This window comes from Siphateles boraxobius, unplaced genomic scaffold (assembly GCF_051911475.1).
Source record: "Siphateles boraxobius isolate OS27281-9 unplaced genomic scaffold, OSU_SipBor_1 20, whole genome shotgun sequence".
In the NCBI taxonomy this organism is placed as follows: domain Eukaryota; kingdom Metazoa; phylum Chordata; class Actinopteri; order Cypriniformes; family Leuciscidae; genus Siphateles; species Siphateles boraxobius.
The window spans coordinates 12,323,311-12,467,489 of NW_027508811.1; the positions used below are offsets into that span (position 1 = coordinate 12,323,311).

General features: G+C 37.7%; 1 protein-coding gene across 4 annotated transcripts; it reads right to left on the reverse strand.

The window, feature by feature from the left end:
- Positions 1 to 807: 807 nt before the first annotated feature.
- Positions 808 to 64,701, reverse strand: unc5b (unc-5 netrin receptor B). 4 transcript variants are annotated; one of them, XM_077236868.1, is made up of 17 exons: positions 63,961 to 64,701; positions 15,506 to 15,730; positions 14,290 to 14,433; positions 13,959 to 14,062; positions 13,603 to 13,783; positions 12,282 to 12,449; positions 12,010 to 12,174; positions 10,898 to 10,930; positions 8,218 to 8,412; positions 7,549 to 7,911; positions 7,031 to 7,118; positions 6,106 to 6,274; positions 5,194 to 5,433; positions 4,935 to 5,084; positions 3,715 to 3,879; positions 3,427 to 3,605; positions 808 to 3,315 (listed from the first exon to the last, which is right to left on the reverse strand). In XM_077236868.1, the coding sequence occupies exons 1-17, from the start codon at positions 64,046 to 64,048 to the stop codon at positions 3,150 to 3,152; spliced, it is 2,823 nt and encodes a 940-aa protein (XP_077092983.1). In that variant the 5' UTR covers positions 64,049 to 64,701; the 3' UTR covers positions 808 to 3,149. The 4 variants fall into 4 exon arrangements, with proteins under 4 accessions (XP_077092983.1, XP_077092984.1, XP_077092985.1 ...); XM_077236869.1 differs by having other exon boundaries at positions 7,549 to 7,884; positions 63,961 to 64,270; XM_077236870.1 differs by lacking the exon at positions 10,898 to 10,930.
- Between the last annotated feature and the right edge of the window lie 79,478 nt (positions 64,702 to 144,179).

The window sequence follows — 144,179 nt, forward strand, 5'->3', positions numbered from 1 at the left end:
AGAGTGGTTTATAGACAACTCCGTGAATGTCCTTGAGTGGCCCAGTCAGAGCCTGGCTTGAACCCAATCGAACATCTCTGGAGAAACCTGAAAATGTCTGTCCACCGACGGTCCCCATCCAACCTGATAGAGCTTGAGAGGATCTGAGGAGAAGAATGGCAGAGAATCGCCCAATGTGCAAAGCTTGTCGCATCATACCCAAAAAGACTTGTAAGTACTGTAAAGGTGCTAAGTACTGAGTTAAGGATTTGAATACTTATGCAATGTACTTGTTCGAGTTTTTCTTTTTTAATAAATTTTCAAAGTTGTCACAGATCTGTTTTTTGATCTGTGTATGGATTGTAGATGGATTTTGGAAAAACATTTTTTAACATGATTTAAAATTATGTTTAAGTAGATTAACATAAGGCAGCAACATAACAAAATGTGAAAAAATTAAAGGGTTTGAAGACTTCTTCAAGGCACTGTGTACATTGTACACACATTACATTTACACAGTATATGTATATATATATATATATATATATATATATATATATATATATATATATGAGAGAGAGGGAGAGAGAATAGCAATACATGTACTTTATTTTATATATATATATATATATATTATATATAAACAGTACATATATATGGTGAGAGAGAGAAAGAGAAAGAGAGAGAAAATGGGAATAAATTAACTTCATTTTAGTGACCATATTCACATTTTACTGCAGTCAGAGCTTAACATAATTTCCATTATTTTATTATTTGAGCTGTATAAGCATTTTCAAAAAAGTGGAGACACACAAAAAGACACTTCTGTCTCGTTAAACTAGGAAATATAATTTATTGCATAAAAATTATATTTAGTTACAGTAAGAAGTCTAAACATTTATGTACAGTATGACTTTACATCATTACATGAAGACTCAAAAAAGACTCCTGACTTCTTTTGTACCTTGTTTGATATAAAATAACATCTGAAAAAAAAAAATAGGTTCAGCCACACTTGAGTATCCATGAACAGCAACTACCATCCAGAGAGAAGCAAAGCCCATTAAGCTTCACATGTGAAAGGCTCAAAGGCGTTTTCTTGTTACATCGACTGAGAGATGACTGGAGACATTTCAGAGCCATTTAAAAGCTTCAGAGTTCACAATCCATCAGGGATTTTCAATGTTATTTGCTGTCTTCGTAATGTAGAGGGTTAATAATATTCCTCCGGACAAACTTCTCGTTGTTCATTGTGAGGGCGCAAGACAGTGACGGCCCAAAAGCTTCCAAAACAAATGAGGAGAACGGCACAGAGGTCACGGATCCCTGACCCCCAATTTTTGTTTGCATTTATTACGGCTGAGAGGCCTAAGAGGTCCACTTTCCCCCAGCTTAGATACAGCAGTGATCAAAAGAGGGAAAGTAACAAGATTCCCATTCCACATACTTCATACAAGAGACATCAAGACGTCCACAGATTCACTTTTTGTTGTGCACTTGCATAGTACTCATAATAGGAAAAGGGGATAACAGATATGATGAAGCCTGTTCATTCATATACACTGTAGCACTGACGGATAGGTTGGTGCAAACAAGCTCTGTCACACTGTAATTTTTCATCTCTCTCTCTCTCTCTCTCCTCACACACACACACACACATCTAGGTTATTTAATTCACACCTATCCAGGCATGGACATATACTGCACATTTCCTTTTGTTTTGTTTTGTTGCCAGACAATTCAACACTTGTGAAGAAAAGGTCAAAAAAATAAAAGAAATGGACCAGCATCCACTTCAAATGATTATATGACTTCTGATAATAAGTAGTACGTGGCTTTCAGGCTTACTCAAGGGAAACCCATTAAAACCCGAAAGTCAAAACAGACAATAAAGAGCAAGTGGGTCATACTGCAATCAACAGAGCACTTACGCCACCTTTCAAGGCTACTATTTATAATTTAAACAGCACGACTGACTGGCATCAAAACCTGAAAAGGGCTTTCTGCCATTCGCACAATTTCATACTCTTTAACCAGTGCAGCATATTTGCGGTAGGCTACGCTTTCCCAAGAAGGATCAAAGCGTATTTAACCTCAGCGTAACATTTCAATTCCATTCCATCTCAGTTTCAATGACCAAAAAAAGTCAGCTCTTACTTGTGAGGTACATCACAAAAACCTTTTAATGCAAGCTTTAACTGCTATCGTGCCTCTTTTCAGTCAGAGACGAATGCAACATTGCAGCAGTTTAAAAAAAGAACATAACGGCAATTACGAACAGAAGAGTGAAAAACTGTTATCCGCAAATAGGGATAATAACTTAAAAAAGTCCGTTCCCTATAGGAAACTAATATGAGTTTACCAGAAAGCTCTCCTGCATTACAAATGATCGACTGAATATAAAAAAGAGAGATAACGGAGGCTAATGGAACTATGATCAGAGAAAGAAAAAGATTGGTCCTCTGCTAACGAGAACGCACAAATCCATTCCTGTATGCTATTTCAAAAGACACACACAGAAAAACGATGCTTCAAACTAAAGTAAAAGTGAAGCAACTCTCCGAAGCATGTGGTTTGTTTCAAGTGAAATTGTTATGAAAGCTGATTTTAGTGCAGATGATTTTAGCTCCTTTTTTTTAACTGCCTTTTTTCCACCTTTACTCTTGTTTATTTGTATGCGAGCACGTTTCCTGAGGAGCTTGGCGCACTGCTGTTTTACCGGACACAGAATCTCAGTGTCTTTAAGCATCTAGCGGTCGCTAGGAAACAAAGCCAGCTGCTCGATGTGCAATTGCGTTAGATACTTCATACTTTCACACTTGCTATGTGTAGCAGTGTGTATCAGTTATGATGCAACTATCATTTAATCATGAGCTGATACCAGCAAATGCACAAAAGAACTGACTTCTTTTTCAAACAACATCTCTATTTTGTGATTGCAGCATCATCTCATTTGCTACATTTAGATATGTTTTATTCAAAGATCATCCAGAGCGCCTGACAACAGCTCATACGCGTTGCAATCCTTGGAATATTCTGCATGAGCACAAAGGAACTGAGGTAAAAGGCAAGTTGTAACGATGTACTGGAGTGCAGTTTCCATCCACTTGCATTAATTCTAGGTTTTTAGTGGCGAACGTGTCCCTTTTCACACTTTTTTGATTGGCCGATCAGCAATCTCCGTCCGTCGTCATGACAACCAAGACCTCACTCTTGCCCATCTCTTCAAGAGCTGTCGCCAAGGAGACCAGGTCTGCGTCACCCTGGTGACAAGCTTCCCAAAGGTCTAGCAGCACACCTGTGGGGCTGGGTTTGGTTGCAAAGTAGTTCAGATACCTGAGGGAGAAACGTGGAAAGAGATGAAACCGTTCTCACTGTCTACGTCACGTGTATAAATAAATATGCAGATTTTTTTTGGTGCCGTGAAAGATCCATGCAAAAAAATACCTGTCAAAGCCCAGGCTGCGAGCCAGCATTCTCCAGTCGCAACCGCGTGCGCTGGGGGCATCCAGACTGGCACAAATTTTCTGGCGTATGGATACGGGCAGTCGGAAAGCATACTGGCCCACTTGAGATGAAGGCAGACACGAACCGCCTGCTGGCAATGGCGAGTGGGGAAGCAAGGTCTGAAGAGCAAACGCACAAACACAGGAAAAGTCGTCAGAGCCAGATACTATACATTATTTTCAAATCATTCACTAGTGACTTGACAATAGGTCCTGCTGTTTTCTGTACCTCTTGGATGTCGGTGTTAAGCTGGAATATCTGTCCCTCGCCCTCCACCTGTCTGACACAGATCTTGCAGGTGAGCTGGGAAACCACCAGGCTTCCTCTCTCCAGACTGAAGGTGCAATGCAACGGCCGCTGACTCCCACTCCAAATGTGATAGAATGGGATTTCCTGGGACCATACACACAATTAAGAGGCAAATTTTTAGTGAAAGGAACATCATGAATTACATCTGAAGATGCTCAAATGGGTAACATTTTAATAATACTCCTACACAATTTTGTACATATGCCATTCAAAAGTTTTAGATCAGTAAAATTATTTTGATGTTTTTAATAAAAGTCACTTATGATCACTAAGGCTGCATTTATTTGATCCAAAATACAGCAAAAACAGAAATATTGTGAAATACGTTTTGCAATTTAAAATAACTGTTTTCAATTTGAATAGATTTTAAAATGCAGTTTATTCCTGTGATGGCAAAGCTGTATTTTCAGCATCAATACTCCAGTCTTCAGTGTCACGTAATCCTTCAGAAATCATTCTAATTTGCTGATTTAGTTTTTAAGAAATATTTATTATTATTATTATTATCAAATATTATCAACAGTTGTGTGCAATTTTTTTAAGGATTCTTTTATGAATAGAAAGTTCAAAAGAACAGCATTTAATTGAAATCGAAAAGCTTTTGAACCATTATAAATGTATTTTTGTCAATTTCATGGATCCTTGCTGAATAAAAGTATTAAGATGCAGATATTAACATATTAAGAGTTGACGGTAACCACTTAAATCCATAGTATTTTTTTTTCTATATGGAGGTCAATGGCTAAGGACAACAGTTTGATTACCAATATTCTTCAAAATATATTATTTTGTGTTCAACAGAAGAAAGAAAGTTTTGAACAGCAAGAGGGTGAGTAAATTATTGGGTGAACTATCTCTTTAAGACCGTCTTAAGAACTAATTTGATCAACTAGCAGATAGCCAAGGTGTAATCAGTTATACATTTCCGTTTCAAAAGTAGACCAAACTACATTTTATGTAACATTTTAAGACTAGTCTAAGCAGTTTACAGTACGCAACCGGCCACAGGTGTTTGGTGGAGAGGGATTGAAAACTAAGAGGGATTTGTGACAAAAATAAGGAGCAAGTTAATACATTAAACCAAACAAAACAATTCTAAATTCTAACCATATTACCAAAAATAATCCAAAATCTCTCACCTGATACTTAGCCAGGAGTTTACTCCTCCAATGCGAATGAGGAATGTCATGAATTGATAGCCGCAGGTTGTGGTAACTGTCCTTAAAGAGGAGGGGTTTGGGATCCTCTAGTAAAACCCCTCCCAGACTTCGCTCAACTTCTAATACTTCCTGCAATAAGATAAAGACAAGATTAATACTTATTATATATTTTCAATCCAAACATTTTATTGGCAAAGTAAACTTGGGAAGGCCAATTAAGTGGGACAGGCAGACTGACCTTAAGTGCATGTGGCGTGTCCTGTATACAGTAGACCCTCAGGCTGTAGTCCAAGGAGAGGCATGGGGCCCGAGGAGCAAAGAGGGCCAACTGCAGTCTCTTACAGGCTGGTCGAGGGGGAGCCGACTGTCCCACCAGACCATAGGTCCCCAGCTGCTCCATCAGAATATGACAGCTGTGTTCCTCCACCTGTAGGTAGCAGGGAGACGACAGACTCTCATCTCCCACAGTTAGCACCTCCTAGTGGATGGGAAGAAAATAAAAATGTTACACAATGGCCTGGGCTGAATCCGAAATCGCCCCCTAAACCATCATTCAATATTTCCTATGTTAGTCCACTAATACTGTTTACTTGAAGAAATGAATAAAAACAAGTGATTTCGGACAGCCTACTTCAGTTGTACACTCGTTATTGTAGTGCAATATGGGATTGAATAAGTGCACTCAATAATGGTTTCGGACACCTCTACAAATGGTTTTCCCTTCAAATAACGCCCTATTTGAGGGTATAGGGGCGATTTCAGATCCAGCACTGGTTTCACGGACAGGCCTTAGATTAAGTCAGGATTAGGCTTTAGTTCATCTAGGACATTTAAGTAGGTTATATAAACATGCCTTAGGAAAAAAAAAATACTGGTGTGCATCTTGAGACATAACTATGAGACAAAGCAAGTTGTTTTTAGTTAAAACAGCTCAACATGCATTTTAGTGCTTAAGCCTTGTCTGTGAAACCGAGGGTATGTCTAATGATGTGATGTCTGTCAAGATTATATACTATCCTGATTTAACCTGTCATCCATTAACACTCATTATTCCTCTTGCACTTTCAATTACCCAACCTCATCCTTCACTGATTCTCTGTCATTATCCAATGATCTATAGCCATTCTCATTTTTCAGACATTATGCTCACCTCCCAGGAGCCTTGATGGTTCTGCATTTTGAGGGTGAGGGTCCAGTCTGGGGGCTCTAGCTGGGCACAGTGAGGCAGACTGAGGATTACAGGTCTGCTCAGCAGCATGCCGGAGGGTCCACAGCTCACCACCGGACTCAATACCGTCTGACTACCATCTGATGGCAACCTGACACAAAAACAAAGCAACAGAGGTGAGCAGCCTGACACCCATGCAACTCAAATTAAGTACATCATCAAAAACGCAACATCCCAAATTCTGTCCTCCTTTATTTTGAGGAATATTAGATTAGAAATGGTTTGTCTAATTCGCTTATTTTTATCCTTTTGCCACTTGTACTTATAATGATAGTGGAAAGGAAAGATTGGGAAGTGGGATACAGAAATGCAGAATGCCAGATTCAAACTTGTGTCGGCCACATGAGCACCAAGGCTCACTGTGCCAAAAAAAGACATGCTAAGCCAGAGCTACGGCTCTAATAATATTTCTTTATAGGTTTTGAGAACAATTATGGCACCTACAAATGGTGAGAGGAAGACAAAGCTTGCAGTCTGAATGCTCTGAAGGCACAGCAATATGTATATATTTCATATTTGACAATAAAACAAAAACAGTAAAATAAAGAAAGAAGAAGAAAAAAGAGAGAGCCTCAGCAAAAAAGTCAGAGCTCAGACAACGATTCAAGACATATTTGTTTGTTTGTGTTTTTCTGCTGTGTCAGTTTTGAAATGTTATTTCTTTTCCTAATGCTGCCACAGGGGTCAAAGCTTTTCTGCAGTCAATATTGCTCTGCAAGGACTGTCGAGATGTTTTGAACTGTTTGCAACTGCACAAAGTGACAGATAAATGCAAGTGTTATAAGTCGGGAAATGACAGTGGGATGGGGGCGGGGCACTGAGAAACTGTTTTAAGTGGCTGACTTACGTTGTTTTCTCCCATTTGTTTATAATGAGATACATCTCGTAGAACTTGCCCTGAGGAATCGTCCCTGGTGGAACCAACAGGCTCACCCCTGGCAGGGAGAAGCGGGAACAGAGGTTAAAAAAATAAAACAATATACATTTTTAATTAAATTCTTTCAGTATATAATTGCAGTATTTTTGCACTGTAATGTGAGCTATAATTTTAATTAAATATTTTTATATTGATATATAACAATGTGTGTGTGTGTGTGTGTGTGTGTGTGTGTGTGTGTGTGTGTGTGTGTGTGTGTGTGTGTGTGTGTGTGTGTGTGTGTGTGTGTGTGTCTATATAATGTAATTTAATCATACAGAAGAAGCTCCGCAGTGATTTTGTTTTACTTGGATCAGGTGTGGGCATGCAAAATAAATGTTTGTTGGTACAACAAACTAATAAATGTATCTAACATTAGAGGACTTGACCAACAGAAGTGGAAATTATTGACAAAAAATAAAAAGCCTATTACCTTTAAAGTCTATTACCTGTATTAGGGATGGTGAGACGGCCACCCAGGGAGCCCAGTGTGGCGCTGGCACTGTGACTGGGCTCCCTGGGCAGTGTATGCCCACGGTAGTCTTTAGGTCCAGAGCCCACGGTCTTCAGGCTCATGATCTCCCCGTCAGTAGAGCCCGGGCCTGGTGGTAGCTCGAGGGAGGACATGGTAGAGGAGTTATACACCTTTATCTTCAGGCTAGGAAGTGGGTCCAGCAGGGGAGACGTGGTCATGGGGATCTTATGCTGAGAATCCAGGGTGGCCTGCTGCAGCGCGAAAAGCGGCCCACGAAAGGTTCCGGCACTGGCTGTGAGGTCAGGTGGGGCTGTCGGATGCAGTAGGTGTGGATTATCTAACAAAGTAGAGAAGCGAAAAGAGAGAAGGAAATGTTTCTGGCTAGCTGCAAAGTTGCAATAGAGGATTTGCCTAAGAAATGAGGGTATTAAAGGGTAGAGGATTTAAAAGCATACCATATAAACAAGTTACAGCAGATTAAATACTTTAGAGAGAGCAGGTGACAGCAGGATATAGGATTAAAACTTAAAATTTATGGGGGGAAAAAAGAGAGTTTATAATAGGTTTAAAGGGGTTGAGAGGAGTAAGAATGAAACATTAAAAAAAGCGAGAAAGAGAAAGTGAGGAAACACGGATGTCTCACCCTGTCGTGGCGGTTTGTAGTTGCCAGGATGGAAGGCTGCAGTAAGGGCCGATGACGAATCTGTGATTTCACCGTGGAAATGGCGGCAGCTCCGACGATAGACCAGGATGCCCACACACAGCATGAGGATCACGCTCAGCAGCAAAGCCCCCACCAGCCCTGCGTACACCATTACACCAGCACCGGAGCCAAGAGCTGAGACACATACAGGTACAGATTTACTCATACATACAAACATGTCACTGGTGTAAATAAATACATTATGCAACACAAAAATGTGAACAAAGGAAAATAAATAGGTTGGAAAAAGGAGAAGAGCTTAATACCCAGACTTTAAACTATCAGCATAAAGTCTTGCAGCTTGTTCCGTTCAAGAGATGCCCACTGAACAGAATGTAAAGAGACCAATCGCAGTTTTTGTTTTGTTTTTATGCATCATTTACAGAGGTTTATCCACCTTATTTTTAACTTAAGTGCGGGTGCGACTATTTGTAACTTGAATGTGCGAGGCTTCCAGTGTCATCCGCTTCATTTTATTTTTAGCCGTGCAAAACAGCTTATTATGCAGCTTGATATTGTAAACTGGTATTTCTTATGCTATTTTAATTTATAGTCGTAATTATAAACACTGGTTTGTAGCACAAATAGTTTAACCATTTACTGCACTTTGTTATTGTTCTAGTTATTTACCTATAGACCTTAATCAGGGTGGTGCCATATTTCATTTTTGACAGGAATGAAGATGTTGCTGTGAGGGATAGAAGTACAGTGTGTTTAATGGATTGTAAGGTTGTTTAACAACATACCGATTGTCCATCTGACGAAACATCTTTCCGAAAAAAAAAAAAATTTCAGTAGAGAAAAACTCAATACAATACTTTTAAAAGTTGTGAGTTATAATAGAAATAATGTGATCTAGGACCTTTATGCAGTGCTTGACATTGTACAGACTGTAAGTCTATCCCTCACAGCCTCAATTTCATCCGCTTTAAACTCGATATGGTGTCTAACCTGCCTGAAGTCTAAAGCGGCTAATGTATTGGAAGTCTCACACATTCACAGAAAACAGCTTACTTCTGCGTTATAGTCTGCGCAAAATAAGGTGGATATGCAATACTTTAAAAGTTTTTTCCCCAGGAAGTTACATAGCACCGGCCAATCATCAGATTGTAACTGGTGATGCTTGATATTTTGTGGTCAGTAAACAGATTGTGGGTGGTCTGAGGATAATAAAAAGGGTCTGAAGAGTTGGGGGTGCTGTAGATCTAAGTCCACTGTGGGACTCTCTTCCCTGACTCCTGATCCCTGTCTCTTTTTTAATTCATCCATTGCTGAATTAAGTACTATATTTACATACCTTAGTATACTATAAAAAGGCTTTAGGAGGAGAGTAGAGATAGAGGTGATCACATAAGTACTGCACTTAAGAGACATAGAGGAGAGAAAATGAGGAAGAGTGTAGATGCGTGTGAAGACTGAGAGAGGGCAAAAGGTCTCAAGTGACGGGACGGAAGTGAATCTGACAGCCATCTTAACTTATTATAGCAAATGGAACCAAGCCGAATTAGGTGCGTTATTTTTTGGTGATGAATGTCACATTGGTCTCAGAATATTAGCATCACTTGAACAGTAAGCTATACTATTGATCGCTCTGGGCCAGTATGATGCACAGTCATTAACTTCAATGTCTTCAAAAAGCACTCTATTTCTGAACCAAGGCTGCATATGTATTATACATCATTTTCCTGGAAGGCGTATGCACATTTTCCTGTGTGTGTGTGTGTGTGTGTGTGTGTGTGTGTGTGTGTGTTTATAAATTGCATAACTCTACATATTATACTGAGCAGGAAAACAACCTCTTACTCCTGAAAATGATATTTAAACAGTAATCAAGAAAATGTAAAAACCTATATAGAAGCCAAGCCAATTAAATCAAACAATATTTGGTCATTTTAAAACTCTCAGGTTATTACTATGTTCACTTGTTCAGTAGGTGCTCCATGTCAGTTCCAAAATATTGTGACAGTTGAATCAATGTACAATTTTAGTGAATTTTAGTAAAAATTATATTTATTTTATATTTAAATGGACAATCAATTAAATTGATAAAATAAAAATTAGTAATGTATTAAGAAAATTAATAAATATATAATCATAAAAAACAACTCCCAAAGCTGCACAAAATGTCTCATGCCTGTAGATAATTTTAAAATGGACTGTTTATTCAATCAATCAATCAATCAATCAATAAATCAATCAATCAATCGATCGATCAACCAGTCATTCACCAATAATAATAATAAAAAATGCCAAAGCTGTAAAAGGTGTCTGTAGATAATTTAAACATAGACTGTGAGGTTCTGTCCACTATTTCATAATCTCAATTCACATGTTTTCACTTCATTTCACATGGCTCTGTTTTATCATGCAAGACAAGTGTGCTGCGTATCTAGAGATGAACAGGAAAGAAATGACAGAGTGAAACAGAACCCACACAAACACGCACATATCATACATACAGTATATTGCATTTTTTAGATTAATATTTCCAGTGGCTTTTTCATGGCTTTCTCAGACACAATCACATAAGTAGCCAGGCACACAGATGGAGAGGGTGAAAAGGGGATGCAACAAAGTTTCAAAAAAACAAAAAAACACTGTTATTAAAATGAAAACTTACGATGGCTTGAATGTTCAATAGAAACCTTTTTATCTGTTAGAAAAAAGGCAAACAAAGAAAAAAGAAAAAAATGAACACAAGGATGGATGAGCAAAGTTATGAGCATGGATCAGAGATGACTGCAATTGAAAGTGGAACAAATAATCAATAAATGCAAATACAAGCAAACGAAACATCAAACCATAAACTTTGAAATCAAAGGTTTATGGCGGGCAGAGCAAAAGTAAATATCTTACAGCTCTCAAGGGATAGTAGGCACTAGAGGAATCATTTGTGAGGATATATATATATATATATATATATATGAATGTGTGAGTGTGTCTATACTGCATTATTAATGCTGGAATCTGGGTTGTGCTCCAACTTTAAGTCCAGACAGGCCGCACTAAAACGTCCAGTCTGCACTGTGTTCTGGCTGAACAGTGTGTGCATATGTGAGTGTGTGAGCAAGCTACTGAAGTTCTCCTGAGAGTATTCAATGCTGTCAGCTGTGCTCTTCCAAAACCAGCCCTGGGATGAGCACCCGCTGTCAAGATGAATCTGGCTCACCGTCACATGACTGATGTGTTTCTTCACTTGCTAGTATTAAAGTACATTTTGTCTGACTGCCCAAACCTCACCGTTTACCCTCCTGTCCATCTGTGCTCGCCCGGAGCCCTGTGCTAACTCATTTCTGAGGATGTGAGGACCAGCATTATTTTAATACTATTTAAATACCATTATATGCTTTTTTAATTTTATGCTGTTTTCATTTAAGTTAAAGTTTGAGTAATTTTATAGTGTCTTTTGCAATTTTTATTAGTTTAAAAAAACTAATAATTTTTTTTATAATTTTATTTCAGTTTTAGTTATTTTAGTACACAAAGTTAAACTAAATAAAAAGAGAAAATGTTGCCTTAGCAACTAGCTGAAATAAAATATGTTTACGTTTTTTATATTTAATTTAATTTAACAAAGGTTTTAATTTATGGTTTTAATTTAAGTTAGCTATAATAACCCAGGCGAGGACCAGGTTCATATCTGTCACATACTCATTAGAATGGTAGAGTCACATTCCAAAAAAACGTTGTCATTTTGTCATGATGATGATGATGCTGGGTCATGTGACTTACTGCGGGCACACAGTCCCTCTGTGCAGTTCTTGCTCTCCATCATGCTGCCGCTGCAGTGACGTCCTCCGTTACGCGGTGGGGGCGCTTGACATTCACGACTGCGCCAGTGCGTGCACTCCGTCCCACACGCGGACCACTTGGCCCACTCCGTCCAGCCTCCATCCACTGGGAAAATACAAAATCAGCGATTACGCAGGGGATCATGTGTGAATCTGTTAGTAGGGGGTTATACAAGTGTGTCATGTAAAGTTGTGACAGATGTCAGTCTTCACCTGGACAGAGGGTTGTGCAGGTGACTCTTTGGAATGGTGGGCCGTCACAGAAGGCTCCTCCATTGAGTGGTGCTGGATTGGTGCAGCTGCGTGTTCGTCGTTGCCAGCCCCGGCCACATTGAGCATTGCACTCTGACCACTCTGTCCAGGATGACCAACCCCCACTCACTAAGGAAGGAAAGCCAGATACACATATACATATCATGAGACATGCAGTTTGATCTGAGCACAATGGAGCCTTTTAGCTACAGTAACTGGACTATAAAAAAAGAGAGAAAAAAACAAGCAGCAATGCAGAAGGAACCACTTTGAGCCATACGGCAGGATAAGATGGACAAGTGAGTTGCATATTATATCATACGTGAGAGGGAATGTACAGTCAGCCAGATATTATCATCACATAAACGACCTGGACCCCAATTTGAAGCAGAGGGTCTTGAAACATCCTGAAGGAGTTTATTTTGCAACAATGACCAGAATAATGTATTTTGTCCCGCATAGTACACAGGTGTTCACCAAATAAATTAATAAATAAACATGAAATATTGATTTTGTGCTGAAATATTGTTATGGACACTACTGTTTCAAAAGCTTGGGGTTGTTAAGATTTTTTTAAGGTTTTTGAGAAGGAGTCTTTTATGCTCACCCAACGATGCATTTATTTGATCAAAAATACAGTGAAAACTGTAATATTTTGAAATATTATTACAATTTAATTTATGTTTTCTATTTGATTATATTTTAAAATGTAATTTATTCCTGTGATGCCAAAGCTGAATTTTCAGCAGTCATTACTCAAGTCTTCAGTGTCACATGATCCCACAAAAAAAATCATTCTAATATGCTGAATATTATCAATGTTGAAAACAGTTGTGCTTCTTAATATTTCTGAGGCAAGCGTGAAACATTTTTTCAGGATTATTTTCACAAGAACAGCATTTATTTTAAATCTTTTGTATGTCTTTATTGTCACTTTGTTTTGATCAATTTAATGCATCCTTGCTGAATAAAAATATACATTACTTTTATCTTACAGATCTCAAACTTTTAAATTGTACTGTATAAATTTGAACTATTTGATTATGTGAGAAGAAAAATAAAACAATAGAGAGTAATACAAAAGACATCAAAGTAGCACAGTGTAGGTCACTGGTCAAATATACAGTTATCGATGATTATAGACTGTAGAATGCTGGAACTGACCAATAAGGATCAAATATTTCAGAGGGTGATTCTAGGGGTGATTCTAGTACTCTTCCCCTTGATAGATTCTGTCAGTGATTCAGATGGCAGCAGGGATTCTGATTGGTCAAGTGGTTACCGTAGACAATGAGTGTGGCAGTGCTGCTGCGTCGCTTAGCGACCACATTGCGAGCCACGCAGGTGTAGTTAGCCGTGTCAGAGAGTCGAGCCTGCTTGATGATTAGGTCATGGTCGATGGTAATTAGAAAGTTAGAATCCAGCGCCGGGTCAATGAGCTCTTCGTTCTTCAGCCAGTCCACCTGTGGGATTATAAAAAAAATTATAATAAAAAAATAATTTAATGAAACTGAACAGTGTAAAATATCCTGTGTGGTTGAAAGTTATATCAAAGCCTGAAAAGTTGAAACATCAAGCAATCAATTCCCAGATGGAGGTTGAGACAATAACAGAAAGGATGGGAAGGCGAGATGGCACCTCAGCAGGCGGGATGCCCTCTGGTGGACGACACTGCAACAAGACTTCCTGCTCCAGACGCACCTCCCTGCCAAGAGGCTCCTGCTCAAAGTTCTTCCTTAGGTCTGATAAACACAGAAATTATTTTTTAAAGCAAAACAAACAACAAAAAAGTGTTTCCATTTGTTTGAATTATAAGCTAAGTATTATTCATATGTGTTCTGGATTAAAGTAGCAATAGCAAAAATAGTGAGGGTTCTATAGTCAGAATTCTCGGTTTCTCTTCAGGAGCTGTCTTCTAAAAAGGCATGTCACAGCAACAGATCACATAAGCTGCTGAACAGAAACTCACAGGCGATGCGGACGTAAGCCCGCCGGCTCTTTGTGGTGCCTGCCGAGCTCCAGGCAACACACTGGCACCAATAATCCTCCAGCCCAAACAACTCTTCTACCTGCGTCCGGGAGACAGAGATATCTACTTCTCTCACTACCAGACCTAAGACAGGAAAAAAAAGAGAAAAGAATACATCAATCAAGTTTTAAACATACGTGTTACTGAGTGTAGTGAAATTGCAAGCTCCCACACTGTGCTTTTTATTTAAAAATAATAGTTGCATTTACATTGATGCATTTGGCGGATATAATAAACGATATGTAATTATAAAAATTATATATAATAAAAACTCTAAATAATAAAATAATAATATAACATCAATACAAAATGAATAAACATTTATAAATTAATAAAAATGTATACAAACATAATTACAATAATGTAAAGCTAATGTAAATATAGTTATTAGGAAGATTATAAGTACTAAAGAACAATCAGCTTGATCGGGGCAAACAGGGTGAAACAGTTTTGATCATTTTACGATTCAGGCTTCCCTCATAGATCTTATGGCCATAGCCATGTTCACTGACATGCAAGTAGACTATAAAGTACACAGTATGTTGACAACCACTTATAAATAAATGACTTGGACTATTCCAGTACTGTCAGTAAAGACAAATCACAACATTACAGCATACAAATACATCCTAGAGAATGTTAAAGAGGTACAAGCCATGAACCAAACCCACCAGCTACAAGGTGAATCACAACATTTTGTGATTCAAACTTCAATTTGAAGCAAAAAAGTATTTGAAAATCGGACAAAAAAAGGGTCCAAGATTGTAGAGGAAAAAACTACAATCCTTTGAAGCATAGTGAATGACACAATTGGATTAAAACGACAGACGCCCGCCATATTTGTTGTATAACTTATCGTTCAAAATCATTTCCTCTGTGGATAAAATGAATGGAATTTTTATTTCCGGAACTCGACTGTTGCACTCTATTCTGTACTGCCAACTTTCTGGAATCAGCGTGGAAAGGGGTTTTTCCTATTCTACAATACACAGAAACTTCAGCAGGTCAAGACATTGAACCCCACTAACACTTGTGGGATGAACTGAAAAGTCTAACTCCAAATTAATGTCCATAGTAGTAAAATTAAATGTTCAACAACACATATAAGTCTTGTGTTCAGGTGTCCAAATCCTTTGGTCAATGTGGCAAACTTTACCTGTAATAGGGTCCAGACTCTCCTTGGTCACATGGTCATTCTGATTCACCCATTCTCCATTGCATTTGAAGTATATTTGAGTGGCTGGAGCAGCCTTGCAGGAAAGTTTGACGGGTCTGTTTTTCACTATGAAGGCGTCCTCTGGCTCGCTCTGGAATTCGGGCAATGGTTCGGCCGGAGCAGACGGAAACGAGTCCGGGAGAACTTCGCTGTAATCGCTGCCATCTACAAAAACAAAGAGAGAGCTGTAAGAACATGTGTACGGTTTATGCGAGTGTGTATTCCGAAGCGTGTCTCTGTCACAGCAAATGAGTTTGGCCTCAGGGGTAATGGCGAGACAGTCGGTGTGTGTTGAGAAAGCCAAGGTCCCTGACATTTCAGGTGTACTCTAGTAATACAGCATTTGCTCTTCTCCTTCCCGAGGAGTCCGAACAGAGCCAAGATGAAGGTGGGGGAGCTTGACCTTCCATTGAAACACCCAGTGATCACACATTATCCCCTGACATTTTCCCAGTGACAGATCCCTCCCAGCACCACAGCACAGCACTCATCCAGGGGGGCCAGCGTGTTTCACAGCTCCGCACCCAGGCCCTGTCACCTCTAACATGACAATGCTGTTAACCTTTCAAGCATTAAATGCTACACAGGCTATTAACTACCAAGTGAAAATGAGGTCTGTAGACACCGGCGCCACGGGCCAAAATGGGAAAGTTGTTGGTTTGCAATTTTGGTGATTTCTAGCACACACTTTTCCAAGCTGACAAATTTTTTCGGTTTGTCAACTTTGAAATGGTCTTTTTTAGACTAACCTTAATTATAGTGGGGTGGTAATGTGCTGTGTAACTTAAAAGCATGTGTTCAGATAGTAAATGTCTTTGATTTCCTCCTTCCCCCAATTCAATACAAGGTTAATGCGCAACATTTGTTTTCATTTTCTATTCTTCACTAGTCTGCAACGTCATGCCTAAATATTTATCCCAAAGTTGCTCTTTCATTGACAGGCATAATCACAAATGACATGATTCGACCATTAAACTGCAAAGGCTCTCATAGTTGAAGAAACAGCTTGAGTTTAATTATCACGCACATACAACTATCATCAGTTTGGCATTGTAATGATGCCATTGCTTAGCTTTCTGCAGTGCAAGAGCATTATTTAGTTCTCATTCATATCCTGATGCTGAAGGACATCATAAAGTGCTCTGAAGGCAGACATGCGGGTCAACCGTCTTCGTGCACCTTTGTGTTTAATAGAGCAAGCGTGTGTGAGAGGTGCAGGCGTCTTGACTTGTCCGCAGACTGCAGAGGTGAAAGAGGTGAGGGAAGAGCAAACTGAAAATTGGATTTGGGAGGGTGTTTTCACATACAAAGAGGGAGGAACACTATACAGGTCAGTTTAAAATATAAAGGGCAGAAAAGAGGGAGAATAAAGAGAAAGAGAGCAAACAAACTGGGCTTGACCAGTTTTGTTGAATAATTGTAAGCATAGATACTGTTATGCAGAAAAATTGCAGACATAGTACGGTAAAAAGTATTATCAAATCACATATAGTATGACCAAAGACCAGAACAAACTCTGCCACGTTCGGCCAATCAATGTACACTTACGTCACTGGTAGTTCCTATTGTGCTGGGTCCCAACTCTTAGTTAATTTAGTCCTCCCTAAAAGGTGTTCCTATAATTAAAATCTTTCCTTGTTCCTGGTGCGAACATGCCAAAAAGCGGGTACTTCCACCAATAGGAACTATAAAGAACGTTCCTCCGGTGTGAAAGCCCCTAATATCTCAATATAATTTAAGACACGGCGTCTTGACTTTTATTTCACAACACATGCTGAAATGGGTGAAGCCCTGTGTAGTGTTCTTGTGTGCGCTACACATAACGAAATCTAATTTATCAACACGCACATCAGATAGGTCAGTGGCTGGAAGGCCACTAGAAGGTCTTAGCAGAAAGTGTCAGTCCAACTTTGTGTCATTATGTGACAGCTACGTCCTTTCTCCAAGCTCACAGCGAGAAAACATTAAGAGACACATATCTATGCATCTCTCTATCTAGAAATAAAGTAAAATAAAATATATTCTATCTATTGATTTGGGATCACAAACCATAAAATGCATTCTTTCGCAATTTCATTCATGCAATTTCATTCTTTCGCCTTTGTACTCTCCATATCATAAAAAAGCTAAAATAATAATACTTTAACAGAGATTCAATCATTTCAGTACTTTAACAAATATTGCTCTCCTTTTCCAGAGACGAATGTGTATTGTGCCACTGACTAACTCTTCATCTCTATTTTCTCTCTCTCTCTCTCTCTTGTCCCTTTTCTCCTTTCCTCCCTTTGTGTCATTTTCTCCTCTGACAGCTGTCAGCTTGTCTTTTTCAGACTTTGACTTCTCTGTCGATACGCAATTGTGTTTCTCTTTTTCCACACTACCTCCATATGGCATCGATTGCTACAGAAAATCACCAGTCAAAAACATAGCCTGTCATTCCGTCACACACAGAGAGAAAAAAAGCAAGACATTTTGTCGAAACAACAAGAGAAGCTGAGTGAGAATGTGTACGAGAGTTCCTCACGTGTGTGTGTGTATGTGTGTGTGAGAGTGTGTCTGAATGCAGGATCTTTTGGGTGACAAAGCCTGTGTGAAAGTCAGTGTGAAAGACAGAATCAGTGAGACAGAGATACAGACTGAACACAGATGTCGGTTTTTAAATGCACAGACCAACTGAAAATAAATGTTGATTTATTTGTCTTTCAGTTTTCTCTTCTATCAGTCTGTCCATCTATTTATCTATCTATCTATCTATCTATCTATCTATCTATCTATCTATCTATCTATCAACAAAGCTTTGGTTGCATAATTGTTAATAAAAAACTAGTTAGAAAAAAATTAAATATAGAAAATGAATGAGAAATAAAAATCTAAATGAATTAGAAAAATAAAATAAAATAAAATAGATAATGATAAAACAATAAAATAAGATAATGTTGTTGTTGTTTTTTTTGGATGAGCGGTTTGACAAACACAAAATCATTGGCCCTCCATTGGGTTGGACACTAACTTCACAAAGATTGCTCTCAAACATAGTTTGAAGAGCAGACACGAACACCCATCAGGCCTTTTGGCAGCCCACAATTTAGCTGGAATGGTCCTGGCACTTCTAAAAGGAGGGAAGCTCTTAAGAGGCCCCCGACTGCAGGTCTTTTATCACGGTAATGATAGACAAGACACAGCCGGGACCAAAGACTCCCAGATCTCGGTCTCTGGGAAGGGTGTAAACATCCACACATATGTGCAAACAACCACATACTCATGAACACAAAAAAACAAGACAACATCCAAATCAAAGGCAGCTGCACTTTTGGGATGTGTGAGAAGCGATTCTGGAGTTGAGATTGCGATGGAAGAGAAACCGAAATGCTCAAAGGTACAACACACAGAAATAAACACACACACAGCTAGAAATTATGTGGACTAAAATCAGATGTCTTGTGTCTCACACACACAAAAGAACAATGGCAAGTCACAATTTATACACAAAAGAATGGTGACGCTCACTCAAAAAGCCACGGAGGGTGTCAGACAGGGTAATTTTGCTAGCTCCAGAAAGTCTGCAGTCATGGGAGCCCCACTTTATCATTAGCTTACAAGGGCTGTCATTACCATCCACTATATATATATATATATATATATATATATATATATATATATATATATATATATATATATATATATATATATATATATATTGACTACAGCTTTACCCCCAACTTTGCAGCTCTCTTAATGATGCTTTTAAAACCTAGAGCGTCTGGACTTCATCAATGCTGAGAATCATCATCTCTCAACAGTCAGACCACAAGTGGTTTAAATGGGTGGTAAAATCCTGCCCACAGAGACTGTAAGTACTAGCATGCCTCAACTCTTCTACACAAAAGTGATCTTGACTACTCTCACCAATTAGTATTTTTGATTTACAGAAATGCTGTGAGGATATACTGCTCTAAAAGATCATTTAATGGTTCACCCAAAAATGATTTACTCATTATTTACATGTTGTCCCAAACCTTCCGTCTTCCATAACATATTTTATGAATGTTGGTAAAAGTTTTTGTGATCACTCACTACCATTGTATGACCAAAAAGAAAAAGAAAACTCATCCTCCTGTGGAACCTAAAAGAAGATATTTCAAGAAAACCGTTACGACAAGTGTCAACTAAGATATTCTGTTCCAACACCCATTACACACTTAACACAAAACAGGTAGAACTGCAAAAACACACTCTTCAAATTCAAAACATAATTACCACTTTACACCAATTTGCATAGCAAACAGCTGGTGTTACTGACTCATTTAAGATATAACCTTGATATAACCTGAGCTACCCCAACCTGTTATCTTTACTCAAAACAATATCCTTCTTGTTCTTGAGATTGTATCTGATTGGATCAGGCTGAAAAAACGTTGCTTGGCAACCGTAATCAGCCTATGGGTAATTTAATGGACAATATTACTTGGCAGAAGAATTGTGTTTGTGATTATTGTTATTAAAAAATGAAATGTTGTACTGAACAATAGTTTATATTCTATTGCTGTTTATTAAAAGCAATACACTACTATTAAAAAATTTGGGGTCGTAAGATTTTTTAAAATGTTTTTAAAAAAAGAAACCTCTTATGCTCACCAAGCCCATAATTATTTTAATCGAAATACAGTAAAATCAGTAATGTTGTGAAATATTATCACAATTTAAAATAACGGGTTTTCCATTTGAATATATTTTAAAATGTAATTTATTATGCAAGATAGCTGACTTTTCAGCATCATTACCCCAGTCTTCTTCAGAGTCACATGATCCTTCAGAAATCATTCTTGAGTTGAGTTGTGCTGATAAAATATTTGTGAAAAACATGTTTCTTTTTTTAAGTATTCTAAATAGAAAGATTTACCATGTTTACAGGAATTTATTGTGGTACAAGAACTGTAATGCATGTCTCAGACAGCTTATTGTTGTATTTGTATTTTTGTATCATCATTTCCACTGCATTGCTGAAAGAGGTTCCCTGTTGGTCTCTAGTAAACATAACATGATAATTTGAGTTATTTCTCAGTAACAGCCCAGCTATATCCTGCTGAAGATAAGGGTGCTGTGTCTGAGGAAGTGACACAGAGCTGAGCTGACAGGAATATTCTCTCAGCATCTCTGCTAACTACAGTAGTCATAGCAGAAATTATCTTATAATGGCTGCATCATTACTGACACAATAACATCTTTCAAACACACACAAACTCACTCAGCGAACAAATATAATACTTTCAAAGCATCAAATGAGAGTAAATATTGGCTTTAGTAATTAAATAAATGTATCAAAGTTATCAATCTAAGTGCCACAATTTAAAACAAAGAAAACATCTGTCTGGTGCATTTTCTAACGACTTTTAACACGATGGAAAATTTACCATAAGAAAATTATCTAGAAAGGTTTATTTATAATGTTTATTTCAACTACCATTCCAAACAAGAACTTAATACTTTTATTAAGCAAGGATGCATTGAATTGATCAAAAGTGACAGTAAAGACTAATATTTTCACAAAAGATTTATTTTAAATAAATGCTGATCTTTTGAACTTTATATTGTTTAAATGGCCTAAACCTGAATATGTACACAACTGTACAACACAACAGTTTCCAACATTGATAATTATGAGAAATGTTTCTTGAGCACCAAATCAGCATATTCGAATGATCATGTGACACTGAAGACTGGAGTAATGGTGCTGAAAATTCAGCTTTGCCATCACAGGAATAAGTTACAGTTTTAAATTATATTAAAATAGAAAACTGTTATTATAAATTATAATAATATGTCACAGTATTACTGTTTTACTCAAATTTTTGATCTGACAAATGCAGCCAAAACACACACACAACATGTTTTATTTTTGAACAGTACCGGTATATGGACTATTTGTTGCATTAAGCCAACGAAACAAAAACTGACCTAAATATTTTGAAACTAAAATAAAGGCTAGATATATAGAAAAACTATTTCATGGGCAGTAAGAAATATTTACACCCAGTATACCGTCTGGCAGGTGTGTCAAAAAGTTAATTTTGGACCGACACACACCTTATATCATTGTGTGTGAATGAATTTTCTTTATCATTTTAATAGGCACTACAAAAAAAGTTTGTGTGTGTGTGTGTTCTAAACACCACCAACACCATCATCATCAGGTTCTCCACAGTAACACTGTAGTAATGACACACAAGTTGGACTAAAGAAAGACAATGATGGATGGATAATAAAACATCACCTGTTGCTTCTAATAGGACAATTACAAGTGATTGATATTCCAAGAGTTTACACGCACACACTAATATCTGAAATGGAGCTAGGACAAAAAAGCAATAAATGTCTATTAATCTTAGTATAACACAACTGGTCATATTTAAATACTTAAATTTACATTTCCTCTAAATTGCAGCAGAGAAAATGTGAGGAAAAGATTAGATGGGCAACAGAAGTACCATGGAAGAACATGAAACAAATCAAGGGAAAGGTGTGAAGAGGTTGACTGAGAACAGATAAAAACCACTCGAGACAGGAAGAGAGAGTGACACTGTTTACTACAGAGTGCGTTTATATAAATACTGAGAGTAAGGTGTATATTGAGAGGTTTCGGCAGTCCATTAGCACATCTAAAGTAAAGAAAGTAGAAACATTGCAGATCTACAAGGTCACACTGAGTTCACTGCACACACAAACAAACAAACTACATCTTTACTTGCTAAATTGTCATGCACACAGCATAAAGGAGGAGGCTAAACATTATTGGAAAAACTGAGTGATTGTAGAGGACAAGAGATACAAAACATAAAAGAACAAAAGCAATCAGTTAATATAAAAGACATATTTCATCCTGGATGGATTTCCCAGAATGCCCTTCACTTTATCAGTCTCCATTTTCTCTCTAATCTGAATCAGAATCAACACTTCTTGTCTAGGACAGTACAGCTTATCATCATCACTTGGCTTTCTCTCTCCGATACACACAACCACACAGACGGCAAGATGTAAACACTAGCATGTACAAACACACATGCTTCTACTCAAATGAGGTGCGAGATGAAGATCTAAGAATAATGGCTCGGTGAATCATCATGGCAACAGAAATGTCACGCCTTTGATTGAATCTAGCATGTTAACAAGCTCTAGTGTGTGACAGGGCTATTTCTGTCTGTGGGTTTCGTGTGTGTGTGTGTGTGTGTGTGTGTGTGTGGATTGAGTCTCCAGGGTGGCTGGCAGATTGGCATAGGTGAGGGTTTGTGGGAAACAGATATTTGAACTGACAAGAATGCTGCTCTCATCCCATTCAGCACATTTTAAGAGCCGCCGGACAAATATGCAAGTCCACGCACACACGCAGATGCCTAGGTCCCTTGGGGGATGTATGTTGGTGTGTAAACAGACACAAAGAACACATGTCATGAACGTATATACACATTTGAAAATTTGCATAAGAGCTGGGCTTGACTCCACCCCTCCGGTCAGACATGCCCACTCCCCCAGGCTTTATAATTACCACTGAGAGTATTAACGAACAGCAGCTGTGGTGTGTTTGTTCTTAAAGCTGGGGTAAGCTATATTTCAAAAATGCTGTTGGACATTGTTGATATTTGAAATCAACCCAAACAAACACACCCCCCTCTTCAATGCTCTGCCTCCAAAACTCAGCCTCCAATCCTATCCGCCCTGCATGCGAGTGCACTAAACACCAAACACCGCATTCTCTAAGGCTATGTTTACACGGAAACGATCTGAAGAGAAAATGCAAAAGTGGCGTTGCATAATCACTTTTTATTCTGCGTTTAGACGAGCGTTATGGGGGGGGGGAAATCCGCGTGCTTATGGTGATGCAAAAGTGTGTGAAATTCGATGTAGTATGCACTCCAGGCGGCTAGGTGGCAATGTGAAGCACTGCCACACAACAACACCAATATCTGAGAATATTTTGTACAACTGCTGAAAAGATTCTTGTACGTTTATCAGAGCTGCTAGGGCAACTTGAAGGTCCGACGTATGGATATAATCCGACATGTTGGTTGTTTTTTTCCTGTACTGTCGCATACTGTGACGTAAACGCGTACGCGACGAGAGGCACTGTGAGCAGATTTGTGTTTTTACCATTTAGACGGGAACGCAAAGGTGGAGCGTTTTTAAGATTTGCACTCTGGAGGGTGGTTTCACTTTTTTGCGTTTTTTAAGCCCCCAAAACGCCGTCGCCGTGTAAACGAAAGGCATATCCGATCAAATATTTTTACGTTTTCACCCGGAATCGTTCTCGTGTAAACGGGGCCTAATAGTTGTCAACGCGACTCTCAATACCTGGCCTCCATTACGCACACAAGCCAAGAGTGGATGTCTGTTTATCATAGCAACAAAATAATATTTCACAAAAAATAAAGTTGAGATTATGAAACGGATGACAAGCACACAAAAATGAATGTACAGTACACAATAATAATTAAAAAAAACAAGAGTTGGTTGTTAGTTGCCAACAGCACAGCAGCTTCAGACAAACAATGACACTCAAACCCAGTGTTACGCGTGGAGCAGAATCAAAGCAACTTCCGCGTCTGTATTCAGGCCTTCCCGCTTAGCTCTCTCTAGCTTTTTGAAAGCTTTTCTAAGATTAACGCAGGTCCTAAAGCTCTTTCGTGATCATAACCCTTAATTTTCCAGTGATTTTCTTCTGACCTTTTCTCTTTTGTATTGTGTCTCATCTCTATTTTTGTCTTTCTTCAAATCTCCTTCTTGCTCGTTCTCTCTCCTCCACCGTCATACGCCCCCTAATGCTGATTGGCTACACACGATTGTTGTTCGTGTGTCGGTCCGACTAACTTCCAAACAGCGTTTTTCAAATAATGCTTACCCCACCTTTAATATCAACAGTTGGTTGTCATTTCCAAAAAATCCATCACAATACCCACTTGACCAGACATTCTAAAACGTAATTTGTGTTAAGTATATTAACTTGGAATGGCAGAAAACATTAAAGATCTAATTTCAATATTGAAATCTGGCTCAACAAATGGTATGAGTTTGGGTTGAACGTTTGTAGTGGATCAATAGAAAAACATTAGGGTAAAAATATTTTTTTGCTTTGGATAAAACCTCCATTGGAAAACTGTTTCAAAATAGCTTTGGATAAAACATTGGCTAAATTAACATGTTTTGTAAATTAAATGCTGATTCTTAAAGGGAAAGTCCACTAAAAATTAAAAATAATGTCACTATTTACACACCTTAAAGTGCCCCTATTATGGATTTTTAAAAATTACCTTTAATGTATACACTGCATAGCTCCAAGTGAATGAAAACATCCTGCAAATTTTTAAGTCTGAAAGTGCACATATAATATAAAGTATATTAAGTTATTGTCTTTCAAAAGTAAGAGTTGACTCTGAGTCAATGAAATGAATCGTTTTTCAAACAAGTCATAAGCTGCTTCGTTGTGACGTCAAGACGGAACATTAGCATATTGCCCGCCCACTTATTGCGCGTGCAGAACCAGGGAAAACTTGAAACCCCTCGGACACTTCAGCTGATTCCTGTGGATACTGGATGGCCTCATGTCGAGAAGACGCTGTGCTCTACAATGTGAAGGTAAAGCCAGTTTTTTTCCACTGCCCAAGGACGAGCATGTGAAGAATCAGTGGTTAAAATTCATCTTTACCACGATACTACAGCAGTATAATCCTAAACTTTTGCTGTGTTCCCTTTATTTTACTGACGACTGCTTCTCAAATCTCGGAGTTCAATGCAGGATTCGCTTGCTCTTGAAAGATGGTGTTCAAAACACTTAGTTTTTAGTTTTATATTGTGTTGGTCTCCTGCTAACTGGTTAACTCACATTATTGCTGTCTTACTGAAATTCTTCTGCTAAGCAGCTGTGGGCCACTATTACATAAAACTGTGTCTATTAATGCAGATTGTCTGTCGTTCTCAGTACTTTGAGGAAAGATTAAGCATGGAACAAGATTTGTTTTACCAACGTTTATGTTACATCAGTCATTCACGCTAGAGCTCGGCTAATGTATGCACTGTTATTAATACAGTTTCCACATATTCACCGCAATAAATTAGAAAATATTACTCTAAAATAATCGGTTTGTTGATGGACACCTTTCAATGCTGATGGTGAGGAATTACAGTTGCAACATCTCATAATGTACCTCAAACTTAGTAGTGTATCATTGAGAAACGTCCTGCTCAAGTTGTCCTTGCGATGGAGGTTCAGGTTGAATGACTAGTTCTTCCAATGTTTCATCACCGGCTCGCGCATGCATTGATATGGTAAAATCAACATCATTATTTGTTACCGTGTTTAGTTTACGGTGTAAGAAGCCTTAGGACAAGCAGAGCTGATGTTGTTATGGCAATGGTTTTTTGTTTTCGACACACGCACTGTACACGGTAGACCAATCACAACAGACTGAGCTGTCTGGCCAATCAGAGCAGACTAGCTAACGGTAAGGAGGGATTTAGAGAGATTGATTCATCTGACAAGTCGTTTGAGAATCATTAAAAATGCGGTGATGTGCAAATGTATATTATAAGAAAATGAAACTGACATTGACATTTGATGCATGTAAACCTGTTGTAGGAGACTCCCAAACAACATTAGGAAACTTTAAAATAGCATAATAGGGGCACTTCAATGACATTTCCAAACCCATTTGCTTTTCTTATTTCCATGGAAGACAAAAGGTGAATATATCAAAGAATATTTTATATTGTGTTTTATAAAATATAGTAAAAAATGATATACATGTTTGCAATATATATAATGTATTACAGTAATAAAATATATAACAAAATAGTCAATGTATGTTAGCCATAAATATGCATGTGTAAGTATATATATATATATATATATATATATATATATATATATATATATATATATATATTGTATATAATTAAATTGAACGAGCAAAAGCTTTAAATGACAAAGCATCATAAATGTATCAAAGTAGCATAACAGTGGTCTACACGACTCAGTTTTATGGACAGAGTATGGAACAACATGATGATAAGTAACTGATGGCAGAATTACATTTTTTAGCTTTTGAAGTTTGAAATGAGTTTGAAATGCGTCTACGGCGGCATCCAAAATCGCATACTTCCCTACTATAATAGTAGGCGAAAAACAGTATGTGGCAAAAGAAGTATGTCTGAATTCACAGTACTCATAAAAGAGTTGGCAAAAACTCCTAGTACGACCTATCGGCGAGATTCTGAAGTGTGCATATGATGGACACTTTACTATCCCATGATACCACGGTAGAGGATTTGTGAATGGCAGTAAAGTGACGTAACTGATGCTGGTAGGTCACATGATAATGACAACATGGCAAATACGTCCAGATTACATTCATACTACACACAATCATACTATATAGAACATACTTTTTTAGCGGTCGTGAAGTAATTACTTATTCAAAATAAGTACCTACTCAAGAGAGTATGCAATTTCAGAAACAGCCCACGAGAATGTGACACATTCCATGGGAATGGCATGAAGATGAAGAGCCCATCAGTTCTCTACTTCCTGTGCTGCTGACTCTGTATTGGGGCGCAGCTAGAGGGCGCCACCCCCCACTGAGCCCATTTATCAGCTACCATCAATAACTGCCCCATTCTGCAGAACCCCCTCTGTAAACCTCTCTCCCCTAACACCACCTACTGCATGGGAACAGGCAGAGAACCCCCAAACCATCAATCACCCCCAGACAAACATCAGGGAGAGGAAGAAAGAGTGAGATCAAGAGAGGGGATTTTTAGCCATGTGAAAGCGGCCACTGAAACAAGCAAGTCTTAACATCAAAGTCAAGTGATGGCACTTCATGGGTGTGTAACCGTGTATGCAAGGTGGCACATGTGTGTGACTGGTTGCCACGACGTTCAGTCACATGGACTTGATCTCCCTGAGGAGCTTTAGTTGATACACGAATCTCTATGGAACAGCACTGCACTGAATTCAACACCATCATCCTCTCTTTCTTTTTCTCCAGAAAACTTAATTTGGGATGGGAGAAGTGTTTCATCTGAAGTCAAACAGAGCTTCTGAGCCACTTTTATCTATCTAGTTTTGGGATTTTTTCATTTCATGCACAATGCAGAAAAAAATGTAGGTGATATCTTGCTATGTTAAAAAGAAATTCTTCAATTAAGGTGTCTTTGATCATGGTATTTAATTGCTTTTACAATTTGATCATATTAACTAATTGACCCCCTAAAGCAACCTGAGCTTAGTTACACACACAACTAATGATTATCATTAAGATGGAGTGTCATTTACACAAATATTTTAATATATATATATATATATATATATATATATATATATATATATATATATATATATATATATAATTGTATCCCTTAATTTTGATCCGCATATGCATATGAAAATTTTTTCATCCATATGTTCTAGAACCCAACTAAGGATTAGGCTTTTTTCCTTCTACAGAGAGTACGTAGAGAGATCCTTCTGTTCACCTTTACCCCCAACACATACCCCACCCCCCTTCTTGGGGTTGAGCTGTGGAGCCAGGCTGCTTTAAATGGGTGTAATTAGATGAGAAGATGAGCAGCATTCCTTCCTAAGGGCAGGGTGATTACAGGCCCTCTCTAGACTCCCTACAATTACCCACTCTATTCCAAACACACACACACACACACACACACACACACACACACACACACACACACACACACACACACACACACACACACACACACACACACACACACACACAGGAAGGTTCTCTCCCCTCAACAAACTACTCCACCTGATTACCACTCAGCGGAAGGACATATAGAGGACGAGGCACACACACTAAGTCAAGCACTCAAAACCAAAAATTTTCCCAATTTTGGGGAGGTGAAGTGATCAGTCTGACCTTTGACCCTTGATGTCATCAGACACAAGCCTCAGGCAGTGATGGGGTAATGGCTAACATTTCAGAAACACCCCCAAATGTGAACCCTCTCAAAACTCCACCTCACCTTCATCTTAAACCATGGACAGACTCTTTCTTTGTCTTTCTTTCAATGTATCATATCACAAAGACTGTGGTAATTATAGAAAATGGCATGTTGAGAGAAGCTCACTCGTTGTGGATAATAATGAAGACCAACCTGTGAGTCATTCACTTTTATTCTGCACTCGGTAGAGTCAAAGACTAAACATTACCTTTCAAACCACACATTTCTGAAACATTCATAAATCTCACATGTATTAGTTAGATCCATAGATCACAGATCCAATAATCAGGATATATCTTATTCCAAAATGAATAAGCAAAACAGAATAAAAAGGTCCATCTTCACCAGAAAAAATAAAAGATGAACATGATGTATTCCAATAGGTTACATTAGACTCATTTTCTGATTCAGAACCAGTGGCATGTGGATTGTTAAAATCTGCAAAAATAATAACTACAGTGCTGTAGTCCTGTATCTCTTATGTTACTAATGGTTGTTTCTCTATAATCACCGTCTTTTTGGAGCAAAGACAGCAAAAAATTGTAGTTTTAGTTTAGTTTGATTATGGAATAATTTGTAAACTTTTTAATTAGTCCATGCATTTCCAATTCTTTGAGCCATTCATGCAGAATGAAGAAACATAGACATTAGACACAGACTGATAATTGTATCATTCTATTAATACGTCACCTGACAACAACAAAAAACCAAAAACATGTTTGATTGGGGATTGCTCTGTTTGGGGCTGGGTAGGGTTGTATATGGTGGGTATGTAAAATGCAATTTGCAACAATAAAAAATATATGACAAAAAAAACCAACCTGTTAAACACAACAGCACTGTGTGCATTTAATGAGCAATTGCCTAGTTGGGTGCGAGAGTGAACGTGTGAACTGCTGCATCATCAGAATACCAGTGTTGCCTTTGAGATCTTGTGGTGCCGGCACATGTGACGAAAGAAAAAAGAAAGAAAGAAAGAAACAAACAAACACAAACAAAAACAAAAAAGAACACAACTAAACAAAACCCAACACAAAATCCAAATAAAAACACAATCAAAAAACAAGGAATGAAAAAGAGCAAACATCAGTTTGCTAGTGAGACATTGGTACTGTATCTGTACCAATGTCTGTGTTGTCTATGGTTGGGTTCTCTAGAGAGGGATACGTTTAGATGTACCTTCCAGCAAAATGACATCAAGACTCGAGAGAAAATGTTAAAAAGATACGGAGAAAAGACTGAGGGGACAAAAAACATGAGATAGAGGGGAAGGATAATTAACTAGCAACTCTTGAATTTGGGAGAATATAAAGGTGTGCTACGGCTAATCCTAAGAAAGAAAGTCAGAAGCCTTAATTTCAAGACATAGATTGGAGACCAGACTGAGAAAGGGGTCGATTGTTTAAGTATCCAAGGAAAAAGGGGAACAGAGGAGACAGAATAAGACAGTCAGTTAAGAAGGAGGAGGACATAAGCAGGAAGAGGGAGGGAATGAAAACATGTGTGTGGTGTCCAAGTAACCATGGGAAAGGCTGGAGCATGGAAAGAAAGAGCAAGCGGCGAAACAGAAAGAGAAAGCAAGAGGAAAATAAAGAGACAAGGTATTAACCCAATTCCCTGGATGAGTTTAGGGCAGCCAGGGGTATGTTGGGCCGTTGTTGTCTCTGACTCTGAGCTGTCCTCAATAAATTTGTTGTGACAGCCCGGCATCTCTTGACAAAATGCTTTAGCAATGCTGCACCACTGTCATGTTAATGAAGACATGTGAAGACGTGCAAAACCGGCAACCAGTTGACACATTGCGATGGACTAACTAACACACATCGGTATATGCACAGATGCACAGCGGTAAGAATAGATAGCCGACTGAAGCCCGCTGATGAGCCGACACAATGCTGTATGACTCCCGTATCCCACGAACATAACAGATGCTGAAAGACTGGCATGATCACTCATGCCTTTGAATGGATGGGATGTGATATTGGCTGTAAACAGCCAGACACACAGAGACATACACACATGCACACATGGACGAGCATGCAAGCAGGGGGATTGGCGTCACTCGGCTCTGTCATTGCGTCCCCTTGCATCAGAGCGCTCCCCTGGTGCTCGCTCAGGCAAGAACAGGTACAAAGAGCACCAACAGTGCTCCTCACTGAAACACAACAGTTAAGATGGAAAGAAGCTTCGAGTTGGAGCCAGAGAGTGAAATTAGCAGACAGACACAAAGTTAACCTAAGAAGAAGAAAGATAGATACATTTGATAGAGTGAGCAAGGTAGAAGGTAAAATTGGAGAGGTTCATCGATCTCCTGACCCTACTTTGACTTTGGCTAAGTGAATGTGTCTTGTGCTTAGATTACCAATGCTTAATGCTGTTTACATCCTTTATCTACCCTGCTTTTTGCTCGTTCCTACTGATTTTTTTTATACCTCCACCATGCCGCAATCCATCTAATTGAACTTATTTAACCTCTCACCCTCAAACCCCTCATAACCTTTCATTTTCTCTTGCACTCACCTTGTATGTAGACAGCACAGGATTCCTGTCCTCCATCTCCATTAAAACAACAGTAAAAAAGCTCTTAAAGGCTATAATGTCTCTCACTCACATTACTGGTTGTTTTCCCAGTCTAGTGACTCAGCACTCCGATTTGAATTATTCAAAAACAGCAGACATGAGCGAGTGTGAAGATGTTTTGGCATTGGTAGGTTGTAACCGGTCAATTGAAATGTGAGATTCAAATTAAAATGTACACAGTGAAAAGAAAAGATTATCTAAATTCGATTAGAAAAAAAAAATGCTGTTGTATTATTTACAGTATTTCAGATATACCCACCCCTAAATGGCACATAAAATGGACAAATTAGGGATACCCAATATTTTACAATATTTTTATGGTCTTAATTTTATTTTAAGTGGAAAACAGCAGACAGCCCTTTGTGACAATAGCCGGATTATAAACATTTCTCATTACAAGTTTGGCAAGATGGCTGGTTCAAATTCACGTAATAAGCAACCCCAAATTACAGTGCAGAGATGGACACCGTGTGGAGCAGTATTTACTATGAACCAAACCGCTCTAAAACACTGGATCGTGAGCTGCACACATAAATGAACAGAGTCGTGCTGCACTCTAAAACAGGCAACACATATATTTATTCTAACAAATCACTAAAAATCTTTGCGATTTGATAATTGCACTAAGCCCTATTGAGATTTCAAAGATTTCAACTAATCGTCCAGCCCTGAGACAAACTGTAGATGGACACTATAAATGTCAGTTAGACAATCTCTAAGGGTGTGTTGTTCACCCTTGGCATGTTTGGTTCAAATAAAACAAACCCTGGTGCGATTGCTCTGTTAGTGCGGTTCATTTGAATAAGTGTGAACGCTGCCATCCGAACCCTGGGTCTTGGATGGGTCTTGGTCTTGGTCCGCTTCCATAAAAACTTTGGTGAGGTAAGAATGAAATATGAATGCAACACAGACCAAAAACATGTAAACAAACCAAAAACAGGACATGTCACAAGATGCGACACTAAAAGGACAGACTGTGTGTGTGACAGAGGGATTGGTATTTGGCTTTTTTGGCATTGGCATGGTTTGATCAATTTAGTTTGAAACTGTTATATTGCATTATTAATTGAAAGAGCATTATCTGGGATCCTGTCAAATGAAAGCCTTCCGCTTGACGTACAGCAAACGCAGGTTGTGTGAAATCACAGCTGCACTGCAGTGATTGACAGATAGTGACAGTGTGTTACTGGGAGCTGTGGTCAAGAAAGACTGGTCTTGTCACATGTCCAGAGCCCTGGGCTTGAATGTTTTCCTCTCTGATGCCTAGACAGAGCGACTAGCGTGACGAGCCCCCATGTCTGCTATGACGTTAACAAGCAATGACGTTCCCTGTCTCTTTCTCCTCTCCTTCAGCTGCTCTTCCCTCCTTCACAGTGTCCTTTTCCCACTCATTTTCACTCAGCCAGGGCACTGAGTGAGGAGTTAAGTCTCTGTAACAGTGGCAGTGCTTTGGAGTGCAAAGAGGTTCAGTTCTAACAATTCTGCTGTGCATGTAACCACAACTCTGTAAGATTGCTTCCTTATCAGTCTATTTAATTTTAAGGGTATTTTTGTTGTGTTTGCAAACAGGGCAATAATACCTGAGGAAAACTATCAGTTAGCATTCCCCTTCATCTCATTAAGTGTCCTTCTGATAAAAAAAGGAAGTGTATCACAGTTTTAACACAGAACACTGAAGTAATGGATGCTGAAAATCTGGGTGATTATCGTTAACTAAAACCACAAAAAAATTATGTAATAAAATAAATGAACATCAACTGAAATCTTTAACTTATTTTTTTCAGCAAGTTGCCAACACAACATTTCTCATTTTTGTTTAGTTTAGTTCTAAAATGACAAAAGCTAATACAAATTAATAAATACTATTTAGACATTTAAAGACGAAAACTAATAAAAATGACAAAATAGAACAAAATTACTAAAACTTTCAAATTAAACAGAAAATACAACAACAAAAATCTAATTCAAAATATTAACATAACTATAACAGTATATCAACGATACTAAAATAAGATGGAAGAAAATTCAGCTTTGCCATCACAGGAATAAATTCAATTTTAAATGTATAAATAATCGTTTGATGGCGAATGGAGAAACATGTTTTTTACAGCCAGGTGGTATAGATGGTGTAGTTATGACATCTACCAGAAGGTGCAAATGAGGTCATGCTAACCAGCCAAACCATGACCCCTTTGGTACAGGCATCTCCTGAGATTAAGATCCAAGGAATTTAAGTGTTTCTATTTTGTTGTTTGCAAAGTTTTCTTTTACACATGCATCATTTTACCATTCCACTCAGTGAGCATCATAGCGGCTTTGCCATGCTGCATGGATGTCTCATGCTGTCTCTGCGTCAGCTGTTTGTATGCAGCAGTGTTCTCTAGATAGCACGGCTGCATAAGGACACTGTCTCCAGAGCAGAGAGGGGTGGAATGGGCCTTTCATTGGTCCCTCACCGCATACAGGCAAGCCCAGAGCTATGTGGCTCCCATTAGGATGATAAAGAGACCTCTCATCAGCTCAGTCCCTCTGGCCAAAAGCTGACATAAGATTTACCTTCAAAACCTTCGTATAAGCCAAACAGCCTGCCGAGTGACTGAACAGATGGAGATAGAGAAGGAAAAAAAGACGGCGGACTGTACCTCGTGGCGATTTTTATTATATTTCTAAGCTTGTAGTCTAGATTTCTAAGGCTGAAGTGTAATAGTGGAGCATTCATAGTACAACAGCACTACGGCCAGGGCTTTAAATGTAGAGGGTAAATCAATAGAAAGACTGGAAGACAGATGGATGGGAAGATGCTGTGTGGACAGATAGAGTAAAATAATGAGGAAAAGGTAAGAGAAAAATGATGTAGGTTGAGTCTGACCTGCATAAGAGAGAATACTATTGATTATTACTAAATTAGAGCAGGGTAGACCATGAGCACAAAGTTTTAAAAGAGTAAAAAGACTAGACTGAACATAGACTTAAAGAGATAGCTCAAATGATAATAAAAAAACTTGTTTTTATTTACTCAACTTCATGTCATTCCAAACTTACTTTCTGTCCATGCAATTACTATGAAAGGGATAGTCCATGCAAAAATGAAAAGTCTGTGATTATTTCCTCACCCTCATGTTGTTCCAAACCTGTATGCCTTGAAGATGAAAGAAGATATTTTGAAGAATGTTAACCGACCGTTTCAGTTCCCATTGAATTCCATTATGTTTTTGTCCATAAAATGGAAGTCAATGGGAACAGAAACTGTTTAGTTCCCAATATTCTTCAAAATATATTTTTGTTCCACAGAAGAAAGTCATCTTTTTAGTATGCTAAAAAAAAATCAAATTCATGAATGAATCATTCTTTTGAGTCAAAGCATTTCAATGCATTGGTTGATCCAGTTTACAAGTCTGGATGATTCGTTCATGAATTGCACTGACCTGTTCGGCTCACTGAATCAATTATCCAGTAGTATCAGTTACAGTAACAACTCATCAAGATGATTATCAGTGAATGATGATTTAAATGTAGGCCAGCTTCTCATTTAAAGCTATACATTGGCTTCAGAAGAACGGCTTCTAAAGTGCAATTCAGTGACTTATATGATGCTTCCATGCCCTTTTTGAAGCTTGAAAGCTCCATTCCTCATTTATGAAGAAAGAAAGTCAAAGTGGTTTAGATTAGAACAACATGAGGGTGACTGATTGAGTAAATGAAATTTTCGGGTGAACTATCCCTTTAAACAAAGCCAAACACAATTAGAGCAGGCCAGCCAGCTTAAAAGAGAGGACAGAGTCAAATGACATGAGGTGCTTTAGACAAATCACTTTATCTACGAGTGTGCCGTTACAGACAAATCCGTGCAGATTCCACAGCAACGCGGTGACCGTTACTAAAGCCAAAATCTGAGAGAGTGGGTAAATCCACTTACGAATGTCATTAACATGAGCTAAGGCAACATATGGGGGCTCTAACGGATGATGTCATGGTATGGGTGGTCTACAGGAGCAAAGGAGAAAACAATGCCACCCTTCCCCACACTGAAAGAGACCTCCACCCTCCTGAAAGCCCAGATTATTGCAGTCAATCATAAAAGATTATCTTTCCACGAGCGCCTATAATCGCTTTGTGAAATCATAGCAAAATCACATGCAAGCCAAAAACTGTTTTCCCAGTAAAAGCTTTAGAACAAAAACATACTTTATAGGTGAAATAACAGTCCGTCGACACTCTCACAAACATGTGAACTGGTTACATAAAATGTAGAATTCGCAAGCACCAGAGAATAGAAAAACCAATGAGTCCACAATAATTTCCATATACGCACCGCAACCGGCATGCACACACATCCTCACACACACCCACGCTCTCAAACCAATATAATATCTAAGTGTCCCTGAGGGATGCTCTCAAACCTTTTAGGGCCAATGAACCTGCTATTTCAGTGGAATGGGCGTGTGTTTTTTGAAAGTGCTTGTTTGCTATTAAGGGAAAAGCCTGTCATATGAATGTTACATATCTCAGGGGTCTTGTATTAACTGACTATTCACACTTAGGCTTCTGACACAATGCCCAGGACAACTACAAAATACCTGAGTGGACCTTTGGCCATGGGACAACTCCGAAAAGACATGAAAGGTTATTGCACAGGTAAGGATGGTCAATAAAACGTTTTACAATGTAGATACAAATGGATGGATGGGGGTAAATGAGTTGCGGTCAGAGTAATCATGCCTGACCCTTTAATAGTTCCAGTATCATTTACACTACTGTCCAGAAGTTAGTGGTCATTTTTTTTAATGAAAATTAACACTTTTATTCAGCAAGGATGCATGAAATTGTTCAAAAGTGACAGTTAGACATTTGCACTGTTACAAAACATTTTTATATCACTTAAATGCTATTCTTTTGAAGTTTCTATCCATCAAAGAATCCTGAAAAATCAGCTTTGCCGTAACCGGTATAAAAGACTTCCTTCAAAAACATTACCACCCCTTAAAATTTTGAAAAGTAGTGTATGGAGCACAAAAAGTTAAAATAAAGTTGAAACATTATCTAACCAGTACTGATATAATGTGTGGATTCCAGAACTGACCAACAGACCTGATGGAATTTAGTTTGAACATAAAGTAACAGTTTTGATTATTAACTTAGACAAGTAGCAACATTAATGTTAAATAATTAATAACTTAGCCGGCTTTAACAGGATAATTTAACTGCACCGAATCACTGCCACAACCCCTTAAGACAATACATTCAAGGAACAAGAAAAACTAAAATAACAAGCATTTTAAGATTCAAGAACAGCTCCTTGATATATTAATAGCGAGGCCATGAATATAAAACGATTAAATGGATGAAAAAGGTGAACAAAAAGTGAATACTATATTTTCAACAGATTGGTAGGTCTTCTGACTTTATACTTCAGGGTATTTAACTTAAGCTGAATAGTTACTCAGCAGACGTGACAGTTTCCCTGGAGCAACCTGAGGTTAAGCGTCCTGCTCAAAGGGCAAAATGGTAATAGTGTTCTCTTAATAATTGCCAGTTCACAGGTCACCTCAGCCTGGGATCAAACCTGTAAAAGAACCTCACCACTTACCTACAAATGTCCTCTGCATGACAATATTACATTGCATTTTTTATTAACCACTATGAATTCCATTTCATAGTGTGTTCACTACTCACTAATCTGCTCTTAATGTGTGTCCAATAACTTGGATGCCGAAGACAAATTCCGAGTATGGGTTACAACTTACCACACTTGGCCTTCACATGTGACTTTCCCTTTTAAAACATACCTTAAAAATGGGGTAAAGCTTTTTAGCAACTAACAAAGAATGAAATCTTCAGGGAAATAAACAATCTAAACCAAATTAACAAAAAATGTCTGGGGGCTCATACAAAAAACACAGTACAGTGCTTTTCTGGTGAATTAAAAGTATAAATACTATTAAAATCTTTTCATTTTTATTACTGCACATAAACACATTTGACCATTTAATGTACCGTGGAGTACGCCAGTCAGCTTTTAATGTAATGAAGTTCTTTAAGAGTCTATGAAGTACTTAAATAATAGTACACCTTGGTATTTGAATCTAGTTTAAGTGGTTATATTTTAGCCTAGAAAGTTTAACACCGCTACAAGGCAACTCTAAGTCACTTACATTGACATGGAGCAATTTATCACCCCCCATAAGTGCTATAGTATATATTTAATAAGTACAGCATGTATAGTGAAAACTAAATTTCTCCCTAGTGCACAATTTATACCAAGTTTTATCTTCTGTACGACATTCGACATACACTTCATGTTGTATATTGAATGTTCTTAGTTAACTTTAATGAAGTAAAATATTCAACGACTGGTTGAAGAGAGTCCGCATCCACTGCGACTCATGCATACTTAAAATCTATCCCAGAAGTTTGAAATGAGCGAGGCCGTTCCGAGTCATGCTCTAATCTCACGGTACCATGAAATGCAATTCGAAAACATCACGTGAGAAAAAAGAGAGAGAGAGAGTGTGAGAGGGCAAAGGAATGATAAACAGACAGACATTGCATGAGATTGCAATCAGCAAACTGAAATAGACGAGAGAAAAATAGGATGAAAACACACCGAAGAAGTGCAAGTAAATTGGATAACATCACCAATACGCTCAAGTTGGGCAGCTGATATTAAAAGAAGTGGTGACCAATTACCTGTCAGCGCCCTAAAATCTTCCAGTTCATAATCTAATTGTGCTCTGTTTAGCCTAGCCCACCAGATCGTCTCAGGCGGTCCCTGGAGGAGGGAAGAATAATGAAAAGTACACTGCAGCCCGAGTCGGGCCCCGGCTGAGAGGAAGCTAGTGTAAACATACAGCAACCCACTCAATCTCCCACATATGAGCAATAAAACCAATTCTAATTTGAGGTTTGGTGCATGCTTTCATTTGTTTAGCTAAGGTGAATATTACGGGGTCCAGTGGGAATTGATGCATTAGTAAGCTAAAGGAGAAGACAAAGTCTCCTTCTCTCTCTGTATCTCTCTATGCCTGGGGCTGAACACCTCAACGCTCACTCGCAGCAGCTCTCTGCTTCCTCTTCTTGTTTCATAATTCATCTTAAACAAGGGGGGAAAAAAACAAACAAGAAGTGAAGCTACAAGAGGATACTAAGAGCAAAGCCCATCTTTCAGGAGACTATGTTAGAGAAAGTAGAAGAGGACAGATGAGTGTGTATGTGTCTATGTCTGTATTAAAGATGAGCCTCTGCAATTACATAACAGCCCAGGTGCCCAGGTACAGCTCCACAAGTCCCCTGAATGACAGTACTAAACATTCAGTGAATACGTGATGTAATTCTTAATCTCAGACAGACAGATTATTTTGGCTTGCAGCGGGTCTGGTCCTTATTGCAGCTTAAAACTAACCTTTTGGCCAATGATTTTCTATAACGTTTTTAGAGATTAGTAATCATTGATTACTGAAAAAGGATTAAAAAAAATAATAATTTAAAATATTGTACTCACCAAAATTATTTCTTGCAGAAATGGTACACATAACTATATTTTTTATGTATTATTTTACACTATCATTTGTTTGGGGTCAGTGACATGCAATATTAATTTCATTTTTAATTAAATTAATTATTCTATTCAGCAAGGATGCATTAAATTAATTGAAACTGATGGTAAAAAATATTTATGCTACAAAAGAATTTAATTGTAAATTCATCAAAGAATCCTGAAAGAAAATCACATCACATTTTCCACATATTTCCAAAACATCTGTAGCTATAATAACAAATATTAACCTTGATAATAATAATAAATGTTTTCTGAGCAAAAAAAAAATATTTCTAAAGGATCGTGAGACTGAAAATTCAGCTTTCCATCACAGGAATTTACATTTTGAAAATAGTGCTGTCAAAAATAAATTAATCGTGAGTTTGTATTTATATATTTGCATATATTATTATATTTATAGGGCTGGGCGATAAATCGATTTTATCGATTAACTCGAATGTGTAGTTTACGTCGACTTATTTGAATGAAAATTGGTTTTCTCTTTAACATCCGCCGACGCTCCCCTCTGGCCTCCCGTAGTTCCGAACGGGCTCAGCGTTTGCCATAGAGATACACAAACAACATGGCAAATGAACAAGACACAAGCACACCCGCCAAAAAAACAACCTACAGTAGTCTTTCAAACATTTACAAACTGAATGCGCAGGACTGCCAACTCTCACGAATTCACAGTGAGACTCACGCAATTGTCACTTTTTACACGCTCTCACATCCATTTTCTCACACAGAGAAAAATCCCGAAGCAAAGACGACACTGTCACTGACACCGACAGACAAGAAAGAGAAGGAATACTATTGATATGAAACAAACTCTCAGCTCTCAGATTCTGTCAATTGAAATACGAAATTCAAACAATAAACACCGTTTTCTAGTTAATAATAAATAAACACGAATGATCAATAGGTGTTATTTTTAACCTTTTAACCAAAGATGTTAATTTTAACCTTATAATAATACCAGCTGACATGGCTCTGTATGTTTACAGCATTAGGTGAGATATTTTTTTTTTAGAAAAATTAACATGTATCTACTGTACCACCATTACAGTTGTAATCTCTTACAGAACCTCTTCTGAGTTACCATGGGACTTCAGCGCGAGACTACAGCTAGTCGTCTAAAACACTATTTAGGTGAATTTAAACAATGGCTAAGTTGCTAAACGCGTCTTGTTCACATGTAAGGGCCCTGTTCATATTGGACAGGCATTTTTATTACATTTTGTGTCTGTTAAGAGGCACAAAGACACTCTTTATGTATATGCCCCCATAACTGCCGTTTTAGCTGAGTGGGAGCTCTGGGCATTTGCGGGAACAGCTCCGTGTTGCAATCACCAATCCGGTTCATTTTTTTTTCTATAGACAGTACTCACAAAGGTATAACGATCAAGATTAACTTAAAAATTGCCCGGAGTTCTCCTTTAATAAAATTCTGTTTATAGTTACCAAATGTTTTGACAATCACAATACACTTATTGTGATGCAAGTTGTTGTTGTTGTCTTTTTTCTTTACATCCCCCCAATCCTAATCCACCCATTTTATGTTATGTTATGTTACGTTATGTTGTGTTACATAAAATTCTGTTTATAGTTACCAAATGTTTTGACAATCACACACTTATTGTTATGCAAGTTGTTGTTGTTGTTTTTTTATTTTCTTTACATCCCCCCAATCCCAATCCACCCATTTTATGTTATGTTATGTTATGTTATGTTATGTTATGTTATGTTATGTTATGTTATGTTATGTTATGTTATGTTATGTTATGTTATGTTGGGCTACATTTTCGCTGTTTACAAAGGCAGGGCCTGCCATCTTGTCTTTTTGGCTTGTTGTTTCTGATTGCACTTTTTTTTTTAGGCCATATCGCCCAGCCATAATACAGTATATATATATATGTTATACATATATTATATATATATATACAGATACACACACACACGTACACATATATAATATATATATATACATTATTTAAACACAAACTTTTATTTTAGAATAGATTAATCACCAAAAATATATATTAATATATACACAAATTTATATTGATACAGAAAACAGTTATTTTTAATTGTTTTACTGCATTTTTGAATAAATGCATAAGAGACTTCTTTCAAAAACAAAAATCGGAAGATTTGTCTCTAAAAATAATATATATATATAAAGTATAAAAATTATATTAGATCCTTTTTAAAATACATATAAATACATTGTAACAATGAAATATAATCTTATTCTTAATGATTCTTAAAAAAGGCACAGGTCTTCCATGACCGTTGGAACCCTTTATCTTATTCTGGTCAAGAAGTACTAATTTAGACAGGAAGAGATTGTCTGACAAACATGCAAAGCTATAGAATGGCTATACAGAAAACATACCACAAAAAAGTATGTATAGACTTTGATCAGAGCTTCTATCAGTTCGAAAGAAAAAAAACACTCTTTATTTCACTGAATATACAGTTTTGTTCATGGACATGTAGTTAACTTGCTGCTAAATGCCTTAAAACTCTAATGACTAATCTAGTGGTTCGTTTTCTTCAGAAGTGCTCATTGTATCAACTTAACTGAAGATCATTTCCAGATCTGGAAAAAAAACTGTTCGCAGTCTGCGCACTTACATAACTTGCATTGCGACAAACAATCAGACTTGAACTCGGTTGGCATTTTTGTGCACATTATGGATCAAGCGGTCAGGCTATGTAATCCTTGGTGTGTTTTTTGCCCCTGAGTCAGTACATAAACAGAAAGAGGGCAGTTCAGGCCAAGTATGCAGAAATAATCAGCATAGAATATATGCTAAAGGGGAATATGTATGACACAATGACAGAGCTCATCAAGTAATGTTCTCAACATTGGCTTGTTCCCGCTCAATCTCATTCTCTCTGATCTCCCTGTGGGCATGCTCAAATGTTCACATGAACAAAAGCACAAACATTCCAACGAAGAAATCAATTGTAGTGTGTCACAGTTGACGGTGAAGGGATGAATACATGTGCTGTAAAAGTCTGTTTATATCATCACTCTGATGTCATGTTCTTTTTTTGGTCAGTGGTCAAGCATTTTAATACATTTTCTATTAGAGTAACATGGTCGGTAAGAGCGTGAGTTGGGAATCGGCCCGGCCCTAAAAATAATACAGAATCTAATCTGAATTATGGTTCAAAGAGATTAGGGATCCATAATCCTTTGAATAAACAGGGGGGGAAAAGTGAGCATGAAAAAAAAAGCTTAGGTGGGGGGTTGAACTCCCTCCTGCAGACACCATTTGATAATAAGTCTGTGTAGGTCTTTTGAGATGGACAACACCATTTCATCAAAACCACACTAATCCCTTTGCAATTCTTCTGTCTCTTCCGTGAGTCCCCTCTATCCCACCCTCCATTCCCTTTGGTCATCCAGCTCTCTCTCTTCAGCCTCAAAGCAAAACTGAAAGCCAAGACTGAAAATCCTCTAGTGACTGAGTATGAACCAGTTAGCTAAACCTGCTCTCACCAGAGCTGTGATCTGGACCTGTGATGAGGAGTAAATGAGAGAATTGCATCCAAAAATTAAAAATCTGTCATCATTTACTCACCCCCACATCATTCCAAACCTGTACGACTTTCTTTTTCATGTGGAACACAGAAGAATATATTTTACATGTCTGGAACAACCCAACTGATGGTAAATGCCAATTTTGTGGAAAGCAGCCCTTTAAGATACTGCTATTTAAAAATGAATCACTATCCCCCCAAAAATTGAATGGGATGGACATATACTCTTAAATAAAGGTTATTTATTGGCTTTAATGGTCCATGAAGAAACTTTAACATCCATGGAACCTTTCCATTCCACAAAAGGTTTTTGATATTGTAAAAAGGTTATTTGTATTATTAAAATGTTATTCACACAAAATAAAATGGTTAGTTTGTATATTAAAATGGTTAGTTTGTTAGTTAGTTTGTTCGTTAGTTTGTTACTTGTATAACTTATAAAAAAAGTTGAAAATTGCTCACCTTATTTGAAATTACTTTTGGAACATTATGAAATAAAGTATATACAAAAATGTTGATCTGTACTGCCAGTAAGATTTTTCACACATGCACATAAAAATGCCATGAAGATGTGCATGACGATGTTTTATCTGCTCTGCTATAGCTGCAAAATTAATCAACCCGCTCCTCTGTAGCATATACACTGAACAAAATTATAAACGCAATACTTTTGTTTTTGCCCCCATTTTTCATGAGCTGAACTCAAAGATCTAAGACTTTTTCTACGTACAAAAAAGGCCTATTTCTCTCAAATATTGTTCACAAATCTGTATAAATCTGTGTTAGTGAGCACTTCTTCTTTGCTGAGATAATCCATCCACCTCACAGGTGTGGCATATCAAGATGCTGATTAGACAGCATGATAATTGCACAGGTGTGCCTTAGGCTGGCCACAATATAAGGCCACTCTAAAATGTGCAGGTTTATCACACAGCACAATGCCACAGATGTCACAAGTTTTGAGGGAACGTGCGATTCGCATGCTGAATGCAGGAATGTCCACCAGAGCTGTTGCCCGTGAATTGAATGTTCATTTCTCAACCATAAGCTCCAAAGGCGTTTCAGAGAATGTGACAGTACATCCAACTGGGCTCACAACCGCAGACCATGTGTAGCCACACCAGCCCAGGACTTCCACATCCAGCATCTTCACCTCCAAGATCGTCTGACACCAGCCACCCGGACAGCTGCTGCAACAATCGGTTTGCATAACCAAAGAATTTCTGCACAAACTGTCAGAAACCGTCTCAGGGAAGCTCATCTGCATGCTCGTCGTCCTCATCGGGTCTTGATCTGACTGCAGTTCGTTGTCGTAACCAGCTTGAGTGGGCAAATGCTCACATTCGATGGCATCTGGCACTTTGGAAAGGTGTTCTCTTCACGGATGAATCCTGGTTTTCACTGTACAGGGCAGATGGCAGACAGCGTGTATGGCATCGTGTGGGTGAGCGTTTTGCTGATGTCAACATTGTGGATCGAGTGGCCCATGGTGGCGGTGGGGTTATGGTATGGCCAGGCGTATGTTATGGACAACGAACACAGGTGCATTTTATTGATGGCATTTTCTAATGCACAGAGATACCGTGACGAGATCCTGAGGCCCATTGTTGTGCCATTCATCAACGACCATCACCTCATGTTGCAGCACGATAATGCACGGCCCCATGTTGCAAGGATCTGTACACAATTCCTGGAAGCTGAAAACATCCCAGTTCTTGCAAGGCCAGCATACTCACCGGACATGTCCCCCATTGAGCATGTTTGGGATGCTCTGGATCGGCGTATACGACCGTGTGTTCCAGGTCCTGCCAATATCCAGCAACTTCGCACCGCCATTGAGGCCACAATCAACAACCTGATGAACTCTATGCAAAGGAGATGTGTTGCACTGCGTGAGGCAAGTGGTGGTCACACCAGATACTGACTGGTTTTCAGACCCCCCCAAAACGGTAAAACTGCACATTTTAGAGTGACCTTTTATTGTGGCCAGCCTAAGGCACACCTGTGCAATAATCATGCTGTCTAATCAGCATCTTTATATGCTACACCTGTGAGGTGGATGGTTTATCTTGGCAAATGAGAAGTGCTCACTAACACAGATTTAGACACATTTGTGAACAATATTTAAGAGAAATAGGCATTTTGTGTACATGGAAAAAGTCTTAGATCTTTGAGATCAGCTAATGAAAAAGGGGGGCAAAAACAAAAGTGTTACATTTATAATTTTGTTCAGTGTATTTATCTGTCTTTTGTTCAAAATCTTTTTTTCTTCTTTTTCTGAAGCCTTTGTTTTCTGACCTTTTGATGAATTGTGGTGAAATGCCATTCGAGCATACATCAAAGCCTCTTAAATCGTACAGAAGATTGCAGTCTGACGTTATTATGCTCAATGAAATCACTAAATTTATAGGCTAGTTAGTCTGGAAAATACTGTCATAATAATGTAATATAATAGGTATAATACTGTATACCTAACATAAAGTATACAAAGACATAAAATTATTTCCTTTATAAACTAAATTGTATATTTTAATACTTCTTGGAAGGACTGCTAGAGTTGCACACGCCTCTCATAAGTTCTTAAATCGGAAAGTAAAGTACACACTACAGGCCTAGTAATAACTAGCTAGTTTGTAATTTTTTTTTTTTTTTGGCTGCACCATTTGTTCTTAAGACAGATCGTAGCTAGTAGGTGGTGAGCTCTCTGTAAAGTAATGCGTAGTCACAAATTGTGACGTTTACCCTCAGAGACCCAAAAGCAGCCTTTAAAAATGTGAGCAGAAGTTCATCCTTCATTCTAACTTCTTTTGCCTCACGTATCCAACGGTAAAAAATAAGTTTCCATTTAATACGATACTATTCATCACATATTACATCATAGATATTTTTATATGTAAATAACATTCCAAAACTGTATTTGAAATTAATAAGGATCAATAAATGAACAGTGACACAAAAAACATAAGAAATTACATTTATTTATTATGACTGATTTTATTTGACATACAAAATGGATAGATGCACACAGAAGCGTGCTGTAGGACAGGTTTGTGTTGAAAAGCCTCTAACAAATTTATTCACAATGTTCTCTCTCTCTTAAAATGTAACCAAGAGTAAATGTCATAAATATATGTCATAAATATATAAATATATGAAGTATGTTGGGTAAAACATGAGCTTATTGAACACGATCAATCTGCTGTTTTATTTCAACAGTTACTCCTGATTGTAGGCTTCCGAAAACATTTAGTTTATGCGTAGTTACGAATCAACTAAGTTTAAAGGTGCAAAGCAAAAATATTTAGTAGTGAGTAAGTTGTAACTTAGGGCCCCTTTATGTCAAAACTAGGTTAAGTTGTAACTTGCGCAGTGTTGGTGCAACTGGCCCCTGTAGACCTCAGCAGTCAGCACAGTATATAAAAGACTAGAATATGTTGTTTCACAGTCTTTTTGGTGGTCATTTTACAACCCCAAATCAAAAAAAGTTGGGACATTTTGTAAAATGCTATAAAATCAAGAATCTGTGATTTGTTCATTCTATTTAACCTTTTATCAACTGACAAAGTACAAAGAAATATTTTCCAATGTTTTCACTGACCAACATAATTGTATTTTGTAAATATGAACAAATTTTGATTTTGATGGCTGCAACACACCCCAAAAAAGTTGGGACAGAGACATGTATGACACTGTGTCACATCACCTTTCCTTTTAATTACACTTTTTAATCATTTGGGAGTTGAGGATACTAATTGTTGGAGTTTTGCCCAATCTTGTCTGATACAAGACAGCCGCTCAACAGTCTGTGGTCATCGTTGCCTGATTCTCCTTTTCATGATGGGTCATACATTTTCCATAAGAGACAGATCTGGACAGCAGTAAACAGGCAGGCACATCCCTTCTATGGTGCAGAGTGTCTAGAAACCACTCAGTTTTAGCATGTGCAGAATGAGGCCTGGCATTGTCTTGCTTCCCAGGAAAGATGTCATCTTGTTGGCAGTTTATGTCTCTGTACAATCCAAATATATGCCTCCATGTCAATGGTACCTTCACAATAATACAAGTTACCCATACCGTTTGCAATGATGCACCTCAATACCAGCACAGATGTTTGCTTTTGCACCTGTCGCTGGTGAAGGTCTGGTTGGTCCCTTTCGTCTTTGGGACTGAGAACTTGATGCCCATTTTCTCCCAAAAACAAGCTGAAACATGGAGTCATCGTACCACAGCAGACATTTCCACTTTCTTCTAGACCATCTGAGATGAGCTCAGGCCCAGAGAACTCACCGGCATCTCCACATAGAACTGATGTAAAGCTTTCTCCTTGCTTAACAGAGATTCAAGTGGCATTTCTTGATGCAGCGTCAAACTGTGTTCAGTGAAAACGGTTTTCCAAATTACTCCTGAGCACATGTGTCTGTATTTAACGGATTAGCATGATGGTATCTTGTTCAATGCCATCTGAGGGCTCAAAGGTTACGCACATTCAACAGATGTCTGCTGCCTTACCTAACACAGACTGAGATTTCTCTGGATTCCCTGAATCTGGTGACAATATTATGTATGGAAGATGAGGAAAGGCATAAATTCTTTGCAATCTTGCATTGAGAAATGTGATTTTTTAGTTGTTTGACAATTCTCTCAAGATATTTGGCACAAAGTGATGAGCCATGACCCATCTTTGCTTAAAAAGACTGAGAAGCACTTTTACACCCAAACATGATACCCTTAACTATTACCAATTCACCTGCTCATTGTGGACTGTTTCAAAATAGTTGGATAAACTAATTTGGATAATCTTTTCACTTTTATTTGGTCTCTGTCCCAACTTTTTTTGGGGTGTGTTGCAGCCATCAAAATCAAAATGTGTTCATTTTTACAAAATACAATTATGTTGGTCAGTGAAAACATTGGAAAATGTTTCTTTGTACTTTTGCCAGTTAATAAAAGGTTTATATAGAATGAACAAACCACAGATTCTTGATTTTATTGCATTTTACAAAATGTCCCAACTTTTTCTTATTTGGGGTTTTACTGCACAATAACTTATTTCATGTTAAATGTTAATTTGAACTCTCAAGATGATAATTAAACCAATCAATTTAGGAAACATATTTAGGAAACATGTTCAGGAATAACAGTATCTGTTTGTGTTGACAAAAATATAATTATTTCGATATGTATCGATCGATACAGAAATATCTGAAACTGTTCCAATACTTCTTTTCCACAGTATCGATACACTGATACTAGCAGCAAATTCTTGCTCTCTCTTCTCTCCGATGGTGAAATGACACACACCCGGCTCCTCTCACTCACTCGTCTCATTCGCTCCAGTTGAATAGTGCTTGTATTACGCATAATTTTACTCATTCCCGCAGGTTTCGCTCTCACACCAAAAGCACATACACCACTGATCTATAATTGGCGCTCTCATACAGTCGCCTGTCAAACAGCTCGCGAGTACCAAATTCACTTTAAAAAAAAAATGTATTACTTATTTACTTATTGCACTTAAATGGTCAAATACATACAAAGTTGTCAAAATGCCTGTCTTGCCAAGTATTCAGGTAAAAGCAGTCAGTTGTGGAACATTGAGAGAACACATGCTGTATAACAGTATATTGGGTCCGTGCATTGCTCTTAAAGTGACAGCAGCCTAATAAACCTGTTGCTTTCTGTCATGTTAATCAAAGAAAAAAAGACAAAGAGAAAATAACTCACTGATCTTGTTTTATAACTTTACTTGTAAGCATTAATCTATATTTATGTATGGCAGTTTTCCCCATGGTATTGGAAATGGTATCGAATATCAATATTTTTCAAGGTATTGTATCGAAGTCGGAAATTCCAGTATCGTGACAAAAGGAGTATCTGTCATACTTTACAACCTCAGTGTGACTGGGTGGGCTAAGTTTCTGAATACTCAAAAGGCATCATTGACATGTAAATAATATTTTATTGTCAAAGTAGTTTGTAACTTTGCAGCTTAGTCTCAGTAGCTTGTCCTCATGGGGAGGAAGTTTTGAGTAATAAATGTTTAAAACATTTTTACACGTACATCAAACTTGAAATTATTTATTGGAGAACTATTGCTGATCTATAGAACAATGTCGTAGTAAATTTGATAAATTATGTCTCTATGAGTGCCTTTGTCCAGTCTTTAACTTGATTTTCAACAAGCCTATTTCACACATCACACATTCTGTAAGTGAAATAGTAACAATAACAATAAATAATAATTAGTGCTAATGTGTCTAATAAACCACCAAAACTAGATTGAAAATGGGACACAGACTCTTCAAAAGAGAAGCAGCCTCGAGGTTCAGATCGATCAAACGAGTCAGGCGACTCTTTTTATGTCCTCTGAGGTATTTAAGGCTGTATCTCTGTCATGGGGTGCGACAGACACCCTTATCCAGGACGTCTCTGTGTAATTACATGTGAGAGGACCGTCATTTCAACACCGCTCCCCTCACTAGATGAAAGACAGGTAAGACATAGTCATGTAATTGGCCCTCTCATTGAGGGAAGAGGTACAGAGAATGGACGGGTTTGTTTCGATATGTTGCGTTTATACTTGTTCCCACGTTTCTCTCTCTCTCTCCTTCTCTCCATCTCCAGTCGATTATGGGTCATTATTTCCAAAGTGTCTGTGCCTTCAGGACAGATGTGTAACTTGTGGCGCTAAAGTGTCCAGGCCTCATTTAGGACACATTTACACAGTCCACACCACTGTATAACTGTCACTCGACCTAAACATGCTCACTGCTCAAAAACAAATACATGCTCAAACACAGCTGTAAGCAAGCGTATGAGACGTGGGTGGACACATCAACTAACAAAGACTCGCTTTTTTGCCTGTCAGACACACTTGGTAATTTAAATCAATGAAACAAAAGCTTTCTTGCACTTAATAACGAGGATGTGTACACAGCAACATAATCGTTATTTGTTACTGACAGCCTGCGTGCTGAAGATTTAAGCAGCAAATGACTGCGAGATAGACACACGTCTTCTTTTCTCCATAATTTTACTTTCAACATTCTAGAACTAACACTAAAAGTACCAAATTTGTATTTGGAAGTGATTGTGAGGGACTTGATGTTACAGTGATGGCATCTCAAAATAATAAAAAATAAATAGATAATTAAAAATAATAAAGAAATAACAGTTTGTAATAAACAAGTAAGAGTAAATACAAATAAATAAGTAAATAATAAGAGAAGAATAAAATAAAGTAAATAATAGCAAATAAAAGAATATGTAAATGAACAAATAAATATATAGATATATAAATATCTAAAATCGGTTTCGCAAAGTATAAAACCTGTGCATGGGAATAAGTTAACCCTCACAGATCCCTGTAGAGTCTTTGTTGTGCCTAAATCCCTGTTATGGACAGATGGTAACATAAAGACCTCCACCAAAAGTATTTTCTGACCCCGGAACAGAAGTTAGTCTTTCATGCCAGTTTGTTTCTTCCACCTGTCCCTGAGTGACATACTGTAGGGTACAGCTCTTACATCTCTCCTGACAGACCGGAGTATACACACAAAGACTCCCTCTGGGTCTGTCCCTCCGAAAGCATCTTCTATCTAACCTCTCTATCCCACGGCCTGCTGGATGTCTGTCTGTCCCAGCTCATGTCAGCTATTAAGATTCAAGTTTCAGTTGTTTATTGTTAAAATGCTACAAATCACACAAAAGGTTGCTTAACTGCGCTGTATGTGACATAATAGTAGAGGCGGCTCAGACATACTGATTTTGGTGCTATAGAAAGAATAAGGCAAACTAGTTTCATCTCTCTCATTCTGCACCAAAAGACGAATGTAATCTGTCATCTTGCAAGGAACTAAATTTATTTTCAAAACAGCAAATGTCTTTTTTTATTGTCATTGGCTTTTTAGCAGTTGGATATTGGATGGTTCATGCTCAATTCTCCTATTTTTATATAATTACCTTTGCCGTCATCTGAAGTTCATCTTTAAAAACAATAATTATTTAACAACACTGTAATCTTTAGCAAATCTCATAATGAATATCCATTTTTCATACTGTACGTCAGGGGTCAGCAACCTATTGGCATGTGGAGGGATAATCACTGACAAGTGACAATAGCTAAAGAGGTGTATGCATTTCATTTAAATAAAGTCCTTCGAACTTGCATACTGACATACATTTTGGCGTAATCCTTTCTCATAGTGTCACAGCCTATTTTAGTTAGGTACTATAAACACGATTAAAGTGTGAGATTTTAACTTGCGCTAGCATGCCGATCCGACAAACTATTCGCCCGACCAGAGGTGCACGCTTCAGTGATTATCCTTCTGCGCACCATAAGGTTGCCGACCACTGCTGTACATTATAATTTTACAAAATAATAGGTGTAGTATCTACAGTGATTTATTTATTTATATTTAACAAAGTATAGACTTTGACTATAAGCCATTTATCGGTTATGTGACATAATATGAAAATATTGATGTGCTTGCTGGTTGAATTATCAGCTTATTTCGACCAGAATTTTAATATACATTCATCTTTACTTATTAAAGATCAATTATGTTTTTTATCCTTGAAATCAATCGTTTTTAAAAGCTACTAGTTTAGGCATCACACTATTATAATGTACAATATTAAATACTCATATTCATTTTGAGATTTGTTAAAGATTACACTTAACAGAGTTATTTAATCATTAGTGTTAAATTTAAGTGAGTGTTAGATAATGGCAAAGTTAACCTTAATGAGGAAGTACAATTAAATATGTAATATTAGCCATATATCACCAATTAATATATAAATATTTATAATAAAAATAAATTATTCTAATATCATACAGCCATACAAACCTCAACACTCACTGTAGACCATAGTCACATACAGAACTCCGTAAGGAGAAAAAACACTCTCTACCCCCTGGTCTGACAACATGATGTCAAAAATCAATCTTTAAAGAAAGTCCCACCGCTTCACTTCAAAATTAATCAATCAAGAAGAAACACCCTGCCCACATCTCAGCTTTCACTTCAATAAACATCTTCACAGCCTTCATGTGTCAAATCCTGCTCTTCCTCCCCATAGACCTCAGGTCTGGCTCAGTTCTGTGCGGAGCACTCAGAGTCCGCAGCGAGATGTGCAGGGGCGGCAGAGTTTAGAACGGGCGCACGGAGAGTTAATGAAGCCACACCAGTCAGCATGGCCGTCCATCTGTTTCCTTAATCCTCGTAAACATGAGCCACACTGTGATAGGGCGCTAGCCAACCCCATTGCTGTGACTTACAGACATAAGGACAGTGCTCACTGTGAATGGATGGATGGGCAAGGAGGGGTTTGGGAGAGTGTTGGCCGTGACAGCTTATAGGAGATGTCCCAGTGAAGCATTGGGTCTGCAAGTAGCTGCACCGTGCTCCACTCACCTGCTAATCGGAGCAGAGAGGTGGAGCAAAACTGAGTGTGCAGAAAGGTGAGAGTGAGGTCGGCCGTGCCGTCCATCTGTCCATCAGCAGGTAAGAGGCTTGGGGCACAGAAGATGGGGCATAAGTAAAAATACATGTACACAGAAAGAATATCCAAATATTACGCCAACAATACACGCAAATATGACAATCTAGATGGGATTGAGGTAAAGTGTCAAAAGACAGAGCAAAGCATGTTGGGTTTGCACAAGTGAGGTGTGTGAAAACACACCTGATTGACAGGCCTTATGAACATGGACTTGCTGTGAATCCCAGTTAAGATCCCCTCTGCTTCACTGAACTGTCCAATACGTGCTTTCTCAATCATCCCATCACCTAAAACCTGTCAGATTCTGCTACCTATCACACCCCTTTTAAACCGAGATGGTGCTGGTTCTCGCGCCAGAGCCCACATTTCAATTGATGGGCGAGCTGAACAATGACGTATTGCAACTGGCTGTTACATTTTTTGTAATTTGTTTGAGTTTTGAGAACATATTTTAACATCTAAATCAATCTGGCTTTCCTGATTTGATTCCGATTCCAATTCATTTGGGTATATTTCATTTATAATATTCACCCAGCTTATTTTTTTCTGCTAATAAATTATACAGTATTTTAGACTCATTTAAACCCGTAATTTGTCTTTTTTAACTATTCATGAAAAGAACCGACTTGTAATAATTATTTTCAGGAATCAGGATACCCTGGTTGCTCTGTGTTTTTGATTAAATAATAATAACGGGTTCATGAAAGTCATTAAAACTTTTGTTTGTTTTTATGTGAAGCTCATAAGGACAACTCAACAGAAACACAGTATTTGTATTGCATTACATTCAACATAGACTGCAAAACATTCACATTTGATATTTGGGACTATTCAAATGAAGACTGTGATTATTCGAAAAATCTCTATATTTACCCAGTTCAAAAGCAGGTTTAAGAAGCATTACAGAACCAATTTATCCTGATTCACCTTCTTATGCAGTGGAAAAACATTAAACGTTCAAGATTGGGCAGCGGCTCCAGAACCAGAACCTGGTTGGTGGAAAAACAGCTCCACAGTCTGGGAGTCATGCCAGAGGGTGTGGAAGCGGCAACAACACGCACTCCATGAGGATTAAGCATCACTATTCTGCCTGTTCCAGGACAAGCCCAGATGTCAGGGTGCAGCCAAAATCCACGACACTCATCCCAAGGGTGTTGACTGTGGAACTAGGCCTCTTGGACTAGACATGACCTGCTTTGGATGAGTAAAGATTGACTGTCAATTGGGCTCATGTGTAAAGGTCAAATCCTACGCAGAAACTCCAGTGCATAAAACATTTACTGCATTGCTGTTACTGTGAAACTCTATTTGAAGACCTCTCTCTATATATATTTATTAACATTTATACACTTCTCTTGAGTGTCAAACACCACATTCTCATTTCCTGGTCAGGCAGAGTCCGAGTTGCTCTGTTACAAAAGCACATTGTGTGTGGCCTTTTACATCTGGCACAAAGAAAACTAAAGCGACACCACAAGAGGACATTACTCTTTGGTCACACACCATCAGACTGCCTTTACCAGCACGCCACACACACAGGGGATGTTTCGTTCCAGCACTTTGACATTGAAAACCAGCCGGTGAGCAAGCATGTGTGTGTTCTCGGGTAAGACATGCTACATCCCTCCCAAGAGGTCCTCTGCAGCATGCAAACCATGGTAGAACCCTAATAAAACCCCCCTAGAGATCCTCAGATCCCCATATTCCTCTATCCCTGGGGCAGATGGGAGTCTTAATAGGCGTTAAACTCTGAGAGATAGGATTCTCTATACCGCCTTTCAAAGGCAACTCCACTAACCCCCATCACAATAAAGGAGCCAGAAAGAATGAGAGCACAAGAGGGAGTGCGCAAACAGGAGTGGAATGGAGATTCAATGGACTAGTAAAAAGAACAAGAGAAAGGTGTTTGACAATAAAAACAATGAAATACTGAAAAGAGATGATGGCTGAAGAAATGTATATAAAATCAAATTTTTCCCCATTTACATTTTTTTTTATGGATTTATGGATGTTTTCTTATAAATGTTTGTCTAATCAAATGAATTCATAGAAAATGTACTATGTAAAAACTTTTAACCACATGTATTACCTTTCAATAATACAGTATTTTTTTTAAATAAAATGAAAATATATCAGTTGATTTAGAATTTAAAATGTGATTTTTTTTATGAACTATTATATTAGTATTTCTGAAAGGCTTTTATTTTGTGTGAGGAAATTTGAGTTTGTGTGTTTTTAATTAAATTTGTAGGAATAGATAACCTTTCAACACTTGCCCCGTACACTACTCACTGTGTAAATGCATTTTTTTAAGGTGTCAAAAGTCAAAGTTATTTCAAGCAACAATCGACAGCATTCTACAGACTTGCATTTACCTGGAATATTCCTTTATATCAGTGCAAACTATCATCTCTCCTCTGTGTGAGACACAGAAGCAAAATAATATAGTCACACCTGGGCATAAGCCACAGATTGGCTGAGGTCTAATCTTCAGGCATGGACTGGGTTGAACTTCCTTTGAAGGCTAAGAAGATGAGGGAAATCTCCATGGCCTCAGAAAGTCTCTCTCTCAAGGCAGCAAGCACAAAGGCAGGTGGACCGCAGGAGTCCTATTCACGTGGCCCTGGCACCACCGCTTCCAGACCCCTGCCGAAAGGAATCCGACATGCTACCCAGACACCCACAGGCATCATCAGGGGGTCTGAGCTGAAGGCCCTCTACTCCTGATTTTTATAACTCTTTTAACTTTCACATATTACTTTCAAGATCCTGATCCAAGCAGTCGTTTGCCAGTCAGACTCAGAAAAGAAGATTAGAGTGCAAAAAAATAACAACTTACAAGTCACATCCATCTATCAATCAAAATGAGGAGTTTGGGTTCTCTAGCCAGCATAACTCAAAGCAAACTGTTTGACAAACTGAGCTCCTAGATGTCTGTCATGCAGTTGGGCCTAGAATGGAGTTACTGTATGCAGCAGTTGCTGGACCCTGCCAGACACAGCAGCCTGGGGAAAGGCTTTCCGCCAAAGACACTGTTGGCTTGGCATGAGCATTGGCTGCAGGTCTGGCTCATTATGAAATATTCAGGCATTGCGAGTTTCCTAGAAAGGAAGAATGAAGATTGGAGCCATTATGTTGGCGTTAGCAAGAAAAAAAGATGAAAGGCTTGGTCATATGTACAGTAAAGCCCCGGGAATTCCGACTAAAACCTGTTGGCTCTTGGCGGTGCTGTTTCTGAGAACTGAATAAGAAGTGTGACTATGAATAGAAGGCCGAGACAGGAAACACAAACATACACTGTCAGTCACTCCTTCGCTACCTAAAGGAGGTGCGAGCACGCCGACCCCTCCTCCCTCTAGCCCTTCACCCCACAAACAACCCCACACACGGTGGCAGAAAAGAGTCCCATTCAGTTCTCTATTCAACCCCGGCACAAAGCCACCCCACCGAGTCATTCTTCTACGGACCCCGTCACTCTCCGCCCCTCCGACCCACCACCACCACCCAGCTGCCGTAAACCCGGGAGGGGTGAAGAGCCTTCCTCTCTTGTATTCTCATTCAACTATCCACTCCTCGCTTTGACTTCATTAAATTCTCTTTCTTTGCTTTCCCATCATTCACCCATCGCTTTACACACAAATGTTCACCCTCAACTTTCTCTGAACGGCTTCTCTGTTCCTCTAGTTCACGTACCCTTGAAGTCAATGTTTCTGCTGCTGCTGCAAGTCCAACTAGAATTTTGCAATATCAGCTGGTCGTTATTGCATAATAAACCCAGAAAGGACGATGACGTGATGCTGAAGAGGTTTATTTTGTGATAATGACCATTAGACAATGCTTAATTGCAAGACAATACCAAATAAATAAATAAACAAATAGACACATATTAATTTCAATATTGATTTGAGTTGAAATTAGTTATCATCTAACCTAAATTACAATGAAGGATCTAGTCCAATATAAAGTAGAAAACAACCGGCCTATTAATCTGCAATCCGAGTTGCTTTTGTTGATTTTTGAGTTGATTATTGACTGGTTAGCTATATAATATTTAAACAAAAATTTTGAAGCTGACATGAAACAGAAGTTGTGATAGTCTTTTCTTCACTGTAGTGACATATATGACCTAAGAAAAATGTAGGGCAGGATTTGATTTCATCCTCGGGAATTGACTGGGTTGCAGGAAGTTGGGCGTTACGAACTATATATGGGCAATTCCATGCAAAGGTCATCTTTACCATGAAAAAAAATTTTTTTAACAAAAAGAACAAAACCCTTTTTAAGTTGTCCATTTAGGTCTGTAATATACTGTATTAATGTGCTTTAACAAAAATTTTAAGAAAATTGCCTTGTTTATCCAACAGATATGAGGTGAGCAACAATGCTTAAATTACATTTTCAACCAGCCATATTACAAGCTTTCAAAAAAAGGTATCAAAGACCCCCCCTTTTTAAACTTTATTTTAACAGTAAGCATTTTGCAGAAAGATGAAGGCATGCCTGAGAAATAAATATACTAATTTGGTCATAACAGCACTGCCTGTTGAATTTATAAGGGCTATAACAAAGAGGTCTTGATGCTTCAGTGAACTGTCACGTCCATAACGTTTTAAAGGTTTAGTTTATTTAATATGACAATTATAAATGCAAATAACTTGAAACTTTATTTACAAAGCTAAATTATGTTTATGCTTATTAGGATAGACAATTCATCTCACTACTTTGCTCTGAACAACCATAATAATGCGTTACGGACATGACCGTTACGGACGCTTCATATTAAATCATGCATATGACTATTGTGATCTATTTCAAGACAGAAATGATTTTGGCCACATCATTTCAAGTTTTGTTTTGTAGAAAATTTAGTTTTGTATAAATTGTATCTTAAAGGTGCAATGTGTAAAAATTGAGTATCTATTAACAGAAATGCAAAATGACATCCATAACTATGTTTTCAGTGGTGTATAAAGAACTTACTTAATAAACCGTAACGTTTTTATTACCTTAGAATGAGACATGTATATCTACATAACCGCGGGCGACCCCTTCTATGAAGGTTGACATATTGTGACGTCATGTTTCTACCGTAGCCGAACGCGAACAAACAGCGCTACAGAGCGCGTTTCGTCACTACCTTGAAAGAGAAGCAGCAGAAAGCTAGAAGCCATAAACACCGTGAGTTGTGACTTTTCCCTTGTCAGTGGTGTAAAATATGAAGTTGGATTGTTTCATGTAACTTAGTTCTTCTCCCTCGCTGTGTTATGGCTTTGCTATGTGGGGATAAACGTGCTGGTTACGTTTGTGAGACACCTGATTAGTACTCTTCTCATTGACCGTAAAACAGTTACAGGAATCACCAACCCGTCGATCGCGGTCGACAAGTCCATCTTGGAAGCATTTTAAGTCGATCGAGAAGTCGATCTTTGCTTAATCTGGCTATTCTCTGCTATCTCAGACGACGATATGTTTGTCCCATTTTAGCCACCGTAGCTCCTTCGAAAGGGAGGGGTGAGCAGTGGGCTGCGCCCTTAGTGCAACTCTCAACCGAACCGCTAGATGTCGCAAAAAATCACACACTGCACCTTTAATTTGAAATCTAAGCTTCATCAACCAATTGCCTGGGTGCGAACACTTGCAACACGTAAACTTGGGCGCGTCTCATAACTGAACAGAAACTCAACGTATGCCTCTCAGAAATATAGCCAATCTATAGAAAGATTGCAAAGATCAAAACGAAAAGAAATAGGCAACTCTCTGATTGTGTAATCTTTATGTGCTTTTTCCACCACCACGTCCCTTTAGAGGCTCGGTACGATCACGCTGACAAAATAATAATAGGCTAAAAATATTGCGTTTCAAATATTTTGTCAAATCATTTTTCTACGAAATAAAATGTGATGATTTTGACTCGCGACTGTGCATTAAAATCCATAAACTGCCCGAAAACCGTGAGATCATTTAGACACATTTCTTTCATTCAACGAACAAAATGAACGAAATGACTCGAAAAAAGATTTGTTCATTTTGATGAACGAGTTTGAACAGGAGAGTCACGAACGCGCATCACAGAACAGAGCAAGGCGAGCATTTGTGCTTATAAAACTTAAACTTTTTAATTTATTTTTGAAATGACCAATCGTTTCGCATGATAAGACCCTTATGCTTCGTCTGGTGTCGTTTAAAGCCCTTTGAAGCTGCACTGAAACTGTCATTTGGACCTTGGACCGTTTGGTACCCAAAGAAGTCCATTATATGGAGAAAAATCCTAGAATGTTTTCATCAAAAACCTTAATTTCTTTTCGACTGAAGAAAGAAAGACATGGACATCTTGGATGACATGGGGGTGAGTAAATTATCAGCAAAAGTTTTTTAAAAAGTGAACTAATCCTTTAAGCATGAACGAATGAAATACATAAATCAAATAAATACCTTCACCCTCATCTTGTCTCATTGTTAATTATTTTACATATTGAATTAAGGTGTACAGTAAGATCCAAGCTAAAAAAATAACTAATTCATAATTGGGGGCTGGGGGATCGGAATCTTCAGAATCATTTCAGACAGTCTTCTTAATGTGAAAACACAGCCATTATACGTCAACAAAAGTGCCATGATGGTTTGATTGTTGATTTTCCAAACAGATTCTATGCATTTCAGACGCGTCACATCCATAACAGGGTTGTCGTCACATCCATAATGTTGGTTTTTCCTCATAATACACTTCATAAAAATATATATATTTTAAACATTGATATTTTTATGTTCAGCTAAGACCCCTTCATCATGTGGATAGCAATATTTATACATTGGATTTAAAAGTTCACAGACTTTAAAGGAAATCGAACAGTATACCAAAAACTCATTTCCCGTCACATCCATAACGCATGCATGTTTTCCTTTTTTGGGGGTGCTTAAATATATTTTAGAAAAACATATTTTGCCTGTCAATTCCCCAGATTGGGTGCTCTGAGAATATGCATTTCCAATTTAAATATTGTAAGAAGTTTTTTTTTTCTGAGACATTTCACCTGTTAAAGTGAGTTCAAATGTCACATCCATAACGCTGGAATTACCCATATATATAATTTTTCCAAAATAGTTTTAACTACAGTGAACTATCCTGGTATAAAAAGACATGCAGCAAAATGATATGGCAGACATGAAAGTAGCAAGTTATGTTGCATGATCAACAGTGAAATATGCATAAATTATTATACATAAATATATGACTGCTGAATGCAACAACGGACCAATTAGAATCAACAACAGAGACTCGTGTAATAAATAATTTTAACCTTGTCTCTTCTTCCTTCCTCTCCCACAATCTCTCTCTCTCTCCTGTTTGTTCCAGATTTATGGTGGTGTACATGCACAGTATTGGCAAAGCATTAAAAATGTCCACCATTAATACAGAAAAGCTCCAGGCATCGATAAGAACCTTAATAAAAGCATCTGCACTCAACGATCAGCTCATCAAACGCTCCTCTCTGTCGCTGTCCCTCACTCTTCCTCCTCCTCTCGCCCCGTCGTTGTCTTCTTCTCTCAGACTGTGCCAAGGACTTAATGATGCTTGAATGCCAATGCTTCTGACTCTTGACTTTTCAATCTCACTCTCTTTTTTTTTAATAAAGTCTATTTAAAAGGCAATCCCTGGGCTCCATCTATCTCAATACATCTCTCTAAGATATATTTCTCTGGCTTCCCCTCTATCTCTCCCATTCTTAAGCATTAGATGGATAAGGCTGCACTTTCTGAAACTGTCTGATCCTGATCTTGATCTTCACACACACTTTCCCACATAAACGCATGGATCATTCTGTGTACTAGAAACACAAAATCAACAGAAAAATCAAGTACTTGAGAATTCTGGGACTGAAAACGCCTTTTTTATAATTTATCTGTACAGTAAAGGGTGTATGCATCAGATAGAAGTGTTTGGCTGGTGAATGGCATCTCATTTTTAATGCTCTGTGAAGTTTAAAATATGGATGCACTGATGTGCATGTACACCACCATAAATTTGCACCATATTTATGATTAAAAAAAATACAGTTTAAATTTTATATTGTGAAATACAGTATAATTACAATTTTAAAAAGTTTTCTATTTTAATATTTTAAATGCAATTTATCCGTGTAATGGCAAAGCTGAATTTTCAGTGGTTATTACTGGGTCTTCAGTGTATAATATTATAATATTAAATATATATGTGTGTGTGTGTGTGTGTGTGTGTGTGTGTGTGTGTGTGTGTGTGTGTGTGTGTGTGTGTGTGTGTGTGTGTGTGTGTGTGTGTGTGTGTGTGTGTGTGTGTGTGTGTGTGTGTGTGTGTGTGTGTGTGTGTGTGTGTGAAAATGAAAATGTCCTTGACACTTAAGATGTAGATTTATTACAGGAGTCCGAAGAATGCAAGAATTTTTGGAAAGCTGTGAAAGAAATGATAGAGAAGATCCTTGATGTTAACATTCCACTGTCACCTTTACTTTTTTATTTCCTTAATATACAAAGGAGATCAAGTTAAAAAAGAAAGAGTATAACTCATGATTATATGTATTCTTCAAGCAAAACGGCTAATTTCTTTAAATTTGGAAAAGTATTTGTACACCAAGTATAGGATGTTGGCTAAAAGAAATGGTAACAAATATGTCAATGGAAAAGATAACTTATATTTTAAGCGATAAATATACAGTTTTTGATGGAGTTTGGGGACTATTCAGATCATTCTTAAAATGTGGTGAAGTTGGAAAGGTGTTAATAGAAGAAAAGAGGTGGTATTGAATATCAATGTAAAATAATGAGAAGCTTTTTTATGTTGTTTGTTCTATGTTACATGGTAAGTACATGTGTATAGTTAAAATGTAATAAAATAATAATAATCATAATAATAAATACTGACTGATACAGATATGTTGAAAATCATCTGACAGTTCAGGATGTAATCAAGTCAGGCGATAATGAAGTGCTACTAACAACTCAACAAGTGTCTGTCCCGACACACTCACGCCTGCATGCACAGACGACACGTCCAATACCACTTCAGGATTCTATTGCATCATAAACAGATCACAGACACAACCCACCGTAGACTGCTTTAAAATATTAAAAAGGGCCACTTTACATTGATGAATAATACAGTATGGGGGGTGAGTTGAAAACCAGCGATCTCCTCCAATGCCTTCTCCTCACCCCTCTCTCTGCCTCCCACAGTGGCCATAAAGCTAATGCACACCACAAGACTGGCGGTTCAGATCTCTGCCAGACCTCGCACAAATCCATGCATTCTTTCCTTCGCATTTCCCTTCCTCTAAACCTAATTACAAGGCTTACTGGTTCTCTTCCTACTTAAGTTCTCTCTCCTTTCTGCCTTTTGTAGATTTTGCATTGAAAACTGAATTTTGCCATGTGTATCTTACATTACACAGCAAGCAAACTCAACCACAGATGACCTGTTCTCAGAGATAACCAATTATCCCCCCACGCCCTGGACAACCAGCGGAGAATTCCGGCAGCCTTGCTTGGGAGGATCCGACATGTTATGCTCTCCAAACATGATGGGCATGCAAGAGCACACCTCCCTCCTCCATCTTGACCTTAGGCACTTCAGCTTGACCTATTCCCGCCCACTTTTCAACCAGCAGTGCTGGCCACTGGGCCTAAACTTAATCCTATTGAATTCAAAGCAGTCTCGAGTGTGTTATTTTCTCCAACTCACAAAACACGCGCACGCGAATCCAGACAGTGCGACTCCGTTACTTGCACAACAGCATACGTCTCCCGTCTCGATCCAGCTCAAGCATGTATACAGGGATGTTCTGCCAAACAAACACACTTGTATGCATACACAAACACACACAGTGAGGAGAAAAGCTGATGGGGCAAAGGAGACAGAAATGGGTTCCTGGCAGTCTGGGTAATTAATGTGTATGTCAACACTAAGAGAGCTGTACCATACAGGAAATCTGAGCTCAGCAAATCCACAATACAGACAGACGGGGGGGGGGGGGGGGGGGGGGAAGGTAGAATACAGGAATGGACAGAATGAGAGAGAAGATAAACGTTATCCATCTTGACTCTGATGTTTTATAGATGATATGAAATATGTGCTGGCATCTCCTCAACTAGAGACGGGCTTCTGCAGACGGTTCATGTATGCACAATGAGTTTCTTGCATACTGTATAGGGGAGACCTGGACAAATTGTCACACTTTTATATGACTGTGAATATTTCACAGAGTGGGTTTATCTAGTCCTTTTCTGTATGTCTTGATTACACAAAAAAGCAACTGAACATTTAAACTGTTATTGTTTAGGACAAAAGACGCAGATCACTGAACACACATCCAGCAGGGCATGTTGTCTCACTAAGGTATTATGTGTCACAACACTCTATTGTAAAATTTTGACAGGAAATCAATTCAATATATAAAACACAAATCAATTCATAAAACGGCAAAACTCTAGAAGCTGATGTGCAAAAACATCAAACGATTGAAAATCGTTATCTATACATTTTATAAATGTCTAACATTAAAAAACACACGTGAAAACTTGCCCAAATAAATATTCTCAGAACAGGTTTCAGCTTTTCAGATCAAGTTATTTTTAGACATCTTCCCTGTGAGACAACTAACCCCGGTTTTAAACCCCCAGGGCGAAATAGGCATGTTTTCTACGACGGACTCTTCTACAGGTAGGCTAGTTCATTAAGGGGAAGGACACTTAAACTACACATCCGTCTCCACATCTTAAATTGAATCAACCTCTCCTTTTTCTTTCCGATTTCTAAATCCCATTGAAAAACCAATCAGCTAAACGCTTTGAATGTGCGATTCCATGTCAATCTGATTACATATGTGGCCAGAGAGCAGAGAGGGAGAGAGAGATTTCTTTGACGCTTCATTGCTTCCCATCACTTCTAAGGTCAGACAGAAGGCAGGCTAGCCTTCATGCAGAAACAATAACACATCAAAATATGATCTACTCCTGAATATTTCTCCTTTGTATGATATATATGTATTACATCCATAAATTGTCAAATATGTCAGCAAATGGTTTGGTTATTTTTATTATTCATTTTCAGAATGGAGAACTTGCTGCACAATCATTGCTGCCAAATCAACTTTGTTTCCTCCAAATTCTTCCGTACAAAGTCCTTAAGCAATAGTGGGCATCTTAGGCCTTGTATATTACATCAGTGATTACAATTGAAAACAAAAATAAGCTACTTTTGACAATTTATTACTCAATACAATATTAAGATTTAAAAACATCTTCCGAGAAATGACTACCGCCACTTAATTAAGAGCATAGCATAAACTACGTCAAACCCGAAAAGTAAAATAAAAGAGAGGGACAGATTTTAAAGCAGCACACTTAAATTCAGAACTGACTATCTCTGGTTTCCCTCAGATGTTGTTTCCTTTTTAGTAGGTTTATTTTTTTTTCTGTCTTTCAGGAGCCAGGAAGGCATTGAGCTAAACCTTAATTACTCCATGAACACCAGGGGTTCTGCTTTTTATCCGCTGCTTGGAAGCTCAGCATGGCAAGCAGAAAGAGAGGAGATCAACAGAATATTCCTCTCTGAAGGGAGAGAGAGAGATGAGTGCACATGCAGCAGTCAAATCCCTTCATCTGGTTCTTAGTTATCTATCAAACTGCCTTACTACTGATAGATGGATGCACAGATAAACCACCACTGCACAGTTTGTAATATTTAAATTGAACAGTGCCACCTGTTATAATTAAGAAATAATGTGTGGATAGATTTAGTAATTTGGAACAACAAAAGCAATTGTTCAATGCATGTTTCTCCATAATTCCTCTATTAATGGTTCAGTCTCTCGTGCAAGGTTGTAGAAGCTAGTTTTAAGCAATAAAAAGTGTAGCCTAATAGACCAATGTAGCTTTATTTCAAACGACCAATGAATCATCTGATTATATATATATATATATATATATATATATATATATATATATATATTAAGAAAATCAAAAGGCATCACTAATAGCCTACTTGATAGTCGACAAAATACAAATCCTGCTTGACGACCTCACTATCACCAAACTTATCTGTGTTTTGGGTGTGTACGTATACTATGAATGAATGTCTGCTTAGAAAACGCACTCATGCGCTACAGTATGTTTGAAGACTGCATGTATAATTAAGTGTTTAGTACAATTTCTTAAACTGAAAAAATGCTCGTACCTGCATGGATCACAAAGGTTGCGCAGAGTACAACTAAACCGAGAAAGGGAGCGGGAGGCTGGTCGCGGTGTATCCACGCTGAGAGCATCTTCACCCAGTCACGCTACTGCCAAATTCCCCCCAGGTGCTCTCGCTCCAGTCGGCTGAAGTCTCGCTGAATCCTTTGCGAAGGATACTTCAAACAGTGTGAAATGTGGAGGCGGGATTCTCCTCAAACTTCACAAACTTACAAAAAAAAGACTGCAACGTGGTTTACAATAAAACCTTCTCACAATCTGCTCCAGAACTTTTCCCAAATAAGGACGCGATAAAATTGGAATTACAGTTAAACAAAATGTTCAATTAGGCACACTGCAATCCTCGTCGGTAGAAAAAAACAACAAGATAGCAGCCAACAACCTGCGTAACGTTAAAGTTCATCTCATTCACAACTCCACTGAAGCAGTCAACGCGTTTTCTCTGGAACTCTTTGAAAACAACCTTCCACGAGCGAATCGAAAACAAAAGTATTTGACAGCTTTATTCCTGCTGGGACGAGAAGGAAAAGTTGTCCGTGAGCGTTGAATATAATGCCATAGTTGTGAGATCTCCGCTGTTATCTGTGGAGCGCCATAGTCCTAACGCTGCCGCTCGTCTGTGTCTCGAGTACTGAGTGTAAACACACGAACGCGGGTATGAAAGCGCGAGCCTCCAGACTCTCATTTCCCATCAGCCAATCACCAACCTTCACAGACCCACACTGAGCGCTGGCGAACACAGACAAGAATTGAGATGTGAACGGAAACACGAAAAGCCCGGAGACGGACTCCGGGATTCACGAAGACGAAAAATATTTTATATATTAACAACAATGTTGTTACAACATTTATATAAAACACACACATACACACACACACACACACACACACACACACACACACACACACACACACACACACACACGCATGTATATAATATTATATACATAAATGCAGGCCTGTATATTTGAATGATAGCCTACAATGATTTTATTATTTAGCCATATTCTTTGTTTCTTAATCAAAGTGAGCTGCATTACTTTGCCAGTAGTAGTAGTAGCTACTGTTGTTGTTAAAATGTACTATATTTTAAACATACCAAAAGAAAATTGGTTTAGTTATATAGCCATGATATTCCATTTTGGCCTTTACCATGTAATTGCCTGTGTCTAATTCTGATCTTCTATGATTGTAATTAGGCTAATTAAGGGTGGTTTGATAATGAAGGATGGTAAGAATGTAGGCTATTAATGATAGATTCAGTAATAGTGTTAGTAACACAATTACAATTCACACTTTCACAGTCATGCATGCCTCCCAGCATTTTTCAATCAGGTTCAATCACTGCATACAATTCAAGTGAACCACAAGAGGGCGACATATCTTATATGTGCTTTTGACTCATTTCAGATGCTGAATATAGACTAATTGTACCGCTTGTCCATTTGGTTTCATTGCTACAATGCTACCCTTCCAAACACTGCAGTCAGAGCTCTCTGGTTTAGGTTGTGTAAGCAGGGGCTAACATCTAAACAGGTTATTCAAACGGCCATCTACTTACCTAAGGAACCAGAATCTTTTGAACTGTAAATTCAAAACAAATAACAACAAATAACTGTTGTTATGCAGGTAGAGGAAGACCTATTGGAGTCTGGGAATGGCAGAAGTTCCTGATCTACAGTATTGCTAAACCAGACATGGGAAAATGCTCCGTAAACAACTATTTTATGTTTATAATTTATATTTAATGAGAATTTAGACCTGATCTTAAATTGAAAAAAAATTCTGACATGGGTTTCATGGGTGCACAGGACTACTTTTACTTTGTCTCACCATATATCAGGTTAAATTCTTGTATACATTTTATTTACACCCGCTTAAGTGGCTAAAAAATAAATACCCACCCTGTGAAGACATCCTGTGAAGACACGTTAAAAACGGTTGCTAGAAAAATAAAGTCTCATTAAAAGTGTCAGACGATGTTCTTGTTAAAATGACAGTGTGGCCGTCTTTAATACAAACCAGGCGCGGATTTATGGGCGGGCCTGGGTGGGCACGTGCCCACCCAGATTGACAGGTGGCCCACCCAATCAGATTAATAAAAACGAAATTTTTAATTTGCATAATAATAATAATAATAATAATAATAATAATAATAATGAATTAAGTTTGGCCATTTACGGCCCGACGAACACTTTATATGATATATGACAAGCCTGAGCGCGTCCATCTCTGGCACAGCGCCAGCCAACGCGCGAACGCACAGTTTGAATCTGGCAGTTATGTCATGTCACTGTACATATTTTGTCCAGACTTTGACACCCTTGCAAGGAGAGGGGACGAGGCTCATTGTTCGCATGAACACCGTGTCTTGGAAAGACAAAGACGGGCCCGTTCACATATCGCGTCTTTTGCGCGGTCAAGTTTGTTATTTCAGATGTAGGCCTACGCGCTCATAATGGAAGCGACGCGGTCGTGAAAGACGTGGTCAGGCATCTGATTGACTCGTCAAACGCATGCGTTTCGACTGCCAAGGGATTCGCGATTTGTCATAAAAGCGCGCGTTGTTAACGTGTGCTTTGCGGTCACGGAAAATGCGCGTCAGAAACGCGCGTTTTTTGCATCAAAACGTGCGTCATCGACGTGTGATCTGCTATTTAAATGATATTGTTTCTGTCTGCAGGTGTTTTATGCCTCTGAAGTGTTTTTGTAACAAGAAAAGAAAAACAACTCTCGGTTTCAAGTTCACTGTTTTTTATTTCAGCACCTCGGACAGTCCCTTAATCCCTTCGTTCGAGACACATCTCGCAAATTTTCCAGTTGTAATTCCGGTAACACTTTACAATAAAGTTTCATGCATTATTTATTTATTTTTTTAATGCAAAAACCACAAATTTCTGGCGCGCGTTTTCCGTGACCACAAAGTGCACGTTAAGAACGCGCGCTTTTATGGCAAATCGCGCGTCCCGCATGCTTTATGAATACTTTAGCTTGTTGCCAGATGGACGATAATTATCGTATTTGTACGATAATTTTGACCTCTGTACGATGTACGATCAAAAATGAAAAAAATCCCATAATGTAAGATAATTTCAGAGTTTTCAGTCGTTCGTCCAAACACACATCCTACCGCTTCTCTCTCTGACCCAGAATCATTTTGCAGGCTCACCTGCCTGCGCGCAAGCACGTAGCCTATAGCCTACACACACACACACACAGGCACCACACATGTCGCCCGGCCGCACGTCAACACTGCTCCATCTAATCCATCCTACATGTTGGGATAAATAGCTGTATTCTTCACGTTTACGTCGTGTACGATAATGTTCTTCCAAATAGATCATTTTGAACTCCTGGTACGATAATTGGACATTTCCAATCTGGCAACACTGCTTGCAGTTGCCATACGCATGTGGTGCAGGCTGCAGCGCGCTCGTTTTTCCACGCGCCTATATGTCGCGGCGAGATGAAAAACATCTCAACTTTTCAGAGAGTGCCGCAAGGTCATTTGACAAAAAACAACCGGTCAGCTTCGGTCTTTCCGTATTAACAACTTCGAAAGCTCGGCCGAACAGCTGATCATAGCTGTACAGTGCGGTTTTTATTTCTCATCTCCATAAATATAGCATACTAAACCCTAGATTCAGGCCCACCTCGACTTAATCCAGGCCCACCCATCTGTCACGTTCTGCATCCGCCGCTGATACAAACCTGACTTTGAAAGCTTATAATTCCAGCAGACCACTGATGATTCCCCTTAACTTTCACTCTTTAGTTTTATGGAAAATGGATGTATTCCAGAATTCACAAAAATAATTCACAAAAAGAAAGAAAAGGGATTTTACAAGCACCAGAAGAGTGAATGATTGACATTACTGTTTTAGAATCATTTAATAATGATAACAGATTTGTGAGCATGAACATACAGAATTACTTTGCTGCTTCTTTAATTCAGTCCATAAGACGTTGCCACTGTAGCTGAGAAAACTGTCATAACGATTTGATACTCTGCCAGTGTCATCGGCTCAGATAAGTTCAGAGCTTACTAATGGAACACGGTTTGCTTTCATTACCTCACATGCATATCTCAAACAATCTTCAGTTACTGGGCAGATGGTAATTGTGATAAGATTTGCAGTGCTTCAGACTGAATAACGTTGAGATTAATTGGAAATGTGACTCATGATGAGCCGTGTAACAGTGAGTTGAGAAGATAAGGAGTGTGAGGGACATAAAGAGAGGTAGAGAGTGACGGAAAGGTGGGGGTAAAGAGGATGAATAATGGAAAATTATGCTGTTTATTGAAGAGAGACAATGAGAACATCACGCACATGCTATTATTGTCATTATAAGAAAGATGCTCAAATAAATGTCTAGCACTGATCACATTAAATGAGCTTTGTCTTTCAACTTTTGAAAAGCACTACTTGTCCCTTAAATTCATGAAGGAAACCCCTAAAAATAGTCTGTAAGTAATGGAGTGGGATAACAGAAAATTATTTTCAGGAATTATCGAGCTGACCCAAACCACAGACTAATTATCCCTTCTGCGCCAGAAAGGAAGTCATGCCATAGATTTCAAGTAAGATATGTCTTCTTCTGATCATATATTGAGCTTTATTAGGATGGTAGCCTCCATGTTCTCATGTAACACTATGGTGTTACATTACAACTATGGGCTGTATGTATGTTACTTGAACACACACACACACACACACACGTATGTGTATATATATTCTCTATATTTTCTTTGGTAAAATGTTTATTTTCACCTAAGTGTTTGCAGGTCAGGTTTTGCAAACTTACATCCTGAAAAACCTGAAATCATTTACATTGTGGGAACCTTCCCACATAAAGGGAATAATGTTTTAATTAAAAAATAAAAATGCAAAAATGGGTCATATTTAAGTGTAGGTGTAGGTTTAGGATATATAAAATAACTAGAAAAATAATTAACTCAGATTACACATTTTGTTCCCACAAGGATAGTATAACCTGACCAGACCTGCATTCTGGGAACCTCCCAATGGTCCCCATGAGGAAAATGACTAAATAATGTTTTAATTAAAATCTAAAAATGCAAAAAGGTTTCGGCGTGGGTTAGGAGTAAGGATATAACATATAAAAAAATAATAAGTTCAATATGACAACAATGGAAAGTCCCTGCAATAATGTGTGTGTGGTTATCAGTATGACTTGTGAGTGATTCCATGCTGAGTTCACCTGTCCCGCCTTGTACTAATCCCCAGGTACACCCGGGCCTGTGGGCCGCAGGGCCTTTTAGTAGATTGCATGGGCAAGACTATTACTCTGATTGTTGTCCTAGAAACTCAGCTCTCCTGCGGGGTATGGGGAAAACCTAATGAAATTAAAGGTGCCACAACAATTGGGAAAAATGAGAATTTTCGGTCCACATGCTCCTTTGAACCCTTCCATCAACTGCATACTGAAATGTAGGAGTTGGCCTTAAGCTAGCAAAGTAAAAGAGCATGGCAGAAAGGTCAGACAGAGGTTTACAAGAGTCTTCGCCTTCTGACTTTTCAATTTCAGAAGTCTTAGCTTGGAATATGTGGAACCGTGAATGTCTATAGCATCATTAATGAGAGAAACAGATCAAAATTGTGCAAAACTTGCACAGAAGAATTAGTTATTAGTGATAAAGGGCCCAAGAAATTTCCTATTAAAACAGCTAAAGGTCTGCTAAACTTTGTACAACTAGCATATACATGTTGTAAAAAAAACACAAACCTTAAAAAGAGTAAACCATAATTTTATAACGAGACAAGACAAATTCATAAATTCTCACAAATGGCTCCGGCATATATCGTATTCCTGTTGACGCACAGGTAAACAGAATTGAATCAGAAATGCGTGTTTTTGTCTGTAATTACATGCTGACAGAGAGAAACACAATACCTTTCAGAGCTGTCAGACCTACGTACTGTATTCCAGACAAAATGCAGGTTTGTCACTAAATAGTAGGTTATTTTTTATGTGTGAAGATTCTTTTTAAATTGTTTTCCAAAGTAAACAGATCTATTCATACAGGAATGAGTTAGAGATTCGTGAAATAGCTGGGTCCTGGTTGACGCGTACTCATTGTGGCATTTAGAGCACATAAAAGCAGCGCAGATCTGAGTGATCCAGTCCTCACATCTCACTGTCACCTGGGTAAATACCTGAGCACGAAACGTGAGATTTGAGAAGATGTTACAGTCTGCTGAGAAGAAGGCCTCTGCACCTGGCAGCCAAGCTAAATGTGAAAAGGACTTACTTACAATATTTCCTCCAAATAAGCAAATATTGTTTGAATTGTATATTTGAGTTTACAAGTAGCACTAGCTATCTGTTATGGCTCTATTTGCCATGGAAAGGATTAATACAATTAAATATTCTTGATTCTTCAAGTATCCACACAATTGATCGCCATGAAACATATTTGTTCCATTAAACCTTCTTGATTGAAGTATCCACACAATTACTCCATATGCATTATACATGCAACAAAACTGATTTAGACTAAGTGTTAATACAAGATTATGGAGGCGGTTTCTTTTCCCAGCGTATTGAGTTCACATCTGTGCATCCTCTCCTCTCTTTCTCTGCTCATTTATTTAGTTTGTCCTCCTCACACATTTAGCTCACGCATAATGCACAGAGAATGAGCAGAGAAAATGAGTGTCATCAGGGAGATGTAAGTTGATTTACCCAAATCAAGAATAAATTTGCACTATTTTGGTGTGTACATGCATGCATGTGTGTGTTACATTGATTGAGACTAAAAAGGCTAATTAAATAGCCTTTGTCTGCATAAAGGCCTGTGGGAACACTGACTATGAACACTTAAAGTTCAAATGTCAACATGGGTCACATATATCAGTCAGTGATTTGGTGTAAATGCATAGGCTACTTGAGACAATGGTAAGATGCTCTGTTTCCCTATATTTAGAGCTTGTGTGGTAAATTCATTGTTAATAATGATTGGGTGAACAATTCATAATGTGTGTTGTGAAGAGGCGGAGTCAGGAGAATCCATTTGCAGCATCTATTAGAATAGTCAAAACAGGCAGGGTCAAACAGTGGCAAACAGAACAGAGAAGGCAAGGCTGAGACAAACCAGGTAAGCAGGCAAAGGTTCGAGGCAGGCAGAGAGAATCAGAGTACAGTAAACAGTCCGGGGTCAGGGCAGGCAGAGAAGGGTCAGCAACGATAAACAATCCAAGATCAAACACAGGAATCAAACTCAGGGAAATAACGCTCAGAAATGATGGCTGGGGCAGATCAAGACTTCGCACTGAATGAGTGTGTGAATAAGGCTTATATGAGTCTGTGTGAATGAGGTGCAGGTGTGAGTGCAATCAGTCCCAGGTATGAGGCATGATGGGAATTGGAGTTCGATGGGTAAATTTAATATTCCGGAGACGGTTCCCTCCGGTGGTGAAGAGGAGGTGGTGCGGGAGCCTGCTCCGTTACAATGGCCCTCATTTATCATTCTTGCGTAGAAACGGGCGTATATGTTGGCGTAAGATTATGCTTACACTCCTCTCACCGCCTGATTTATAAAGCTGTCCGTACCTTTGAAATCCAGGTGTACGCAATACCTGCCCTTGATAAATGCCGCGGCTGAAAAAGATCGTCATTAGAATAACACGCCCCTATATATTCAAGTATCCGCTTCCCCCACACCCTCATTTTACGCCATGGACACACGGAAGACGGCAAAGAGGAGACACTTCTCTGGAGATCGAGACCATCACCATCATGAAAAATTATTATTAAATCAAACAACAATATTGTTGATGATAAATTCAAAGTTAATTGTATTTTTTTTCAAAACGCTATAAATCCATCCATTTTTTGTCTAAAAAAAACAACAACAACAAGAGAACATGCAACATATAATCAGGGACTCATACTATAAATGAATATAAATTAAATAAGTGCAACTGCATCAAATAAATAAAAGCCAAACAAAATAAATAGTAAAATAAATTAAATAGTAAAAATAAAATAAATATTTCCAATGTCACGTTCCAATATTGTCCACCACATAAAACAAATAAATTAAAAATAACACACAAGTACAGTCCTTAAATACAACAATGTTAAAAATACATTCAAATCATTTAGTAACACATTTAGGCTAATAGTCATTTGTGCCGAACTTGAAAAAAGTAATGATAACAATATTCAGGCCTACTATTAGGCTATGTGTTGTAGCCATTAACTAAGTGCATTTAGTTTCATATTTGTTAAAAAATAATAATGTTATTTTTTCCCCATCTATGTTGATTATGAAAAGTGAACATAGGCTAAGATAGGATGCGCAATATATCGGGAGACATGCTCAGACATGATTTTGGCCACTTAATTAAGTTTTGTTTTGTAGAAAGCCTTTCTTTAAAGTGAATTTCGTTTTGTATAAATTGTATCTTAATTTTAATATTTTTTTCATCAACCAATTTCCTGGATTTAATAAATAAGAAGCAAATAGCAGACAATATAATCATGAGTCATGACATGGAGGCGCAGGCGCGGTCCCTTGCATTGCACGTGAACTGGGGCGCATCTCATCACAAATTAACCGAAACTCAGTATATGCCTCACAGACATGAGAAATATATCTATAATGAAAGCTTGAAATGTCTTTAAACGAAACAATTATAAACGAATATAAATAGGCTAATCTCTCTATAGGCGCGTTCACTACGGAGATGGTGATCATCAATTTCATCTTTGCAGACACAACACTAGTTTATTAATAGAAATAAAATACAAATTTATTTTAAAAAATGGCGTTTATCGCGTTTTGGAAAAGAGCTCCTCATATCTTTTAGTTTGTCAGTGTGTTTTGTGGTGTTAGGAATTGTTTTTCTGCGCATTTCCGCACTAACTCAAAACGTGCGTACATGTACACCACCTCCTGACCTGGCGTAGGATTTGAGCGTGCCGTACGCCAACGTCTATATTGATAAATATCAAAGTCATCGTGGTTTTTGGTGTACGCCAGGTGTACGCTGGAAATTTGGTGTATGCACTTTTGATAAATGAGGGCCATTGTGTGTATGTTGTTGTATATTATATATTGTTTGGTATTGCCCCTTGTGTGTGAGCGCTCCGTTTATTGTGTTCTGGTTTGTGTTTCCACAGCATGAAGGTAAGATCTTACGGATTCATGAATGAAGCGCTCATTTTTAAATCTAATTTTAATACCACAGAATGTGTGCTCATTGGTGTGATAAGTATTTAAATGTGGCTCAACCAATAAGAATTTAGAGTCTTAACTATCCACTTAATCAAACATCAGCTTAGCAAAAGTAACTAATTATGAATGTGCACTTCAGAATGAAATGGAACATTCACCACTGCAACAGTCAACAAGCAGCCATACAGTAGCAACCGTACGGAAAAAACTGTGCTAAAGTGTTATACTGTGCAACATATCTGTCTGTGTGTGTGTGTGTGTGTGTGTGTGTGTGTGTGTGTGTGTGTGTGTGTGTGTGTGTGTGTGTGTGTGTGTGTGTGTGTGTGTGTGTGTGTGTGTGTGTGTGTGTGTGTGTGTGCTGTGCACACACTAGAATTAATGAGCATGAGCCGAGGAAATGCCACCTACTGGTGTTTTACACAAACAACCTAGTTTGGTGACGAATCGGGGAAACGCCCAAGGGCACAAACATGTCTTTTGCTGTTCTCTCTTATTCCCTCCATCATCCTTCACTCCATCTCTCCTGGACCCCCTCACTAATGATCGCTCAGAGTCTGGGACCCAGCTATGCATCATTTACTAGGAGCTCTGGAGACAGAACGGGAAAGAAGGAGAGGGGAAGAGATAGGAAGAATTAAAGAAAGGGCGAGAGACTAAAGAAAGAGGAAGACCTAAAGGGATTGGAGATAATGTAATTTGCAAAAAAGGGAGCATGACATGTGGAAAGAAAAACAAGATGAAGGAATTGAATTGAAGTCACAGAGATAGAGAGAAGGATTGAGGGATGACGGTGGAATTGAGAGTGATGGAAAGACAGTGTGCTGGTGTTAATTTCATTGGCAGAGAGATCAGAAACAGCTGATAAAATCTGTAATGTCTTTGACCTCCCAAAGTCATGGCTCTGCTACTAAAGAAGCAATAAAAGCCATGGGGATAAACTTTGCTTCAAATTCAAATGACCAAAAACAAAGACTAAAGCTGATCAAGAAGGATACATAGAAATGCTTGTTCAATGGCATAAAAGTTTTTTTAAAAACATTTTAACACAATATTGTCAGTTGTTTCATTTATTTTTGCTCCACCTACAGTACAACAATAGTTAAAAATGAAGCCTAGTGGTGTTTAATTACAGAATAAATCAGTCTTTTTGAACAAATAAATACAATTACCTGTTTCAATGAATCCATGTTTTTAATTGAATTGATTTAGTAAATGAATCAGTGATTTACTAATAGTGGGCGCAGGGATGACATTTTTGTAGACCTAAACCTGGAAACAAGTTAGCATTTAGCATTTCCAGTTCCATCATGTCGAAGTCAATGGGTTTTTTGAATGGGATTATGGTTAAAAGCCTGAAATAAGGTATGTGGTTAACAAACTCAAGCTATTTCCATGTCTTATTCTACAATATAAAACACACCAGTAACACCCAAATCATGATTTTTTTAAAGCTTTTACGTGTCTTAAAAAAGGCGGTTGCTAACAAGTAGCTAAATGATTTTATGTTGTTGGGGACATTAAATGTCATCACATTGAACAGGTAGATGAGTTTACCTGTTCGATGTTATGACATTTAATGTCCCTGACAAAGTATGTACCGGTAGTCCCATTTAGCAACAGCATAACAACACTAGTCCACTTTCATAGCCTCATTGTGTTTATAATCACGCTCTTGCAAACTTTTCTAATTCACACTTTAAGGGAATTTTTTTTAATCAAGACTGAAGGAGTTGGCGGAATGTATAGACTATACGCATAAGTATTATCAACTTTTGTTGATCACAGAACATTATTTTTTGGAAATATTATTCAAAAGCCTTTGGAAAAATCCGGTTGGGTTTTTGTCGAAGGAACTAGTGCGATGCTTACTTCCAATTCGGCCAACAAAAATACGTCATCCCTGCACCATATAATAAAGACAGTTGCCTGTTTCATTCCTGAATGAATCAGTGTTTTTTAATGAATTGATTGAATTAATGATCAAATGACTTAAGACTCTGCAGAATAAGTCACTGAAAACCCCCTAATGTAAATACGCAAACGAAAAAGGCAAACGCAGAACTCTGATGCAAAAAGTGAAACATCTGCCGTTCTTGAAACACCCCTCGGACAATCAAATTGAAGGAAAGGAACTAAATGTTAAATAACGCTCAACTGTAATCGCACCTCACCTTCTATATGTTGTGGAATTAGAAAGGAAACTCACATTTCTGTGTTTGGCAGTGTAAATAATATCTTGACTCAAAGGTTTACACCAAGATTAAACCCACAGCTAAACACATCCACCCAATAAAGCGTTTAAAGGGTTGTCGATCTCATAAATGTCTTGGTTTTATGAGCAGTTGGATGTGTATTGACTGTTTTGCAGCATCACGGTAAAATGAAAGTATATCTAACGATTATCAAGGATAGCAGAAAGCATCTGCCTGCCATGTGAGCAGAGCTTCCCAATGTTATCGGACAGGAGAGAGAAGGCGCGCTGTGCACAGAGTACAAATGGAGAAGGTGAGAAAGCGCTGGAGGCTATATGAAAGAAAAGGCCCATTCTATTAATCATGGTCTTGATGGAGGGTGCCATGGAGTGACAATAAGTTCTGGTGTTCCTGCAGCAAGCCACGGGTCTCAGCTGCTGCTGGCCTTCACTACAGCTACATAGAGACCCCCATGGGCCCACTGCTCAACCCCACTCTATAAAAGAGACAAGTGGAGACTAGCTTTAGGTAGCAAGGGATAAAGTAGAGCAGAGTTATGGAACAGCGGCTCTTTGGAAAAGCTATAAAAAGGGAGCAAAATAGACACAAAGTGCACCTTTTATTTGAAGTCAGACAGAGAGATGATAGGAAAATGCTTGTAAATTATCTATCACAGTGGAATTGAGAAATCTAATAACCAGCTAAAGCCACCTTCTGTCACCTTTGGTTGGAGGCAGACTTTCTGATAAATGAGTCTTATAACCTCAAGAATAATAACGTGTGAATGTTCTATTCTAGACTTCAGCTGCGTGCTGTGTTGGTCACCTTATTAGAGGACCATATAAAGGTCCAGGTGTGTGTACGCTCTGTTTGCCTTCAAGCTCCTGCATCACACCAATCTCACCTCCTCAGGGGAGGAAGGATGGAATGAGAACAAAAAAAGAAAGATTTCTTTAATACCGTGTTTCTTTATGTGGTCATTTGTGAAGTGTGAGATGTTACATTACTGCTGCGCTCAAGCAACAAGGCATGAACTGTCTAATAAGGAATTTTCAATATATGTTTTCGCCTGTTTTCAATATAACAATGCGTTTCTTTTAATGTTTTAAAAAGATGACTAAGATGTCTTTGTGTTTTTTTATGCTGCTTTCGGCTGTTGTAAAAGTAACCATTTCAACTAAATATTTTTCTCACACAAATCCGTATAAGTTACAATAAACAAACAAATAAATACACTTGATTGAATGATCATTTAAATAAATAAGCATATCTATAATTTCCTCCACATTATCATATACCATGATATGTATTATAATTTAAAAGTATCTGATGCATTATTAATTCTTCTAACTCTTTAGAAACTTTTTTTACCATGTACTTTCCTGTATTTCACTTTAAATTGTGGTAATATTTAAAAAGCAAACTTATAATAATATGAAATGTATATATATACACTACCGTATTTTAGATTCATTGCACACCAACTGAAATATTTCAGGTCTTTTATTGTTTTAATACTGATGATTTTGGCATACAGCTCATGAAAACCCAAAATTCCTATCTCAAAAAATTAGCATATCATGAAAAGGGTCTCTAAACGAGCTATTAACCTAATCATCTGAACCATCTAATTAATTATAAACACCTGCAAAAGATTCCTGAGGATTTTAAAAACTCCCAGCCTGTTTCATTACTCAAAACCACAATCAGGGGTAAGACTACCGACCTGACTGCTGTCCAGAAGGCCATCATTGACACCCTCAAGCAAGAGGGTAAGACACAGAAAGAAATTTCTGAACAAATAGGCTGTTCCCAGAGTGCTGTATCAAGGCACCTCAGTGGGAAGTCTGTGGGAAGGAAAAAGTGTGGCAAAAAACGCTGCACAACGAGAAGAGGTGACCGGACCCTGAGGAAGATTGTGGAGAAGGACCGATTCCAGACCTTGGGGGACCTGCGGAAGCAGTGGACTGAGTCTGGAGTAGAACCATCCAGAGCCACCGTGCACAGGCGTGTGCAGGAAATGGGCTACAGGTGCCGCATTCCCCAGGTCAAGCCACTTTTGAACCAGAAACAGCGGCAGAAGCACCTGACCTGGGCTACAGATAAGCAGCACTGGAGTACCCACAGTCAGTGATGGTCTGGGGTGCCATGTCAGCTGCTGGTGTTGGTCCACTGTGTTTTATCAAGGGCAGGGTCAATGCAGCTAGCTATCAGGAGATTTTGGAGCACTTCCATCTGCTGAAAAGCTTTATGGAGATGAAGATTTCATTTTTCAGCACGACCTGGCACCTGCTCACAGTGCCAAAACCACTGGTAAATGGTTTACTGACCATGGTATTACTGTGCTCAATTGGCCTGCCAACTCTCCTGACCTGAACCCCATAGAGAATCTGTGGGATATTGTGAAGAGAAAGTTGAGAGACGCAAGACCCAACACTCTGGATGAGCTGAAGGCCGCTATCGAAGCATCCTGGGCCTCCATAACACCTCAGCAGTGCCACAGGCTGATTGCCTCCATGCCACGCCGCAATTTCTTTCTGTGTCTTACCCTCTTGCTTGAGGGTGTCAATGATGGCCTTCTGGACAGCAGTCAGGTCGGTAGTCTTACCCATGATTGCGGTTTTGAGTAATGAAACAGGCTGGGAGTTTTTAAAAGCCTCAGGAATCTTTTGCAGGTGTTTATAATTAATTAGATGGTTCAGATGATTAGGTTAATAGCTCGTTTAGAGACCCTTTTCATGATATGCTAATTTTTTGAGATAGGAATTTTGGGTTTTCATGAGCTGTATGCCAAAATCATCATTATTAAAACAATAAAAGACCTGAAATATTTCAGTTGGTGTGCAATGAATCTAAAATATATGAAAGTTTAATTTTTATCATTACATTATGGAAAATAATGAACTTTATCACAATATGCTAATTTTTTGAGAAGGACCTGTATATATATATAGAAAAATGTCACTTGTGATCAATTCAGTACATCTGAATAAAAATATTAATTTCTTTAAAAAAAAAATCATACTGACCCAAACCGTTTGAACAGTAGTGTACAGTATATTAAAAGTCTCTTTTCCAAGAGTGTCCTGGCCAAGACAGGCAGCAGCACATTTAAAAAGGTTGCGGACATAAAAACATATAACATGAACATAAAACATATAACAATTTATGCTGATAATAAATATTTAGTTACAAAGTCATAAAAATATCAAAAAAATTAATATATATTTATCAGAACTGTTAAACTACTACAAAGATCGTCCGAGTAATCAGTCATAACATCTACAGCCAGTTTGTGTAGCCTCCATGTCATTTAAAAGTAATTTAAAAGCAAGCAGTGAACCCGGCTCCTGAAGATTCAGGACATTTTGCAGCTGATTCCAAGCACAGGGGGCCGCATACTTAAACGCCCCTTTTCCCAGTTCAGTCCGGACTTGAGGGACAGATAACAGTAAGTCCTCAGAACGAAGACAATATCTTCCTGTGCCTTTCTTTATGATGTAGGTTTGAAGATCAACATGTTAGGTTGATGTATGGGGGAAGCAGACCAAGAATAGCCTTGTAAATAAGAATGTGCCAATGATCACGTCTACTGGGTGGACAATGCAGACCAACCAACCCGATCATACAAAGTACAGTGATGAGTAAGGGCTCTAAGGTTTTTGATGAACCTAAGAGCTCCATGGTATCCAATAGTTTCAAGTTTTGAGTGGATACATGCATGTACAGTATATAACATCGCCATTCGCCATAGTCCAGCACTGACATGAAAGTGGCAGCAAAAGTTTCCTTTTGGCCTCAAATGAAAAACATGACTTGTTTCTAAAATAAAAACCCAGTTCCAGCTTCAGTTATTTCACCAACTGCTGAATGTGAGGTTTAAAAGAGTGTAACAGTCAAACCTGTTTATACAGGTCCTTCTCAAAAAATTAGCATATTGTGATAAAGTTCATTATTTTCCATAATGTAATGATAAAAATTAAACTTTCATATATTTTAGATTCATTGCACACCAACTGAAATATTACAGGTCTCTTATTGTTTTAATACTGATGATTTTGGCATACAGCTCATGAAAACCCAAAATTCCTGTCTCAAAAAATTAGCATATTTCATCCGACCAATAAAAGAAGTGTTTTTAATACAAAAAAAAAGTCAGCCTTCAAATAATTATGTTCAGTTATGCACTCAATACTTGGTCGGGAATCCTTTTGCAGAAATGACTGCTTCAATGCGGCGTGGCATGGAGGCAATCAGCCTGTGGCACTGCTGAGGTGTTATGGAGGCCCAGGATGCTTCGATAGCGGCCTTAAGCTCATCCAGAGTGTTGGGTCTTGCGTCTCTCAACTTTCTCTTCACAATATCCCACAAATTCTCTATGGGGTTCAGGTCAGGAGAGTTGGCAGGCCAATTGAGCACAGTAATGCCATGGTCAGTAAACCATTTACCAGTGGTTTTGGCACTGTGAGCAGGTGCCAGGTCGTGCTGAAAAATGAAATCTTCATCTCCATAAAGCTTTTCAGCAGATGGAAGCATGAAGTGCTCCAAAATCTCCTGATAGCTAGCTGCATTGGCCCTGCCCTTGATGAAACACAGTGGACCAACACCAGCAGCTGACATGGCACCCCAGACCATCACTGACTGTGGGTACTTGACACTGGACTTCAGGCATTTTGGCATTTCCTTCTCCCCAGTCTTCCTCCTGACTCTGGCACCTTGATTTCCGAATGACATGCAAAACTGAGCAACAGTCCAGTGCTGCTTCTCTGTAGCCCAGGTCAGGCGCTTCTGCCGCTGTTTCTGGTTCAAAAGTGGCTTGACCTGGGGAATGCGGCACCTGTAGCCCATTTCCTGCACACGCCTGTGCACGGTGGCTCTGGATGTTTCTACTCCAGACTCAGTCCACTGCTTCCGCAGGTCCCCCAAGGTCTGGAATCGGTCCTTCTCCACAATCTTCCTCAGGGTCCGGTCACCTCTTCTCTTTGTGCAGCGTTTTTTGCCACACTTTTTCCTTCCCACAGACTTCCCACTGAGGTGCCTTGATACAGCACTCTGGGAACAGCCTATTTGTTCAGAAATTTCTTTCTGTGTCTTACCCTCTTGCTTGAGGGTGTCAATGATGGCCTTCTGGACAGCAGTCAGGTCGGCAGTCTTACCCATGATTGCAGTTTTGAGTAATGAAACAGGCTGGGAGTTTTTAAAAGCCTCAGGAATCTTTTGCAGGTGTTTAGAGTTAATTAGTTGATTCAGATGATTAGGTTAATAGCTCGTTTAGAGACCCTTTTCATGATATGCTAATTTTTTGAGACAGGAATTTTGGGTTTTCATGAGCTGTATGCCAAAATCATCAGTATTAAAACAATAAAAGACCTGAAATATTTCAGTTGGTGTGCAATGAATCTAAAATATATGAAAGTTTAATTTTTAACATTACATTATGGAAAATAATGAACTTTAGCACAATATGCTAATTTTCTGAGAAGGACCTGTATGTTTTCTTTTCAGGGTGTTGTAATTATACTACACATCTTGAGGGGGCATCAAGGAGTAATACTCTCAGGTATAAAACAGGTGTTGAGAGTAGAAGTAGTAGATTTGTAATGGAGGAGTAAGCATGCCTTATGAATCCAAGCAATCAATAGTCCTGATTGGGAAACTAAGAGTTTGATGCTCAATTGAAAGTAAGCATTGTTTATTTTCTTATGTTGACTGGTTCATGTATGAATATTTATTTTCCTAATGTGATTATTTCTGTTGTAGAAGGACTTCACATACTGTGGGGTTTGTCTTTATGTCGCTCATGCCTAGTTGGACCCTTATCTGAAACTCTGTGAAGTGAGTTAGAGGTCATGTGGCTTATTGCAGCGGATTCAGAGACTGAATTGCACCCGCACTGCTGTGGATCCTGAGGCTGAAGTATACCACTTATGAGATTCTGGATACACACTGAGGTTGACACTGGAGTTGGGATTTGTTTTCTTGGACTTGAGTGTTCATGGACATTGAGTTGAATACATTGAGTGAATTGAGACATTGAATATGGAGAAATGCTTATTGATTGTTTGCTGCAGGTCACAGATTTGTTAAGATTGCTAATAAACACTTCCAATGTACTTTAAACATCATATAGTTAGTGGATCCCACCCTATATATAAAAAGTAATCAGATTTATAGCTAAATTCTTTTGGGAGATAAAGAAGCAGTTATAAGAGAGAGAATCATCAATTATAATACCAATATACATATTGAGATACAGACTCGATCTCGGAGCCCTGAGAAGTAGTGATGGATAGAAGGTTCCGTGACTTTGATTTTGCACTGGAAAACAACATAAGTTTTGTTTTGTCGTCATTCAAAACCAGTTTTAAATCAAACAAGGTACGTTGTACAGTCACACATCAGGCTAGTCACTTGTGCAGGGCTCTAAAACTAGATTTTTTATTCATTGGACAGTTCTCACTGACTAAATATCCTTCCGAAGAGCACATCAGCAGCAGCATGTAAGCCCAAGTTGTAGTTTCGATTCCACCTCCTGTTGATCCTGTGATCAAATTCGCCAACACCCCGATGATACTCCTATCTCAAACCGCATGAATCATCCACCAGTCTAATCCGTCTTACACTCTTCTGGTTGAACAAACAGCGATAACAGTAGCAGAACTGCATTAAGTTATGTATTAAACTATTAGGAAAATGTAATAATGTTTTAGCACAGATCAATTTAAAAGACTCAATCAATATTTTCCCGTGTATGCTCTTACTCACTCTTATTACAGACACTGTCCTGAGTTATTAACTGACATTTGATGCCAGTGAACAGAGGCAAGACGAGGAGATGCGCGAGAGCGACACTTCCAAATGTTAGTACCATAAAAAGGGGAAATGAAAGATTGCTCAATAGGCAAAGATGGGGGGTGGGGGTTGAGGTGGTGGTGGTGGTGGGGGGGGGGGGGGGGGGTTATGTGACAGAATAAAAGGTTTTTAGCCTGCGGTGTTTTAGCTTTTTTTTTTTGGTGAAGTGTGAGGAGAGCACATATTTCCCCGAGTCTAAATGGGAGCAGGACAGCTCAAAGAGGTGCTAATTTAAACGCAGAGAGACACCTGGACACCTGATTCCAGCTATCCATGGTCCTCACACAATGAGCACACAAGCCAAGCTAAATATAACTCTGACACACGCTTGTTCTGGCTCACACACACACGTGTCATACCCTTACCGCTAGCATATGTATGTCTACCATCTCAGGCATCTGTCACACCAGGAAGGTGAAAAATAGATTTATTAAGATTTTAAACATTTAAGATGGAATGATTAAAATTTGTTGGGAAAACGACTGTACCCAAATTATGGTTTCCCTACTGACTTTAAACTTCAAAAAATACTTAATTTTTTTTAAGATATCATTGTCTGTAGCAGGAAATTTTCAGTGCAAAACACACTTATTTATGTTATATATCATGTAGCTCAAAGAGGAGAGTATGGTGCTATAAAATCATGGGTTTGATTCCCAAAGAATTAACAAACTGATTTTTTTTTATACCTGACAAACTTGGTCAGTTCCAAAACCTAGTGAGCTCACTCTAGAGTGCTCGAATGCCAAAACAAATGCAACATAGTAATTGCTGCTTCTTATGACACCTAATGGGAAAACAATGGGGAAACAATTATACAGTGCATTGCAATGTGTTTAGTAAAAATACAAAATACAAGATGGCAGAAATGTCACGCAGTACTGAAAATTATTTACAAAAATAGTTATGTTAATTTAACTGTACTATTCACCCAATAATGGTTGGAATGAGGTTGGTAAGACTTTTTAATGTTTTTAAAGGAAGTCTTTTTCATTTTCACCAAGGTTGCATTTGGATTTGGTTGGATTACACAAAAATACAGCAAAAACAGCAATATTGTGAAATATTATTACAATTTAAAATAACTGTTTCTATATGTATATATCTTAAAATGTATTTTATTTCTGTGATGGCAAAGCTACATTTCATACCATCATCACTCCAGTCTTCAGTGTCACATGATCCTTCAGAAATCACTCTAATATCCTTATTTGGTGCTCAACATTTCTTATCATTATCACAGTTGAAAATTGTTGAGCTGCTTAATTAAAACATAAATAATAATAATAATAATAATTTGTGGAAACAAAATTGTCATACATTTTAATCAGGATTTTTTTTTAGGATAGAAAGTTCAAAAGAACAGCATTAAAAAAATTGTGATAATATAAAGATCTGTACTGCCACTGACAAAAAGTATTAATGTAAAAAAAAAATCTTACTGACCCCAAACTTTTCAATTTAAGTGTACTATTTAGAATGTTCTCTTAGAAGGCTGCTGCCAGTTAGTAGGCAATTCACTTACTTTTGGTACACACAGCTTATGCAAAAATATCATACATTTTCCTTAGCAAAAATTGTGGTGTACTTTGGAATAAAATCGACTGTCTTCAAAGCTCAACCATGAAGCATGATTCAATCGTAAAGACTGTGTCAGATGAAGAAAGAAAATCAACAATTTAGAAGAAACTCACTGTGTGCTTTTAACTCAGGAACGGGCTCTACGCTGTGTGAACCCTTAGCACAGAAATCAGAGTCCGAGTTCAGTCAGGCCCCTGCAGTGGGCTCTTTTCAGACAGCAGGGGTCGAGGGAACACAGAAGACAAAGAACTGCTCTCAAACCCAACACAGAAGGGGAGAACGGCTGCCGCTCTCGGGAGAGGAGAAATGCTTTTCTTTATTCTCCTTTCCTTCTTATGTGTGTGTTTTATGTCTCTTCTCCAGGGTAGCCGCTGCACTAGGGAGCTCTTTAAGCTGAGGATGTGCATCGTACACAGATGTAACAGAACATGAGCTCTATAAATCTGCAGCGGGCCAATGGTGCTACATTCACTTTTTTAGATGCATTTTGAAGACTGTTTATACTGTAAAAGCTGAATTACAACATCTCTCATGTACTTCACAGCAATTTTGCATGATTGTGGTTAGACTGCAAATCCCAAATGGCTACCACGGATAAGAAAATGAAAAGAAAATGAAAAACTATGTTTAAAAAGGAGGGGGACAGAGACAAACAGTTGTTGGAGTCAGGAATCAGAATCAGATTGTGAGGTTGCCCGAGAAAGAACACACTGGACAAGATAAATGATTCAGATACAAATTACCAGGCGCACAGAGAGATATTCTGGCGCCATGCTATCCATTCAGCATCGTACCGAAAGCCCAATACACAGATGTTCAAAATCAATAAGAAAGGAGTGGGAAAAAAAACAAGTAAGAGAAGAACACCTGAATCAATGAGCTTCTTGATGACAAGTATAGGGTGGAACTGCACCGTATGCAAATATCCGAGTATACTTTGATATCAGGAGTTTGTGGTGGATTTCTGATATGAGGAGGCACATCTAACATGAATTCATGTTCCATTAGTTGTTTACGCAGTTTCTTTTAGGCATTTGTAATACAATTTACAAAGCAATTTATGAACATCATTTTTATTAAAACCACAGGAATGTTTTTTTTTAACATTGCTTCAAAAACACAGAATGCCCAATCTACTGTATAGGTTTTTACACAACCAATATAAATCAAATATACACATAATTACAGTTGGAAAGATACAAGCTTGATTTTTATATGCTTAAAGTAAAGATAGACTATCGGTGTAATACAGTTTTGTTAACCAAGCCTGTCAGGTTGCAATGAAAGTATCCAAACTGCATTTGAACTCTGAATGAAATGCTGTATGGTAATACATACAAAATATGATTTACGTACTAAATCCAGCAGAAACAGCTCAGTCAGCATATTTTGAAATGCATAACAGTTGTTACAACCTGCAGGACGTTTTTTTCTGTCTCACGTTTGCATATAGTTGAGCATTTCTCAAGTTTTAGGCACTCTCAATGCTTTCTCTGATCCGCTTTCAATCCCATAGTCCCCTGTCCGAACGTGTAACTCAGCTCCCAAATGGAATACATTGAAAAGTAACTCATCTCTGCATCGGTGAACATGCAGCATTGTAGAATAAACAACTTTATTGTTCATTGTACGGATGCTAATATAGTTATATCTACAATTTTCCTTCTTAGTTTGAATAGACCTACACATCTTTATAATTTACTAGTCAGTTCCTAATAGCAGGGTCGGATATTTGTGAAGTTCTAATTTTATGATTTACTTTATTTGCTATATTAAAGCAAACTTTATTTAATTTTATACTTGTGTGTTCCAGCCTCTGGTCTGTTATAGACAGACCTTCAAAGAGCTGAAACAATTCAAATACTAGAACACAAACCCTTTTTTTAGCCAACAGCGCATGGTGTTGCATGGATTTTTTGCTCATTATTGACTTGTGAATGGGATCTTGTTCCTGAATCATGAAGTGAGAGAACAGAAAAATACCCCACCATTCAGACATTCTTTTATTAATAAAACAAGGAAAAGTGCGGGAACACAACACAGTGAAGTGGAAGCAGATACAGTAGGTCCCCCAAAGCGCACAGCATGCCGTCAGTGCTAAAATCAACAATCTTCAGCTGCATGGAGTGTAATTCTTGATTTGTGCTGATTTTGTTATTGCCTTCTTGCAGATCGAGTACCATTACAGGCATCTTACAGGGATCATTACAGTAACGACTACGTCAACAACAACGAAAGTTTGAAAAATCATTATCATGATTATCCTGCAAAGTGTATCATGAAGAAGATAATTGTTTCATGAAGTCTTTGAAGTGTTGCAGCAATAATTAAATCAATTCAATTTAATCAATCAAATAAAAAAATAAAAAAGATACCCAGGTATATTGAGGAAATAAAAAGTTATAGATTAAGATATGATCTGATGCTAATGGTATCCATTAAGCAATTTCACATATTTGCATGATTTGGGATCTGTCTTTCAGGGACAAATGTTTAAATGCTTGTTTTTATTTAATTATTTCTATAATGCAGTAATCTGGTCTATTGATCATTTTTGTGCGCTCTCAGATTAGCATAATCTTACACTTGAGCAAATACCATTATGTGAACTGGATAAAGAGAGTTAGTCTGGCCTCAGTCTTTATCAACATGAAGAATAATCCAATTGATGAATTAATTTCACTCTAATGACCACAATAGGAAATTGTTCTTTTGTTCCAATGACAAATTGTTTTAGAAAAACTGCAGCATAAATCTATTAGGGGAGATTGGAGCTATTGTTGAAACATATATAATTGGACTTTTGACTCAAAATCTTAGTTTGAGTCTTCAATTCTAAAATGATTAAATGTTTTCTCTATAAAATGGCTATAGTCCTCAATGTTGTTACAAAATGTCACAGTGCTTTCAATAAACTATTTAATAAAAAACAATAAAAAAAAAACAATAAAAAGTGTGACTAGTCCCAGTCTACATATCAATAATATATTGGTATTCCAGTCTTTCCGAATATATCCATGATGATCATAGCGTCTCCACAGTGCAAATGACGTGTGTATGTAAGTAAGTAAGTATGAATTTTAAACATATAATTGAAAAGCTGAAAATGTCTTTGTGTGTATTTGTGCTCGGGGGCTGTCGGATTTTAGACACTCAGCTAAAGGCGTCAGACATATGGCTGAAATTAGATTACACAATCACAAATGTACCAATCAAGACCTCATGCATAATTCATAGCTACGCCTCACGGCATGATAATTACTTAATTAATATCCTGCCAACCTGAAGCTCCACTGAGACCCGACCGCCTGTAATCCCATGCCATCCCAAAGCAAGCAGCGTGCCCTTTGGGATGGGTGAACCTCCACCGTGGGAGCTCCTGATGAGCATTCAGGGTTGCAAACTCCCATCTTGTCACTGACAGTCTCCATAGAGCTAAATCCGGCCTGCTTGGACCTTCTTTTTTTCTTTGCTTTCTTCCCCATAATCTGGCCGATCCAATAATGTTCTCAGCTGGACCTCGAACAGAAAGATTTCTCCCCTGTGCCATTCCCAGAGCCACATTCAGGAACCACGGGGTGATGGTGGATTTGCGCTGTTTTCCCTGAAGACAGATTAGACATGATTGATATGAGAGGACGGGTGGTTTTCAATAAAGGTCTCAATCACACAAGAATGCCTTTTCATATCCAAGGGAAAGCGATTTCTTGTGGCCCGCATTAGTCTGTCACATTAAACGCTATAAAAAAAATCCCAAAACTAAAAGCTTAAGCTGAATTTGATGAAAACATTCTTGTTCTGTAGATTTGGCCAAGCTGATTATTGTCAAATAATTGAAATACTTAATCCATTGCTGTTAGAACTCTATGATGGCCAAACCAAATTTTTCAATATCCCAAACTGACCTTGTTAATATACTCAGCAAAAAAAAAGAAAGAAGTGTCCTCCCACGTTCAACTGTTTTTTCCCTCAGCAAATTTCTTATTATGTGTAAATATTTGTATGAACATAAAAATATTCAACAACTGAAACATAAACGGGACAAATTTCACAAACGTTTGACGAACAGAAATGGAAAATCTTTTTTGGCAACACTTGATCCATTAATACTAACACTTTCTTTTCTATTATACCTCTATTTTAAAATAATTACATACTGCGTTAGACTAAAAGGGGAAGGTTCTCAGCACTTGCATATTGTTGTCCTATTGTTAGTTTAATTGCTTCTATTGCTCTCCTCATTTGTAAGTCGCTTTGGATAAAAGCATCTGCTAAATGATTAAATGAATAATGAATCCCCGAACAGAGCGGTGGGTCAATATCAAAAGTGGCAGTCAGTATTTGGTGGCAGCTGATTTGCCAGTTTTGGCTGTGAAATGTTACTCCATTCTTCCACCAAGACACTAGCGAAATTCTCAAACACATCTGGGGAAATACATGGTTACACGTGGTTTAGCACTGCAAGGGCGATCAGCTGTCCTTCCTGTCTCCCTGTAGCACTATCTCAGACGTCTTACAGGACATTTATGGACATTGCAGTTTTTTGCTCCGGCCACATTTGCAGTCGTCATGAAACCTGCAGCAGGACTATGGCATGTTCACACAGGTGAGTCAGTAGAAAGGTCTCTTTATTGTCCTTAGTTATTGTAGTGACATTAATATTTTTTCCACCTTTAAACTGTAAGCATTTTAAAGACTGTTCCACAGGTGCATGTACAAAAATTGTTTATGATTACTTGAACGAGCATGAAAAAGATTGTTTATACACTTTCCAATAAAGATCTGTAAAGCTTATTTGTTTTTTTTTAAGTCTATAAAAACACTATCATGAAATAGGGACGTTACTTTTCTTTTTTTGCTGATTTAGTTAATTTAGTAATACACTGACAAGCTTGAGTTAATTTCTTTGAATTACAATGCGAGTGAGCAAAGATATGTTGAAGTGTAATTCTGCCACAAATTCAATTTCATGTTTGCATAGTCACGTATGAAACGTATAATATTAATGCATTGACAGCAACTAAATGTAAACATTCTGCATATGTACAACTTGATAGATTTACAAATGTTTACACTTGTTATAGGATCAAAACATTTAATTGAATTAATAGGCTGATTTATCGTATTTACCCAATGTGATTTATTAAAAATGTTCTCTGTAACGCTGGAGTGAGATGAGGTGGATCCAAGTGTAACGGAGGCCAGCAAGTGAGAGCTGTGCCGGTAAACCTCACTCCCCTGATCTCAAGAGAGAGGCGCCCCAGCAACTGATGCCAGAGGCTACAGTCTTTAGCGTCCTTGTTAGTGCATGTGCGTGCATGCGCCCCATGCTGGTAATGGTGGTTCGAATCCTGCTAGGGGCGGGGTGATTAGGACCAGAGGGTTTATAATGGTGCCGTGACCCGCAATTAATACTGTAATTATTAGATCATCTTTTTTTTTTTTTTTTTTCTTTGGAAAATGTGAGGCTAAAATATCAATATAAAACACATAACAAAAAATATTGTCAATGTAAATGTATCTGTCTATTAGGTTATGCAAATTGTTTAGGTTAGGGTCTATTGAATCAAATATAATTGTAATTGTATATATATATATATATATATATATATATACACACACACACACAGAGAGAGAGAGAGAGAGAGACACATACATATCTTAATATATATATATATATATATATATATATATATATATATATATATATATATATATTAGGGCTGTGAAAAGATTAATCGCATCCAAAATAAAAGTTTGTGTTTACATAATATATGTGTGTACACTGTGTATAATTATTTTGTATATATATAAATACACACACATGCATGTATATATTTAAGAAATATTTGCATGTATATACTGTATATATTTATTTATTATTTATATTAGGCCTATATATAAATATTTTATATATAAATAAATACAAATTCTTAAATGTATACATGCACGTGTGTGTATTTATATACATAAAATAATTGTACACAGTGCACACACATATTATGTAAACACAAACTTTTATTTTCGATGCGATTAATCGCGATTAATCTTTTCACAGCCCTAATATATATATATATATATATATATATACGTATATATATATATATATATATATATATATATCTTAAATTAACTTATAACATAATAAAAGGACTGCATGAGAAATACTTTCATGTTTTTGTTGTCAGTACATCTATATTGTAAGTTTCAGCATTTATCCAAACACACACATACTTGCGAATACCAAAGAGGTAAAAAAAAAAAAAATTGCTTAAGGCAAAAGCAAGTAATATTTATCACACACGTAAACAGCAACTTCTGTTTGAAATAGTTACTTAACCTTTACCTCCTCTTCTCTCTTGCCAATGAGGATTGTGTTGACAAATACAAAGCAGTAATTAACATTATTCTTTGAATATAATTAATTATTTTAAGATTGCATGGAATTAATTAGAACCTTAGCTAGAAGGAATATACTTTTTTTTTTACCAAAGCGTATGCACAGAGGTGTCAAAAATGTGGCAAACCAGACAAGAAAGTGTTAATGTAAGTGTAGGAGTGTTTGTGTGCACACCTTCATCCTCTGGGCTCCCAGTACCCAAGCATCTAGAGACATGGCAGAGAAACATCCTTCCACTACCTAATCAATCAATTCCCACTCTGTGGGCCAAATCCATGTTACTAATTACCCAATCACAGTGGGCAAACTCTTTCAGCCTGTCACACCAAACCCCACGGGGGTCCCCGGAGACCTGCTCCGTCTCTTCCCCTCATTAACTTATCCCGTCCGTTCCCATCGTCCAGACACTCCCAAGAGCAGCCAGGAGTTGTGGGTAATTCAGTGGACAGTCTCTGAGGTGACCATGTGCCTCAGGGCTGGAACGGTAGAGGACACATTGCTCCCTCTCTGTCTCTTCTCACTTTCTCTGTCTCTCTTAAAGTCCCTCCATCTCCTCTCGCTCTCATTCGCTCATGAGAATCTCGCTGTCCCATCCATGACTCCGTTTAACCTAACTCGCTCTTTTATCCTGCCTGTCCCGTTCTCTCTTTATCAGAAATTCCACCTCTCTGTTCCGTCTGCAGAGAGCAAACGCATCCGCCGGATACTAACAGCTCTGTATTCTCACATTTCGTCTAGGCTACACCTCCGGCGTTTTCACTTCTATGCCGTTAAAATTCAAATCACTACACTGAAGGAGAAGGTCTGTTGAGAAATGTTAATATGCTAATTAAACAACAGATAAATAGGAATGTCTGTCTGTATTTTAAAAGCTCACTGTAGCCTACTACTGCAAACAAATGTTACAGACAAAATGTACAGATTTAATAAACTGGGTATTTTCTCCCATTGACTGACTTACTCTGGAAATTCAGGATAAAGAGATAAAATAAAAAATGTCTTAATATATTCATCCTCATCTTGTTCCAAAACTGTAAGACCCTTTTTGGGGACTGAAAGTTTTAAGCTTCTGAAAGGTATATGTTGTGTGAGAAAAAAAAAGTTATTCACTGAAAATCTTAATCTTGCTATTCTTTGTGTCCGTTCATGAGATAAGTAGAGATGTCTGATTAGTGAAAGAATCATTCTTTTGATTCAGATCTTTTTTAGTGAATCAGCTGATTCAGTAAACAAAAATGGGCTGCATCCAAAATCGCATACTTATATAGGAGGCGAAAAACAATGTGTGACAATGTCCAAATTCACAGTAGCCTACTCATAAAAGAGTAGACAAAACATCCCCGGATGACCTACTACTTACAGCGAGATTCTGAAGTGTGCATACGATGGATATTATCCCATGAGGCCATGGGAGAGGATATATGAATGGCAGTGAACCGACGTTAACTGACGCTGGTAGGTCACATGATAATGACAACATGGCAAATTTGTTATGATCCAGATTACATTCATACTAAACACATTCATACTATAGAACATAATTTTTTAGCGGTCGTGAAGTAATTACTTATTCAAAACAAGTACCTACTCAAAAGAGAGTATGCGATTTCGGACGTAGCCATGGTCTTCATGATTCGTTAATGAATCAGTCTGAACCAGTTCTGAAGTTTGACTCACTGATTCAATGATCCAGAGCAACAAAAAAAAAATGCTAAAAGAAACTAAAATTTAAATTGAAAATATAAAAATAAAAGCTCATTCAAAATAAGTAAATTCTATAATAGTATATAAATAACACTAAAATAACAATTAACACCAGTCTTTGTAACATGTACTGAAAGAAAAGTTGTTAAGAAAGAAATTTGAAAGAAAAGTTGAAAGAAAGTTGTTTAAAATGACATGAGAATTTGCATACATGCTTCAGTTCTACATAAACATCGTCCTACTCACAAGAGATGATATCACTGCACCAGTTTTCCCCATTCTCTTAGGCCACATAACAGTGTGATTATGACCTGTGATAAATAGGGAAGCTTAACTGAGGCAATAAAACATAGGATTAGTGTTTAATGGGCTACAAACTTCCATCTGGTTTATTGAAGAGGCCACTTTCATTGGCCAGATCTCTTTCTTTATTCTCTGATGTCTCTCATTCCCCATTTGCACTTGATTCTTCTTTAGCTCGATCACACTAAGAGGTAAGAAGATATTTCTCTGACAAGTTGATGCAAAGTGGTACCATTTTTTGGAGCTTGCGCACAGACACGCATTTGGAGGAAGTTTCAATAACAGTACCAACAGTCATGGTGTGAGCTATCACACCTACAGAACTCTGCCAAAACAAACAGGAAAACTATATGGAAAGGATTTAAACATGAATCAAAGGTTTTCTCCAAAGCAACTCAATGACATCCCATTTTTCCCCTTTCCTTCACAGAACAAAAGATTGTTTCAAGCTTTTGGGTTTAAATGTATAGAGGACATTAATAATATAAAACACACTTTATATGTATACATACAGTATATATGCACTAGAGATTTTTAAATGCTATAAAAATAAGTTTCTTATGCTCACCAAGGTGGCATTTATTTGATTAAAAATACAAACAAAATGAATAGTTTTAATCAATAAGGATGCATACATTTAGCAAAAGATTCATAATTTTGCTAAGGTAAAATTAAAATAGATGCTGTTCTTTTGAACTTATTAATCAAAGAAAGAAGAAAAATATGTATCACTGTTTCTGCAAAAATAGAAAAGACCAAAATCTATAATATTAAGAAACTTCATTAATAATTGAGCACCAATAATAATAATTGATATTACTAAATCAAAATATTAGATTGATTCCTAAAGGAACACTTTTGACCATTAAACCATCATATATATATATATATATATATATATATATATATATATATATACATATATATATATATATATATATATATATATATATATACATATATATATATATATATATATATATATATCGACATTTTTTATTGGAAAATATATGACACTCAATGATTTCTATTTCTTGCAGATACTGTAACTTGAAAACTGAATTTGTTAATACTCGAAAGAATCATGGTGAATCAATTTCATAAATCTTTCATAAGCCGTACCTACACAAATCCAACTCCACACAAACACACATGTCCAGACACCGATGGACATGATAGGCCCTTATGACAGGTGTGGCACGCCTCCACGGGCTCAGTAGGTGATTAACACAGTGTGACAACTGAATAAAAGCAAAGCGATCATTTTTAATCCAATCAGCATCCACCACACCCGCTCCTGCCCCACCCGTCCCACTCTCCTTCACCTGTCACCCTTTGCCACTAATGCTTATCTGTCCGGTTACAATGTCCCAGCGGAGATGGGTTTGGCCGACTCTGCAGTAAGATCAAGGTGGGAGAGTCGCGCTTGTCTTGAACACATCATTGCCTACCGCCCAAAACCTCTATCCCTGCTCCCCCTTGGGGCATTAATAATGAATCCTCTCCCTTCTTTGCATTGGTGGGTTTCCATCTGAAATGGTCAGGGGGATTATCATATCGGAGCTGAGATTATGTTTGACTCTGGTGCCATGTTTGAATAGAGTTGAACAGAGGTGGGAGGTAATGAGAAAAAAAAAAGACTCTCTCCGTTCACTAGCATCAGGGGAACGGTAAATGATTTGATGAAAAGCAAGCAGGCATCCACGGCTGCTCTTTATTTTAGGTCTGAGTGGTGGCAGAGGGGCATGAAGGGATTCTAAATTACTTTTTGTGGGTGGATGAAGTATGAGTTCAGAGATTTACAGTCTCACAAAGGAGAGACCCATGGCGTGAAGATTAACTGGGACGCACGTCACGCTACTAAACAGTACCTTGGGTATACTGTGTACATGCTCAGTTTTGAAAAAGGACTGACTACTGAAGCATGGGAAAAACAGGCAATGCTATGTAATTTGTACTTTGTGTAGACGAAATGCATATTAAATAAGGGGTCACTTTTAATAAACCAAAAACAAAAAAGTAGAAATATAAGATGAAACTTAATGTTGAACATTTTAAACCACCTAAATTAAAGTAAAAAATATTGCATAGGTAAAACACTTTTTTGATAGTTACATATTTAGATGATATTTTTTGTTACAATACACACATATTTTACACTGTACCAAGATTTAAAATACCTACACATTTACTTAAAGTAATTAATTGCTTGGCGCCTTTCATCTTTCTACAAATATCTTTTTTACACTGCAGGGTCCCTTGTGTATTGAAGGATTAAATGTATGCACTTGACTGTATGTGAGACACGTGTATGGATGCGAGTGTGCATCTCAGGCTGATGAATGAAACATTTCCCTAGGCTTGACACTAAACATGTTGTCCAGCTGGCTAAATGCCTAGTGTTTGAATGACCTCGTGGCTTGGTGCAAACTGTTGACCCTCCTGGCCATGTTCTGTTTAATGGATTCTGTGTATCTGCTGCCAGCTCTGCCATGCTCTGGCTAAGACATGGATGCCCAACTGACCTCCTCTGCCCCCTTCTCTCATTCAAGCCAGGAGCAGCTAACCCCAATGGATTTCTCATTTGTGGCTTGTGCACAATCAATGCACCTTCTCCTCCTTCCCAGACAGGGACCATGGATCAGCACTTTCCTGTATGTGTGTGTGTGTGTTTGTCCACTTCCTTTGTTTTCACTAACCTTTCCCCATTGCCTGCCCTTGCGAAACCGCAGTGTCCACCGGCATATCTTCATCATTCTCTCTCTTTCAACCTTCCTTGCTTGGTGTGTAACTCTCCAGCCTGTTCCATACCCCCTTCTTGTTCTCTCAGTCTGTGACAGCTGGAGTAAACAGAGATGAACGAGGCGTACAGCTTCCTTCCCTGATCCTCTGCATCTCCTTTGCCCACCGGTGCCTCCTCTTCTCTTCTCTAATGTTTCCGTAGCTTGGACTGGCCCGTTTCAGGACTATGGCATGTCTGGATATGCTGCAGAGGGAATTGCGAGCGATTTGGAGCCTGTGGGAGAAACTGGGGCAAAAGCCAAATCCATCAATGGCAAAAGGATAAAGCCTCATCTATTTTCAAAACATGTACAGCAAACAGACTATCCTGCTCACAGTGGTGCTTATTCACTAACCGTGTGTACGTATCTGTGCATAAACCCTGTACGCAAATGTTTTCAATTATTCATCAGTATGTTTGCACTTTTTTATTAAGGGTAAAATGTCTCCCAGTAACCTTTAGTAACATGAAATGTGTCATGCAGATATGTATATTTGTTTTTGAAAGAAGTCTCTTATGCTCACAAAGGTTGCATTTATTTATATATTTTAAAATGAAATTTATTCCTCTGATGGCAAAGCTGAATTTTCAGCAGTCATTACTAAATCATTCTAATATGGTGCTCAAGAAACATTTCAGATTTTTATCAATGTTGAAAACAGTTTTACTGTTTAATATTTTTGTGGAAACCACAATAGACTTTTTATAGGAATCTTTGATTAACAGAAAGGTCAAAAGAAGAGCATGCATTTGAAATAGAAATCTTTAAATCTTTTATTTTGGTAACATTATAAGAACTGCTTTTCTTTCATGCACTTTAAATTTACATATTTTTGAGCAATTCTATTATTCTATATTGAAGTATTCTAAAATAGGAAACTATAATTAACTGGTTGTATGTGATAGTAGATGACATTTAGGCTACACATTTCCTTGTGCAGCGGTTTTGTTTTGTTCTTTACTTTTCAGCTGCAGTCAGATTTGATTTCACATGTAAGTGTGTAAACAGAGCGAGTGCTTGAGGGTGACGGCCATGTCCTCATGCTATGGGTTACACCGCAGGCATCTATTATGTCAAGAAAATATACTTTAGGTCTAAAAGAGGCAACTGGATTATCAAATAAAACTCTATTTAGTGGTATTATAAGTATATTTCCCCTCGGCAAGTAATTATGGTTATCTTGTTAAGCATCCTTGAGGCAGTAGAACAACTCTGAGGCAATTAACACTGGATTTTGATCGGCCTTAAAACCTTTTTGCCCTTACTGTAGGACCATACAGATAAATTCATGTTACTCGCTGACTCACATACAGAGAACGAGAATAACATTAAAGGTCTTTGGTCTGCCTTGTCCATATTTGTGCAAGGTTAAGGTTGAAAGAGGCGCTTACACCATATCTCTGGATTACAAAAGAAATTTGAAGACAATTTCTGTACACTGTAAACAAACTATTCCCCATCTTCAGCTGCAGCCCACTTAAAAAAAAGAAGGCAGATGTCTAGGAATACGTTTGCGATGAAGGCATCCAGATCCAGTGGGAGTGCACACACACACACACACACACACCTGCGCACATGCATGGCTAGCACAGATCTGACAGCTCCCTGCGGCCCTGCAGGTAGCGTTTTATGAGGCTGTAGCTTCTCATTATCAGAGCTCAGGAAAAGACCATCGCCATAAAACATTACCTTCCCTACTGCGATAAATTGAGACCAGCGTTTTGTGTCACTTCCTTTTGATGCCAACATCAAATCTCAAATGGCTTTCAAAACTTTCTATATGCTGCTTACCAAAGAGCTCTGTAATAGCTGGAGAACGCTACTGTAGCTGTTAACATTACTATTCATCTCAATAGCAGTTGCTTGACATGGTGAAGAACACCCTGGTGGTATGAAGCTTGAAACCTGACAGCCTTGCTCACTGCTCAATAGATTCAAGTTTTTTTTAGACATTCATCTGAGTCATAATGCTACATGACCAATTTCACTCAAAATGAAAAGACATGACAACAACACTAATGGCAAAACAAGAAATTGTTTACTCCTGAATACCCTGAGCAGGAAAAAGAATTGGTCACTGGCAAGCTATAATATAATGAAATGCGTAAATATTTATAATATACACTAGCAATCAAGATCAAGAAGTATCTTATGCTCACCAAGGCTGCATTTATTATGATTTAAAATAACTGTTTCTTATTTGGTACATTTTAAAGTGTTATTTATTCAAGCTGAATTTTCAGCATCATTACTCCAAACTTCAGTGTCACATGATCCTTCAGAAATCACTCTAATATGCCGATTTGCTGCTCGAGAAACATTTCTTATCAATGATGACTACAATTACGCTGCTTAATATCTTTGTGAAACATTTTTTCAAGAATTTTTAATAGAAATATTTTTGAAACATTATAAAATGTCTTTACTGTCACTTTTGATCAATTGAATGTGTCCTAGCTTGAAAAATAAAACATAAAAAAAAGACAGAAATTTGCAGCCAGATGATGCAGGTACAGAATCTACCAGTAGGGGCTAGCTAACTAATCCTAAATGTAGGCTAATCAGCAAACATTCAGCAGTGTTCATTTGAGCAGATCCACACACATAGTAATCACAAAATGTTGACTAATTTGTTGCCTAATTAAATAAAATGATTGAAATGACATCTAAAAAATATGAATTCATGCACCATAGAAGTTTGAGGGATGCAGGTGGTATATTAGATATTACACACACAGGCAGTGGCAAGCATTGGATGAGAATCTGCAATGGTGGATGGGACACAGGTGTGCGGTTGATGGTGGGCCAGGGGTGGATATTGGCGTGGATAGAGCTAGTAAACCTGAAGGAATGGAAAATGGATGTTAGTCGTAGTTAGGATGTTAGTGGACTTCAGGAGGAACAGCCAAGCACTTCAGTGAACAGTCCTTTGAAGAGCATTTTTAAAATCTGAAGAACTTTTTATATATATATATAAAGGAACCATATATGCAACTAAAGAACCATTCTTTTTAAGAGTAAACTATTTTTTGACAATCAAAAGCTGAAAGTTTTGGCGCCCTTGGCATGAGGTGCAATAAGGTGACAGGAAGTCTGCGAGGGGTTAGACAGGTAAACGCTACAGAGATAGATGCAGATATAAAACATTTGACATTGTGCCAGAGACAGGCTAACTTCTGCTCAACAACACAGCTCTGAGTCTCAAAGGTGTATTTATGTAACTTCCAGAAACCCAAGCCTCGAGAAGCATTGCCTTCCCTCCCGGGCCGTGGACCGTAATGACAGGAAATGATATGGTGTCAGAATAGCAGCACTTCTACAGGGAGAAGCAGAGCCTTACTTACTCTCAACCCTTCAATGAACCAGTTGAAAATTAAAATCCTCCCTTTTCTCCTCTCTGTAATTACCCACCTATGGGGAGGATGGATGAAGCCAGGTAGATGGATTGAGACGGGGAGGAAAGCGAGAGAAAGAGAGGGAGTCGAGGAAAGAACGAGTGGAAATAAATGGAGGCTCAGAAGAAGACAAGGCAGAGAGAATGTCTTTTTATTAAGCTTCCTCCCCCCAGATGTGTTCTTAATGTGCACTCAGCACAATATTTCCCTCCATTCTTCTCTCCTGCATCCGGCCTCATGCTGCTGGAGGGAGAGATCAAGTGGAGAGAGAGAGAGAGAGAGAGAGAGAGAGAGAGAGAGAGAGAGAGAGAGAGAGAGAGAGAGAGAGAGAGAGAGAGAGAGAGAGAGAGGCATTACCCAGTGAGTCAGTAATTCTATTGCAATGAAATTTAGTGCTGTTTTCTTAACTCTCAGGTTCTGCTAGGAGTCGAAGAGACCCCAAGGCTCTTTTTTAATATCTCAACAAAACAATCTTGTTATTAAAGTATAAGAATGGTACGTCTTGAGTTTTCCTATACTTACAAAGTTGATAACACATTTCAAGCCTCCTCGTTACATGCATTTGGATGACCCCAGCTATAGAGACCCAGGTGCAAAACATGTTTTAATGCAATGAATATTTATATCACGAGACTCAAAGTAAATTTTATTTGTATTCTATAGCCATTAGGTTTTGATTAACATGTAAATGTACATTGCATTCTATAGGTCTGTTAGTTCGCAAAATTTGATTACAACCGGACTAAAGCATTTGACATTTTAGAAAGGCAAATTATTACTTGAATCCAACTGAACTTTAAAATGCATGTAAACGTATTAAACATGTCACTGCATAATGATGTGAGATATACTGAAACTGTTCAGTGAAGTGTTTTCCAAATTGTTCAAGTATACAAGTCTGCTGGTGCAAAAAAAAAAAAAAAGAAAGAAAAGGAAATGTTCTTGAGAAACAAAATTGCAGAAGACATTAAGACTTGTTTTCAGTGTATATGTCTTGAACTACTTTTATTTTTCTTACCCCACTCGCAAATTGTCTTTTCTTATGTGTAAGAAAAAACAATCAAGACATATTCTATGAAAACAAGTCTGCAAGTTTATGCAGTTTCACTTGTCAAGTATGGTTGATTTTATTTTAAGGCAGTTTAGAGTTTTACGTGAAGACAATAATAATAATGATCATCAAGTAAAATAAAGTCAAGTAAAGACACGCTGGACCTCATTTACACTGTCCAAGTTTAGATCATACAGGAAGTGCAATATCATTTCTTAATATCTGAGCTCTTCCAGCACACTCTGCCTACATATTGGCATGTTGTTTGATTATTTGTAGAAATGCATAATTTCCACTGCTGTGAGCACATCAGTATTTTTATAATGATGATTTTGATTAAGTATTACTCAATATGGTCTGAGCAAAATTGTCACTGATGTAACTGATCTTGAGGACACGGTTATCTGCAATTCCTTTAAAAGAAAGGTTTGTGACCTCTTTTATGAATTCATGTCATCCTGTTACAAGATGATTATATGAAACTTCTTCACATGTGTTATGAATATGAAACAGCTCAGAACCATTTACTCTTTATCTCTAGTGAATTGTGGGCTTTCCTGGGCAGACATCATATATACGGTGGTCTAGACTGTCAAAACAAAGCCTGCTTCATTTAACTTTAAAATCATCTTGATTTTGTATATATGTTAACAAATTTATTAACAATACTATCGTTCAAAGGTTTGGGGTCAGTAATTTAAAAAAAAGAAGAAATTATCACTTTTATTCAGCAAGTATGCATTACATTGAGCAAATGTGACCGTAGTGAAATGTATTTAATCAATTTATTCATTTCAAATAAATGTTGTTCTTTTGAACTTTGTGTTCTTTAAAGAATCCTGAAAAGGTGCATCACTGATTCCACAAACAAAATTAAGCAGCACAACAGTTTTCAATATTGATAAAAATTAGAAATGTTTCTTGAGCACCACCAAATCATCATATAAGAATTATTTCTGAAGGATCATGTGACACTGAAGACTGGAGTATTGATGCTGAAAATTCAGCTATGCCATCACATGAATAAATAACATTTTTAATTGAGAACAAATTGTTAAATTGTAAAAAATATTTTTTATATATTTATTTTTGTCCCAAAAAAGGAGACTTGTTTCAAAAACAAATAAAACATCTTGTCAACCCCAGACTTTCAAACTGTAAAGTATATAGACATCACACTTGGGTGTATTTAGCCACTTCTGATGATTACTGCAGGAAGGTTGCCTGAACACACAAAAAACACAATCACATTATGTCAAGGCAATAATTCGACAGAATTAAGCCCAGCCAACCCCTCCTCCCTAAGTGAACACTGCATAAGAAACATCTCATGCAGTTTAACCTCCTGCCTCTCTGCAGCTCTGCACACAGCCCTTGATATCACTGCCCATTTACAAAAACTGGCCTCGCAAAACCAGAAAGGCTATAAAAAATCTCCAAGCGCAGAGGGGAGAGGAGGAATCATTACGCGCAATTTATAAACCATTAAGAGACTTATAAAAGAAGAGAGGCAGCAATCTGATGGAGGGAGGAGTGTGATGGAGCTTTGAAACTGAGGGGGAGAAGCTTTTCATTTGGGAAATGTGCTCTGGCTGCTGACGGTGAGTTTGGGTAATAGGGCTGGGGGGTCACCTCTAGCCCACTGATTCACACACCCAACATCTGAGAGAGAACGAAAGAGTAGATTCGGATGAAGAGAGGACTGCAGCGGGTCTCTGCCTGCATGCCACAGAAGCCCTCAGGATGCAATGGGACCACTTCCCGTGTAACTGTAGATGAAATGATAAATGAAAAGATGAATGTATGAAGGAACTGATAAGAAGTCACCTGGGTTCTGCAGGGTCAGGTAAAGAACAGAACTTGAAATTGGTGCTGCAATCCCTGTGAAATACTTTCAACCCATGCAGCATGCATATATACTGTACATATATTGGGGGTCATTAAAGGTGGGGTATGTGATTCTCTCTTTTGTACATTTTTTCAAAATAACTTGAAATCCTATTCCTAACCCACTTACAGCCACTGAGTTAGAAGCACTGAAATGAAAATTAAGCAATTTATTGATCTGTTGAACGGGCAGGACTCGAAAAACTCCAGCCAATCATTTCCAAGACCACCTAGAATCATTGGACAGTAAGTTCGTCAATCAAACGGTTGTACCATACCCCCCTCCCCCCAGCGCGCGTGACCCCCTTCGTGCGCATACTCAAAGCTTGTGACGCATGCGCATCTCGTCAGTAAAGCCGGTTCCATGATTAGTAGTAAATCGTCATTAGAATCTCTCGCACATCTGAGTTTTGAGTCCATGTTCTTCGAATGGGTGGAGTCAGGGCCAGCGTCGGAGGAAAGAAGGTAGGACCATTTGAATTGTGTATTTTCAAAATCTGCCGGTCGTTTTCCAAATCACATACCCCACCTTTAAGATTTTTTTTTTGAAAGAAATTAATCCTTTTATTCAGCAAGGATGCATTAAAATTAACAAAAGTGACAGTAATAACATTCATAATGTTACAAAAGATTTCACATTAATTCGGTTATTTTGAATTTTCTGCTCATCAAAGAATCCAGAAAAACGTATATCAGTTTCCACAAAAATATTGAGCGAAATATTAAATGTTTTCTGAGCAGCAAATCAGCATATTAGAATGATTTAAGAAGGATCATGTGATAATACAAAATACAAAACAGTCATGTTAAATTGTAATAACATTTCACAATATTACTTTTTTCACTGTATTTTTTTTTTCAAATAAATTCAGCCTTAAGCATATGAGACTTCTTTCAAAAACATTTAAACTGTTGTGTGTGTGTGTGTGTTTGTGTGTGTGTATGTATATACTGTATATATATATACACACACACACACACTGTTTAAATTATTTTGAAAGTAGTAACTATCAATGGGTGCAATTCGTTCCTAAATTCCTCAGTGTTCATGGGAAACTACAGCAAGATGAGATAAACGCTGATGTCTGAGATTAAAAATGAGGCGTTTGGGAGGGATGGCACTGCTATGCACTTCTTTACACTTTCATAGAAATCATTATAGAGAAGATTATATGCATAAGGCAGCATGTATGAAATAGAGCTGTTGGAAGGTCAGTGGGGTCAATAATTGCGCCCCAGCACGCGTCTGAGTGGAGCCTGAGGGCAAGTCTTACCGTATCATAACACTACCACAGTCAATACACTCCAAAGTGAGCTCTCATCCTGCAAGCAAGAAACGGGAACAGAAATCAATAATCTCAAAAAGATTATACAATAAAACTATTAAATATATTATTGACCCAATCCAATATCTATTGCACTGCATGTCTATTTGGAGATGTTTTACCATCTGAAAAGTGCAAGGAGAAAATTAGACTATTTAAGAGAACATTTAATGGGTATTTTGTACAACGAGGCATTAAAGATAAAAAGGACTCGCCTCAATTGTTCAGCCCGTGACGCCAAAAATGCAACCATTTACACTACATTTTTCACAAGGTTTTACAGCAAGGTTATTTTTGGAAATTTCCAGGAAAAAAAGGAGGAGGAAAATTTCTCTCTTAAACCAATTCATCTTATTTCTAGTGGCTGTCACCAGTGTAAGCTGGGAAAGAAATTGTACAGCCTGGATGGGATATCGGCACAAAGTGTGATGGCGTCTCTACTATGTCAAGGAATTTGATTCCATGTGGTTCAAACCACATCACCTCATAACATAAATCAAGGTCTGTCAATCAACTATCAGCAGAGACACAATGCTTATGTAACATGCCCAGAAAAGCCCATATCTCACAGGTAATGGAGCACTGAGAGAAAGACCAAAACAAAACATCTGATTGGGCCAGGAAGGAGGGAAGAGAGCTATGATTGACAAAATAGATTATAGGTTCTAGGTACATGCGAGATAATGAAGCTCCCTAGCAGAGGAAAAAATAGAGGAGAAAAGTGCAAAAGTGTTATAAGGCGGAGTGTGAGAAGGGAATGTGAGATAGTGAAGGTGAGAGAGAATGAATGCCAGAAACAGTGAGATGAATGATAGAAAAGGAGCAAAAACGTGTCTGTTAGTTAGAAAAGGATGTGAACTCTGTCTTTGAAATGTGCAGGAAAAACCGAGAGGGGAAGACAGCGCAACAGCATGTGAGAGGATAGTTATCTGGTACTTAAATACGTACAAAAAAGGACCAGAAATGCTTCTTTTAAAAAATGTTTCTTTAATAAAAAAAACTTTTTGCAGTTTTTTTCTTTTTCAACAAATGGTCAAGAGGTGCTAAACTATTAGAAATTGTTGATTGACAATGTCTGAATTTCAATTTAAATGTGATTATTTTTTTAAATGTAAATTTTTTTGTATCCCTTTTCCCAGTTTAAAATCCTGTGTCATTTTGCGATTAACAACAAAAAAACAAAAAAATGCGTGATCTTTTATTGGAAAATTAAAAACATTGTATCAAACTTGTATAATTACCTTAATATTTTAAACAGAGAAGATAGTAATCAAACTAAATGTTATAAAAAAAAATCACCTGTCAAGTTTATAATATATTACATCAGCATATGAGAATCAAATTAGACGACACAGGGACACAAGGCCAAAATTATGAAAAAGGATCAGTCAAGAATAGAAAATATTCAAGTCGGGAATGTCTGAATCAAAATCAGAATGTGTAGTTTGTGCATTAAAAATGTCCGTCAAGACCAACATGTTGATGTTCATTAACCCGGAGAAGTTTTTTAATTTGGATTGCCATTTATTCTCCTTAGCATGCAGTGTAAAGTTGTTCACTCAGTTCCGATTAAATTTCAGCAAGTGAAGCACAAATTTATGCTATGCAAATTTATGCGATATGTATAGGCTATTAGGTAAGTTATTGTCTCTGACAAGTCAGCAAGTTGAAGCCGCGGTCAGGTCGCCATTTTCTTATTTAGAAAAGTATTTATAAAATGATGGTGGTTTCCTCATTCGCCATGACACTCTCTTTGAGAAACGCTGCAAGCGAATTGATACAAATGGTTCCCGTGGTGATACTGGGGCATGTTCAAGCTCAAAGCGGTGCGCAACGTTTTGCTACTGTTTCCGGGTTGAACGACATGTTTCCTGGAAACGGTGTGCAACGGGGTTTGAGATACGTTTTCTCTTGTTTGGTGGGTGTGTCAAAAATGTCAGCACAATCACCAGCAACATATATATAAACCACGCGGTATTAAAGAGACAGCTTGCACAATGTGTCCAAGTAAAGTCGTTTACAAATGTGTCCGCTGCAGCTCGGTATACGCAACAATTGAAGATATTAGAAGACATGTTTGTCTTTTCATTCTGAAATGCGAGGCAAATGTTAGATCACAATAATTAGGAACCACAGTTTCCACAAATCTACAAATTGATTGGGATGTTCTCTTTTATTCTGGACGGCAAGGGCAGTGACTGTAAAGCGTATTTTGCAGTATTAAACGCGTATTTATACCGATTTCATCAGGCTCTGAAATTCTTCAAAAAGAACACAAAGAATGGCCTTCTCAGCTGCCATAGTTGCAACTCTTGCGTCATCAGAACAGGGTGTTCAGCGCACCAACGTTTCTGTTTAAAAAATGTTTTTCAACTTTTTGTCTGGACTGAACGCAGCCCTGTTAGAATATCGCATGGCTGGAAAAGGCACTCAGCCAATCAGAATCCAGAACTAGAATGAAATATTGTATAATATAATATAATATATGAAAACAAGTCTTAATATCTTATGCTTGCTTCATTGACATTGGAAAACAAGTTAAAAAAAGGACATTTTTCTTCTGCAGTGTGGGTAACAGTTGGAAAACATGCAGTAACACATTTGAGCAAAAAAAATTAAACCTTGAAGATTGTGGGACAGAGTGATAGAAACATAGAAAAACAAATGCAATAACACATTAGTCTTCAGTGACCGGCTATAATAATGCAAACGGGGGGGAGGATGACACAGCCAGAGTGAAAATCAAGAGCAACAAAAATGTGCTGGCAGTTATGAATGTGTGATCAATACGAGACAGAAAGTGAAAGAGATCGAAAAAGAATGGAGATAGTGAAAAAAAGCCCATGCGCATCATGGAGAGGGGGAATGAAAAATGATAGCAGTTACCGACGTCTGGTGAAAGATCGGTTATTACACAAGCTGAGAGACAAACAGCTTCTTTTACGGAGAAATAAAGACACTCATCCATTTAAATCATCAAGGGCTCTTGGGGTGGCCACGCTCATTCACTGCACAGGTAAGGAGGACGCCGGGTGGTCTTCCGTGCCATCCTTCAACGCAATTCATCATGTTAAGGGTGCGTCCTCTTTTCTCCTGGGGCACACTGGGTAATTTCGTTGACCAGAATGTGGCGCTGTCGACGGAGCCCTTTGTTATTTACTGCATACTTAGTTCCTTTCCTCACCCTGACACTCACACAATTTATGAGGACAATTGCAAGGCCCGCCGCGCTCCAACGGAGCCCTCCCTGATGGATAGAAAGCCAGAGATGGGGGAAAGATGTAAGAAATGGGAAAGAGAGAAGCATGCGGGGCGGAGCAGGAAAGAGACAGTCTCGAGCGAAACTTGATGAAAAGTTTATGTTTCTTTGCCTCGCTGGATTTCAATCTTTCAAGAGCGGAGAACATGAGTTTATGATCAGGGTCACAGCGACAAGAGGGGATACATGGTGTTCTCCTTTCCTCTGCAAGTGGAAAAGAAACATGAGAACTCAGAAGATTTTGACAGCTTGTGTGAGAGAATGACTGAGTAATGCTTGAATGTGTGTGTATGCACATGCGTTGGAGGTTAGTGCATGTGCCTCAGGATAAAAGAGACCTCAGTAAAGAGTTTTGTGGAATGCCTAGTCTTAAACTCAGCTGAAGTGAAGCTTTTTCTCATCCATCTTGTAAAATGCCAGTAAGCCACCAAATGTCACCCGAATGTCACTTCCTTCTCCGTCTGTACTTCACATTTGAGAGAGAGCGACTATGTGGTCCGACACTAGGGATGTGCCCAAAGTCCTTATTCAAAAAGGCAGCTGTCTATGATTTTAATACGATAACAAATAACAAAATAAATGCAATAATGCATTTTATAGAAAAATATTTTAATGAATATATTTAAAGCATTTATTATATATTATCATTTAAATGTTATGTACACTAGTACACTATACTCTTGTGCTCATCAAGGCTGCATTTACTTAACTTCCGTTAAGGGAACATAGTGAGCATTAATGCACCCTGGTTTTCAAAGTGCATTGTGGGACTTTTTAGGAAGCGAACATTTCAGTGCACTGTTAGGATTTTGCAATTAAGTCAGCCCTTAAAATGGCAGACTCCCTGATTTGGGAAATAGGGAGCTGATTGAGACGGGCCATTAGTGAATTTGGAGTATTTTAAATGAGCGGCCGTATGCACGAGGTTAGTCGTTAGCATAAATCACGACTAAAGCAACTCAGTGACTCTCGTCAAACATATGCCACTCTCTGCGAAAAGCTTTGTGATATTTCTCATGGAAGTCAGGTAATATTTACCTGATTTCTGTAAATGAATACTATTCCGAGCAGCATTGTATCAGATTTGAGCTCGCCTAGCTGCACGTTGTGAGTCAGGACTACCGTTGCTGTTGAAATTTACGGTAGCCTAACTGATACAGTTGTAGACATTCAAATCTGTCACCGTTGACATTTATACTCGCACAACCAATGAACTGCGATGAACCAATCAACAATCTCTGCGAACTGTTTTTTGTACGTACATGCAGATCCAATGAAGAGTTTTCTTCTTCATCCACTATTGTGCTTGGTAGGCTGATCTTCCATTGCGCGTAAATCCTCTTCTCGGCAGGCTTGATGTTGAAAATTTTATAATGTATAACATAAATGATTTGGAAATTTACAGCCAATGTTTCCAATTTATACATGTTGTATGGGGAGAACAGTCAGTAAGGTGAGTCTTTGTGGGCGAACCACGGCAAAAGAGCTATTTCAATGGTATTGCTTTTTAAGTCGTTTTCAAAACATTTTTCGCAAAAAAAAATTGTATGAAAGTTACTGGTGAATCAGGATTTATTTGTGAAAATGTCCGTACGCAGACTTCAAGCACAATTTTACATGTACACATGCTAAGTGAATGAGACCAACTCTTTGCAAAGTTCTTTTTGTTTTGATAGAAAAAAAAATACAACAAAAAAATAATTCAAAGAAAGGCCCTACACTGAACAAACATGTTTTGAGATACATACTTCATAAAAGTGCATAGTGAGTCAATTGCTCATAGGTTGTCGGGAAGAGAGTTCCATAGCTTGGGACCGAAATGGCTAAAGGTTGACTCACCAATCTTTAGCTGTGTTTAAGTTCAAGTTACTATTGGATGCTCAGAGTGATCTTGCTGGAGTATATTGATTCAACAAATTAGAAATCAATCTTGAATTTATTTCCGAATAATACAGGTAGCCAGTGATGGGATATGAGTGTTGAATGAGATTTCTCATTTTAGAGTGAGTGCTTTTTGGTAACCCATTGCAATATGTAAAGTCTAGATGTAACAAATGCATGATGAAGTTCTCATTGTCAGAATGGAAGAGAACATCACATACTTTGGAGATGTTTCTAAGGTGATTGTAAACACTCTTACACCACTCTTCGGAAATCATTCTAATATGTTGATTTGCTTCACGGTTTTATTTTTGTATTTCCACAAATATCTTTGTGGAAACAGTTATTTCTTCCAGTATTCTTTGACTAATACTCGTGCACCTTAGCTTTGAATAAAAAAGAAAATAGCATATATTTCTTGTATAATTCATAAAATTCTATGTAAATGCAACTGAGTTGGGCTTTCCATTTAGTTTAAGCCCAGCCCATAACCTATTCAATCTGTATACAGATTCAAAAACAAATATTGATGCCAACGCAACCGATAGATAAAAATACAAATAACAGCTGCACACCTCATCTGACATTTCTATCCATTCCACCACTGATTCTTTATGTTTCTCTCAGAATAACCTTCCTCACAGGCTCCCTAAACGCTTACAGCCATCAGATCATAACAATGCATTAAAGTAATCACTCTGGATAAGTCAATTTTCATAAAGGGTGTTAGATTAAACTTTAATGAGATTAGTCCAATTTATGTACCATTTTATTCTAGGTTATAAATCGATAATCCGCTGATTATATTATTCACTCAAGCAAAGCGCTTAAAGACCCAGTGCCTCCGATTTGGGCTTTATTTCATCAGTGTACACATCCTGTTCCATAGCTAGGGGTTCTATTGGGACCATTCACTAGCAAACACATATATTTTTAGTCTCTTCAACACTGCCTGGTGTAAAAGACAACAAACAGGGTGGAGAAAAGAAACTACCTAGAGAGATGAGGAGCGAAGAGGAAAGGGAACAAAATCGTGGCTGTAAAAATAAAGCAGATGGGGAATAGAGACCTTTCTTTTATTTGTTCCTTCTTTATATTCAAAGTTATTTTCATTGGGGCTTTTCAGTCTTATTGAATTGGATTCTAACAATAAAAATACAGAAGGTGCATCTCCAACTGTCACAGCTCAAATCTCACTGCTTCTTGCCAGACCTCTATCACACCAGAGGAGCCATCGGGTGATTGAACAGAAGAAAGGCGAGATATGCCCCTAATAGAGCATTGTCCAGTGGTGGGTAGCTCTGATGGGGGCTCCCGTCGGAAGGGCTTGTGAAGCAAGCAAGGTTAATTTGAAATGTGTCGTGGGCAACGATGCACAAAAAAAGCTTTTCCTAACTCCAGCTGGCCGCTCTAGTCCCTCCCCCACCCCTCATAATTGGTCTAAGGTAACAAAACTTCCCTAGGGACAATGTGAGAGGACCATCAAAGTCTGTCAGTTTCTATGCTGCTTTATTAATGTGTGCCTGGGAACACACACTTCTACTCACTTTTCTACTTATGCAAACCTTTAAATAGATAGTTCACCCAAAAATTCTGGGTAACTCTGGGAAAATTCTGGGTAACACTTTATTTTGATTAGAAGTAACTTTGCAACTACATGTCAACTAACTTAGAGTAGTAGACTGTCTGAGTATTAGACTGTCTGCTTAATATCTGCTAACTCTTTATTGTGATGGCTCTCCAACAGACATTCTACTGACTAGAAGTAGCCTAACTTTGCAACTACATGTCAACTAACTTAGAGTAGTAGACTGTCTGAGTATTAGACTGTCTGCTTAATATCTGCTAACTCTTTATTGTGATGGCTCTCCAAAAGACATTCTACTGACTAGAAGTAGCCTAACTTTGCAACTACATGTCAACTCATTCTAACCCTACCAGTCTACTAATACTTTACTAACACTCTAATGAGAGTTAGTTGACATGGAGGAGCAACGTTACTTATAGTCAACAGAATGTGTTAAAGGGACCATCGAAATAAAGTGAAACCAAATTCTGTTATCAATTGCTTACTCTCATGTTATTCATAAGACTTTCGTTCATCTTCGAAATACAAATGAAGACATTTAATGAAATCTGAGAGATTTCTGTTCCTCTATGTCTATTCACCCAAAACGCTGACAGTTCAAATAAAGAGATAATAAAATATATATATATTTGAGTAGAGTGGTTTAATCCAAGTCTTCTGAATAGACATGATCACTTTATATTATAAATAGATTTAATTTAGGCTTTTATTCACATACATACAATACACAACATTGACCAGCAAATGTACATAGACTCTAGAGCACTCAAATTTGGTAAATGGAAGCTCAAGCAAGCTTGCTTGACATGCGAACCATTGAGGGTCATTCTCACGTCATGCCAGCATGTTTGAGCCTATGCAAGAACCAATGAGGTTTGTTCTCACCCATCAAGCAAGTCCGGTTGTGCTTTGGTTTACTATATGTGCAGTAGTGGCAAAAAGTGATGTCTGGCCTAGGAAAATTGACATCTTCACCCTTTATCTAAATATTAGTAAAACTGTGTTAAAGATGCACCCATATCGAACTTCCAGCCAATACTCATAAGCCAATAAATGTTTTCATGTTATGGCAGTAACTAGGCAATTTTATAAACCAACATTACTTTGTTTAAAAACAAAATGTAAACAAAAATAAATTGTTGAATTTAGACAACATAATAATGTATAGTTTAACATACATGTTCATTCTGAAATTGGCTACACAAAACAGTTGAAGTTACCATTTGAAAGTGCTGTAGGATTTTTTGCCTTATTTTCTAAGCTATCACAATTATTCAACAAATGCTGTCGACTAAACACAGACCCATTTGTTTACCACCACATAAACACATTCATATCCGAGGATTCTAATTGAAACACCCACGATGCGGTGCTAAGAACTTATGTTGTGATCAGATACGGACATGCATTTGTATGATTGCATAATAAAAGACAACGTCCCCAATGAACTTTCCACACTTGAAATCCTCTCTATGGATCCCATCCAGCTAAGCAGAGCACATATGGCCAACGAATGGCTCCTGTCCTCTGCTTCCAATGTCGGTTAATGTATTCATTGTCAGTCAGCTGGTGAGGTCATCATATTTTCTGTTTTCACAGAGAAACACCCACACATGACTATCTCTGTGTCAGATTGTTGCACACTACGGTTTGAGTGCTCCGTGTGGCACTATGCTGGGCACGGGACCAACGTGGCAGTGACGGGGAAGGGCGATGCAGAACAAGCGGGATGTGCCCATTCATCAGCAAGCATGTCGGGAGCTAATAACACACACAAATGTGTGATTCAAACATTCATCACTGCTCTGTAGGAGGTGCAGTCTGGCTTTTGTTTGAACATGTGGGTGTGTTATAATTATTTTGAAGAGTGAAAACATGTCTTGCCCAAGCAAAAATAATCTTTTTTGTGGTTTTCACACTACTGACATCAGCAGGTGTGAATATCGGCACTCACAATGGTCTACCTCCATCTGAAGGTGGCATGGAGTCGGGTCAGACATCTCGGACTAGATCTAGAACATTAATAGATTTGTCCTGGTAAAGACTGAGACACACTGATGGAAACAGTGCAGGGAACAACAGACTGCCCAGATAAGGATGGCTGGTTCGGGGAAAAAAATGCAATTCAAATGGCATTCTTTGTTCATTTTTAATTGAATCTATTTTGCTGTTATATCTTTCGAGAGGACAATTACTCAGAGGAACGTAACCAAGGGTTTCAAAGCTTGAGCAATAATAGAAAACAACATAATATCAAGGACGGCAGGAGGAAATATTCCTTCAGGACTGAAATGTTGCAGTTGTAAATGTGACTATTTCCATTTTAATCATCTTTAAATGAGAAACTAGGAGAGTTATTCACAATGTTTATGACAAACGCGAGAGGGGGTTTTATAGCTGATTTTTACTGCTTTACAAATGAACGTGGGCTGAAAGCGATTATTTACATCTGTTTAATTAAAATTCGTTTAAATGGGAGGATTTGCAACCTCTGCCCAGTTTCTTTCATTGTTTTAATTTACATTTTCTTTTTGCATTAGGCAAAAAAAAAGCTATCCAAAGTGACTTACTTTGCATTTAAGGTAAACATTTTATCAGCCCTTGATTTACCCGGGAATCAAACCTATGACCTTGAAGTTGTTGTCAGCACCATACTCTACTGTTGAGGTACAGTGTACAGTGTAGCCATGAGCTACAGAAATTGTGAAATTGTGACAAGTCTACCAGCTTACCATTTCTGTACTTTCTGACACACTACAGAACAAAGGGGGCCAAGACGTTTTTAAGAAATTAATTTTATTCAGAAAGAATGCATTAAACTGTTAAAAAGGGACAGTCAAAATATTTGCAATGTTAAAAAACTTTTTCAAATGATCAATGAATCCTGAAAAGAAAATAAGTTTTCACAATTATTATTTTCCACTTTGATAATAATAAGAAATGTTTCTTGAGCACTAAAAAAAAAAAAAGTATTAAAAAAAAAATCGTACTAACCCCCCAATTTTTTTCCAGTAATGTACAAAACATTTTTTTAAAAGAGTTGTTTGGCTCAAATTTCTCAATTCTTTTCAACTTTCTCTAATCTTATGGCTCCTTAACTTAGCAAAAAGTGCACAGATGTCTGCTATCATGAATAATGAATATTTGGCCATCCCTACTTTTTCACTTTTTCTTTTGCATACTGTGTAAGACTGAAATATGCATATTGGGACACAGAAAGAGAGATGGAAAGAATGGAGTCCAAATTGCTTGTTGAGACTTTTACTGAATGAATGCACTACAAATCCTTATCACCCAACATTTTATGAACACACCTTTGCCCAGCACAAACACCTTTGTCTCTCAATACAGGTCGAGCGACCGGACATGCTGAGCAGGCAAAAGGTTCCATCCCTCCCTACTTCCAAACACTTCTCCTTTCTCTTTTCTGTAACTGCAAATGAGACAGAGACCAAGAGGTCTGCTCTACAAGCAGAAGCTTAAAGGATTACCATTAATTAGATGTCAGGGACAGAAAGGGCTTTGCCTGTCTTGGCCATGATACAATATCTCCTAATCTTTACTCCTGGATAAAAAGAAATCAGTCCATTGACAGAGAAAAGAGCAAATGAAAAAAGAAAATACGAAAGGGGAGGGGCAGAGGAGAGATAGTCTTGGGGGAGGTAGAAGGAAAGAGAAAAGAAAGCGAGTGCCGAGATATAGATGGAGAGAGGGATGAAAAAAAAATCTTGGAAATAATAGTGCAGGAGATCTTTAGGACTTTCTGTGTCTTGCGCTCAAGAGGACAATGAACTATCTCTATGGAAACAGAGGAGAAGAGAGCAAAGAATATTGATGGGGATGAAAGGATGGACAACAGACAGGAAGTGACAGAGTTAATAAAAAGGGGATATGGGGAGAAAGAGCGAGGGCATGTCAAGGAAAAGAACAAGGAATGGGAAATGATAGCACCATGAATGAGATGTAACTCACATGAGCCAAAGCACACAGGCAGGTGGATGAAGAAGAGGTCAAAATCACACCACCTGCACACTGAGGCTGCGTCCAAAACCACAGGCACTGCTCTGGAGCGTGAAAACATCGTGTCTATCCAAAGAATCATAACTAGAGATGTATGACATATCACAACTAAATGTAATATTATTCAAATAATATTTTTCAGATACATATCTATCATATCAAGACATATCAATCAACAAAAGTGACACAAATATTGAATCTGGATATGCATTGTTGTCTTCAAGTTCCTACTAATATATATATATATATATATATATATATATATATATATATATATATATATATATATATATATATATATATATATATATATATATATATATATAACTAGAAACAAACCAACACAGCACATAAAGCTTAAAAACTACTAAAGCAACTTTTTTATATAAATAGTATCTTTATTTTTTTACATAACATGAAAAATCATTTTATCAGTACCAGCTAATAATATGGGGAAAAATAAGCAGTGGTTGCATTAGTGAAACTTAGTGAAACCATAGGAGGTCCATTTTCCATCGTCAATATGCACAAATCACTGGTTACTCAGGTCACTTCCTAACCAAGCAGCTTTATATTGGTAAATGCAGTGAATTTCAGTGTTAAAAGTTCACAAACTTGAATCCAATGTTAAAATCATGTGGGAAAATGTTTTGCCTCACGTGTAACACACAAAATTCCAGATTGCGTAGATTGATTCCTATCGAGATACCTATTGACAGCATTTTACCCATGAAATTTCGCCATACTAAAGATAAACATGACCTTACTTTTATGAACTAGAGCCAATTTAGAAATAACCATATTACAATATATAAGGACTACAATGATACAATGAGTTTATTACTTTCCACCCACTGCCAATCACATGCAAAGGATATGGGATATCATAGACAGCAAAGGATACATCTATGTTAAAAAACAACCAGATTAAGATATATCTGGTAAGCCTCGTTGCTTTCCTACTGTATTTATATGCAGAAAAAAAACACACAAAAAAACCCCTAGAGACAGTGCATAAAGCTTTCCCTCAAACCTGCAGGCCATATTACCTCATGACAGAATGCAGATTGCAGACAACCAGGGTCACCAAACAGTCACAAAAACATCAGATATATCTGCTGATGGGCATTTGACAGCTTAGTTTTTGATAAGATTTATGCCTTTAATGGGTAATAGGTGCCCTGACCTGGCCTACAGCCATATTTCACCAGACCTGCATGGAGATGAGGGGACATGTTGTCCTTTATCTAAGACAGACGCTATATTCCCCCTGAGGCACGTAAACACCCTTATTCCCACAGTGTATATTTTGGACAAGGAAGGACAGTAAAACCATTTTGCTAGTAAATAAGTAAAAAAAGCATTTATCTGACACATATCACTAAGATTTTTTGTGTTGTTTTATCTCAAAAATGTTCAAAAACTATCCCCTCCAGCAGATGCGGTTAAGAAATGCGGTAAGCATGTGTACGAGACCGTACACTGGAACAGGACACCCCAGCACTCCAGAGCTGATACATAATGCAAGTAAGATCTGAACATGAAAGCTGTCATTTGTGATATGCGGACTGTTCAACACTGCAAAACAACGTTTTAGCATTTAAGCATAAAACTCAACATTATAGTTGGAGAAAGGGACAATGCGTACATTGAACAGAGAGCAAGGTTTGAGAAATGAACTGTGTGTGTTCTTGAGGAACTGCATCTGTGGAGGTAAGGGGTTCAGAGTGGCTTCCCACAGAGCCCCCCATCTCGCCTGAGACGCTAATTACTTAAGGGACCTTGAGATTTCATGGGATTTAAAGCAAAGGGGGGAAAAGATTTTCCAATTTACTCCGATACTTGATGTTTGCTTGCATCAGAGTTGCGATTCGACGTCTAAAAGCAAACACGCTGGGTGCACACTGGTTTATCCTGATAAAGTAAAATGCTATTAAGACACTGTCTGCCTGCAGGGTTTATCCCTCAGGACTGCATATAAGGTAATAATATCCAGGACAAACAAATTGCCCCTCCAGAAAGACATATAGGACACAAATTCCCATCATACTTGCATCCAACATTTGCCTGAGAGAGGAATTTTCACATTTCCAAAGACATCTTAAAGAAAGAAAAAAAAAAACTGTGATCATTTAAAGACAGGACGAGAGGCTTCATTTGTTGATGAAGTCATAATTCAGGCATTTTAATAGAGCAGGACATGGACATTTACTGAGAGCAGTGAAAGGACAATGATCTGTTTGTAGATGAGGACTTGTCCTACACTGCCTTTGTCCTCTACTTTTCCTTTTCTAATATCCAACAAATTCCCTGGAATTGAAAGAAATTCAGAGGCCTTTTTTTGAATGAGCTATATGCGCCCCATAATATTAGCATGTGATTATGCATGTTGCTAGCATCAGTTATGGTTCCTGTTACTCTGGGGGCCAACCATAATACTGTATCTCACACTGAGATAAAGGGTGTTATTCACTTCTGACAGCTGTTTGCTAAATGCGACGCTGCTCTTGCGTAAATGAGAGTAAATAAGAAACACTTCGCATAAGATATGCAACCTTTCATGTCATATGGTAAAAGACTCCCATAATCTTCAGCACCACATTGATTAATGTGCTTTATATCAATGAAACGCACAAACAAAAGTGTCACCTATACTAAATGATGATGCCCTGGCATGACAAATGTTAATTACTTTTTAGAGAGTTGAAAACAGATAAGGTGTAATGCTAGGTAAATGAGCAAGGTTGAAAGAAAGCCATAGCAAGCTCGTATATTTCACAGCGTAATACAACAGTCACACTTTATCAACAAAGAGTTCAGCACATCATAGCGCAGATGTGTCCTAACGGAGTACGTTATAAGCTAGGTTGTGTTGCGTGTTTACATGTTTATTTGCACGGTTTTCCCAGGCCTACGCGTGTGTTCCCAGCAGGACCTGTTTGAGAACACAAAGTGGAGCTGTCATGCCTTTTATTGATGCAACTAAATGTGAAAGTTATGCAAATGAAGGCAGAGATTTGCATATCGCTAAGAATAAGGATAAGTATTTTGCTTTAACTTTATGCAAATGCCTTAAGAATTAAAGACCATATGGAGCTCATATATCTACATTAATGGGTTATGCAGTCTTCCTCTTTGAAAATAGATTAGGCAGAATAAGACTTGCATTTCTCCACACTTCAGAATTAGCAATGGTATTGTTAGAAGCTTTGGTTATCATCTGCCGCTCAACTTGAAAGACCCCTTAAGCACCTGCCCACCCACATGCAAAGCACAGTGACCAATAAAACCAGGACTAGAGGAACAATAAACCACTGCTCATCTCCATTCTTCCACCGTCAATCCGCTCTCAACATTACTGCCGGTTTTGTCATTTTGGGAAGATGGGAAGGAAGATGCTTTCATTTCGCTGAAGTGAGAGACCATAATAAATGTGTAGAGCTTCATGTCGATTAAGCTGGTTATTGAGATCAGTAATCTGATCAAAAATGCACCATAAAAATAGTTAATTCATCTGAAACGATGCATCCCAAGTCTAGCAATAACTTTGTTTGAGAACCAAAGAAGGAAAACAGTTCAATCAGTGAATGACTTGTTGGGCTTCACAGTTTATGGTGGGGGTTGTGTCAAATTTTAATTAAAAAAATTGTGAATTAAAAAAAAAAAAGCTACAGGTTTGATGTGCATGTTTGATGTTATGATTATATATCAATGTGATAATAAAATAATAATAATAATAATAATTAGTAATTTTATTATGGTTATTATTATTACTAAATATAAATATTAGACAAAAAATATTATAGTAATAATAATTACATTTTACGGTAGTACTGGAAAATAACAGTACTTATAATGATAGCTGTCCTCTTATTTTTCAAACTTCGAGGTTTTATTTTGGGGATAAAATGTTAATGTAATTTTGTAAGCAAGATCAACAAGGTTATTGAAAAGAATTGGTTCACAAGAAAAGTTTTTTCACTGATCCAGTTCATGAGTTCAACTTACAGAGCCTGATGTTTCAACTGCTCTAGTTCACCCAAAAATGAAAATTCTGTCATCATGTACTCACCCTTAAACCTGTATGAGTCTCTCTCTTCTGTTGAAAGAATATCTATTTAAGAATGTTGGTAACCAAACAGTAGTTGCGTTTATATGGATAATATAACGTCTGTGAAGTGGAGCAGGACAACGTCCCATCAGTTGTTTTGGACTCTCATTCACAGACACCTTGTTTTGGGCTCAGATTTTTTTTTTTACAGCTAAATTAATATAAGCAGCACAGAATAATGGCTCATGTGCCCATTGTCTCCTAGGATCCATAATAGATAAATTAATAAAGTAAGGGAAAATGTGTATCCGTGCAGTGTTCGCATGTCAAAAAATCTATTAGAATTTGAAGCTTGTAACATATAACCACGCACATCAACCCATACACAACACATTATTAAGTGTTCATGTAAACACTATGTTCGGATTTATCAATTGGAATGAATTCATTCCGACTGAAAAAAGGTGTCCATGTAAACGTAGCAGGTTTCTGGTCCACATTGACTTCCATAGTATTTTTTAATAGGCTACTTTGGAAGTCAATGGGGACTAGACACTGTTTGGTGGTTACCAACATTTTTTTCTAAATATCTTCTTTTGTGTTCAACAGTAGAAAGTATAGACACAATATAAACCTACAGGTTTAGAACAGCTTGAGGGTGTGTAAATTATCATTTTTTGATATACTATACCTTTAACAGCTCATTGAAGGAAAAGGTTGTCAGGGAATATTGACTTAAATCTGTTCATCACACAAAGTTATCATATGGATACAGAAGATGTGGAAAAAAGAGACCTTTTGTGTTCCACGAAAGGATGAAACTCGTGACAGTGAGTAAATGATGACTGAATATTCAGGTTTTGCTGAAATATTGCTTCCAGTGCAGAAAGAAAAGGGAGGGGAGAGAGAGGAGAGGAAAGAAAGGAGAATAAATGCAAAAATACTGACAAATTTAGAAGTATGATTGTGTAAGAGAGATTGTATACATGTTGTCTGTAGGGGGTAGCATTATTAAATGACAGAGGTCTACGTTTAGGGATAAAGGCATAAATGCCACGGATATCTCCTTTAATTGACCACTCGGTGGGTGAAATGTCAGCCTCGGCAGCTCTGTCAGGTCGCAGATGGGGCTTAAGTGTGTGTCCTGTGTGCGTACAGTGAAAGTGTGAGTGCGGGTGTGTGACAGACATTCAATTGTGGCGAGAAAGCTGTGTGAGAGAGCTATTTTGTAATCAAAGAGCAGGATAAAGGCTTTCTGCAAAAACATGGAACAGAGTCTGGGGAACAGGGACAGGTACAAACAGGCTGAGTGTGTGAGCGTGTGTGTGAGCATGTGTGTGTATAAGAGTTGGGGGTATTTTTTTTGGGAGCAATCATTTTTGGTGGGATTTTGGGTCAAACTGTGCCTATATTACACACTTCTTCTGACATGCACATCAAACTAAGTCCTCTCTCAGCTACTTTCAACGACCTAAGAGGCTCAGGTCTGTTTGAGATGGCCATGCCCTCTGCACATGACCTTATGTCTTCTATAATGGGTCATGTGGATTTTACTTCAAATACTACTATCCCTTTGCTTAGGTTAAGTAGCCTTTGCTGGAAGATTCATATTGATGTATTGAGTCGTTAAGCTCCACCATCATTGTGAGGCTCAATGGCTACAAGACCATAGAATGAGATTGATTTGAATCCCTGTGATTTCGTTGAATGTTAACTCGTGCCACTGGCAAAGACACTAACCCCTGGGGGGGGGTTGGGGGGGGGGGGGGGGTATAGTCAAGGGTCAATAAGATCTCAGCTAAACAAGCTACTTGTGCATGAAATAAAATAAGTAGATAAATAAACAAACAAACAAATAAATTGATCTCAATTTTTTTATATTTGAACATTTTAATAATTAATTTAAATTTTCAGAAGTTGTAGTAGTAATAATAATAATAATAATAACAAAAATAATAATACATTTGTTTACAAAGTACCAAAGTCATAACTGCTATAGACATAAGGAAAACACAATAGGAGGCATACAAAAGTCAAAAAAACACAGTATGAATTCATATATTTATATAATTCTATATGATAAATCAGGATTGTAACAATGAGTTTTGGTAGGCTATGTGTTGTAGTAAAAGTCAGATAATAACCAACAAAATTTCTCTTAGAAAACACTTTGTGGCAACCCTGTCATATTCAAAATAGTTGAGGTTGAAAGTCAATAACAAAAGTTTTAATGCTAATAATGGCCCTAATTAGCAAATATCATTGAACCACAACGCATTATTCAGTCAATTATTTGGTATTTTTAAGAAAAACTGATACCACTGACCACTGAGTTAAATGACTAAATTGACAAAAAAAAATTAAAATACTAACAAAGTAACAGTTAAACATATGGACAAATCATCCGTCTGTCTGTCTGTCTGTGTGTGTTACATATAATGAAAACCTTTTAAATATGAAAGTGTTTTTTAAGTAACTTACACAAACAGCATAGTTTCCTGAGAATGAGTCAAAACTTTCCAAAGGTACTTATAACTCATAACTTATGGTAATATCCCAGGAAATACAACCATATAGAAAGCTGTGCTGTTGTCATGCTGTTGTGAACATTGCCTCCAAGTGCATATGGAGGGGCAGAACCAGTGGCACCTTGTATTAAAATACAAGCAATAATAGTGTGCATATTTTTAATTTCATAATGCAACCTGATCTCTATTGGCAGCTTGTAGGCTGAGCCTGCTTGCGTCGGGCAGTCAGGATCCCCATTTATCTAACGTGGGCTGCCAGTAAACCCAGCCAAATGCAGCTATCGCTCATTACCAAGCCATATCCAGGAATGGATCCTGCAAACTCCTACTCCATTCTAGAACAGTGACAGCCCTGAACAACACCAGTGACAGGCCTGTGCTGTGACAGTTCAGCAGAAAGGTCACGCTTAACCCAGAGACAGCAAAACAGATGCCATCCATGGGATGTTTAGCTAGTTTAAGGAAAGAACTTGATGCAGTAGAGCTCATTTAGGCTTTTATACTTTTTCTACCCCAAAACAGGTAAACAGCATACAGAGGTAGCTACACTATGCAGGCAGAGCAATAGAGATAACATAAGCTAAGCTAAAAACTAAAATAGTGAATTTTTCCACAACATCTTAAACACCAAAGAATCTCAAACATTAAAAAGCATTGTGTCAGATGTTGAACTCTACACTGTGAAACTTGGAGGTTAGCACCTCAAACAAAAACACTTTAGCTGTTACACAACTTGGCGTTTCTCCTCAGCTACTTAGCTTTTTACACTCCATCTTCCACAGCTGCAAAGAAAAGAAAAGGCCTATTATTTATTCACACACACACACACACACACACACACACACACACACACACACACACGTTTACTTAGCTATCTAAATGGGGACATTGCATAGACTTGTTTTTATAAGCATATAGTTTTTTTTAAATGCAGCTAGTTATTCACTAGTTCACACTCACAAATAATCAGATAAAGTTTATTCATATTTGGTGCTGTTTGAAGGGAGGGCTCCCAAACCCAAATTACTCCATCATTATCCCTAGCTGGGATAGAAACTGGCCAATAGTGAGGACTCCGGGTGGCACAGGGATGCAGAAAACTGTCTAGGTGAGTCGGTCACAGTCAACCCCATGTATAAAGGCCTCCTCTTGTGCTGATTGGATAGATCATTGGAACGTGCCAAACGTTAATAAAACATAATTAAATACTAACCCAATCAACACCCTAGCCCTAATCTAGCGGTTTTATCAGTACAAGCAAAATTACCAAAAAATAAAGAAATAGTCATGTGTTGGAACAGTCAATAATGCCTCAAGGCAAAAGATTCAAGAAAAAGCTTAAAACTTCCCTTTCTTTTCCTCCCTTTTACTTGCAATCTACTGTAAAAATTCAACTTTTCAAATATGTAGTCTATCTTCTCCATTACAAACTGTTTTGCCTTCTCTCTCTCAGAAACATAGGATTTATGCCCCCGCATTCTTTAAAGCCGTGTGCCTCAGGAGCTCAGGGGGCGGTAAAGTTTGGTGTGGACCTATCAGTGCCAGACAAGGCGTTAGGATTACACACACACACACAAGATTAAACCAGCACCTCCGCCTGCTGGGATTTCAACCAATTATCAGTTGCCGTCTCACGGGATCTTGTGCGAGACCAGAGACCAGACTGAGGATGAAGTCAACCCCGCTGTTTCCCATGTCCATCTAATGTCCAGTGTCCTGTCACATGAAGATAAACATGGCATGCCTGGAAGCTCAGTACATCACACAAAATCTAATCTCGCATTCAGCAGTGAGAAGCCTGCTGCTTGAGCGCTTCTTGTTCTTGAGTGTGTGCACCGCCTGTGTCTTTTGTTTCAATGGTGAGTGACATAAAATGGGATTTAGAGAGTAAGAGACTGCTTTTAGGTGGCCACACAAAAGAAGGGCACTTTGTTGCAGAGTGCAAGTGTGGTAAATTGAAGGACCCTTGTGGACGCCAGAGAAAGTTAGTGTAATGAGAGCACTCAAACACCATATGCTGCTCTCCTGCTCCCAAGGTTGCCTTATTTCGCTCCTACTTTTGAATGTGTGAGTCTTTGGAAAAGGCAAGCCAAAGTGACCCTGGGAAGTGCATCGTCCCCTTGCTCCAATGTCCCGTAGCGGTTCTGGCCACAGAAAGACCTCTAGCCCGCCCTGGAAAACCCTGAAGACAAAATCCCACACAAAACACCAGCAAAGCTCACAAGCTCGATGCCTAAGGTCTCATTTGTACTTCGAGGTCTGTTATTTCAGCCCACCAGGGTTTTGTGAAGCAGAGGCAGGGACAAGGGGACTACGTGTAGTTCAACATGGGTAACTGACCACAATACAATTTTCACACCGCCAACACCTTTATTGCAATGTAGAAATAGAACACTAGGTGTGAAATCTTCAACAAGGGATGTTGGGGCCAATGGCGGTAGGTGTCAAAACACCTCACAAATCACCATGGTGGGTTGTAAAGGATACACGTGAACCAGCTAACCCAATCTCATGAGAAAACGTAAGTATTTTGCATAGTCACAATTTCTTATGAATTTGTATGGAATGGTATGATTTTTAAAAACAAGCATAAGCGCCCAATTTGTAGAAAAAATGGTCCACATATACCCAACCATTAATGAAGTGTAAGCAGTTCATGCGAAAACGTTATATTGTGCAATTTGATATAAATTAGCTTCTAATTGACAAAAACATAAAATATTTGGAGTTTGTACTTGCCTAGCAGTGGACACCTGTTCGTTAAAATGTGTGTGTGGGTGTAATGCACATTACCATTCTACGGTCACTGCCAGTGTGAGGACGATCGACAGATGCAGAGTAGCATCACTAAAACTGCTGTTTTAGGTGAGCATTACTGTGAGTTAATCTTTAGAGGTCCATCTCTCTTCATGCTTCAAAGCTCCTCTTCAGATAGGTTGCGGTATTTGAAAGCTATTAAAGCCACTGTTCAATCAATGAGGCTACAAAGTGCTGAATCAGAGGGTCTAAGAGAAAAAGGACGTATGTCTCTCTGTGTGCATCCATGTGTTTGGTTTGGCTGGTTAGCCCTGTTAGCTCCCATTGCAGGTTGTCGTAACTACACCATGTGGCAAAAAAATATATACATCACAATTATTTATATATTTATTTATAACCGTCAGAGTGGTTCGTCACTCGAATTTATGCGTTTCAATGGCAATACTATCAACGCTGAAATTAATCTGTGGCAGTCAGGTGGTACAGGTCAGTGCTCATTAAGTTGTTTAGGTTCATTATTATTGTAAAGTAATATTATAAAGAACTCCTTAAATTAAATATAATACTTAACTTTCTACTCAAGTATCAAAGTACTTAATTTTAAAAGTACTTATTCTATTTTTTTAAATGTTTGGAAATTAATACTTTTATTCAGCAAGGATGCATTAAATTGATCAAAAGTGACAGTAAAGACATTTATCATGTTAAAAAAAATATTTCAAAAACATCACTGCTCTTTTTAACTTTCTATTCGTCAAAGAACCCTGAAAAAAACCTGCATCACGGTTTCCACAAAAAAATGTTAAGCAGCACAATTGCTTTCAACTGATAATAATAAGGCATGTTTCCTGAGCACCAAATCAGCACATTAGAATGATTTCTGAAGGATCATGTGACACTGACGACTGGATTAATGATGAAAAAATTTGTTTTGGCATCACAGGAATAAATGACATTATAAAAATATATAAAAATAAACAAAAGTTATATTAAATTGTAGGACAGCCAATCAGAATCAATCCAGCTATAAAAAGCTTGAGCATTTAAAGAAACAGACAAGAAAGTGCTAAGAATAAACAGAAAGATATCGTCCGCTGGTGTGGACGCTAATATAGTTATCTTTATAGTTATCATTGTTGGTGTAATGGGCCTTAAGTGTCAAAAATAAAAGCCCAGTTATATAAAGACTAGCATTTATTATATTTTAGTTATTTGATAGACTCCATTCTCCTATTAAAATACCTATTTAAAGAGAGAGGAGGGTCTAATGACCCAGTCACAAAGATAGGATAGAACTTAAATAGGTTAGACTTCAGTCTGACATTATTATGAATTATGAGGAGTAAGTACAGCTCTAAGGATCATATTCCTCCCTGTCCTTGGCTATATTTTTGGCAAGACCAATTCAATTTTACATTTATATGCACACAGAAAGCCAGTTGCTATGATAATGCTGTTTAAGATGTAACTGTTGCAATCAGATTAGTAGAATTCACAAATAAATAATTCAATTGAAATGGTTGAAATGGATTACTGAAAAGAATCGGCTCATTCGTTCATGAATTGGACATTGCGGGTTTTGATTTATTAATTTAAAACTAAACAGGGAGCGACGTGTTTTTCTGAAATTTTGTGAAGTTAAAAGTCATATATGCTTAATATTATTTAAGGAAATATTAAAGTTTCCCTAAATCAAAATACTGTGATAAAGTACAGATAATTAAAAAAAATGTTAAAAAAAAATACTGTTACTCTCCAAAAAGAATAATGATGAAAACTAAATAGAATACTAAAAACAAAGTACTATAAAATAAAAATTGAAAATAAAAATTCAAAAGTATTAATAAATACTACAGAAATAAAAAATAAAATAACACTGATTCCTACAATTGCATGCCAGTGCAGGAAGCATTTTTGAGGTTTCAGACACTGGCATTGTTTAGTCACACCAAACATGAACTAGCGTCACTCAATGCTTATCTTTACTGCTGCTAGCCGTGATATGATACTTAATCACATGAGCTGCCAAATGCTTCCAGATGGTATTTGTTAAGATAACAGCTTTCAGGCTCCATACCTATGTGGCAAAGCAAGATGGTAACAAGCATCTGGACACCGCAACTCAGCCACACAAAATGTGATCATTTAAGACCTTCAAAACAGTTAAGGACATTTACCTGTGAGGCTAATGAGATCAATTAATTCATTCCAAAAGACAATAATAACTTCAGAGACAGAATAAATGATGTATGAAAGTGATGACTAGGGTGGTGCATTTCATTTCCCAGAATGCACTACAGCTGCTGGACTGTGAAATTAGTTCATGTTCGACTGTATTTGTGTTTCCCTGATTATTTGTAATTAAGTCTATTAGTTTACCAATGCATTTGTACTAGTTATGACTAGGTACACCAGATGTTGTATAGTGTAGTTCCTATTCATTTTAATGTTTTTGATACAACTATGCAAATAAGTGGGGGAAAAAGTTATTTTGTGCTGTGTGTTTCAGGCGTTATGGACTAATGAGTGTACATATGCTTCTAACAGCTGTGATTCGACAGTAGATTAATATTTCCTGTTTTTGTGCAACAGATAATAATCACACTCTAAAAAAGCTTGATTGTTTCAAACCATGTTTGGGTCAAATATGGACAAACCCAACCATTGGGTTTAAAAAATGTTATTAAAAAAATTAAAACCAACCTTTGTCCATTTGTGACCCAAGCATGGGCTGAAACAACTCATCATTTTTTAGAGTGCAGTTGTATCATATATTGGTACCATGTCCTAAACATGATGAAATCGAAAACCAGCACTTCAAGTGCAATGGATTCAAGAGATTATTTGAATTGCTCAGGTCATTTGCATTGCAGCTGTATAGGCAAATCCATACGATCGTTTGGAACCTGATCCCTATGATCCCATGGGCTCTTAGTAGAGATTGGTGACCAGCACAACCTGTTCTGGGCTTTGACCTTTTTCTGCGAGAACATAATAGTTCTCCTAAAGTGTTTTCATGTTTTAAGATAATGTTTCACATGTAAATTTACAGGCTTCTCTATTAGCCATTTGACTTTGTAAAAACAAATGAATGCTAGTATGACACCGATTTGTCGGTTTGGGCTTCAATACAGTAGGTAAATGTGTTCATGCTATCCATTCTCTAAGCGGTCAAATCTTCTAACCACTTCGGCTTTTGTTAATACAATCATGTCAGGGGAAATTTCCCATAGTCTTTATTTTTGCATTCATTATTCATCAGATTCTCTAATTTTCCTACCCATGATCAACACCATGATCAATAGTACATTTTTTTTAAAAACTTTAGAGTGCAAATGAGGAAACATGTCAGTCTTGTTTACTTTAGACAATGACTGTGAATCAGTTCTGACTGTGAAGTGTCCTTGGAAACTCAACTTTTACATCTCAATTAAAACAACCCCACAGGCCCTCTTACGAAGGTCCAACATTATTACAATCGCTCTCATCTCTCCAGTTAAACGAACCCCTGACAAAATGGCCAGCCATGTATCCCTTAAAGGGATAGTTCGATGCCACAAAAAATGTAATTATGTCATGGACAACAAGGCTCTTTCCAAACCTGTATTTTGATAAAAAAATGTTGCCCATTCAAAGAAATTCTGAAATAGAGAATCAAAATATCATCTTTTGTGCTCCACAGTAAAAAAGTCAAACAGGTTTAGAATGGCATGAGTCTGTCAGGCACACTTTGCATAATGTGGAACCAGCAACCAACTGGGGCTTCAGAAATCCCAGATCTCATATCCCCTGCCAGACTTTAGCGCTTGATCTCAGGAACAAGGCCGGTAAACCTTTATAATCTTCATTCAGAAGTATGGGACAAGCATCAATCAAGCTCACTAAGATCAATGTTTTGGATCATTTATATACTTTTAAAGTGCATTTACGCATATTTATCACCATTAAAACACTTTAAAAACTATTTATATACAAGGAGGTTGAAGACTTCATTCTAACAAACTAATTAACCAGGCACTCTGGAAATGATAAACAATAAATTATATTGTGTAATTATCATTTCCCTCTGTCTGTCACGATGATAAGTCATTTGCAGCTTGAGAAAGCTGAGAAAGAAGCATTTACTTTTGTTTTCTCACAGACACAATGAAAATTAGTATCTAACACTGGATGAACAAGATGAATAATCTTTTACAATAGCAATTTAATTTTATGTACGTATTATTTATACATATATAAATATATATATATATTTATATATATATATATATATATTACATATATATATATATATATATATATATATATATATATATATATATATATATATATATATATATACAGGTCCTTCTCAAAAAATTAGCATATTGTGATAAAGTTCATTATTTTCCATAATGTAATGATAAAAATTAAACTTTCATATATTTTAGATTCATTGCACTCCAACTGAAATATTTCAGGTCTTTTATTGTTTTAATACTGATGATTTTGGCATACAGATAATGAAAACCTCAAAATTATCTCAAATCTCAAAAAATTAGCATATTTCATCCAAACCAATAAAAGAAGTGTTTTTAATACAAAAAAAGTCAACCTTCAAATAATTATGTTCAGTTATGCACTCAATACTTGGTCGGGAATCCTTTTGCAGAAATGACTGCTTCAATGTGGCGTGGCATGGAGGCAATCAGCCTGTGGCACTGCTGAGGTGTTATGGAGGCCCAGGATGCTTCGATAGCGGCCTTCAGCTCATCCAGAGTGTTGGGTCTTGCGTCTCTCAACTTTCTCTTCACAATATCCCACATATTCTCTATGGGGTTCAGGTCAGGAGAGTTGGCAGGCCAATTGAGCACAGTAATACCATGGTCAGTAAACCATTTACCAGTGGTTTTGGCACTGTGAGCAGGTGCCAGGTCGTGCTGAAAAATGAAATCTTCATCTCCATTAAGCTTTTCAGCAGATGGAAGCATGAAGTGCTCCAAAATCTCCTGATAGCTAGCTGCATTGCTGCCCTTGATAAAACACAGTGGACCAACACCAGCAGCTGACATGGCACCCCAGACCATCACTGACTGTGGGTACTTGACACTGGACTTCAGGCATTTTGGCATTTCCTTCTCCCCAGTCTTCCTCCAGACTCTGGCACCTTGATTTCCGAATGACATGCAAAATTAGCTTTCTTCCGAAAAAAGTACTTTGGACCACTCAGCAACAGTCCAGTGCTGCTTCTCTGTAACCCAGGTCAGGCGCTTCTGCCGCTGTTTCTGGTTCAAAAGTGGCTTGACCTGGGGAATGCGGCACCTTTAGCGCATTTCCTGCACACGCCTGTGCACGGTGGCTCTGGATGTTTCTACTCCAGACTTAGTCCACTGCTTCCGCAGGTCCCCCAAGGTCTGGAATCGGTCCTTCTCCACAATCTTCCTCAGGGTCCGGTCACCTCTTCTCGTTGTGCAACGTTTTTTGCCACACTTTTCCCTTCCCACAGACTTCCCACTGAGGTGCCTTGATACAGCACTCTGGGAACAGCCTATTTGTTCAGAAATTTCTTTCTGTGTTTTGCCCTCTTGCTTGAGGGTGTCAATGATGGCCTTCTGGACAGCAGTCAGGTCGGCAGTCTTACCCATGATTGTGGTTTTGAGTAATGAAACAGGCTGGGAGTTTTTAAAAGCCTCAGGAATCTTTTACAGGTGTTTAGAGTTAATTAGTTGATTCAGATGATTAGGTTAATAGCTCGTTTAGAGACCCTTTTCATGATATGCTAATTTTTTGAGATAGGAATTTTGGGTTTTCATGAGCTGTATGCCAAATTCATCAGTATTAAAACAATAAAAGACCTGAAATATTTCAGTTGGTGTGCAATGAATCTAAAATATATGAAAGTTTAATTTTTATCATTACATTATGGAAAACAATGAACTTTATCACAATATGCTAATTTTTTTTAGAAGGGCCTAAAAGATTATGTGCAAAAAAAAATTTGAAATACTTAAACTATCAACATGAACAAAGGGTATGTTATGTGTGCATTCTTGCTTAGCAAAGTCATTAGTTATGGTTTTGTAACACTCTTCCACCAATATTTTGATTTACACTTGTTATTGCCAAAAACAACCTTGCCGCAGGGTCCCCTGGTGGCTCAGGAGCCCTAAACAGCCGCAAATAAAGTAACCGTACCAAGAAACAGCCTTGTGACTTCAACTGTCAGCAACAGAAGGACTTTTTGGGGGGTCCTTGAATATCAGGCACAACTTAATTGGTAACGGACCCTCTCTAACCTGTAGACATCAGCATTTACATCACAGTGAAGGTGACTGATACACTTTGACTTGCAATGTAAGTTTAAAGTAAAACCTATTTAAAGAGTAAAGGCAGAGTCAGATAAACATCCTACTAATCGAACTACAGTGCTCCTAGCTGCTAGCAGTTCAATAAATTCAATTAGTGTGTGTTCTCGCCTTTGTATTTTGATTAGAACATGTTTTAATTACTTGAATTCTTTCACTTATGGGTATGTCTGTTTACTTCAGTGCAATAGATGGTGGAGGCCAATCACTTTTGTGTTAATGGGCTGAGGAACATAATTAAAATGCCATCAGTGTGACTGGACTTTGGATGCATCATCTCCCTGGAGAACTAGATCACGCTTTGCATAGACAGCAGGAGAAAGACAGATCGAGGATGAAGAAACAAAGATTGAGTGTGAGAGCACAAGAAATATGAATGCCGGAAACCTGGCCATAAAACCAGAAGGCACGTCAGCGCTGATGTAACTGTATGTAATGGGAAAAATGTCCATGATTTGAGCGAAAAGGTGATTAATATATTCCAGATTGTTAGATTTCATTATAGTTCATGTATGATTTGTTTTGAGCTATTACTTTCATTCCCAATGGAAAGAATGGCACAGATTCATCTTAGCACATGGCCTTGTCAGGATTCCTGGTAATGTAGCATAGAAGAGTTGGTGGCAAGGATGGATTGCATCTGTGGCCGCATTAATCATATGCATTTGTTGGCGAAAAGCGCCGTTTCTTGAGGACTGCTGCCGCCATGCTACCGCCATGCTGCCAGAAACTAACAAAGAAGCACTACAGCGACATCCATCACAGTAATATAAAGGACATGGAGAGACAGGGTGGTAAAGGCACTCGTTATTGACACAATTACTTCAGATCGATCATGGGGTCACTCTGTGACTAAGTGTTTGTGTGTGGCTGTAGAAGGCTGCGAATTACAGGAGGGTTTGAGGAGGGGGATGGTTTTGACCCACCTAAATAAAGCTTAAACCCTCCTAATTAAAGTTTAAATCTCCCAAAACAACATCAAACATTGTGGGTTGGGGGCCTTAAAAGGTCACATACTAGGGAGCTTAAATTTTTCTCATTAAGATAAAGTATGATGTCGACCACACTAAAAAGGTCATATTATTGACACAAAAAAAAAACGAAAAACAAGAATGTGTATATATTTAAGTGCAGAACATAATGCAATGTTGTTGTTGTTTTTTTAAAATCATTGTAGGCTATCCAATTGTCAAACTGAATGTTATGTTAAACCACATTTTATCTAGGATTAAAAATATAACATTCATTCAAGTTCCTTTATGAATATATTCTGATGCCAGCAAGAAAGAACTCCATAATTATAAATGCAATATTTTTGATCCATAAGAAAGTGGAGTTCTACTGGGAACTGAATAATAGTAATATTATAAGTTATTTTTGCCCTCAGACCTGAAAAACAACATGAGCAAGATAAAGAGAGCAGATACCGTATAAGCAAGTAGTTTTACAAACTTAGTAAATGAATAAGAAAGTCCACAATACTTACACTAACGTTTAGACACCTACTCATTTTTCCATTATACACAGACAAATAACATATTTCCATTTACACAGACAAATAATGTCAAAGTAATCAAACTATGACTCATATTTTCAGTTAACTTCATTAGGTGCATCTTGTCATCTGCTTTGTCTTCACTGTCTGGTCTAAATCATTCATTTTTTGTCTAATACTAATTTTAAAGATCTTTAAGCTGAAAACAATTCAGTCAAGTGCATCCAAACTTTTGCCTGCAGTGTATTACTGGTATCAGTTTGTTCTTAATACAATAAATTATGCAGGTACAGTGCTGTGTTCATGCTGTTGTTGCTTAAAACAAATGTTAGGAATGCTAATGTTAGATATACAACAGTAAACAACAACAATAGTAAAAGTGAAGCATGTTCTTAGATGTTCTCCCTGTTATAATACGTCTGAGAGAAGCTATATTTGGCTATCTGACTAACAAGAGGGTATGAAGATCATTATTCAGTCTGGGATATCCCTTTATCATTTTTGCCTTCTTTCCCTCATCTTTTTTCTCATCTGATATATTCATTATTCATTTCTTCATCACTGCACTGGCCCCTCAGGATGGATGGGTAAAGATCACTTCACATAAATGCTTCCTTATTTCTCCCTTGGTGCTCCCTTGCTGTCCAAGAAGAAAGAAAGAACAGTCAGAGAACAGAGCGCAGATAAAGGAATAGATGGTAAGCAATCGACAAGTAATGAACAATAAAAGGAATATTAACAGAACGGTTCACCCAAAAATAAGCATTTTGTCATTACCTGCCATGTCGTTCAATATTAAATTATTATTTTTCTTCACATGTATACAAATATTGTAAAATACTGTAAATGGCCTGTTAATTTGTTAATGGTAAATTCTTTTACTGCTGTATTTCCTTATTTACACAAGGAAAAACAAGTGGGACATTTCATGACAAGTCATCTCATCATTTACAGTGAAAAACCATAAATTGACATTCCCAGAATGATTTGTCTGACAGCTCACATTTTATGGATTTTCATTGCAATAACGGTTTCTTATCGTTTTAATTATTGTAAAATTAATGTTTATTGCATTATTTTAGTGTTGTGTGTTAAACAACGCTTTGTATTTGTGGATGAGACACCTGTATGTTAGTATGATTTACCTCAGCTTGTAGAAATATTGTGATGATGGATCATGATATATAATGACAAGCTCAATAATTAACCATGAAAATATCACAAAAGTGTTCTTCATACTTTTTGCAACCAGACCGGTTACATGACCCATGAGAACAAATTAGCTGTAAGAGACTTCAAGTGCACTGCAGTGTTTCATAAGGAGCTATTTCTGAATCAAACAAGCTCAAATGAGATTTGAGAGCTACTGTACGTCACTGATGTCAAACACCAATAGTTTCCATGTTTCATGTGACAGACCACCACGTTTAAGTGTTTAAGTGTTTTCCACGTTTCAAGTTTAAGATCATCCACTTTTATAGTAAACTTTATAGTAAAACAGAAGCTCATAAATCAATTTCTTTTTGTGTTTCATGGAAGAAAGAACATAATACGAGTCAGAACGGCATGACACAAATGAAAACATTTTCATTTTTTGTTTTCATCTTTTGACCCTGCCATCGTATGCTCACACACACACTCTTCAAACTTGCCTGTCCTCTTCTTCAGCCCCACGCTGCTCCAAAGAGGCAGAAGCCCTCTCCTTCATCAGATGTGCTTATTAAAAGCAGCTCTTTCGCTCGCTCACTCACTTATATTTCACTCTGTGATGTGACATGACGAATTTATGATTTCAATCACAGATACTTGGTGGGGTGGAGGTCCAAAAAATACTGCTCAGAGATGTCACATTAATGTTGAAAAAAAAGTTCATGTCTGAGTAGACCATCTTCACCAAAGGCCTGCTAAGTGCAAACGAGGGCATGGAATATTCATCATGAAATAATAATGTGCGAAGAGAACAAAAATAACATTGTGATGTCTGACATCATGCAGTTTAGCACGAAGACAATTACTCTAAAGAATAGTCAAAATTAAATTAAATATGAACTGAGCATGAATGTCTTTAAGTGAGCAAGTAAAAAAAAAATTATATTCATGATACATTCGAAAAGCAATAAATATCGTGATGAGTTTAACTAAGTTAAAAGTGGTTTTAGAATTGGCAAATTGTTGAGTTGATTTTAATTTTATATTTAACAATATTATTACAACATTATTTTCCTGTTATCTCTGTAAAACTGCTTTAAAACAATCCGCTATATAAATAAAGGTGACTTGATTTAGTTTCAGTCAAGTGATTCAAAACTGGGATTTCAAAGACTCGTTTTGTATCATTCTAAACTGTTCAAAGTCTCCACGTAGCATTTTTCATACATCAAAATTTAATTTAAGTAAAAATATTTGTTGTTAAATATTGCTGTTCACTACTATGCATTGAGTATTATATCATTGGTTCACCCGATCGATTAGTTTAAAACGCAGATTCATTCAGAAACAAAACACTGCGGTATGTTGCTCAGACTGAGATGCACAACAGTTCTGCTCTAGCTTTATAAGTAATATTTTTGTTGGAAATTTTAGCAAAAACAGACAATATTGTGTATAAAAAACTGATTTTATAAAGAAAATAAGAAGTTATTGTATATTGTTAATATCACATTTGCACTTGTGTTATTTAGGATAAAACAGCACTTGAGAGGTATTGCTTAACTATTTCATATAATATTAACTATTTCATATAATATTAGCATATACATACAGATATATATATATATATATATATATATATATATATATATATATATATATATATATATATATATATATATATATATGCCACCTATCAACTATCAACTTTATGAAATGTATGATGAACTAGTTCTGGGGCGGATGCGTTTAATCATTTTAAAGAGTTATTTTTCCATAAATATTTAATTAAATTAACGTGTTAAATCAAGACTGCTAAAATCCAAATCAAATATTCTATTGGAATGAGAATTAGCATCATGTATCTCACTATAGCAAACAATATTTTTGTGGAAGAGCTACACAGTCTACTTTGGGACAGTCGGGAGGGGGGGATGAGGACTGTTCATTAGGGCAGACAGCACAACACAGGGAGGAGGGCAGAGCAGATAGTGGCAATCGATGGGACAGGGTAATTAAAGAGCTGTGTGTCGGAGGAAAGGCGGGTCAGTACCGGTAAATAAAGTAGACTCAGAGCCACACAGACTACAGCAGTGACACACACACACACACACACACACACACACACACACACACACACACACACACACACACACACACACACACACACATTATAGCAGCATGGTTATGAAGTTTCTTTGTTGTCATTTTCCTGCCACTGCAAAAACGCTATGTGCACAATTAGCGGGTTTCTTCACCCATGTTTCTTCACCCAAAAAAAAACATTTCCATCATCCATTTACTAGTCATGTCATTCCAAACCCATTAGACATTTGTTCATCTTTGAAACACAAATGAAGATAATTTTAACAAATCCTGAGAGGTTTCTGTCCCTCTATTGAAAGTACAAAACTATGATGGTTTAAAAAGTTCATAAAAATATTGTAAAAGAGATCGATAGAAACGAGCAGTTCTTTATCGATGGTAAAAGGAAGTTTGCTTGTTGCACAAGAACCAATAAGGTTTGTTATTCTTTTATGTGTTCCATGTATGTGCATTGGTCAATGCTTTTATGTGAATAAACACCAAAATAAATCTGTTTATCATATAAAAGCAATCACGTAATTTTAGAAGATTTGGATTAAACGGCTCGATTAATATTGATTACATTTACTATTTTTCATGACATTTTTTAAGTGTCAGTTTTGGTGGAATGGACTTTCATTGGAGAGACAGAAATCTCTCAGGTTTCATCAAAAATATATTTATTTGCATTCATTTTTAGGTGAACTATGCTTTTAATTAAAACAAGCTAATGCAAAACGATTCTAGAACAGTTTGTCAATTTTATTGTGCATAACCTATTTCTAAAAAAGAAATGTAGCCTACTTAATCCATTTGTGTTGAGACTACATGAATATTTCTTTAGTTGCAATTGAGTAACTTCACAGTTCATTTTCAGTTCCCAGTATGCTTTGCAGGGACTAGATGTGAAAGCAAGATGGAAAATAGGAATCTTCCATCCTTGCTTACGCATGGTAAAATAATAATACAAATGTTACATTTAGCATGATAACATGCATTATTGCCAGCTAGTGGTTAACTGCAAGAGATTATTTTGACATCTAGTTTTATTGGGGTTTACTTACTTCAGTTCTGTTTTCCACTATACACAAAGTATTTGTATTTTAAATGTTTAATTCAATATTAAAGGGATAGTTCACCCAAAACTGAAAATTGTGTCAATTTACTCACCCTTATGTCATTCCATACAACTTTTATTTTATGGACCAAACCAGTTTTTTAAATATCTCAAGTGTGGAATCACCGTCCACAATTGAATCAAGTTCATATGAATTATTGAATTTAATTATTAAAAGCTAACAAAATATTTTAATAAGTGAATGAATAAAACAGACTGTAAAAGGTTCAACTGAGTCCACTCAGCACAAACTGTACAAGTATGTCTGCATATTCAGCACAACTGTATACTCCAGGCACACTTTTTAAAGTGATATTTCAAGCAATGTATGAAATTAGTAATGTATGAGATTAAATGAGACAACTACTATCAGAATGACAGCCCAACGTTTCACAGAGATTTTGTAATATGCATCTTGAAACCCTTTCTACACGGCCTGCTACTGCACGTCCTGTAATCCTCTCTTGAGCCCAGCACTCGCTCAGCCATACTTTGATCATCCGAAATGCAAAAAAAGACCCCACTCAAAGCCTGTCATTATTGTTTCCCCGAAGTCATTTTCCAGCTCTTTTCTGCTAAACATAGAGATCAAAAGTTTAGATAAGGACAGTAAATAACAATAAGACTTATTAATAAGACTGTTATTATTATAAGACCAATATGGACTGTTGTTTTTTTGTTTTTATCCCATTAAGAACGTGGCAGTTGATTTAGATTTTTTGAAAAATGTATTTTCCTGATTATCCATAATACAGGTGTTACGCAACAAGGACAAAAAAAAAACATGCTTGCTTCTCCTTAATTTGCAGTTAAACAGCTTTTTAATTGAAAACATTGATGAATAATTAACACAAGACTGATTCTGTTTACCATAGGTAAGTGTCAATCCCAGTGAAGGTTAATGGCAGTTGTAAAATTAATATTCGAATGTCATCTAATTACTTGGCCATATTGTGTGCATGTACCGTGTGACCTTTAATAAAAACACTTTTTCTGAGAAAACTCCGTAATGAAGGTACTCTGCAGCGTAAAGAGAGGCAAAACATAACTCATTTAAATCGTGACAAATCAATGTAATGATGTGACACCCTGTTCAAATGAGAAAGATATTAAAAACATCCATGTTTCTCTTTGAAGACTCCCACCACTCATGTCTAAAGAGGTAACGGCATAACTCTACACAAAAAGTTAGACTTGCCATGCCTTTGATGGTTTGAAAAAGAGGACATAATTGAGTCCTGCAGTGCACAGACTTCCCTGTAATTGCAAATTAATTCAGTCTACTTAAATTCAGTTCCCTTAGGACAGAGAACATACACACACAAAAATCAATTACTTTAATTTAATGAGATAAGGTACAGATTGTTTATCAGAATGTTTGCACTTTGCAAATTCAGAGTTTAATGAAGTTATCCTGCATGTGTGTGATGAATATTTTGAAGTTGGCCACTGAAATGGAATGGTTATGTCACCTCTGCCTATTCTGGGTAGGATATCACACACACAAAGTCTCTTAATTCAAATGCAGCTAAAATACACTTGCTAATGAGCCAAATGTCTCAAACCGTACGGTTGCAGGTCGGTGGCTGGATGCCTATAGTTACCATCCGACAGCAGCTGGGGTAAATGTGCTTCCAATTTAAAAGACTCCCAAGAAAACAGGTTTTGCAGGCACCAAGGAACATACTAAGAAAGTCCAGGGATTTAGTAATAAAATTAAGTGATTTTCTTAACTGGCCGGACAGTTTCTTGCTTGATACGTGCTTTCTTCACACAAGGTTTGACATGGATTCAAGTTAAGACTTGGACCACAGAGACCACCTTTACAGCCCACCCTTTATAGGATTGACCTCTTTGAATGATTAATTGATTTAGTCTGCTAACACCAAGGGAGAAAGTTAGAAGAGAGGATTGATATTAGGATTAAGGTGGTGAAAAGAGGTAGAGAAAGAGAATGTGATCAACCTCAAGTAAAATGCAATCACTTAAATCATGGCAACACTCAAGCGATGTTCCTACTTAAAGGGACAGTTCACTCAAAAATTAAAATCATGTCATTTTCTCACCCTAATGTTGTTCCAGACCTGTATGTCTTTCTTTCTTCTGTGAAAAAAGTAGTAGTTTTCAATCTGTTCTCCTCCATAAAGTAAATGGGGACCAGGGACAGTCATGATCCCAAAAGGCACCATACAAAATGTCAGAAAAGTAGTCCATATGACTCTTACAGTACATACCAAGTTTTCTGAAGCCATTCAATAAATTTATGTATGGAATTTTTTTTTAAATTTAAATCCTAGACCATATATAATCACCATAATCACCATTCACTTTTATTGTATGGAAAAGAGTAGCTTGAACATTCAGCTTTTGAAGAAGACTCGGTTAACATTATGATTTATTGGCATTTAAAGTGCTTTTTATAAAAGGTTTGTTACAGTCTGAAATGGAAACTCACCATATCTATTTTCTAAATGCATGTTATTGATTTTATTCATCCATGTATGTTTCTCTATTTATTTTTATTAATTTTTTTTACTTTTTGGTTTAGTTTCATTTTCCAGTGAAACGACATATATGCCAGACTTCAATCATATTCAGTTCTGCCTCCATCCAAATCAGCAACCGATGGATAGAACCAACCCTACATATTAATTTTTTTCTTTGCATAATCTGTTTCACCCAGATGTACGTTCAAAAAGAAAATACTTCTGTTTCATGGTGACTTTAAATTTACTTTTTTTTATAAAGTATTTTAAATGCATAGCCATACAAAAATTATTAAAGCAACACGCCAACTTTTTTGGACTTCAGCTTATTCACCGTATCTCCCAGAGTAAGATAAGTCCATACACACCTTTTTTATCGCCGTGCGTGCTGTAACTCTGTTTGACGCACCCACCGCTAGCCTAGCTTAGCACAAAGACTGGATGTAAATGGCTAGAGCTAGCCTACTAATCCCGTAAGTGACAAAATAATACAAACATTTTCCTATTTACATGTTGTGATTTGTATAGTCACAGAGTGTACAAATAACAAGGTCATATGAGACAAAGACATCTTTTATCCGTATAAATACTGGGAACTATATTCTCAGAAGGCGAAGCACTGCTACTTAGGCGGAATGATAACCGCAGCACCTGAGAGATGCACAGTTGTTTCTAACGTCAACAAATCCGACGTGACTAAGATTACCTCTAGCTCCGCTCATTTGTTACTGGGGCGATAGAGCGCGTTCGTGACAACACAATACTAACATTACAGGGGATACATGGAGCCCGGGAACAACTGCAATAGTAGTTACCACCCTATTCATTTAATAGTATCACTAACGTTACATTAGATCTAGCTAATGGCACTGTTACAGTAGGCTAGTCATCTAAAAACATAACGGAACACTTACCGCAGCCACAGGTGATCCACTTTGTCCCGTCTGTGCAATCGATGATGGGATGGCCGTATCCTTCAGCACACGTTTCATGGTCCGTGTGGCAAATTCCATTTTCTCAAAATAGTCGTCCTCAGTGAAATGTACTGAGCAAACACGATGGTCCTTGATGATCTCTTAAGGTGTGTTTGGATCGATATCCAGAGCAAGTAGCCGTTGATTCATCAGGTCAGCGTTTTTGATTGGAATTCTATGAAACATCATGGTATTACCTGGTCTCTCCTGTTTATTGTCGCAGCTCTTTACAATACAGAGAACACCCATGATTGTAAACTATGCTTTTACTATCTAGTAATTGTTGACTCTATTACTCCAACTCTGAGCGAACTCTCTGCTCCTCACCACGGTGCGACTCAGGTGCTGCGGTTATCACTCCGCCCAAGTAGCAGTGCTTCGCCTTCTGAGAATATAGTTCCCAGTATTTATACGGTTAAAAGATGTCTGTCTCTCATATGACCTTGTTATTTGTACACTCTGTGAATATACAAATCACAACATGTAAATAGGAAAATGTTTGCGTTATTTTGTCACTTATTGGGATTAGTATGCTAGCTGTAGCCATTTACATCCAGTCTTTGTGCTAAGCTAGGCTAGCGGTGGGTGCGTCAAACAGAGTTGCAGCACGCACGGAGATGAAAAAGGTGTGTATGGACTTATCTTACTCTGGGAGATACGGTGAATAAGCTAAAGTCCAAAAAAGTATTATTAAATAACAAGCATTTGCACTTATTCGTCACTCGAATTAAATGAGCATGATTAAATAATGACAGATCATTAATTTTTGGGTGAAATGTCCCTTTAAATTAAGCATAGACAAAAATACAAGACAGAAATAGCAGAGCCACTTAAGAATGGATTTTACCATTCCAACCACAAAAAAACAAAACACAAAAAAACTTCAGAGCATGTTTCACTTTACACATTCCCAATCGACAGCCTCATCCAAAGCGAGACCAAGGAAAAGCAGGCCCATTCGATATGTCTGCGAAGAGACAAAGCAGTGAGAAAAACGCCGGAAATTATGGGGGGGGGAGAAAAAAAAACACAGCCAGTGTAAACAAGACGTCCTCACATATTTCTGGTGACACCGCTGAGAAACTAATCTCTATTGAGGGCCGTTGTCAAGCTGACAGAGAGAAAAGCAGAGGCGATTGATCTGATCCGCTCTCATTATAAGCAGAGCGGCAGATTTCCTCTGAGCTTTGGTCCCTACAGTGCAGCATTGGTCAGCCATTAGAGCCGAAGCTGCAAACAGAGAGAGAAATATTAAAAGCTTTCAGGCAGCTTTAACACAGTGGGAACTGGCCGAGCTGAGGTACTAGGGGGGCTGACAAGGAGAGAAAAGCAGCATTAAGCCTCATTTTGGGGCTCATGTTTGCAGAGGCGCATCAGCATGATACGGTGTGAGAAATGCAAAGTGGCACAAACTGCAAAACCCACTCATCATGACATGAATAAATAAAAACAGTGTTTCCACATGTAAGATGAGGGCTGGCTCAGAGTAACCTTTGCCGAAGAACATTTTTTTAAAAAAGAATAGGAAAAAAAAAAAGTTGGTTCCCTGAGAAGGGGAATGAGACACTGCATCCTAGGATGCTTTGGGGAACACCTCAAGCATGACCAGTGTTTAAAGCACGTGTCTAAACGCAACAATAACATTGGCTGGCGACAGCCTATGATGTCACTACCAGTGCGACCAGAGTATAAAAGGGTGCCTGTAGTACGCAGACATCCCAGGTCTCCCGGAAGTTCCGGGAGTCTCCCGCATATTGATAGCGGCTCCCCGATGCCTGCAAATTACTTCAAATCTCCCTGAATCTAGAGCTTGTGAGCTCCAAACCGTGTAGCGTGCACACGACAGAGAGGGAGAGAGCGAGAGACCTTTCGTGTGTGTGCAAATGTGCGTGTGTGCCTCTTGAAGCGCGTGTAAACCCCTCTCCCCGTCAACAAAACCGAACAATCCCCCCAACCCCAATTTGCCAATGTTATGTCCTACGAGAATGAAAACAAATGGAAGAAAATCGGATGTGTAACTATATCCGTACATTAATAAAACGGATGGCAACAGTTTATGAGGCTGCTTTCCCTTTAAGAATTAATGTTAATAAATAAATAAAAAACATTCACTGCTTTTGACGGAATCACTTTTTTATCTTTAATATGAATCAGTGTATTAGTTCAAACAGTGAAGCCTATACCGTTTTTTATTTTTAGATTTGATTATTCAATTTCGATAGCATTTCTTACCACATGATAAATAAACCTATGCTACTGTACCTGAAAAACTATATCTTTTTATTGTATGTGTCCTATTGTTTGTAATTTGCTTCTTTGTTCAAATTTTTAATAACAAAAATAAAATAAAATTGCATGCCTTGGTTTAATACAGAAGACTGTGTAATGATTGTGGTCGGCTTAAAATACATTTGTTTTATAATATTGGTTTGACTAAAACGGGAAGAAAAATAAATGTCAAGGTTCACATTTAATTCAGTAGGATTATTTTCTTCTTCTAGACCTATTAAACTATCTGCCGTCATCAAATAAGAAAAGTAACACAAAACGGTAAACTACAATAAAATTTATGCACATTTCGAACTGAATTTTAATATCGTCTCTCATTTTCATTTTCTGTGGAAAATGTCAAAATATATTGCCTCTGGGATTTCACCAAAACCCATAAACATTCCTCCTGTAAACAATACGCAGCTGATGGCTCCTAAGTACACATTAGGCTGATTCTGTGGTATACAGTTTCCTGACAGCAAATTGTCTTCATCACAAGCTTGTTTTGATTTTAAAGCCCTTGTTTGCATGAAGCATTAATGACAACTGGAATGCATAATTTCACGCTAAAATTTGAGAGTGACTTTTCAGCAGCAAAAACTCAATGATGTAACTCGGCTAGTGGGGTTGGGGGGGGGGGGGGGCAATCAAGACATACAGAATTTCTCACCCATTTGCCTGATGTACAGCTGCAGCTGACACTTTGATTTAGCTGACATTAATGTAACAGACCTTCGATATCCGATCATTTGTCCTGAATCAGTGGAGCTAATCAAAGCTAATAAGGCCCACATAATGGACATTCGGCTTAGGAAATGTGTGTGGTTGAAGGAAGCGTGGGTGGTTTGTTTGCTCTACATAATATCTCATTTCATGTGAGTTACTTCGTCTGTGATATATGGTGTGGATCACACACTGGGAATGTCATCTTTTGAGTTCTTTTTCATTTGTTTCCAGACCCCTATTGCTATTTAAAATGTGTAAAAGTAGTGAGGAAGCAAGCAGAATAAATGTTTCATATCCTCGATAACCACCCCATTATATCCTGCATATCTACAAAATTGTATTCCTGTCCATGGAGGTAATTATACTATGACAATTAGCTACAGCGCACTGAACTATGGGATTAATGGCTCTCTCTTACCTATTCGATATTTCGGCACACTGTGACCGCTCACATTGTGCGTCAGTCACCTTGAACGGACTAAAACACGGTGCACCAAATAACACACTCAAGTCAAAAACCATTCAAAGTGACTCCTGGTGTGCCAATGCTTTTGCTGAACTGTGTTTTACACATTCTCTATCTGTCAGAAGAAATGCTGTTATTTGGCTTGGTTTTATTTTATTATTTATTTAATGATTGAGTAATGAAGGACTAGTGAATAATGTTCTCCCGTGAACATCCACATCATTTGACATGTATGGACGGCCGTTGCGGTGGTCTGACACACAGCCAATCTGGAAAGCAGACAGGAAAGGTGATTGAAATTCATTGCTTTTTTATGCAAGTAATTTGTTACCAGATCAGATCTTGCATGCCAATTCTAACACAAGCTGGGCTTTTTCAAAACTCCAATTAAATAAAGGCACAGTACGAATCTATGCTTTTTGGTAGGCTGGTGGGTGTGTCCGCAGTCAGTGAGGGGCAAAAAAAGTTAAGTGTTGCTTTGTTTGATGGCAAAAAAACAACAAAAAAACAGTTTTTCTATACCTTGTGTTGAGAAATTTCAGTGGCTCTCTGGCAAAACCTGCACTATTAAATAAGCTCTAAAAGTCTCTGTGTGGCCATTTGTAGATTGGATCCTTAGAAGATGATGTGGTATAAACCCATACCCAGCTGTTATACATAATGTCTGTGCCCAGATTTGGACAATACAGTTTGGATACACACTTAAATATTATACAAATGACTATTAACAGGCCCCTAGACTACGACTAAAGTGTGAAGAAGAAAAAAAATGTGCAACAATCATTTAAATCCTGGTTGGGAAACTTTTGTGTGCATTGTCAGCTATAATTTCTTTAACGCTCTTAAACAGCAAACAAACACAGCACAAGCCATGAATGTCCAATTAGCAAACAAATGACACTTACAAAACAGTTATTTTTAATTAGTCAAAAAGATTTATGAAACATTTTCAAACTCATTTGTGAATTTAAGGTTTGAATTAGAAACGCCAAGTCAGTGAATCGTTCAGAGCCGTTCCACAGCTGGCATTTAGTTTGTCGTGTGCGATTCGAAAGGAACCATTTACCATTTTCGTTATACTTTAAGACTTACTGACTTATTGTACATCATTGTACACTATTTGACAGGTTGGTAATATGACATGCCAAAAGAGATACAGTACATATCCACAAAAGCATGTTTTAGATTAATATTGTTTTCTTTAATAAAGTAATGGTATTAAAAAATTTCAAAACAGTTATCATGGTAACACTTTAGTTTAGGGTCCAATTCTCACTGTTAACTAGCTGCTTTATTATCGTGTATATTTTTAGGAGGATATTAAATGTTTATTAGTACTTATAAAGCACATATTAATGCCTTATTCTGCATGACCATATTCTACAGTACATCCCTTAAACCTACCCAATAAACTTAACTACCTTACTAACTAATAATATAATTAGGAGTTTATTGAGGCAAAAGTCATAGTAAATGGTTAATAGTGAGAATTGGACTCCAAACCAAAGTGTGACCATTGTGATTGTTAGAAACATATGAAGCCAAATGTGACAATCTAGATTGACAGCATGAAATTTACACTAGAAAACCACCTTAGTTTAAATAAATCATTGTAGCACTAATAAATATTTAAAGGAAAACACTTTTACATTTCAAAACATTATTATTTATTCTCAAGGCAAATAGTAAGCTAATTAGGCTTTATATATGCTTAAACCAGGTAAGCGACACAATTAGACAGAATTTCGTGTTGAGTCGAGCAGCAGGGTCTAAGCCCTAGCGGACTCCTCTACGATTACAGGAGTAATTGTAGACGTCCCACTGTAAGGTGGTAATTAAAGCAGATGAGGAGATTTTCACATTAAGGCAATCTGAAATTGCTGACGGGTCACTGGGCTGACACAGCGCGAGGGGCAATCCTTTATCCTTTATCTCAGAGCTGCACACAGCGAAAACGCCAGGCAAGGTTCAGTTAAAATAAACCAGTCTGTAATTATGTCCATCTGGGTAGGGTGTGATTGGGATATTAAAAATAACTGAAGTGTGATTTTAGGTTATATCAAAGAGTAGGTCCCCCCACATCTCTCCCTAACGTTATGAACACCTGAGCGGTTCGAGATTTTCTTTATGGATTTGGATGGGGTGCTTGAAACTGCACCTGCTCTGCAAAAGCCTTGTGAGACAACCAAATCTCAAGAGCTGCCTGCTTTCTCTCTGTAATGCTAATAAGATATGAATCGTGTTAGCAGACAAATTTCTACACAAAAGCACAATTGGATTTGGTAGGTTTAAAAAAAAAGGTCTGGTTAGCCAATATACCAAATATC

Coding starts and splice junctions, on each gene's coding strand:
- unc5b (XM_077236868.1), bottom strand. CDS start 64,048: ATGCTCTCAGCGTGGATACACCGCGACCAGCCTCCCGCTCCCTTTCTC. Junction 14,063..14,289: donor GGCTTACGTCCGCATCGCCT/GTGAGTTTCTGT, acceptor TGTGTTTATCAG/ACCTAAGGAAGAACTTTGAG. Junction 13,784..13,958: donor AGGGCATCCCGCCTGCTGAG/GTGCCATCTCGC, acceptor ATAATCCCACAG/GTGGACTGGCTGAAGAACGA.